We start from the raw sequence: 121,896 nt of genomic DNA on the forward strand, positions 1-121,896 counted from the left end.
CATGCTGCTGACATCATTCCAAGAAATTGAATACTTACTCTATAAATTCTGGGATGAATTTGGGCTGAAAAGTAGAGAGCATCTCAATTAAATCTCAATGCAAATGAAGAGGTCTCCTGGTTTGCAGGCTCTCACATGATGGGACAGATCAGCATCCATGATGATGATGAAGTTTCCACTGGCGTGCTTCATGCCGTGGATGTATGCAGTGCCTTTATATTGGAATTAATATCCATATTTGCTCATGAATGTTCCAAACTGGTGCACTACACACTTATTTTTCTGAACTCACCGAGGCCCAATTTCGACGCCCGTGGTCGAAGAAGCTTGAAGATAAAATTTAAACTTTTATTCCAATAAATGATCTGCGCAATCAATTTGTGTAAGGATAAAAACATCAAACCATAAACTTACTATTTTGTCGTCTCCATAGATTGTTTGCAGTTGTTCCGCCACCGCTAATGTACCATCTGGGCTTCCGTCGTCAATGATGATAATCTCGTATTTGTAACCACTAGTATTTCCATGCAAAGACAATAGTTAGTAGAATTTAATAACAACTTAGCTTGGTAAAGCTGTGTAATGTAATAACCTAAACCTGAATAAAAATGCAATCCTACCATGACATGGGTTGAGCGAAGGGAAGTGACACCTCATCACTGCCTCGCTTTAAGCTAGTAGTATTTAGCGCTAGCTGAGCTACTGTGCAAGTTGACACAAACTTACCTTTCATCAAAATATTTCACCAAAAGCCAAACAATCAAAGGAAGATTTTCCCTTTCGTTGTAAGTTGGCAACAATACTGAATATTTATCCCGGTCGTTTTGCTTGGAGCGTATAGTTTTCCTGCTCGCCATTGCAACACTGCTACGCACCCTGCCGCTGCAGTGTGATAATGAACTTCCGATATAGTACTTTCAGAATAATATACCGTAATGTTCATGAGCAAAATTGATTTGCTCGAAACACTGACACCAGTCGTAACATGGGGAGCAATTTAATTACAATGCGGAATGCATAATTCTAATTAAACCCAAGGAGATCATCTCTGTTGTTAAAAAATTGTTTGAACCGGAAACAAAATGAATAATTTCGCTTGACTTGATGAGCGGTTGTCATTACCGACTGTGCGCTTCCAAAATAGACACGACTGGAAACAACGGTTTGTCAGACACGGTCCGTCATGGAGCCCAGCTGAGGCCGCTACTAACGGCATTATTGCCAAAAATACATTCGCGGTGTTACAAAGGAAAGACCAAAGTCTTTTGGTAAACCTGCGAGTGAAATAAATCTTATATATATAAATAATGTATAAATAATAATACAACTTTTATTATTCATTGAAACATGTAAAAAAGGATGAAGATACTTACAAAAGCACATACATGAATAAGTGTATACAGTCAACATAATAACATTTCTATATATTGTCATGTACAACATACTCACAGTCATTTTTTGTACCATGCATGGTAAAATAAAAAGTTCACTGTTTGAGGCAGTTCAGGTTTGGATAGAAAAGGAAAAGGAGATACATCAATACAGTGCATGTCTACATAAACATCAGTAGAAAGGGTTTCAGTGCGAACAGAGTGTATAAGACTGATGAAGTGGGAAGATACGGTATTGATTGAACAGCACCACTATTCCTTGTTGAGACCATAACACCTCCGCCTCATCCTCAGGATAGGACAGACAGGTCCTTCTGCTTTTATTCTGCATCAGTCCAATAGCTTCTTCACCGAGGCAGCACAGAGGTCCGAAATGTCCACTCAAGGCTGGTAGCCATAGTAGGGGTCTTCTGTGGCAAAGAGGAGGAGGGAAACAAACAAGAGTTAAGAAGAGCTCCACCACCTGTGAAGGAGGGTTTCAGCTGCTGCAAGATATGCTGCTCCCTCTTTTTGTCATACCAACCCAAAAGGTAGAAAAAGGAGGATGGTTTGATGGACAGAAGGGCACATAGAAACGCTCCGCCGGTGATACACTATTTGTGACTGTACTGTATGAGGTGGAAGGTGGAAGAGTGTCCAACCTGTCTGCTGAGGAGCTCTGAGGCAGCCTCCACTGCTGTCACACACTCCAGGAGGTCCCATCTCTCCCGGTTGGCCAGGGGGTCCATTGATCCCTGGGGGTCCCGGCTTTCCATCTTGTCCTTTGGGACCCTGGCTTCCCACCTTGGACTCACCCGGAGGACCTGCAGACACACACAGAGTAGACGCCATATTGTAAGGAGGCATGGCATATAAAATACGTATAATACCCAGGGAAAGTAAACGCTACCTGCATAACCTTTCACCCCTGAAGGCCCCTGGATGTTAACTCCTGCATCACCTTTCCCCCCTGGCATTCCTGGTCTTCCTGTCAAGCACAAAGAGACAACCCATGACATATGACATACCGTAACCGTTCCTAGTAACACCCCAATGAATGATCTGAAATGTCTGCAGTCAAAGTGAAAACAGTAAACAGAGTATTTTGGCATATTTCAGCATGTCAGCAATGACCACCCACAACACAACCTTGCTCTCCAGGGTAGCCAGGTCTGCCAGGTCTCCCTCTGGGGCCAACATTCCCTTGATTCCCCCTGGTACCCGGCAGGCCCCTCGAACCCGGTATCCCCGGCTCCCCCGGTGGACCGGCAGGCTCCTCCACAGGAGTCTTCTTACGGCTCATCTCACTGATCAACATGTCCATCTTCAACACCTCCTCTGACAAACAGCACGAAAAACGACCATTATTATTTTTATTACACTACAGCTGCCAACGGATGACAATATTTCACATTTAAGGGGACGCTGAGCTTCCTAAAGCATGCCAATAGTGTCATAGTAGGTACTGTGAATGAGTTGTTGACAGGCCTCAGTGACGATGTGGAGGATGGCAGCCATGGATTGAGGTTCTCCCTGTAAAAGATGAAAAACTGCACCCAGGACGAGGACAAGGAATGTAATCATCAAGTATGCATACTAGTACACAATACTTACCTTCTCTCCTTGCTCCCCTTTACTCCCTGGAAGACCCTGTACATGATACACACATGTAAATTCACACATGACTCATGCTTATCCCTCTCGTCTTACCGTAGGCCCAACCAGTCCAACGTAACCTCTCTCTCCTGTGGGTCCTGGGTGTCCTGGCATGCCCTGGAAACCCTGGAAAAGAAACATACCCCAGTACTGACAGCAGTCAAATACCTCCTATGGAATTCATCCACAGTGGACCCTCACGCTTCCTAGCATTGGGTCTTGGTGTTCCCAACTTCGGGTCTTGGTCTTCCTAGCACTGGGTCTTTGGTCTTCCTAGCATTGGGTCTTCCTAGCAGTGGGTCTTGGGTCTTCCTAGCAGTGGGTCTTGGGTCTTCCTAGCATTGGGTCTTGGTGTTGCCAGCATTGGGTCTTGGTGTTGCCAGCATTGGGTCTTGGTGTTCCGAGCATTGGGTCTTGGTGTTCCGAGCATTGGGTCTTGGTCTTCCTAGCATTTGGCCTTGGTGTTCCAAGCATTGGGCCTTGGTGTTCCTAGCATTGGGTCTTGGTGTTCCCAGCACTGGGTCTTAGTGTTCCCAGCACTGGGTCTTGGTGTTCCTAGCACTGGGTCTTGGTGTTGCCAACTTTGGGTCTTGGTCTTCCTAGCACTGGGTCTTTGGCCTTCCTAGCATTTGGTCTTGGGTCTTTCTAGCAGTGGGTCTTGGGTCTTCCTAGCAGTCGGTCTTGAGTCTTCCTAGCATTGGGTCTTGGTGTTCCCAGCATTGGGTCTTGGTGTTGCCAGCATTGGGTCTTGGTGTTCCCAGCATTGGGTCTTTGTGTTCCCAGCATTGGGTCTTGGTGTTCTTAGCATTGGGTCTTAGTGTTCCCAACATTGGGTCTTGGTCTTCCTAGCAGTGGGTCTTTGTCCTCCTAGCATTGAGTCATGGTCTTCCTAGCATTGGGTCTTGGGTCTCGCCCCGCCCTCACTCCCCAGTCCGAGTTCCCACTAGGCCGGTTGGAAGAAAGGCAAACAAAGACCAAGTCACCCAGGTGGTGGGTCTACTGAGGGGGTGAAGGCCCTGTGATCCCTTCCCCCCAAGCCTTGCTCCGGAGTGGGTCCTGATATAACAATTTCATGTCAATAATGATGGAAAATCTTCATAAAGACACCAAGAAGACATTTGACCATCCTAATATGGAAATCGTAAGAAGGATGGAATCAACTAGTATTGTGATATGATGAAAAAGTAAAGGTGTAAGTTGCAGTCAAGTATGAGCAATGAGGTGGTAGTATATGATGTTTCTTAGATGAACACCAGTCTTACTCTGGGACCATTCGGGCCAGTGGGTCCCATGTTGCCTTCAACGCCTCGTATGCCCTGCAAGGTCATTATGATGATATTATTCAGCATTCAACTTTATTTATTAAGACATGTGGACACAGTACACATTTACTTCTCACCTTGGGACCGAGGGGGCCCTCTTCCCCCTTTGGGCCTGGAGGTCCTGGTACACCCTACAACCAAAGAGCAAGTTCATGTTTGGATTGATAGAGGGAACTTTGCAATCATGTCACCTGAAGTCCAGGTCTTCCAGCGTCCCCCTTTTGGCCTCTTTCCCCAGGTGGCCCCTATGAACAGGCGGACGTTAGCCGTCTTTCCCAGCATCTTCCACATAAGTACTCACCGCTTTGCCTTGCGCTGCCATCCCACTGGGTCCTCTGCTGCCCAGCACTCCAACACCGCCCTCAGGTCCACTTTTCCCTGGAGGCCCCATCTCCCCCTGCACCACCAACGCAACATCTCATGCTTCAGCATCATCATCATTCACACGTCAATAAAGTCCTAATATGACTAAGCCAAATTCAATACAATAGGACTACAAATACGTTGGCATTATTTACCTTGTGACCTTGCTCACCCTTCTCTCCTTTCACACCGCGGGGGCCGGGCTTGCCCTGACAGCAAAGAGATATTACAACGACTTGCGCTTTTACATGTAGGACTTAAAATTATACCGCACTGGGGAAGACGTACAGGCGGGCCCATGGAACCGACAGCTCCTGGAACCTCAGAGGAACACAAACACGCGTAGGCCGCAGGAGGACAACTTTCTTCATCTCTCTGACAAAAAAAACACATCACTACTTACTTGGGTTGGATGTTTATATCACACATCAACTCTACAATACTACTTATACTGCCATTACATCATACATCAAAGTATCGGTAGCACTGTATATGTGCATTGGGTTTAGATGGCAGATGTAGCAGTTAGAGTAATCCCTCCTTTGTGGTTAATTGGTTTCACCCTCAACCGTGATAAGGTACAGGTATTTCTGTAAGGTAGGACTCAGTATTAATTAATAGTTTTGTTTTTATAGTTGTGGTATAGAAAACCTGTTTACCACCTTCTAAATACACTCTTGAACATGATTAGAGCCCTCTACACATGAAATAACACCCCTATGGTCACCTTTACACTCCTATTACCCAGTATATTAGTTGTAATAAGATAAAATAAGACATATTTGACATAGAAAACCTGTTTACCACCTTCTGAATACACCTTTGAACATGATTAGAGCCCTCTACACATGAAATAACACCCCTATGGTCACCTTTACACTCCTACTACCCAATATTGTAGATACAATATGAGAAAATAAGACATATATGACATAGAAAACCTGTTTCCCATTTTGGAAATACAAATTTTAACATGATTAGAGCCCACTAGACACAACAAAACAACACCCCTGTCGTCAAGTTTACTAGTAATAGGCCGGATTTCCAAATGCTAATCTTTCATTTATTTTTGGAAAACTGTGATACGGCCATGGGTAGTGCAGGGATCAATTGATTTTATTAAGACTACTGACCGCTCCTGGCAGGTCACAGCAGGTGTCCTCCGTAGCCCACGTTGTGTTACACACTATCTCAAATGCCTGCAGCTGGAACTGGAGACATACAGGATGTTAGTATACACATATACTGTATGTGTTGATATCAAGGAAATCAAACGTCCAAAGTACCGCTGCAGATCCACTTTTTGGACCTGTACTCTTCACCAGCTTCCCCAACATCTCAAAGCCGTCGGTGGGCAGGGTGCCCAAAGGGCGGGCGGGCCTCTCCCCCACGTGCTGGCAATCCACAGATAGGGACACGCCCACCTGGCTGACTGACAGGTGCAGCTGCCAATCACAGAAGAGAAGATGAGCCCACCAACGTATGAAATATTTGGACTTCACCTTATTTGCTTCTGTACTCCGAATACTAGTATTTCTAGTCAACTACATGTGACATGTGAAGTTCCTGTAGTTGCTGTCTGAGTGTAGTACTTCCTGTTGTTAGATGTGCTCCTTAGAAGGTCTTATTTGCTTGTGTACTACTAATACCGCTATTGCTAGGGCGCTACTAAAAGTACTTGTACCTCCTGCCAATGTCTGACCTTGTGAAAGCTTCCGTAGAAGATCCTGTGCACCTGCGGCTGCTCGAAGCGCAGCTCCTGCACTTCTCCTCTGTAATCCAGACTGAAGTAGACCAGATGTTTCCTGGAGGCTGCACGCACACGTGCACACACACACGTGCACACACACACGTGCACACACACACACACACACACACACACGCACACACACGCACACACACACACACACACACACACAGTGTGTGCAGAGTCGGAAGTACATGCTGCTGTCAGAGGGTGTCCTGTGATGATGATGAAGAAGAACTCACCATCCAGCACCACACCCATCTTGGGCTGGAAGTGTTTGTCGGTGAGCTGCCATAGGGCGAAGGGTTCTGTGGGTGTGCCCTGCAGCAGACGGAAGGTGATGCTGATGGTGTGTTCGGGAGAGAAACCGGCAGGGTGGATGAACCTGGAGGACACATTGAAGACATCTGAGTCATCTGCTTCCCACACCACACCTCAGGCCAGCGAGCAAGGATAGCTTTTTCTTCTCTTTTTCTTTCTCCCTTGCATTTTGTAGCTTCCTGACACCTTCATGAAAGGTTACTGACAGGTTCCTTGCATGTTTCTGGTTCCTTGCATGGTGCCGGTCCCTGACATGTTCATGACATGTTCCTTTCATGTTGCAGGTTCCTGGTATGTTCATGATAGGCTCTTTGCATGTTGCAGGTTCCTGACATGTTCCTGAGAGGTTCCTTGCATGTTGCAGGTTCTTGGCATGTTCATGACATGTTCCTTGCATGTTGCAGGTTCCTGGCATGTTCATGATAGGCTCTTTGCATGTTGCAGGTTCCTGACATGTTCCTGAGAGGTTCCTTGCATGTTGCAGGTTCTTGGCATGTTCATGACAGGTTTCTGACATGTTGCAGGTTCCTGACATGTTCATGACAGGTTCCTGGCATGTTGCAGGTTCCTGACGTGTTGCAGGTTCCTGACGTGTTCATGACAGGTTCCTTGCATGTTGCAGGTTCCTGACATGTTCATGACAGGTTCCTTGCATGTTGCAGGTTCCTGGCATGTTCATGACAGGTTTCTGACATGTTGCAGGTTCCTCACAAGTTCATGATAGGTTCTTTGCATGTTGCAGGTTCCTGACATGTTCCTGAGAGGTTCCTTGCATGTTTCTGGTTCCTTGCATGTTGCAGGTTCCTGGCATGTTCATGACAGGTTTCTGACATGTTGCAGGTTCCTAACATGTTCATGACAGGTTCCTTGCATGTTGCAGGTTCCTGGCATGTTCGTGACAGGTTCCTGACATGTTGCAGGTTCTGACATGTTCACGACAAGTTCCTGACAGGTTCTTGACATGTTCATGACAGGTTCCTTGCATCTTGCAGGTTCCTGACATGTTCATGACAGGTTCCTGACATGTTCATGACAGGTTCCTGACATGTTGCAGGTTTCTGACATGTTGCAGGTTCCTGACATGTTCATGACAGGTTCCTGACATGTTGCAGGTTCCTGGCATGTTCATGACAGGTCCCTGGTATGTTGCAGGTTCCTGACATGTTCATGACAGGTTCCTTGCATGTTGCAGGTTCCTGGCATGTTCATGACAGGTTTCTGACATGTTGCGGGTTCCTGACAGGTTCCTTGCATGTTGCAGGTTCCTGACATGTTCATGACAGGTTCCTTGCATGTTGGAGGTTCCTGACATGTTGCAGGTTCCTGACATGTTCATGACAGGTTCCTTGCATGTTGCAGGTTCCTGGCATGTTCCTGGCATGTTCCTGGCAGATTGTTCCCAGGCTTTGCTTTACTGGTATTGTGTAGCAGACAAGCAGATGGCCTCTCACTCTGTGTTCTGCATCAGTTGGATGTCTGGATACAAATTGTAGGCGGGCAGCATGTTGAAGACAAAAGGCTCGGCAGAGACACCCTCCACAGACGAGTGATCTTTAGGAGTCAGGCCGAAGGCTTCCATCATGTCAAAGCCTAGAGAGGAAGTGTCACAAGAGTGTTAGGACCAGTAGCGTAGGAGTGAACCATGTTTCATTGTCTGGCCTTTTACGATGCTGTTTCTGATGGTGACCTCAGGACACACTGTGGACACAAGAGGACAGTGTTGAGATGTACTTTGCCTTTGTTAGTAGATGATGATGATGATGATGGTCACCTTGGTTATGAGCAGGGTGTAGGCGAGGGTTGAGTGGAATTTTAGCCGGGGCGAGAGCTGGCAGATATACAGTATAGATATCAGGTGCTAGTACATACAGTACTACCGTTGATGATATTATTTACATTTCACATAAACACACACACACACACCTGTTGGATGAAGAATGGAGACGGCGGCGCCCTCTGCTGAGCTGAGAAGTGAGTGAACGCTGATGCGGTAAAGCGTGTCCGGCTGCAGCTGCGTGAAACACTGACTGCTGACACTCTGGTCCACTCTTTCCTCCACGGTGGCTTTATCTGCAGGCGGCGACGGGACGCTCTCATCAAGCAACCACCGTGATGTCACCTTTTATCTTTACCTTTGGCAGACTGAAGAACGATACGGTAGCCGTCCACCAGGGATACGGCTCTCCAGGACACACAGATACTGGAGTGGTCGGAGCGCACCACACTCACGCTGCTAACTCGGAGACTGGCTGCGTGTAGACAACAGCATAGTATATGTTCGTATGTATACAGTAGAAGATGGATGAAGCATGAATAGTGGAAATATTATCTGGACCCACTGGTTTTTCCCTGAGCTGAAGCACTGCCCCCCTCCTTGTTGCGGTACTCTGCGGTGACCAGGATGCTGTATCTCGTGTCTGGCCTTAAAGATTCCAGCACCACCTGCTTTTGTCCACCGGGGACCAACACCTGCACACGACATCCCCGTCAGGTTGGCTTGTCAGACAAAGCACCGATGTGAGGCCCCGCTAAAAGTTGCCTTACAGCGCCGTCCCGGTCGTCTCCGCCCGTCAGCGCGGCATAGGAGACGCGATACCGCAGGACGTGTGCGTTGGGCGGGACCCAGCTGACCGTGAAGCTGACCGGAGTCTCCTCAGAGATGGACACGCTGGACGGACCTCCACCGGACACTGCAGGAAGAAATTTACAGTACGTATCTGTTGTGGCAGCATCACGCTACTAGACAAGGATGTCCAAAGCTGCTTTTTATTGTCCAGCAATAAAGTAAAATATTAAGATAATGCACGTGTCAAGTTGTCATCATCATATTACAACCTCATTTTTAGTAAAAGTTATTTTTCAAGTCATAACATTATGAGGGAACATAATGTCATTTTAGTTTAGTTCACATTTTTTTTATGAGAAACAAAAAAGAAGGTGGTCACTTTTGGAAAATTTGATGAATTTTGAGAAAATTATGTTAGGGAGCAAGTTATAATAATAAATAATAAAGTCGATAGATGATAAAGTCATAATCTTAATGACATTATAATGTTATGGGAAAAAGTCAAAATAATATGGGAATAAAGTTGTAATATTTTAGGGATACACTCATGATATGATAGGAATAAAATGCTAACATTATGCGAATAATGTCACAATGTTATGGGAATAAAAGTCATAATGTGAAGGGTTATGAGAGTGGTGTAGCAGATTTTCATTGCAAGTGTTTGTCACAGACGCTGCAATGACGATGTCGTACTCGATGACTCACTCGTGCTGTAGCGCACGGCCACGGCTTCGCTTTGAGCGCCGTCCCCGTAGAGCGCAGACAGAGAGATCTGGTACTCCTCGTCGTCCTCCACGCCCTCCAGGATGGCACCCTCGCTCTCGCCACTCACCGTCAGCTGGAAAACACACAAGCAACGTGCTGCACCGTGGCCTCGCTGGCGTTCAAGATTCATTTGGGCAAACATGAAACCACTTCACACCCATGATGATCCTTCAATGGAACAATGGAGCTTCAGGTCGTGCAGGGGTGTCAAACGGCAACCGCCGATGTAGAGATGTTGCTCATAACTGAAGGCCCTGATCTGTATGTTATGACTGTCCTTTTCAACACATCACAGAGAGTAATAAGCCAACTCTTTTGGACCATCCTGCTTCTTCCCCTCATCTAAATCTGATGGAGAACATTTGGGGATGGATTTCCAGACAGTGAAGGTGAAGCCATCTTCAGCACCTGGAGCAACATTCCCACTAGTCTCCTGGAAACAGCTCAAAGCCATTTTGGCACAGCGACTCATGACTCACTCCTTTTTGATACCTTTCATTTCTATTTTCGGCTTTTTTGAGCCGTGCTTGTCACTGTTTGGTCAGCTGATGAACATCCTATTTCACTTCAACTGCTTTTTTGGCTCCCTCCCATTTCTTCTTTTTGCATTTGGAATATCGACGTAGAACCTCCTGAAGATCCAACAGTGTCAAACGGAGATTCTGCTCTTAAGATGTGAATGAGGGGTTCCCGCGTGCCGATGCTTGTCCCTCACCTGTCTCAGGTGGCCTCCACTGAGGGAGATCCACTTAATGAGGTAGGAGATGACGTCATTGGCGGCGGCCTGCCAGCGTACCGTGATGTCACCGCTGGAGAAGTTGGTCACCCTCAGGTCTGACGGGGAGGGCACCTTCACTGTGTGGGACAAAGACAAGATGAATAAGATGGTAAGGAGCGGGCACGCTTATTGTGTGAGCCGCCGGGTGTCTTACAGGTGCTGACGTTACTGGTGAGGGCTGCAGAAAGGCCTTGAGGGTAGCGGGACTGGACCGACACCTGATATCGGGACAGTGAAGACAGGTTTTGCACCAGTACCGAGTTCTGTCCTGATACCTCCACCTGCAAGGTTTGAAAACAGCAATTTCACAGCTTTATTATTTATTATTATCATCGCTGAGCTAGCAGCTCAATTAGCTTGTGTTGCAGGCATGATGGGACCATGAAGATACCTGCTTGACCTCACTGCCGTGATTGGTGCTGTAGGTGATGGTGTGTCCGGGAGCGTCTGCGTCTCCAGGAAGCCAGCTCACCCTCAGCGTGCTGTGGGTCACCACGGGAAAGTGCACGCTGACTGGGGCGGGAAGAGGAACTAGACAGGAGGGGGACAGCGCCGTCAGCTTCCATGGAGCAACGTCCAATCAGAAGCAGCCTTACAGGTGCTGGCCACAGCAGTGACAGGATCGCTGGAGTCTTCATGGTAGAGCGCGTAAAGAGTGACAGAGTAGTCCGTGGCAGGAAGTAAGCCGCTCAGTTCCAACACGGTCTTCTCCGCACCAAATTTCTCCTACGCTCAGAGAGGAGGGCATACAGTACGGTATACAGTAAATGAAAGAGCAGACACTAACCATTTACTCAGTGCTAAAGAACCCGCCATGGGGCCAAAGAGCAGCAGTTTGATGCAGAAGGTGGGAAAGGATATTGAATTCCATCTCAGCAGGATCTATGGGAAGCTGCATCAACTATAAGTTCCTCATTTAGGATGATTTCCCATTCCAACTACAATTCTTCTGCATATTTAACAGTGTGTGGAATGGATGTACCACATTGACATGATAGGTTGAATACCAGTGAAGAAGTACATTATTGTTATTGTACAATCAATTGTAATCTCATATTCTAAGATGATCTTTCCACCTTCCTTTCCTTCCTTGTGGGGTTCTCACCTCTTTGGCGTCGTCGGGCTCTCCGTGGTCGAGGGCCGAGTAGAGGACCAGGTACTCCGTGGCCCCGGGCGTCGCACTCCAGCTGACTCGCAGCGCGTTGTAGGAGGACGGCGTCACCTCCAGGCTACTCGGCATGGCCAGTGGCACTGAGGCAGGAGAGCAACATCAGCCTCCGGGGAAATATGTTGCGTAACGTGAAGCCGTGTCAGACTCACGTGTGGTGACAGTTCCTCTGAGTGCGAGGCCAACGTGGTCGTCGTACACGGGGAAAATAGACACGTGATACAGCGTCTGAGAGGCCAGGCCCTGTAGCTGCACGGAGGACTGGGAGCCAGCCAGCACCACCTGAGGAGCAAAGAAAGCAAGACAGAAATATAACTCATGAAGTTTCTTGCTAGCAAACCAGCAGTGTCAAGTCTCTGACCTCCTGAGGACTTTGTCCCTCTGCGCTGTGGTAAACCACCCGGTACTGTCGGACCGGCTCAGCGGGGTTGCTCCAATGTAACCTCACCTCTCTGGAGCCCAGCTCGGAGAAGCGGAGCTCCGTGGGACTGGGGTAGGAGATAGCTGGGTCTACCGTGGGCTCTGGTTCTACGTCTGGAGCCACAAGAGATGCATTCAAAGTCCACAAGGAGCCAGAAGAAAAGTGTCTCAGTTTATTGTATGTTTTTCAAGTATGAGTGTTGGTGTAAAAAAGTATTTTACGCTTTAGGATGCCATGATCTTCAATGCGCCCACACAGGATGTGAACCAGTCGGGCCACCAGTTTGCTGAGCAGAGGGAAGTCGTTGACGTTGTAGACGTTCAGGTCCACAGGCTCAGATGCTACGTGCCTCAACTCGGCTTCATCTGCATTCTTCACGCCTGCATTTCACCACAAATACACCTTCATGTCCAGCACATACCGTATGACAATAAAGAGGAGTGATCGATCTCGTCACAGTCAGCCAGTGCAGAGAGGCGGGACTTCAGAAGAAACAAGACAGTGCAGAGAAAGAATACATGCTGACTGAAGCCAGGAAAACTGCACCGCCTCTTGGATCCTGTTGGAACTTCAATGAGTGATCACCCAGCCCGAAGCCGCGTCCCCTACAGCTACCCCCTTTTTTTTACACCTTATTGCCTCCTTCCTGCTCTTTGCACACACGCTGACCTTTCTTTCTGCCACAAACTCCTCTGCACTTCAACATTGAACTTGTATGTTCTAATTCATGAAGCTGGTGGGGGTGATGTCTGCTGGTGGGCGGTGTCACATGGGACAAATCATACCAGGACTGTTCCACAGATGCAGGAAGTGCTGCTGATAATGCATACCCATGCAGGAACAACATGTGTGCTGTTGTTGTGCACTAGATGTAAACACTGCTCCTAACTGCATGCCAAGTGCATCATTTACTGTATGTACTGTATGTAAAAACCACTACGGTCTATCCAGTGTACCCTGGGTCCTTCCCCGGGAGGGCTCCTGACCATATGCTTGAGCTATCTCAGCTCTCATCTGGCTCCACTGTCCTACTCTGAGACAGTGCTTCTCACCTTATCTCTAAGGGAGAGCCCAGCCACTCTACGCTTATTCCCGCCATCTTGGCCTTTTGCTCGCTACCCAAAGCTCATGACTGTAGAAATTGAGAGCTTTGCCTTTGGGCTCGGCTCCATCTTCAGAGCACCGCACCAAAGTGTCCATCTCACTTTCCATCCTTCCCTCACCCCCGAGACCCCGAGGATGACGGCATGATGACGGCACGATGACGAAGAGAAACACAAAGAAGCAGTGTAACAACGTGTACATACACCACACTCATCTCACCTACAGCCAGGATCTCCACACCCGCACTCTTCAGTCGCTTTGCGGCCGCGACGGCGTCATCCTGAGATTTGCCGTCAGTCAGGAGCACCAGGAAAAAGGGTGTGTCCGGCCTGGCGCCTGCCTCGGCCCTCATGTTCTCCTCCATCACGTGAAGCAGCGCCTGGCCTACACGTGAATGCACGTTAGCGTCACATGATGCTTCCATTAAGCGTTTCACATCACCTGTAAACGTGTTTCCTCCTTTATATCTGAAACTCCTGACTGCCTCCACCAACTGCTCTCTGCTGGTGAAGTTGTTGAGATGCCACTCTGTCCGAGGGTCTCCGCTGTACTGGCTCAGCCCTGGAAGAAACGTGCACAACAGTACTTATGGCAAGTCCTTCTGCTTGTTCCTGTGATGGACATCATTACTACCAACAGAGGAAGAACGTTTTCAACTGCATATTGACTGACAGTATGGCGAACTCTGAATGTGTGTGCCCTGTTACGAGCCTCACCAATCTGAACGTGGTTGGGCCCGATGCGGAAGGGAGTCATCAGTCCCTCCAAGAAGTCCCGCACCCGCCTGAAGTTTGTGCGTCCGATGCTCCACGAGCCGTCCACCAAGAACACGATGTCCGCCACCGCGTCAGTGTCACATGCCAACGGCTTCCTTGTACCGCCACCTGAAATAAAAAACAGCCAGCATTAGGGGAGAAGTACACTAGAAATATCATTCATTCACATACTCCATGTCACCTTCTTCCCTGACTTTCTCACCCTGTTTGTAGTAGTAGTAGTAGCCGTGCACGTTTGCACTTGCACGTGTATGATGTCTGTATGACCCCCCACACCCCACCCCCCACCCCCCAAGGCTGGGTGTAAATACATGTTCCCTTGAATTCCAGACGACAGATGTTCCCTGCAGGCCAGCGTGGCTTTTCATTAAGCTTGTTTTGTGTAAACACAGTCATCAGCACCTCCTGCTCCCAAGACTTGCTGCCTGATTTGAGCACACACTACGGATGCTCGATGCGTGTAGGAGTACCTGGAAGTGGCGGAGTAGGGGAAGGTATCTCTGCTGACGTCTCCTGTTCCTCCTTGGTGTCCACTTTGGAACGCTCTCTGTCCTTCTTCCGCTTCCTCTTCTCTTTGTCTGGGGTCTCGTCCATGGGCGGAGGGGAGGGTTGTAGGGTTGGTGGCTCTGGCAGGGAAAGGTCATACGGGATTTATGAACAAAGGGTGGCTGTTTCACCTATTATTAGTCAAAAACATGAAAAGTTAAGCAGATGTTATGCATCATTATAGCCTAAACTAACCATTTTCAAGCATAAAAGTCAGTGAATGAGCTAACATACAATGTGGAATTCTACAGTGGCCACTAGGTGTCAGTAATTGCGGCGTGGAACAGGCACCATGCACAATACAAATAACAATGAACTAATCATTCATTCTTCCAGATACAGAAGTATTCCATATATAAAAAAGGAATCCTACGTTGTGGAAATTCAGGCATCATGTTTGGGTGCCATAAAGGAGGAATTAATGTATATTTTCTATCATTGCCTGAGATATCCACAGGAGTCATGAGGAGAAAAAAGGCAGGAAGGTATGTTGTAAAGTAAACTGTCATGGAGCTGAAAGAAAGGAGAGCGTGGTGTAGATGAAGTCACGATGGACCTTACCTGCATTCCCGTCCGGATATAGGACCGTAGGAAGACCCGCCACAGCCTCCGTCACGTCGTCCAGGTCTCCAGATCCCGACCCACCAGGCAGCAACTTCCTCCTCTGGCCGCTGCGGACCATCTCCTCCTCACGCAGACCTTCCACTGAAGTGCAACAACAGGTGAGATAAGAAAGTCTGTAAAGGTCCCACCATGCCAAAGAAGCGTTTTCATCAGTAGTAAGAGTACTTCTTTGCAGTGCGTGTTAACAAAGTACAAAGAAAAACAAGACTTACCTGGGAGTGCTAGTACTCCAATGAAGACAAAGTACAAGTACAAGACTGCGGTACATTGGTGACAAATACCAAGAAGTAGGAATATAGCTGTACTTGTCAATATTACTACTATGTACAAATAGCATGGCAGCACACATGTACTGGCTATGTATTATGCAGTAGTACCACTACTACTAGTAGGACTATATAGAACTAGTAGTATGTAATAGTGGTATGGAGTAGCAGTATGTACTAGTACTACTAATAGTAGTATTACTTGTAGTAGTGTGTAGAAGTATGATGGAGTAATGCTATGTAGTATTAGTAGCAATAGTAGTATTAGAGAGAAGTAGTAGTATGGATTAGAACTACAAGCAGTAGTATTGAGTAGCTGTAGTAATACAAGTATGTAGTGGTAGTAGTATGTTGTGGCATGTAGTAGTACTACTAGTAGTAGTATGTAGGAGTAGTATGTAGTATGTATGTAGTAATACTGTGTTGTAGTAGTAGTAGTAGTAGTATTAGTAGCACTAGTAGTAGTATGGAGTAGTACTACAAGTAGTAGTGTGGACTAGTACTACATGTAGTAGTATTGAGTAGTAGTAGTATGGAGTAGTACTACCAGTAATAGTATGTATGAGATATTTAGAGAAATACTATATATAGTAGTAATGTGTCGTAGTAGTGGTAGTACTACTAGTAATAGTATGTACAAGTAGTGTAGAGAAATACTAATATACAGTAGTAGTATGTAGGAGTAGTATGGAGTAGTAGCAGTAGTATGGAGCAGTAATGCGGTAGTATGTACGTAGTATAAAAGGTATTTATTAGTGTTTATTAAAGTGTGCAGGTGTGACGTGCGTTGAAGGAGTGAGGAAGCAACAATCTTCTCGTCTTTTTTTTGTCTTACAGGTGAATCGTCGCTTTGCCAGAAGTTTCTCGGAGGTCCCGTGGAGCACGAGGACCTGGAGGGCGTACTCCTGACCCGGATCCAGACCTGCCACGGTGGCGCGGGCCCGTGTGGTGGTCAGCATGAGCTCGGGCTGGGGCAGGTCTGCGACGGCAGTGGGGTCGGGACAGCGTGGGACGTCACTCAGCACTGAGGCCGTATTCTACACATGAAAGGAGCGGAGCACGGCTCTCACCTGAGATGGACCTGACTCGGACCTTGTAGGCCTGAACGGGACTATCAGCCTCCTTCCACTTCATCTGCAGTCTGTCTTCAGACAGCACCGTCAGCTTGAGACGACCTTGACAGAGACGTAAAGAAGACATCCGTGTCTTTGTGTCTTCATTTGCATGATTTCCAAGCAGGACTTTCCCTTAACAAGCAGCATCTTTCATGTCTCTGCCTGTCCTTTCCCTCCCCCACAAAGCACACCCTGTCCTCCCGTCCCTCAAGAAACAGGAAGAGGATGCTGGCTGGGGCCTGAGGGGTCAAAGGCTGTGATAGAGTTCCAGTGTTTGAATGTAACATCGGGCGGGTCATGGATGGAGCATGAGGGCAAAGGGCGAGGTCCATACATACTATACCATGAGAAGATCCCCCTCAGACCGTCTCAAAGCTCCACGTAGGCTTTCAAGTGGAGAAACAGACAATAAGATTTCCCCCAGGAGGTTAGAGAAGACCACCACCGCAAAGGCAAAGCTCTAACGGGGTGAAGATGTTGGAGTGACCAACCTTGGCCATCGGCTCGTGATGACAGCAGCAGGATGAGGAAGATCATCCAGCCAAATGATGATGCTGGGGAGAAGACACGGGGAAGATATACAGTCAAATGTACTCCATGTGGTTTATTTACATACATCATAGTACATCATATAAGTCCTCACTCACCATATTCTCTTATGATGTCTACTATATTGGGTAATAGGAGTGTAAAGGTGACTCTGGGGGTGTTATTTCATATCTAGAGGGCTCTACTCCTGTTAGGTGTATGTAGAAAGTGGTAAACAGGTTCATTCATTCATTCATTTTCTACCGCTTTTCCTCACAAGGGTCGCGGGGGTGCTGGAGCCTATCCCAGCTGTCTTTGGGCGAGAGGCGGGGTACACCCTGGACTGGTGGCCAGCCAATCACAGGGCACATATAGACAAACAACCATTCCCACCCACATTCATACCTATGGACAATTTGGAATGGCCAATTAACCTAGCATGCATGTTACGGAGTAGTGGGGAGAACATGCAAACTCCACACAGAGATGGCCGAGGGTGGAATTGAACCCTGGTCTCCTAGCTGTGAGGTCTGCGCGCGCTGAGGTCTGCGCGCTAACCACTCGACCGCCGTGCCGCCCGGTAAACAGGTTTTCTATGTATCTTTTAATTTATTTATTATGATACCTACTATATTGGGTAATAGGAGTGTAAAGGTGACTCTGGGGGTGTTATTTCATATCTAGAGGGCTCTACTCCTGTTAGGTGTATGTAGAAGGTGGTAAACAGGTTTTCCATGTCTTATGTTATCTACTTTCTTGGGTAATATGAGCGTAAAGGTGACTATGTGGATGTTCATCGCCATTTCATAGAGGCCTCTAAGCATGTTAAAAAGTGTATGTAGAAGATGGTAAATGGGTTTTTCATGCAGTGACTGTCAAAATATTCCACTTCTAAAGAGGGAATCCTACTTGGTGGAATTGGACTAATGAGAGTGAATTTCAAAGCAGAACAGAAGGATTTGGCGCCATCTATTTGTTTTGTTTTGTTTTTTTACATAAGGCACATTCACATGGGAAGGGATGGGCTGAATGACTCGTGGTTCTAACTCCGTCCAGCAGATGGCAATGTCACTCTGCATGCATAGAGCACCTTGGCTCAAGGGTAGGCTTAACTTTATAGGTTAACAACTAGCTGAACAATACAACACACGTGATTGATGAAACAAAAAAAGAAAAAAATATAACTAGCTAACACATACGTTAGCACACAATAACAATGACATAGTATTCTATATGGCTGACAACCACAAATAATGACAATAATTTCAAAAAAGTAAGGAGTTGGCAAAAATAGCTGGTCAATGCAAACCAATGACCGCCATGCCATCACCATCATCCTTTTCCCGTGGGAAACGCTTAACGACTCAGCCAGGCTACACCTGCTTTGCTGCTGCACACACCACCTCTTCACACACACACACCACATCATCACACACGCACCACATCGTCACACACACACACACCACCTCTATATGTCTAGTACTAGTGCTTGCAGGAAGGAGTACACTATCTTTCCACTACTAGTACTAGTACATGCAGGACTACTACTTTGTCGTACTAGGTACATGCAGGAGAAGACTATGTTTGTAGTAGTACTAGTACATGCAGGAGTAGTACAAGTACAAAAAATTAGAGAGATTCCAAAAGAGGTAAAAAGTGATATTAAAAGTTAACTTGTCCGTTCATATTTCTGCATGTAAAACAGGTTATTGTGTATAAAATGTGTCTGGAACAAATGAATGGGATTGAATAATTGCTTTTGTTCCAGTCGGTTTTGGTTAGAGTTGGACCTTCTGGAAGGGACCGATGTTAACCAAGGTGAGTTAACAAGTTTTTAGTCACGTAGTGTAACAATCATGATGTTATAGTCGCCACTGACTTGGTTTACACTTCCATTCAAGGACACTAACTTTGTTAACCAAAGTGGTGGAGTTTTTTTTAGTAACGTAGTGTAACAATCATGATGTTATAGTCGCCACTGACTTGGTTTACACGTCCATTCAAGGACACTAACTTTGTTAACCAAGGTGGTGGGGTTTTTAGTCACATAGTGTAACTATCATGATGTTATAGTTACCACTGACTTGGTTTACACTTCCATTCAAAGACACTAACTTTGTTAACCAAAGTGGTGGAGTTTTTTTTTAGTAAAGTAGTGTAACAATCATGATGTTATAGTCGCCACTGACTTGGTTTACACTTCCATTCAAAGACACTAACTTTGTTAACCAAAGTGGTGGAGTTTTTTTTAGTAAAGTAGTGTAACAATCATGATGTTATAGTCGCCACTGACTTGGTTTACACTTCCATTCAAGGACACTAACTTTGTTAACCAAGGTGGTGGGGTTTTTAGTCACGTAGTGTAACTATCATGATGTTATAGTTACCACTGACTTGGTTTACACTTCCATTCAAAGACACTAACTTTGTTAACAAAAGTGGTGGAGTTTTTTTTTTAGTCACGTAGTGTAACAATCATGATGTTATAGTTACCACTGACTTGGTTTACACTTCCATTCAAAGACACTAACTTTGTTAACCAAAGTGGTGGAGTTTTTAGTAACGTAGTGTAACAATCATGATGTTATAGTCGCCACTGACTTGGTTTACACTTCCATTCAAAGACACTAACTCTGTTAACCAAGGTGGTGGATTTTTTGGTATACATCCTATGAACCTTTTATCGTGAAATGAAGCTCGGGTCTATAACTTTGGAAGTCTTCAAGTTGTATTTCGTATAACAAGCACTGATTTGACTGGATGTGGTCAAGCGCTCAATATAAATGCGATAGGAAATTGAAGATGAAGAATTATTCTACCTAACAAACCTGTATACCAATGAAAACAAACCATATCATGTGGGGGAAAATGCATTTTTAAGGACGTCTGCACATGGCTAAATCTTACTTTGTGTAACGTTCTGCAAGCTGGCGAGACTGCCTCGGATAAACCACAAAAGTCTAGAAAGTTCTCTGATGACAGTGTTCTACTATTGTAGCTCGAAAAAAGAACGTAACGTTATATGACAATAGGTGGAAAAGAGCAAAGAGATGAGTAATAGTGAAATTGAGTGGGTATAGCCAGGTGAGCTGGGTGTTACCTGGGTCCCGGCGGTGCTGCGTCATGTCCGAGCTAGTCCTCCACACTTGACAAGAAATTCCTCCAACAGCAGCCTACGGCAGCCGAGCATGCGCTTTCATCCTACAGGCTGCGTTGCGTTGCATGTGCCTGCGTGCCAATAGTGTGAAACTTGAGTCAAGTCGTGATGTGACCGATACTGAAATATCGATACCTAAGATACCATGCTCCAAAATCTAACCCTATAGGATCGTGAACGGAGCCATCACGTGTCACTTGTCAATAAAGTTTTAATTCTCAACGTAGCTCTTAATAATTTATCTACTGTATTATCGTTTATTAAATGGTTTCGTCTTGTTTTTCCTGTTGTATATGAGCTTGGCTTTATTGAACATGATATTATTGCGATATTACTTTAATGCCCTGCAATTGACAAACCAGCTTCTCCCACTAAAGACTAATCCACTATATTAATAAATATATTAAATGTCTTACGATCTTTAAACACATATGAAATATACTTTTTAAAATGGATCAGACACATAACGTCTATTTGTACAGTATTGGCAACGATAACGCCGATATCTGCCCGTATTTTACTCAGTATGGTATCGCACACCACCGATCAGCCACGCCCCCAGACGAGCAGCACGTGACATAATGAAAGGAGGCTCGGGATGGAAAGCATGCAGGTGAGGTCATTGAAAGCAGCCAAGAGGAACCAGTGAGAAATAAGAGACCTGTGCAGGTTTGAGTCCATTTATGGCTAAGAAAGCTGTCTGAAAGACAGTTAAAGGCACATTTGTATCAGAGTACAGTCAAGTATCAGAGTAGAGTAGAACCTGGACAGGACCAGAAATACTCCTGAGGTGATAGGTGAATTATTGGATAAAGGCACCACACGCTTTCATGGCTTTCAGTACGTCTTGACGCGTGGCTTCAGTCCTATTTTAACAGAAAACAGCAGGACTCGTACATTGAAGTAAGGATACCACATAGTACTACATAGCAGCAAAGATCCACATGTTGGAAGAAATGATGTCCAGGCTGCTCACAACAACATGGCCACCAAGTGTGCTTGCAATATTGGTTGACTACTTTTTCATGGCCTGCAGACGTGATGAGGATTTCCATCTCCTATAGACTCGCCTCACGTAGAACATTCCAAGGCATTCTATCATATTTCAATAAATCCCTGAGGCAAATGATGATGGCTTGCACCACGAGGATGATGATGGTGTATTATATATCTTCCTCCTCCTCCTCCTCCTCCTCATCAGAATGGTCTTCATTGTGCCTCAGCAAAGGCAGCTGGAGCTCAGGGCTCCGACTATTCAGCTGCCGTAAGGAGGGGAGTTTATCTGAAAGAAATGTCACATATGTGTCAATGTCACATATAGACAACCAACCATTCCGACTCACATTCATACCTATGGACAATTTTGAGTGGCCAATTAACCTAGCATTTTTTTGGAATGTAGGAGGAAACCGGAGTACGCGGAGAAAACCCACGCATGCACGAGTAGAACATGCAAACTCCACACAGAGATGGCCGAGGGTGGGATTGAACTTGGGTCTCCTAGCTGTGAGTTCTGCACGCTCACATACTTTATAAAAGCAACAAACCACTGAGAGATGCATGCTTGATGTGACCTGGAAGAAGAAAGCATCCAATGTGGAAATGTACTTACTTTTGGAATAATAGGTCTTGAGAACCACGTGTAGTGCAATGCCACACACGCACACTGCAAAACCCAGCCAGTTGAGGGCGCTCATCTTGTCTCCCATCAGCCATGCTGCCAGCAGCAGCGTGCACACCTCCTGCGGGGAAAGCACCGATATGCAGGGGTGGCTCCACTACATGCAGGGCGAGTAAAGACAGAGGAGTACCTTAAAGATGCCTGATATGGACAAGGTGAGGCTGGAGGTTCTTGAAACCAGCAGAAACTCTGAAAAGCCCAAACCAAAGGCCAGGATTCCTCCCATGCTCAACAACAGCAGCGAATACAACACAGGCCACAACTCCGTCACACGGAACAACTTGTCTGAGGTGGTCAGGATCAATCCTGCACACACATGATGACATCATTACTCCTATGTAGATATTTGTTTTTCTTAAGCTTGAGATGTCCTGTTTCCAGGTTGCTCGTATTCGGGTTCAAATAGGCTGCAACACATACTTCCATCCATCCCTCCATCATCCGTTTTTTCTCATTGTGTCTGACCTTCATTATACAGGAAGAGAGGAAAGAGGCCGAGGAACATGAGGGGCTGGAGGTGGTACATGGCGTCCACTGGGTTCTGGAGGCCTGCATGGAAAGGTGAAATCACAAACATAAACTTTTTCAATGCATTTCTTTGGCAAATCAAAAGCAAGACGCCATATTTGCTCGGCATTCTTCTCATTGCTTCTTTTTACACTCTACAGTCGTCCCTCGACACTTCACACTTACAATGAAAATGCGTATTTTCAAGCATAGATGACATAAAATACTCATCTACCACATTGGATGATTCTGATGTAGTATTATGCACTGACCACTAGGTGTCAGCAATGTTCCTGTCATGTTGGCTGAGAACAGCACCAGACTCCATGGTTTTTATTGCAGCTTTCAATCATCCCACAACAGGCACAATAATCCCAAATAAAAACACAGACTGAACCTGCGACGTCACTTCCTTTTGGCTGCACTAGGAAACCTTTACAGCCAAACACACGAGCACCGGCCTTTTTGTGTCATACTTTCTCATGTAAGGTATTCAGAAGATGTACTCAGATGTAATATTTGACATACACTGGTCACTAGGTGTCAGTATTCTCATGTTGATGAGACAAACACCGAAGTACCGCAAGTTCAATAAAGGCAACAATAAGGTACTCATGAAATGCTAACGTGTGACTCTATATTAGGTCTTACAGTATTTCCTCTTATTATGTCTACTATATAGACAGAGATAGATAGACTTTCTTTATTGTCACAACAGGCACAACAGGGATGGAAATGTGGCTATAGGGGTGTTATTTCATGTCTAGAGGGCTCTAATCATGTTAAAATGTGTATTTAGAAGGTGGTAAACAGGTTTTCTATGTTCTGATAGAAGGGACAAAGACTGACCACTGACCCAGCTCGGCTTTCTGCATGAGCACCTGAGTGAGGGTCCATCGGATCCCCCCGATGAAGGATGCCAGCAGCACCATGACGAAGCCCTCCAGGTTGAACTGGGTGGACTGGAAGGTGAACATGAACAGGCCGCTGGCGATCAGCAGGACCACCAGGACCAAGAAAGGGTTCTGGTGGAAAGAGAAAGACTAGAATGGAAGCCAGCAGGCAGCAGACCTTCATCAAAACAATCCAAATGTGGATGATAGCTCTGTCGTGTTTGCTATCATCATGCATTATTCACTTTGTTTTTAGTGACTATGTACTTCATATGCTTCATTTCTTTATGGCAGTTAACTGCTTCCATACATGACCCTTATAAGTCCATTTCCACCAAGTAGGATTCCTTGCTAAATTTAATATTTAGCTAGTTAGAGCAGAGGAAACTTGTTTACCACCTTCTGAGTACACGTCTTTACATGATTAGAGCCCTCTAGACGTGAAATAACAGCCCTTATAGTCACCTTTACACTCCTATTACCCAATATAGTAGACATAATGAGAGAAAATAAGACATAGAAACCTTTACTACCTTTTAAATACACTTAACATTATTAGACACCCTAGGCATTACATAACACCCCTACAGTCACCCTTATAAGCCTATTACCCAATATTGTAGCCATAACAAGCGAAAATAAGACTTATCCAAAACCTGTTTTCCACCTTCTCAATCTATATATATTTTTTCTATTCATAGGCCGTAGTCAGCCACAAAACAGGAATGATTTATTCATACGGTTTTGAAAACATGTGATAAATTGAAGGTGCATGATTGGAAGCGCTAAGTGTTGAGGGAAGACTCTACATGCATACTTACCGGCTCTTCCAGCTTGAAGAGAAGAGAGAAAAAGAGAATAAAGAGCACCGCTGAGGACTTGGTCATGGTGTACCTGGAAAGGGATAGCTATCATGGAGGTGCTTTATTTGCCTTGTATGTGATTGCTTTTATCATTGTGCGTGAATGAATCAATGAAAAAGATCAATAACTTACAAGCTAATGGTAATGAACAGGAAGCTCCAGTTGGAGAGTCCAATGTCCAGTGCCGTGGTCAGGGCTGGGGGATGATGGTACGTGGTACGGTAAAGACAGTGCGATGACTTTGGGTTGATACAATACTCACCTGTGGGAGCCACTCTGCGCAGGTAATCTGTCCAGCTGAGGAGAACGCCAGTCTTCCCCGTCCAACACTGGATGGCCCGCCGGGTCAGCGCCGATAGGCAGAAGTTGATGGCAAGGTGGACCAGCGTCATGAAGAGAGGATAGTGGAAGGCCTAGAAAAACATGACATGGGTGAAGCATAGTTTATATGGCTGTCTAATCAATCCATTTATTCTTCATAACCAATAAATACATTCATATCTGGGTAAATAAAAAGAAAGTGGCGAGGTAAATTGACATGTGATGCAAGTGGTTTCCCTTCTCTCTCTCGACCAAACAGTCCAGATGACAAGAGGTCACTCTGTGCATATGTCCCAACACCTTGGTTCTATAGCGGATCCTCCCATCAGCCATTCAGTCTTTCTGTCCCTGATTTGTGTGGCATCTTGTTGCTAGCTCCCAGGCTCCCATCTATTTTCCAAGCATACATTTAACAAGTGACTGAGTGCTGCTCTGTATTCATTGTAAATATATTTTCTGTTGGAAAGACAGTCTGGATTGTATGCATGTTGATGTCAAAAGAAGAAAGAAATGCACATACCTTCATCAGCCATTTGTTATAGAAGGTGATGCCGATGGAGAAGACGTAGTAGAGGAGAACCAGTCCCAAAGTCCGGAGGGTCCTGCACAGGAACTGGACCGGGAACGCCATAAAACAGGCAGCTAGTGTAGAAGAAATGCTATCTGCACCTTTTTGTACTGTACTGCATTTTACGACGAGGTGCGTTTGCTAGCTTGTCAGCTAAAAGGGACGTCCATATGTTTCATATGCTAAATGCTACTACTATTTATTCTTAAATACAACTTGATTGTAGCACTCTACGCTACACTTGACAGCTGACTTGGCAAACTTAGTTGTGGTACTACCAGTTTAACAAACTCCACTGACGAATATCAGCATTACTAGCATGACCTGCTATCTGACCTCATAACAAACGCGAACCTTGGAAGCGCGTTGGCAGTGCGCATGCGTTGTAGCAGCACACGCAGCGGAAAGAATAGTAAAATCACAGACTTATTTGGGTTGTTCATGAAAAACGAGAACTGAAGTACACGTCAGTTACCCAACTGGAAGTGGACGCGGTGGAAATGCACCACAGCGGGGCAATGTTACCTAGTAGGTTCACCAGAGCCTGTAGGAATCACTTCCGGGTCGAGGACCCAAACGCGGACGTTGTCTTGTAATCAACAGCTCACGACGATTCTTCGCTGAATCCCAGGTAATGTACTCATCTGGGGAATTCTCGGTGGAATGTAATGAATCCGGTATGTTTCCCTGGCAGAATGGCGGACGAGGAGGACGAGACCGCCTTCGACGAGGAGCTGGACGAAGGTTGCGGAGGAGTGGACGTGTGCCACGGCCGCAGGAAGAGGCTCTTCTCCAAGGAGCTCCGCTGCATGATGTACGGCTTCGGGGACGACCAGAACCCGTACACCGAGTCAGTGGACATCCTAGAGGACCTTGTCATCGAGTTCATCACGGAAATGACCCACAAAGCCATGTCCATCGGACGCCAGGGCCGCGTCCAGGTGGAGGACATTGTCTTCCTCATACGGAAAGACCCCAGGAAGTTCGCCAGGGTCAAAGATCTGCTCACCATGAATGAGGAGCTCAAGAGGGCGCGGAAGGCTTTCGACGAAGCAAATTATGGCTCATAATCAGCTGCATGCCGCTATTTCTGACACGCATTATTCAGTTATGTGCTTCATACGTTAAATAAACGTTTGTGTTGTTTTACAGTGTTGGATCATGTCAGTGCTGGGAAAACATTGAACTCGGGTTTGTCCCAAGATCGTCTATACCAGTGTTTTTCAACCTTTTTTGAGCCACGGCACGTTTTTTACGTTAGAAACATTTTGCGGCACACCAATAACCAACATTATTTGCTTCTTTCCATTTTTTCCTGATTACGGACTCGCCACAGCAGATCCTTTTGATCCACCTACTAATTTAACCAACAATGTTACAACATGTGTAAGTCTATTAGAGGAACGAGGCAATCAGCTACGTGTTGCCACACGGACGAATATTACATTGCTCTGCCAGTCTTTACAGCAATGACACACGACGACGACATAATATTTGCAGAAAATTATTAATACATATTAATTTAAAAAAGTGATATTGACTAATTCCTCACGGCACACCTGACGATTTCTCACGGCACACTTGTGTGCCGCGGCACAGTTGTTGAAAATCACTGGTCTATACCAGTGTTTTTCAACCTTTTTTGAGCCACGGCACGTTTTTTACATTGGAAAAATCTTGTGGCACACCACTAACCAAAAATGTTACAAAATGTCACCACGACCTCACACGTGCATCAATAAGTCGCCACACTGACCAATATTACATTGCTCTGCCAGTCTTTACACCACAGACACTCCACAGTATCCACGTTTTTACATGACCAGTTTTTCTCTTTCCGAATGACCTTTCGGGAAACAATGGTATCCATAGAAAGGAATATTCCAATCTCTTGTCTACATGCGCTGTGAAAAGCAAACAGAATAGTCAATAGGGCATGCCCAGTAAAACGTAAACATCAACATCACGTGATACCGGCTTCCCCGAGTTTTTCTTTCACTTGTTGGAATAACTCCGTATTGCCAGTTTTTCGTCTGTCCAGTCTTGAAATTTAGTTTGAATCAAAAACGAACTTTGCTTAGTCCAGTGCCGATTGCTGGCCTCCATTTTTAAAAGTGAAGAACGTCTGGATCTGCGTGTTACGTCATATCTGAGCATGCGCTGAAAGAACGCACCCGGGATAAATTTAAACAGGAAAAGATCAAATTCAATCTTGCTAATATTTTATAATTAAACTCAAGACATGTTTTATATAGATATATATTTTCTTTTTTAATAAAAGTGGACTTGTGAATGGCATATAGAAGGGTTTAGGTTCTGTTTCACAGATGGCGGTAATGCACATGAAAGCTGCTTGTCAACCGCCAATAAACAACAGAAGAAGAAAAACACCACGAAGAAGAAGGCACCCTGACAACTTTCCGTTTGAGCGGGTACAAGATACCTCAATTGGATTGGTTAAAGGAATATTCCATCCCTGTTCAATTCTGTCCGTTTGAGCAAATATACCAAATGCAATTGGAATATTTGGGTCCATGTATACTATTGACATAATGGCTATTGACATAATATTTGCAAATGATGATTAATAAATGTTAATTATAAAAAGTGATATTGGATAATTCCTCACGGCACACCTGACGGTTTCTCAAGGTACACTAGTGTGCCGCGGCACAGTGGTTGAAAATCACTGGTCTATACGATAAATGGAGCTTTTGCATGTTATGAATGGGGCGTACCGTTGGAGTGGAATATACACTCATGCTTATGACACTGAAACAGAGCTTCTATTGAATCCAAAAGAACTCATTTATTAACATATCAACTGATGTGATGAGTTTTTAATCATAAAAAGATGGCTGCTCCAATACTGTGCAAAAGCTTAGTACTTTTCATGGCATTTTCTCATATATTTACTGTATGTACAGCACAACCAGTTCTTTGATATTTGCAAAAGTAGTAAAGCTTTAGTCATGTGAGGGGGCGTGTTGTGAGATGATTTATTTTGTTCACAAGCAGGTTAGCTTCTTTGTACAGAGGAAAGGGATGGACCGGTCTGGCAGCAGCAGGTTCTATCTAGACTACATCTAGATTACAGCTGACCGATGAGGTGGGGAGGATCAGTTTCCAGTCTAGCCCCCCCAACCTCCACTCCGAGCTTTCTGTTGAGGAAGGAGAATGGATGGAGCACATGAGCCGCGAGAGATGCTCAGATCGATTCCGCATGGAGGTTTTCTTGACTGGGGTGAGGAGGAATGTCCATGAGTTTGTCTGCTTCATTACTGCACATTCTCCATCATCTTCAGGAATTCTGGTGGACACAAGATGGAATAATTCATTAGGATGCACCGCTGGAGAGCTCTTCAGCAAAAAGGCCAGTCACAGATCCTGTATATGACGAGAGCGCTAAGCTGTTTGGCCAGTCAAAGATCCTCTATATAACAAGAGCCTCTGCTGTTTTAAAGGCCCTCCTGCAAAAAGGCTAGTCAAAGATTCTCTGTATGTAGGATGCTTGGAAATAACGAATGGAATATTTCTTGACAAGCAGTCAAATGATTCGTTTTCTTACTCAACTCCAGAGAGTACGAGGTGTTTATTGGAGGAAGGGTAGAGTTGATGAGAGAGCTGGAAGAAGTGGGTGTTTGGTGGGTTTTACTTTGAAAGGTGCTGTGTGGCATAGATGGTGTAGCGAGTGACGAGTGTAGCCAGATTTGACTGATTGGACAGGAAGTTGCAGGAGAAATAGACGGAAACGAGACGTTCCTTACCGTCAAAGTCCAGCATGCCGTCAGCGTTCTTGTCTCCGTCCTTCATCAGCTCATCGATCTCATCCTCGGTGATCGGCTCGCCGGTGCTACGGATGATCAGCGCAAACTCTTCTCTGTCGATGTAGCCGTCGCCGTTCCTGCGTGGCATCCGTTCATGAACACATGCTCATACATCACACGTGGAAGAAGAACGTACTTGTCGAAGACGCGGAAGCACTCGGCCAACTCTTCCTCGCTCTTGCCGGCCTGGTCCTCCTTGAGCAGCCTCACCATCATCACCAAGAACTCCTCAAAGTCGATGGTACCGCTGCCTGTGAGGAAGGACACGCTGCCTGAGGACCTTCATATCACTCTTTGCAGGGCTTTCGTGTGACATGCTAATGTCAATGAAAGTGTCACACGTGCGGATTTTTCATTTTCAAAGCTCCCGAGCGACATGGCTCACCGTCCTCATCCACCTCCTCGATGATCTCATCCAGCTCCTCTCTGGTCGGGTTCTGACCCAGCATCCTCATCACTGTGCCCAACTCCTTGGTGCTGATGTCACCGCCTCCGTCCGTGTCAAACATGTCGAAGGCGGCTTTGAACTCTTGACCAAGACAAAAACAAAAGCTAAGCCAGTCCCCATCCGACTCTTGTTTTTAATACAAAATGAAAAAGCTGTTAGCTGTACAAGTTTAGCGGGACCAATCACAGGGGAGTGGGCGTGGCCAGAGGCAGGCCATGGGTGGACTAAATGAAACCAGACCCTTGTGGAAAGCCAAGGAAATATATGTATTTGGGTAATTGTGTGTAGCTGCTCTATAGGAGTCTACAACTCAGTACAAATGAGTGTAGGTCCTTACAAAACAAACACAGCCCTTCTACATTCTAAACGCTAATAACATATGGAAAAAGTATTATACAAGTTAATAATACATACAAAACATAGTATAAAAGTTAATAAAAACATGCCGAAAGTATTCTAAAAAAGAATAAGACACGGAACAAGTGTAATGGGGAACTTAGTATAAAAGTGAATCAAACATTGAACATATATTCTAAAAATTAATAATAAATGGGAAGAGTATTCTAAAAGTGAATAATAAATGGAGAAATTATAAAGAAATTAATAAGAAATGAAAAAGTATTATAAAAATGAATAAAACATGTAAAATGTATTATAAAAATTAACAATACATAGTAATAGTAATAATAGTAATAGTAATAATAAAAGTTAACAAAACATGGGAAAAGTATTACAAAAAGTTCATAATACATATAAAAAGTGTTTATGATTATGTATTATAAAAAGTATTAAGTATAGTATATACTTTTATAATACTGTAGTATTATAAAAGTAAATAAAATGTGGAAAAGTATTATAAAAGTCAATCAAAACCTGGAAAAAAATGAATAAAAGAGAACTGAGAACTGCCTAGCAACAAGAAGCCAAGTGCTGATTGGCTGAAAGTGAGACATGTGTACAAATTAAATATCATCATCATCATCATCATGGTCACTTACCAGCCAGCATTTCCTCGCTCAGGTAGGAGCGGGCCTCTTGTTGTGCGTCGGTCTGGAAAAACAATCACAATTCATTTTCATGATATATAGCATTTTCCACTGCAACATTTCCCTCCTGTTCAGCGAGGGAAGGAGGTTGCCAGGTGTGTGGGAACATGGTGCATGGGATGGGGTGAAGAATGAAGGAGGAGATGTCTTAAAAAGGTCTGGTTGTTGCAGCGGGTGTAAATGAGCTGGGCTATTTCAGGATCAACACATTTGGCCCCCAGACATCCAATCCTTGGGAATCTGTCACTTTAGCGGAATCCGCACCTGAGCAGCTGCGGCCCACCCTGCACCATGGAGACCCCCTTGCCCCACCCCACACCACCCCCATAAACATGGCAAAAGAGGTTTTTAGGCCAAAGAATTCCATTTCAGAGGTCAAACGTCAGTCCAAAACAAACAAGGATAATGAATTAGTAAACTATTATTACATATAGTTCGAAAATATGTCAATCATATTCATACAGGAGAAATATGTCTGCCTTTCACCTTCAAAAGGCAAGTGAGGATTTTATTGATTTTTGGCAAGAAAAATGATTAAAACCACCTTTTACTTTGAATCAAAAGCCTTTGCTGAGGTTGTGTTTTGGAATATTTGTACCGATTCTCCTTCAACATTCGTTTTGCAGGTGATAATAGCATTTTGAAGCTAGTGTAAAGAGTATTTCAGTGCAATATATAGGTCTTAGAATACTTGAAAGTTTCTTACCATGATGCTGGATTAGCGTTCCCCCCCAGGAAAAAAAGCCCAAAGGAGCGGTCAATCCTTGTGCCCCCCAACAGAGAGACTAGACGTCCAGCAAAGCTTCGCACACACTTTAAAGTGGGTGACAAGGCCCCGCCCCCTGCCTCTCACAGCTCTTCCACATTTGGTCTCCTGAACTTTTAGGGTTCTTGCTTTGCCCCGAGGAAAGCCAATCTCACTTGGAGGGGAAGACGTCTTGAACATCTAAAACCAGCACCTTGACCAAACCATGAAGAGAAAACCAGTCAGACAGCTAATGTTGGAGCTTCCTGCTCTGTAAGTTGATTATTGACTTTATTCAAGCATTTATTTAGTGTGAAGTCATCCCTCCTTTATAGCGATTAATTGGTTCCAGACCAAAAGGGAATTGCCATAGGATGCCTTTTTCCAAATGGAATATATAAATATTGGTGCTTAGAGTATAGAAAACAAAAGCATAAATAGACTTTTTAACATGATTAGAGCCTTCTTGACATGAAACAACACCCCTACGGTCAGCTTTACACACTCCTATTACCCAATATAGTAGACCTAATATGAGAAAATAAGACATAAAAAACTGTTTACCACCGTCTAAATAAACTTTTTTTTTACAGGATTAGAGCTCTCTACACATGGAATAACACCCCTATAGTCACCTTTACACTGCGCTTACCCAATATGGTAGACATAATACAAGAAAATAAGACATAAAAAAACCTGTTTACCACCGTCTAAATACACTTTTTAACATGATTAGAGCCCTCTACACATGAAACAACACCCCTATAGTCACCTTTACACTGCTATTACCCAATATAGTAGACCTAATATGAGAAAATAAGACATAAAAACCTGTTTACCACCTTCTAAATACACGTTTTTACATTATTAGAGCCCTCTACACATGAAATAACACCCCTATAGTCACCTTTACACTGCTATTACCCAATATGGTAAACATAATACAAGAAAATAAGACATAAAAAACCTGTTTACCACCTTCTAAATACACTTTTTAACATGATTAGAGCCCTCTACACATGGAATAACACCCCTATAGTCACCTTTACACTGCCATTACCCAAACAGACATAATATGAGAAAATAAGACATAAAAAAACTGTTTACCACCTTCTAAATACACTTTTTAACATGATTAGAGCCCTCTGGACATGAAACAACACCCCTATAGTCAGCTTTACACTGCTATTACCCAATATGGTAGACATAATACAAGAAAATAAGACATAAAAAAACCTGTTTACCACCGTCTAAATACACTTTTTTTACAGGATTAGAGCCCTCTAGACATGAAATAACACCCCTATAGTCACCTTTACACAGCTATTACCCAATATAGTAGACCTAATATGAGAAAATAAGACAAAAAAACCTGTTTACCACCTTCTAAATACACTTTTTAACATGATTAGAGCCCTATACACATGAAACAACACCCCTATAGTCACCTTTACACTGCTATTACCCAATATGGTAGACATAATACGAGAAAATAAGACATAAAAAAACCTGTTTACTACCTTCTAAATACACTTTTTTACATTATTAGAGCCCTCTACACATGAAATAACACCCCTATAGTCACCTTTACACTGCTATTACCCAATATGGTAGACATAATACAAGAAAATAAGACATAAAAAACCTGTTTACCACCTTCTAAATACACTTTTTAACATGATTAGAGCCCTCTACAATGATACAACACCCCTATAGTCACCTTTACACTACTATTACCCAATATGGTAGACATAACACAATAAAATAAGACAAATAATACAAAACCTGTTTACCACCTTCCAAATACACTTTTGCACATTTTTTTAATTTTACAACATTATTAGAGCCTCAGCTCATCCAACCCTAATGATTGAGAAATAACATTGGACCTATATTTCGCTTTCTGGGACGTGGGTCACCGGGGCCCACCTCCAGAGCAGGAGTGGAAGTGGGACAGGATGGCGAGTGTGGTGGCTAGACCTGCTCCCATGGGGCTTGAAGAGGTGTCATGGATCCAACATGGATGGGCTCACCACGGAGGGGCAGAGTGCAGAGTGAGGTGGATGGTGGACCACAGCAGGAACCTTGGCGGTCAGCACCCTGAGGCACAGCGAGGGCTCTGGAGCCAGTACTCTCTAGAGGAGCTGGACTTTATCTTACCCTGGCATTGCCAGCAGTGAGAGGTGACAGGCAGGGGTGGCAATTCTTGTTGTCCCCTGGGTCAGGGGGGTTCAGAATACCCACCCTTTTTGGAGTCCTTGGAGGAAGTACTATGTGCTCCCTCAGGTGGAAGTATTCCTTCCACCGGTCCAACATGTCAAGTAGAGGTCAGCAGCATCCTCCCCATAAACGGTTTTACTGTGCACTGCTCCCTCCTCCTGAGACGGTGATTGGTTGAGCAGAATCTCTTCAAAGCTGTCTGCAAGTTGTTCTCTGTGGCTTCTCCAAACTCACCAAAACACCAACCACCTTACCGCCACAGCACCAATCAGCCGCTTTGACAATGGGGGCACAGAATGGCCTAATCGGACTCAATGTCCACCGCCCCGCTTGGAACATGGTCCAGGCTCTCCCAGAGTTGGAAGTTCTTCTCACAGGGGACTCTGCCAGACGTTCCCAGCAGACCCTCATAATACACCTGGGCCTGCCAGTTCTGACCGCCATCCTCCCCCACCGTTGACGCCAACTCGCTATTAGATGGTGATTGGTTGACTCAGCCCCTCTTTTGACCTGAGTGTCCAAACCATATGGCCCCAAGTCCAATGAGTCAATCATTGAACTGCAGCCCAGGATCTCCTGGTGCCAATGCACACATGTACACCCCGATGTTCATTATGGACAGTAAAAAGGCGGCGATCTGGTTCAGATCGGGGGTCCACTCCTCCCAATCATGCCTTCCCAGGTCTCACTGTCGCTGACAACATGGACATTGAAGTCCCCCAGCAGAATGAGGGGTTGGTTAACACGATTCTGTTGCATCATGTGGACATCAAGAGCAGGGCCTCTGGACCCCCGCGACTCGACCTCTGAGAAACGGTAGAAGATGGATGGCTGGACGTTATTATTAGACATTATTTTATTTTGAAAAGCCTGATAGTGAAGCTATGAAGTGGTGAGGGATGACTGTATACTACCCAGTGATGGGAAACAACACAACCTTCTTGTCAATCAATCAATGTGTTTGACCTTTAGAAACAGAACCATGACCTTTTGGGCCCCACACCCCCAGTTTGCAACCATGAAGTTGTGAAGATGAGAAATGTGGTGGAAAAGTAGTTCATGTTTTCTTTCATGAAACTCAAGACCAGCTTGGTGGTCTGGGCCAAACGCCCCCATTAACTGCACCCTGAATACCCTCGCCCCTCCAAGACGTACAGTCTGCTGCTCCTTATACGAGGGAGGAGGGGTGGGCGGCAACTTGATAGGCCTCAACTTCTGGCACTGCGTTTGTTAGCTCGCAGGCTACTTCCTGGTTGGCGGTGCCGTTAAAAACACTGCAAAAAGTAAACATCACAGCATATCATTGCCATTGCAGATACTCATGTAATTATGCCCCCGAGTGCCCCCTTTTGGTTATTTTGCAGGAAAAGTTGCGCCTGAAAAAGTAACATATGCTTGTCTCAAACATGATACACATTGTCCTCCTTGCATGAGCTTAGCTTGAACGACCAAAGCATTTTGAAGCAGAATTATAAAATTAGTAAAAAGGACAAATGGGTGCAAAGTGCTTTATTTCACATGGAGGTGCCGGAGAACCTCCTATAAACATGGAGGTGCTGGAGGAGGCCTTCCTACAAGCATGGAGGTGCTCGAGGAGGACTTCCTACAAGCATGGAGGTGCTAGAGGAGGACTTCCTACAAGCATGGTGGTGATAGAGGAGAGGACAGGAGGGAAAACATCAGGGACTTTATTGGACGTTCTCCATCATCTTCAGGAACTCTGCATAGAAGGACAAAGAAAGCATTCATATTGATACAGATTTATGAAGGCTGATGTACAAGTACAAGTACAAGTACAAGTACAAGTACAAGTACAAGTACAAGTAGAAGAAGTCCATCACGAACAGGAAGTAGCTGCTCATGCTAACAGGATATTTTTCTCATCATTTCTCAGACAAAAACCTTTCATCTCACCATCAAAATCAATCTTTCCGTCTTTGTTTGAGTCGGATTCTCCAAACATCTCATCAATATCTTCCTCTGTCACCGGTTCTCCGGTCATGTGCAGAATGTCTCCAAACTCCTCTCGGTCGATGAAGCCGTCTGCGTTCCTGACGGAATACACAAAAAATTAAGAAATACTAATAATCAATTGACCTTGGAATACACTAATCAATCATCAATACTAAGGATCGACCGATACACCGATATATCGGACCGATATTTGCATTTTTTCCTTGTATCGGTATCGACCGATACGCGCGCGGGTTCGCCGATGTATTCTTTCACGCTGCGGAGGAGCAGTCATCACATCAATTCTAGATAAAACTTAAACTATGACATGTATTCCACATGGTTGAATATTTATTCCTTTTAAAGTTGATAATGTCGTTTAAATGTGTGTTTAAGAAAGCTGAATTCTATTGTGTTCAGTGTTTACATTTCAATAAATATTTGTTTAAACATGAGACCTGTAATATTTGTTATCATTGTAATTTTTTCATGTAAATTGAGGGATCAAAAGCAGTATCGGCCACAAATATCGGCCCAGGCAAAATCGGCCATCGGCTAAGGGTGATGGAAAAAAATCGGTATCGGCATCGCCCCCCAAAAAACCATATCGGCCGATCCCTAATCAATACACCCTGGAATACACTAATCAATCATCAATGCACCTTGGAATACAAACTAATCAATCACCAATACACCCTGGAATACAGTAATCAATTATAAATACACTCTGGAATACAAACTAATCAATCACCAATACACCCAGGCATACACTAATCAATCATCAATACACTCTGGAATACAAACTAATCAATCACCAATACACCCAGGCATACACTAATCAATCATCCATACAGCCAGGAATGAGCAGTAAGCATAAACAGATGCTGGGTTGGCATAATACGTGATGGATGAGGGTAATAAATCCTACCGTGTATATAGGATATACAGTGTCATATATGTCATATATGTCATACTTGTCAAAAATCCGGAAGCATTCGGACAACTCCTCTTCACTCTTGCCAGCCTGGTCCTCTTTGAGCTGTTGGACCATCATGACCAAGAACTCCTCAAAGTCGATGGTGCCGCTACCTGGGGGGACATGATAGGACATGTCAATCATGAAAGTGTAATGTGGTGTTTTGGTCACTCGTTTCATTTCATTCAATGCATCTTCATGTCAGATGTAAAACTAATCATAACATAATCAATATTATCTGCTCACCGTCTTCATCCACTTCCTCTATGATGGCATCCAGCTCCTCCCTGGATGGGTTCTGACCCAGCATCCTCATCACGGTGCCCAACTCCTTGGTGCTGATGTCACCGCCGCCGTCCGTGTCGAACATGTCGAAGGCGGCTTTGAACTCTACACACACACAAAGTTGGAGTCATCAGAGAAGTGACTGTCCTGGCGAGGAACACACAACATATCATCAAAAGTACAGAAGTTGCATTCATCAAAGATTGTCTATACAACACAGTTGTTGCCTCTGCTACTGATTGAATGACAGCTACAGGGACCTTTTCTATTTGAAACCCACTCAGGCTGACCTGCAATCATCTCCTCCGTGAGGAAGGAGCGAGCATCGCTTTGAGCGTCTGTGGGCTGCAGGGCAAAAGTGGAAAATAAATAAACACGTTAGCGTACAATTAGCCTACAATACACACATCTAACATGTCAATAAACACATTAGCGTACAATTAGCCTACAATACACACATCTAACATGTCAATAAACACATTAGCATACATTTAGCATGTGATACACACATCTAACATGTCAATCAATAATTAACATAACATTAGCATACAATACACATATCTGTCAATCAACACATTAGCGTACGATTAGCATACAATACACACATCTGACATGTCAATCAACACGTTAGCGTACAATTAGCATACAATACACACATCTAACATGTCAATCAACACGTTAGTGTACATTTAGCATACAATACACACATCTAACATGTCAATCAACACATTAACATAAATGTAGCATACAATACACATATCTAATATGACAGTCAACACATGAGTGCGCAATTAGCATGCAATACACATCTTACATGTCGATAAAAATATTAGCATAAATGTACATATCATACAATACACACATCTAACATGTCAATCAACATATTAGCGTACAATTAGCATACAATACACACATCTAACATGTCAATAAACACATTAGCGTACATTTAGCATGCAATACACACATCTAACATGTCAATCAACACATTAGCGTACAATTAGCATACAATACACACATCTAACATGTCAATCAACACATTAGCGTACATTTAGCATACAATAGACACATCTAACATGTCAATCAACACATTAGCGTACATTTAGCATGTGATACACACATCTAACATGTCAAAGTACACATTAGCATACAATTAGAATACAAGGCACATGTCTAATATGTCAATAAACATATTAGTGTACAATTAGCATACAACACATATGTCTAATATGTCAATAAACACATTAACATACAATTGGCATACAATGCACATGTCTACTATATCAATAAACACATTAGCATACAATTAGCATACAATACACACCATCCATCCATTTTTTCTACCGCTTATCTGCGGGCATGCTGGAGCCTATCCCAGCTGTCTTAGGGCGGGCTACACCCTGGACTGGTGGCCAGCCAATCCCAGGGCACATATAGACAAACGACCATTCACACCCACATTCATACCTATGGACAAAAGCATTCATGTTTTTGGAATGGGGGAGGAAAGCGGAGTAGCCAGGGAAAACCCACACGCTCACGGGGAGAACATGCCAACGCCACACAGAGATGCCCGAGTGGGGAATCAAACAGCTGTGTGGCCTGGGCGCTAACCACTGGACTACCGTGCACCCCAACAATACACAAGTGTAATATAAACATATGTACATTAGCATACAATTAGCATGCAAAGACACATGGATTTATCTTCCAGTAGTGTGTGTGTATGTTAGATTGTTTTGTCCAATCAGAGTTCAGTTTCTATGTATGTGTGGCCATGCCAATGTAATCTTCATCCATCATCTTCTATGCTGCTTATCCTCACTAGGGTTGCAGGGGTATCCTGGCGGAGTACCCAGAAACCCCCCCCCCACACACACACAACGATAGTCAAAAAACTTCCAGGACAGCCAATAGCTACTTTTCTTACTGGGGATTTGGAAAAGTATCATACAGTATATACAGTATTTATATACAGTATATACTTAATTTGTCCATTTGACACAGAACGTTGATATGGGAGTCAGGCCAATGTTCAGAGCAGCTCTCCAGCCAGAGGGACTGAGGTTTACTTGCGAACACTTGCATAGCCTGGCTGGCATCCTTCAGCATCAATGAATTCCATGTCTGAGGTCCTTGTGACTGGTTGGAGTTATTTTTAAGCAGGCGGGATTGAGGAGGATTTTAGCCAAGGTGAAACTAAATGACCTCATCTATCTTTAGTGCCGGCTGATTATCCAGCGTATCGGGTTTAGTCACCCTGCAAACGCTCATCGAGAGGAAATCAGTGGAATCCCCATAGAAGAAAAGATTGGTGGTAAATCCAGGAAGGAATCCTTCATCCTCGACAGTTGAACCCAAAAGGCCTTCAAACTCCTTAAAAACAACAAAGGCCATTTCTTACCATGGTGAGGAGAGGCTGTGCACCAGGAAAAAGGTGTCAAGAGTCTTCAAGCAACGCAGCACAGTCGGGATAGAAGTGGTTCTGGGTTCCGCCTCCCTTTAGTACCCTCGCATCGCACTCCGCTTTTGCGGAAAATGATCAGGATTGGGCCGGAGGCGGCCAATCAGATCTTGCAATCTGTTGATGGACACCCCCATGTGGAACCCTCTTGATCCGATCGGCCGCATTTAGACAAGGGATCATCTCTGTGACATTCATTTGAAAAAAGCGGGACAGGATCAACTTCAATGCCTCACACCCCTCCATCCCTTCTCCATCTCTTTGGCATCTGTAACTCAAGATGTATCTCAATCAGCTGTACAACATCTCCAGCTATGTCACCCTGTCTTTCAACAAGTCAACAAATACAACAGCCGTACGGTCCCGCAGCATGTAGCATATACATACCGTAAATGCACGTCCAGTCCACGGTCTGGGCACATGTGTCAAAACGTTGGACTGGTATTGTGTGGACTCAAACACCTGTACACCACCTCAACTTGCTGGCCCATCTTTCTACAAGTACAAGAGTTGTACAGCAGTGGTAGAGTCCGGCCAACAAAGCAACACCATGACAAGCACAGATACATCTGCAAGTCTACTATTTGGTCATCTTCTTTACTATTACTCAAGCTGCATTTTGGTGTTTATTGGTGCTTTGTAGCTGTGGGGGATTGTGGTGCTATTAAGAGCTGGGTTGGGTTGCCGAAGTACCCCCTTCTCTACCAGAGCCCTGTGAGTTGGAGTAGTATCTTAGCTGTTCCCAGTATGGTGTCTATCTACCCAGTTTGGGAGTGACTGCCTCCAGGGACCCCATCGCTGGTGGCACCATTGTTGCCTGACAAAGTCAGTTTGTCAGTCTGGATGTAGAAGACCCACAGGATCTTGTTCTGGTTGTTCTCAAGCACCTTGACTGTGGGAGCTCCAGTCCATATTTGCTACAGATGTTCTGGTACAGGGCGGCACGGCGGTCGAGTGGTTAGCGCGCAGACCTCACAGCTAGGAGACTAGGATTCAATTCCACCCTCGGCCATCTCTGTGTGGAGTTTGCATGTTCTCCCTGTGCATGCGTGGGTTTTCTCTGGGTACTCCGGTTTCCTCTCACATTCCAAAAACATGCTAGGTTAATTGGCCACTCCAAATTGTCCATAGGTGTGAGTGTGAATGGTTGTTTGTCTATATGTGCCCTGTGATTGGCTGGCGACCAGTGTACCCCGCCTCTCGCCCGAAGACAGCTGGGATAGGCTCCAGCACCCCCTGCGACCCTCGTGAGGAAAAAGCGGTAGAAAATGAATGAATGAATGAATGTTCCGGTACACTATCCCTGCGTGGGCTGTGCTCCCCCATGTATGCCCTTCCTGACAGCATCTTACCCCCTGCTGTGATGTGCTGCCCCGTGCCGGGGGCTTCTTTGCACAGGCTGCACTCGGGGTCCGGTCTGATGGGGTAGACCCTGCCCTTTATTGATCTTGTTGTGCTCCCTCCTTGCTGTCTTTCAGTCCAGTCACTTCTTCAATTGGTGGGTGGTACTTGCCATGCAGGGGCATGTCTTTCCATGAACCCTTGGGGGTCGTCTTCTATAGTGTGTCATCATTCCATGACACAACCTTTATGGTCAATAACTATTGGATTGATGACCTGGTGGATTACCTGGCGTGTGTTTATGATCAATAACTAATAAAAGGCATGTATACGATGCATGTGCTGGGTCATACAAGCGTAGCACGTTTGACTTGAGATCAGAACATGGAAAGAAAGTGCGTTGGAGTAGGACACAGCGTGAGTGTGTCCATTCCATCCAACGGAATGCTCCTCCCTTGTTGGCTGGCTGATTGACAGCAGCAGCTGATGCTCCACGTTGTCTCCTCTTCTTCTTCTTCTTCTGTGCTTGTGGTTTTGCTGAGAGGCAAGGAGCCTGAAGAGCAATGCTGAGATGATCGTACTGAGCAGAGAAGAAAGAAAGATGATTTTGTTGTTCACCTTTGTCCTTCTCATGCCACTGTCTGCTCGTTCCTTCTATTTGTGGACATGCCCCCCCTCCCCTCTGCCTGCCCCCACTTGGGGAGCAGCTGAAGCCCAACAAGACTCTAAAAAAGGCGGGGAGGTATGCATCTGAGCGTGCATCATGTTTCTAATCGTTTGCTTGCTTAGCGTAGCATCCCTTACAACCAGGCCAAGCATGCATGCTAGCTCTGCCACAACACAAGTCCATGTTCCAAAGCTCAAAACTAGCTGGCGGTTACCTTAAATAAGTCCTTCCCAGTGCAGTTGCAGGTGCGCCTTCAGGCCAAAATAAGAAGTACAGCAAGAAAACAATGTAGTATATTTGGAGGATTTACTACAAAGTATATTTCAGTGCTTCATTGGCGGGTTTAAAGAATCTTGGTTCTCACCTTGGTTGAGAGTCCTTATATTTTCCTATTCCAGGAAAATTTGGGATACTTTGTTGTAAAAGTCTCCCGATGAGCATTCCTATATCATCCTCCATCTTAGCAGTCAATGGTTCATTCGGCAGAGCATAAAAATATCTTTCATGCATTTGATTGACCGCATCTATTTGCCATTGCGCATAAAGGGATTTGGAATGTGATAGCCATATGGAATATAAGGCGTATACTGTGTATTCTAAGAGTATGTCTGTACAAGGGAGGTGTACAGATGCAGTATATAGTGTTGTTATTGTAACCTGATCTCTAAGACTACTTCCATTTACAGTAAGAATGAGGAAGTCCCATACAGAACAAACACCAAAAGGGGAACCTTGCTAGAGGACAATCAGTGCTTCATGTAACATGCAGCTTGCATTTGTCCTTCCATCCCTTCCACTGTTCTAAGGTCAATGGACGCGTCTGCAACCTCACTCACATGGACTCCAAAGTGCAGTCAGAACAAGCTGAGGTTGATCTGCCTGTTCGTCTCCGACGAGCATCCCTGTGCTGACCGGGTGTCCGTCATCCTGCCTGCTCAGTCCACGCTGCAGCAGCTCAGGATGCACATCTCCATGCAGGTACACGCATACTTCCATTTTCCTCCTTTGCATGTTCATCGAGAATCTCTTCCACTGTCAAGCTGTAGCATCATCAAGCCTTCATTATGTGTACAAGTACTACAGTACTGCATGTGCACGAAGTATGAAAAGAGGGATTGTCATTTTTTGAAAATTGGGTTGAGGAAAAGTTATAATTAAATAATTTTATACCGCTTATCCTCACAAGAGTCGCGGGGGTGCTGGAGCCTATCCCAGCTGTCTTTGGGTGATAGGCGGGGTACACCCTGGACTGGTGGCCAGCCAATCACAGGGCACATATAGACAAACAACCATTCCCACCCACATTCATACCTATGGACAATTTGGAATGGCCAATTAACCTAGCATGCATGTTACGGAGTACCTGGATAAAAGCCATGCATCCACAGGGAGAACATCCAAACTCCACACAGTGATGGCCGAGGGTGGAATTGAACTCGGGTCTCCTAACTGTGAGGCCTGCGAGCTAACCATTCACACACCGTGCAGCCTGAAGAAGTTTAAATATTTGAAAAATAAAGCAGAAATGTAAAAAATGCAGTAACTTTGGACAAACCACAAATAGAAAAGATGGAAACGTAGCTTGGGAAGAAGCCAGATCGTCCAGAATCTGCACTTATTCAGCTCTATTTTTTTTTTTATTTAATACATCCTGCAAAAACGGTCTATTTAATGTATTCCACCCACGGCCCGCCTCTAGGCACGCCCAGTGCGTTGTGGTTGGTAACACTCCCAAGTGTTTAGAAGGACTTCAAGTGTTGCGAACCCACCTTAAAACGCCGATGTGTCTTTTTCAAATGTGGCCTTTAAACATACAGCCATACGTGTTGGATCCTGAATCTGGTCCGTATAGGCTGGACAGTCCCAAGTTTCAAACAAATGTAGCATTCCCTTACACCCGGCATAGAAAAAAGATGGATGGAACACAAGAATTCAACATTCTAACTATATTTATAGGTCAGTAAAGTGGAAAAAGCATAAAATGTCCCCTTTAAGAAGAAAGTTGAAAAGGTTAACCTTAAGCCAGTGTAAGTATTTGTGATTCATTGCAAACACACATCCATGCATTGGATGTTTGTCGGCACTCTAATTTTGTTCCTGGAGGTTGAAAATGACGTGTTTAACTTTTGTGCGGCGACTATCACTTGACTATCATGGCGTCAATTTGAGTGGATATATGGTACATGTGTGCCCCTTGTTCCAGATTCAAACCCAGGGACAGCAGAAAGAGAGACGAGAGCACTAGCCGTCGAGCTACCTGAATGTCCAGTTCGACTCTTAAGGCAGCAACGCTAACTTAGAAAATGGTATGGAAGACGTGGACTTCACCAGTTTGGTTTGTGCTTGCAGGTGCAGGACTGCCATCAAGATCCCTTTGCAATACTGGATCCAGAGAAGTACACGCTGCTGTACGCTAAGACAGAAGATTGGTACGAGGCCTACGACGACTGTCAGATCATCAGGACGCTAAACCTACCGTGGTGCTATGACGACGCTGGACTGCCAACAGCCCACATGGTGCTAAAGGAGATGGTGGCGGGGTATTCAGAGTGGAAGCGGAAACAACATCACCTGCTGCCCTTCCTGATCGGATGCAATCTGGAAGAAGAGGTATCGGGGAGACTTGGAGAGCTGGCATACACCCGAAGGAAACTGGCATCTTGGACAAATCAGGAGCTAAAGCGTCGAGATGACACGTCGTACACCACAGAGCCTTGGATTGCAAACACCCCCGTCCCGGACGACTTAAAGTCCCTGCTAAACAGGAAGCTCCCGGTCACGCTACATTACATGAACCAGATCAGCTTCAGTATACAAGTGGATTTTAGCGCAACACCTAACATCCTTCTGAAATTCTTTCAAAGGGTGATGGCAGAACAGAAGCAGGACATTTCTGACACTTTGGTGCTGAAAGTATCTGGAAGAGAGGAGTTTGTATCGGGGGACTACCCCCTGAAGGATTTCCAGTGGGTGCGACAGTGTCTGAAAGACAACCATGACCTCCACCTGTCTGTGGTCCCTGTCTCGCAGCTCCTAAAAGAGACTGTCCAGTTGGAGGACTTGCCGCTTGTGGATGCTTTCATGGGAACTTTCAGCTCCCACGAAGATCTCTGCCTGGAAGGGAAGCATTTGGAAGACATCGACATGGTATCCCTGTGGGACTGCAACAGAAAGTTCCGTGTCAAACTTGTCGGCATTGACGTTCCAACGCTGCCGAGCAAATCCCTGCAATGGGTTCGTGTGGATGCATCGATACTTTACGGCAACAAGGTTCTCTCGTCAGTGTCTTCAAGTCCCAAACTCCTCACAGATGAAGTCCTGTGGAACGAGTGGCTGGACTTTGATGTGTGGCTTCAGCATCTTCCACGTGGCGCCAAGCTGGGCTTCACCATTAGTGCCAGAAGCAGTGACACCAGAGAAGCAAACTCTGCATCCAAAACGTCTGACGTGGCCAAAGGGAAGGTGAAGGTTCTTTACTTCGTCAATCTTCTCCTGATAGATCACAGGTCAGAAACTAACCATCTTGTTCAAAACTCCAAACGTTGGGAATGGATTTGAATGTAATTTGGTAGACTTTGTTTTGGTGCAACCAGCTGCAGATGAGCTCTTGATTTGGAGCCAGAATGCTAGTCTGTACTGGAACCCTGCATGAATTGTTAGCTTCTTATTGTTTGTCACAGGTCGCTCCTCACACAGGGATCCATCACCCTGCACATGTGGTCCCACCCTGACCAGGAGGACGAGGCAGTCACCTACCAAGCAGACAAACTCTCCTGTGCTACCAACCCGGATCGCGCTAACTCCATGGCCATTAGCTTCCTTCTTGATCGCTACAGCTTCCCCGTGGTTCTCCCAAAGTGCTTTAGCCACACTTCCAACACCAGCAGATCCCATTCTGCCGATGATGAACAAGCCGATGAGCCTGAAACCGTCACATCTTTTTCTCAATGCGTCCAAAACAAGGCTTGCCTCCGAAGATTCAGGGAGAAGAGCGTTTGCTACGGCCCTAACCTACCCAAGTTCCTTCGCACCGTGGACTGGATGAACAGCAGAGTGGTGGAAGATGTCCACTGGTTGGTGGCTAACTGGGACCCGGTAGAACTGGATGTGACCGTGGCCCTGGAGCTGTTGAGCATGGACTTTGCTGACGAGGCGGTCAGGAGATTAGCGGTCCAGCGTCTGGAGAGCCTGTCCAATGACGACGTCCTGAAGTATTTGCTGCAGTTGGTGCAAGTATGTATAAATCCCTGCAGGTGACTGGCTATATTTTACAGCGCATGCAGAGCTGCCAACATGGACACATTTTTTGGACTTGGCACGCTGTGTGATCCTTTTTCCACCCTGCATGAGATATGTACCCGACTGTTAGTGTATGTAAACCCCAGACCTAAAGAGAGTGGCTCATTCACGTTAGTTTGATGTCTTTCTTGGCATAGAGCATCAAAGTGGAAGCGTACCACGATAGCGTCCTGGCTCGCTTCCTCATCCAAAGAGCCTTAAGGGTGAGTGATGCCACTTTCATCTCTTATTACCCTGATCTCTGTGTTATCGTCTTTTTTTACATGCTGATAAGTAGGGATTAGTGCACATGTATGATAACACATATAGAATACAGTGTTCCCTCGCTCTATCGCGGTTCACTTTCCGCTGATTTGCAAAATTAGCTTTTTTTAAGACCGCATATGAGTGTTGTTAAAGGCCGAGCCTGGCCCTTTAAGATAATTTGCATTGTGGGAAGTTGAGTGTCCTTCTTTCTTTCTCTCTATCTCTCACTCTCCCCTCTGTTGTCCCTTTTCACTAAGGGGACTATAAAAGAGACTATAAAGGAGACTATACTATCAGCCGATAAAGCGATCAGCTTCTGCTTCCGTATTATGCCCTGGGCGCGTTTGGCCGCCATTTTAGGATGCTGAAACCAGAAAAATTGACACCAACATGTCGGTCATATTTCTGCAGTACAATGGATTTTTACTCATTTATATTTACATATATATTAATTGTGTCCATTTTATCGAAGTGTACGCACAGCGTATAACTTTATTCATGATATACTCCGTTCAGAGCTAGTGAATACATTGTACTCTGTTGGCTGCCTAGCCCCTCCCACCTCTTTTGCTTGCTTTCTATCATGGAGGACTTTCAGTTCCATGCTATTCTTCACTCTGTTCCATTCATTTGCACTAGTTGGCTCAACCTATTCGTAACTTTATACTCTTTGGTGTTCACCGCCCATTGTTTTCTGCGTCCTAATTGCCTGTAGACAGTTCTCAATCAATCTCCTTTGCTCTGCCCGGAAGTCATTGCTAGCTTGCTAGCTTTTAAATGAATCCCTTGTTGGAAGGAGGGGGATGGCACCAGGAGGAAGACAGCTGCAAAATATTTTAACAAGGATACATAAAAGTTATTGTACAGAGGAACCGGGCCAGGATGAAAAGGCACAGTCAAAGGGGTGAAAAATATGCGTGAGTGACTGAATAATTGCTTGTGTCGGACCTGTGGGTTGATACAATTTGGACGCCGGTTTGAACTTTTTTGAGAGTGTATAAACAAGAGAGAAATGTGAGAAAATCTTGTCTGAGAAAGTGTACAAAGTGTATGGTGAGAGCCTTAAAACACACATACTTCACATCTTTCACTGATTGAGGGCTATTTTGGGAACACTGTTAAAAAAAACTATCTGAAAAAAAGTGAATTTGCTAAATGAAATTTTGCAGTAGGAAATAATCTAACATGAATTTCTTTGCAGGCATCTTATAAGCGTATAAAATAAGTTAACCATGGTGGTCCTCTGTTCCAGAGCAAGCGCATTGGCCACTTCCTCTTCTGGTACCTACGCGGAGAAGTGCTGGCATGTCCGTATTTCCGCCAGCGCATGGCCGTGGTTCTGGAGGCCTACTTGCGAGGCTGCGGTCAGGCCATGCTGGATGGCTTCGCCCGGCAGGTGGAGGCCGTGAACGCCCTGCAGGAGGTCGCCGTCACCATGAAGAGGCTCTACCCTGAAAAAACAGGCCTTGCTCCTGCAGGTAAATACTCGTTTATCATTTGCAAGATCTGCATTCTCCCGATGTTGTGCAGTTGGGAATAAACTGTTTGTATTTATATTATATTTTTGGCTTTGAATTGGATTGGCATGATTTCTAATGGAAACATGGATATGAGGAGAACGATACAGTGGACAGGTGGCTGTGTTTGCATCCTAGCTTGGACATTTCCATGTGAAATTTGGAAACATGGACGTCGGTTTCATGCATAACAGCAGGTCCACTATGAGGCGTATTTGCAGTTCCCAGTTACTGTTCCAAGTACCCACAACATCCTGGTGGATACTTCGGACTAATCCGCCCACCCAAAACATGCATTTGGAGAGACGTGTATCAGCCATCATATTCTTCAATGTGCTCCTACAGCTTCACTCAAGCTTCAGCAGCTCCTTCAAGACAGCGTTCTTCCTGAGTTCCTGCTGCCTTTGGACCCCCGCATCAAAGTAGGACAGATTCTGGTAAGCCTCGCCAAAAATGAGGACACGCCAATATTTTAATATACTTCCCTGGGGTCAATACTACTGGATATACTGTACTGTAGAGTAGTCAGTGTAGAGCCAAAGTGAGTCCATCTAACAGGTGGAATCGAAGGCATGGAATATACAGTATATACAAGTTGTTGCTGGAATCCTCCTCCACCCCTCCCCATAATGACCCTTTCATCCTTAGCTTAGCATCGTAGCGAAGCTGTTAACCATAACCACACTAACCATAATAGCTCCTGCAGCTGTGATGACATCCTACAGGGGGCGCTGTTGTTAGAGTAGTGACAGTAACCACATCCACAGGACACATATGTGGATTTCATTTCCCAGCTGGACAAATGCAAGGTGCTGGCGTCCAAGAAGAGACCTCTGTGGCTGGAGTTCTCGGCCATGCCGTCACCAGGCTCTGCTCCGGCTGTCGGGATCATTTTCAAACAAGGAGATGACCTCCGACAGGACATGCTGATTATTCAGGTGAGCCATGAGTCGACTTGTTGCACATCCTCAAGTCATAGTTGTGGTTGATCACATTCAGGAAAATGCTGCCCCTAGTGTTTTGGTGGAGAATTGCACATCAAGAGTTAAAAATAGATGACCTTTATGGTCATGAACTGTCAGTTCTTCACTCGCTGGTGGGCACACATGGTACCAAGTTTCTGTTAATGCTGTACTGAATGGATTAGAATGTGGGGGGGGGGTTGTTTATTGTCTTGTGTTTACTGCAGAGTGAGTGGGAGTGGGACGCGTTGTCGGACTTTGGCTGCATAGGTGACTTTGATCATTATGCTTCTGTAAATATATATTTTGTATTCATTTTGACTCCTCGTTTTTAGTTTTAGGTTTCTTTTTTAAGATATTTTTACCCAAAATAGGTGACAGTGTTTGCACTGCTTCTAAATGGCTGTAAATAAAAATCACCACCAGCACTTTTGACTGAGTCATCAACATTGGTGGGAAATGTTGGAGTGAAGCTGTGCTGTGTGGCAATACGTGAAAACATACACCAGTGTGGTCTTATGACCGTGCAACAAGCGCAATCATGGTATTACTGCGCCAAGCTCGATGGATGTAAAGTGTGTCCCCCACGGCCTTGTGGGGCCTTTATGACTTCACATGGCCATAAAAGTCGTGTTGCTTTTTCTTTAGACTTTAATGGTGATGGAGTCAATATGGCAGGAGCAGTCACTGCACCTCAACCTCCTACCGTATGGCTGCATCTCCACGGGACACAACATAGGTAAGCAGAGTAAACAAGTCCAAGTTAGCGTCAAGTCACAACAGCAGTTATCTCGTGGCACTTTACACAAATGAAGACAGAACCAACTGAAACCAACAGGAGCACGCTCTTGGCGACGGAGGCAAGAAAACGAAACCTTGGACAGAACCCAGGCTCTGTGTGGGCTGTCTGTCTCGATCAGTTGGGTTGAGCTATAGAAATAGAGGTGGTGAATCACGCCCAATAGCCCCTTGGAGGACAAGCTAAAATAAAGCTGTAGCTTTGATCATGTAGTTTTTCTTCAGTCAATATGCTAACCTAGCCTGATGCTAAAATGTAACGTTAGCACTTGCTATTGTTGCTAACACGTGTGTCCACCCCTTTATGTTACTCAGTTGGTGCCTGGACACTTCGACCTTTGACCTTTACAGCTGCTTCATGAATATGGTTGAATGTGGCTTATTAGTAGTCAAAATATGAACGTTTAAGCTCATTTTGCATTTTTCCCCTAAATTAATCAATTACCTGCATAAAAATGTTGAAATAAAGTGAAATACAAATATTTGTGTATTAGGTTAGTGCAGAGTTACTGGTTGTGAAGTATGCAATAGGGCCTCTTGAGACACACAGATCATTAGCATTAAAGCTACCCACACACACACACAATATGTTACTAAAAGCCCTTTAAGACTGGCTCCATTCCAGCATCAAGGCTAACAGTTCCAAGATAAAACACCTTTCTGTTACTCAGGAATGATTGAGATCGTACGAGACGCGGCGACCATCGCAGCAGTGCAGAGGAGCCACGGAGGAACCAATGGATTCTTCAGAGATGATGCTGTCTTTGAGTGGCTCAGATCCAAGAGTTCACTCCAGGAAATTGTAATTCATGACCATTCATGTCGTGTTGATATCCGACCCACCCTTGGCCTCAAGTTAGCTGGGATGGACTCCAGCATCCCCATTACTCTACAAATGTTACAGAAGGTGGATGTTGGATGTAGTAGATGTTTGTGTGCATTAACACTACACGTTTGATGCAGCACTTCAAGACTGTGGAACGCTTTGTCAAGTCTTGTGCTGGATACTGTGTGGCCACATACGTGCTCGGCATTGGCGATCGTCACAATGACAACATTATGATCACGCATGAAGGTATGAACCATCAAGCACAAACCACTTCTTCATATGTATCATCCAACAACCATTGTCTGTCTGTTGTATGTCAATTTCATGTCCGTTGTGTCTTCAGGCAATTTGTTCCACATTGACTTTGGCCACATTTTGGGGAACAGGAAGCACTTCCTGGGAGTCAGCAGGGAGCGTGTTCCATTTGTCCTCACGCCTGACTTCCTGTATGTCATGGGGAGAGTGAAAGGTGGTAACAGCCTCTACTTTCAGCTCTTCAAAGTAAGCTTGACACTGCAACCGTCCATAAATGTACCACAAGAACATTTCTCTTGGGTTTGGTAGCAAATTCCATTTCATATTTCTAAGAGGATGTATGCTAGAGTATCAGAAACACATCAACAATTTTCCTTGTTAACTTTGACAACGAGCACTCTTACTTCTCCATCGTTCACTCTGATCCATCCCATCAATCATACCTTTCATTTGTTCAATCATATTTTCCTTTCCCTCTTTCTTTCTCATCCTATAGTACTCTTATAGCATCATGTACAACCTTCATATCATTTTCTAGTGCTCTTTTCCTCCACAGGGTTTTTAACCTCTTTAAGAACAGCGTACAAGGCAGTATTACCATCTTGTAGTACCTTGCTATCACCTCTGAGTGCCTTAGAGCACTGCACAAGTATTCCATTGTCGTCCTTAAGGTTTATGACTTCACAAATTTCTTCTTGAGGCTGTTCTGCGATTTCTAATCTGTGTTAGAACTGGCCTCATTTGTGCTAGTTTCCTCCTGTAGCGCTTTCTTCTCCTCCTTCAAAGCATGAAATGACTTCCAATCTTTGTCCTCTGGAAGTAAATATGACGCGCAACCCAGATTGACATTCCTTCTCATTCGTCATCCAGGCCCTGTTTGGATTTTCAACATATATTCTAGAAGCCGTCAGCACTTGAACTCATTTATTTCAAAGAATCTGCAGCTCTCGCCTGTCCGGGTTGAAGTTGAGGGTGTCAGCAATCTGTTCTGTGTAGTCCATGTAGGGTAGTCCGGAAGGCACCAAAACAGTTTAAAACTCTACTATCAACAGCAGACCTCTTGCCTTGGACGTCCTTTCCAGTCCCGGGTGCGTTTGTGTATTTAAGATAGTGTTGGTGTATGTATTTACAGGACTCGTGTGTTCAGGCCTACCTGGCGCTGCGTTCACACTCGGGCCTGCTGGTGACGCTCTTCTCTCTCATGCTGCTGACCGGCATGCCGGAGCTGAGTGCCGCGGAGGACATGCAGTACCTGCGGGAGGCGCTGCAGGAGGACAAGAGCGAGACAGAGGCCAAGAAGCATTTCCTTCTGCAGATTAGCAGGTGTGAACAGCTGGACTGGACTGTGCAGGCCAACTGGTGGATCCACCGGATGGCAAATAGATGAGACATGATGATATTATTCATTTAATGATATTTCTCCCCATGGATGCTCATCTCAAACCTTTCAGCAATTTCCCTGAACCTTTGCCGTAGAAAGCAGTGTATTGGTGGCCAAAATGGAAAGTTCGCTCTGTCCATGCTAGCTAGCAGGATAACATTACCCAGAGGGCTGGCTCATGCTTGAATGAAGTATCCACATGGTGTGTGAAAGGTCATGGTTCAGGTCAAGGTCAAGTAGGGCTGCAGAGCTATGCCACCATCACACTTCCAATGTGACACATTAGAAACAATGCAAACCATAAAACTGCTTCGTTTTTGTGTGAATTGCTTTAAAAAGCTCATAAGACCAAATACTGTCATAGATAACAATGAAATGAAGTGGTGATAAGTTCAGACAGAGTTAATAGTTCATTCATAAAAATGAAAAAACAAAGCCCCTGCCAGTCAGAGACTAAGTAAATGCTACCCTCTAGCGGTGATAACATTCATTACATGGCAGGCCCCTCCACGCTGCATGGACACCGATCTATAGCGGGGTCTATATAAGGAACCCGCGTATGCGCACTGATTGGATGGTTCACTCTAAAAAGCCTGGATTTGCGTTCTTACCCAGGGTTGGTTGAGCTCACCCCAGTCATTTACCATGCATAGCTCCGTCTTACTTTTGTACAATGGGCCCCTGAGTAACAAAGGATTTATCTTCACGGGATTATGTGCGTTATCTTTACCTGGAGGAGTGGGCGTGGCCTCGTAGCACTGGGTGGGGTCGACCACCTCCAAGCGGCCTACCTGCACCCGCTTCCCCGGAGACGGCACACCGCTGCCGGCCACTGCCAAGGGCTCCTCCTCCGCCCTGTTCCGTCCAGCGACGCTGCACACCGGACACCGAGCGCCAACGGGAGACCTCCCAGAGAGGAGCGTGTGCGTCGATAGGCAGCTAACCGGTAAGAAGGGCTTGTTTTGGGGGGGGGAACAGACCTTCGCCAAAAAGTAGACAATTCCAAGTTCCGTCAGAAATGTGATTATGAACATTTAAGAGTCACTTGATGTCTGCTACTGTGACGAACACACGTCCTTCAACATAGCTTTGCTACACATTAAAGTTAGTTTGTTGCATGTTTTTTACAGCTTTATGCACTTTTATCTTTTCTTCTGGTACTTGTGGTGCTAGGGTAATTGGCGTGACGTCAGTCTGCCGCGGCTCTAAACTTCATATCACATTTCAGCAAGTGTTGCGGTAGAATAACGTCAGGTTCATGCCAGAGGGGAATAATTGGCAATCGTCAATAAGTTTCCTTCTTGGCAAACTTTAGAAGTCCCCGGGCATAGTTCCACCTGTTTGTCTTTTACTCTTTGATTTGTCCAAAATAAATATGCTGACGTACATAGTGCATGCTCTTGGATTCCCATTAGTATTAGTGTGATGCAGTGCCAAAAGGTGTATTATTGCATGATATATGTGTGCAGAGTACCTCTTGGGCTGCAAAGCAGGTTTTTGACACACACATTCCTGCCAGATTAGCAGCGCCACAGATTAATGGAGAGAAGGGCTCAGATTTTCTACTTGAGCTGAAAAGAATGAGTGGAACACGCACTTGTTCCAAGATGGAACCCTCTCATTTCAGCCAAGCAGACTCCTATGATCTCCTCTCATTACTTCCTTGCATTTTCTCTGCACTGCTTCCTGGTGACCCCCCGAAGGTTCCCAGGGGCCTTCCGAGGCTTAGTCTAGCTTTAATCGGCTCAAGGACGCAGGCCTGCACCCTGCTGCTCACGTCAACTCTAACCTGAAGGGTTAAGACCATCCACGAGTACTTCTCCACCTTCACTTGTGCAGTCATCTTCCCATAGGAAATCATGGGAATAAAAATGGTCTGTTCCAGGGTCAAACTGTGGCCATCATAATGCTAGCACACGCGGTTGTTGTATGGAAGTGGTGCTGTACAATACAATACAAGTCTGCAACACACTGCTGGTATCGGGGTCTGAAACTGGCATGATTTAACACCAGAATCCAACATCCTAACTACATTTATAGGTCAGGAAAGTGGAAAAGCATCATAGGTCCCCTTTAAAGCAACCCCCCCTCCAATTTGTGAGTTTGCTGCGGATGGGGTGTTCTACCATTTCTTGAAACTGGGTCGCTGTGCGAGTGTATGGTGACAGCCCTAATAAGTCGTGTAGACTCTTTAGAAGTACTGTGTATTTCACAAGGTAAAAATAGCAGAATATGAAAATGTCTTTAAAGAGGCAGACATTTTGGTTTGGCATGTTTGGGTTATGTTACTGCCCAATCAAGTTTTTGCTTTATTTCCATGGTTTGATGTGGTCCCATGACTAAAATACCAGCGTGGCTTGGTCGGATACTAGATACTGTACTGTGATACTCGATGCTAAGCATTTTGCGGTGTACTAGCCATGAGTGTTGGACAGTGATATGACTTCACGTTCCTGTGCTCTTTGTCTCTGCTATAGATACCAGCTGACACACCCTGCTGGTTACTCTTTAACTAGCGCTTAGCTGCCTTGCTCTACAGACCAACATGACTTCTTTCCAGGGATTTGAACTCTCCAGAATCCTTCCTCCATGAGCTCACCTCTGTCATTCCTTCCTCTTTCTCTTTCCAACTCTTATTATGACAGCTTCGCCTTCACATTGCTGCCAGCTGCTTTGCCGTCTGAAGCTCCTTCGTTTGATGTGTACACAAGTTCATACACGCACCGATATGGTGGTTTTTTTTATTTGCCGATACGGGAGGCTGGGATTGTTTGGGCTACGGTCTCTACATTCCTTGGCATTGTCTGGCCTCCGACACACACTTCTTATCTTTATCTTTGTTGTTCAGTTCCGCTGCAGTCTTAACCTTGGTAGACAACAGGCTTACAGTACATGGAAGTCAAGATGATTGCTATGAATGTTTCTCTCGTAGCAACTGGAAGTGTCTGTCAGGTGTTGCAAAGGTACTCTGCAGCGATGCGACAACAGGGTATGAGATCTATCTACCAAAGATCTATCATCTTCCTTTCTGTTTTGCTTGATGCATCTTTTCATGACATGATCCTTATGGACATGATGCCACCCCCTGCTGGGTGTCTTGGAATCATCCTGGTGAAGGAGGCTTGGGTTGAGGAAGGGGTCCTGACTGACGTGTGTTTCATGCCAAAGGCAGTTGAGTGACCAGCTTTCTTGGAGCCAATCAGAGAGGTGCAGGAGAGCCACCTGCTGGTGACACCATAGTCCAAGTCCAGACGCCCCTACTGAGACTGCTGCCCCCACAACCCGGGCCCAATTAAATGTCTGCTTATAATGCTATCAGTATGTATGAGTACTTGAGAGTAATTAATGATGATTGCAGTCTTATTATGACAATAGAACACATGGATATGAATGCAGTATGTCATTGACTGTCAAGTCTCTTTCTGCACCGGCTGTCTGCGTTTTTACCGGGGTTGAAGGTCACATGAGCGCAGCGCTGTGAATGTGAAAGCAGCTTTTGTTCCCTGAGGTTTTTGTTTTGTTGGCCCAATGGCACTCATGCACATCACTCATCTCTTTGTCTCTGCTTTTCTTCTTCACTGAGCTGACAAACCCTTTACCCTGGTCTCTACCTCTACGGCTATCATCACACTTGGTGGTGGCGGCGACATGACAAACGCATCTCGTGACACTTTCTTCATTCAGGGACGTCCTAAATTTGATAAAGCATGATGCTTGCATGCACGTATAGACAACCAATCATTCACACTCACGTTGGTACCATTTAGAGCAGGGGTCTCAAACATGCGGCCCACGGGCCAAATGTGGCCCATAGGACACTAGTTTGAGGCCCCCGCCTTGATATGAAAGTTTAATGTTAGTGCGGCCCGCGCAAGTTTGATATGGATGCTGTATGGAATCATGTACCCAGAAAATTTTTTTACGTTTGATTAATGTTCACGTTAAAGGTTAAATAACTGTTAATAGTTATCCTCCCTATCCGTGTGGAAGTGGTAAGTTTAGCTCTCTAGTTTGCGAGTTAGCATGTGTCTCAAGACCCTGCAGTTGCGCAATATGTTGTAAATAAAAAAAGTATAAATGTGACTATAGTCGTGTTTTGTCATGTCTACAGGGCTCTAATAATGCTTTGTTAATTTTAATCTGAAAAAAATAATTTGTCTACCCACCAACTATACGTATGTGGTTTTTAAAGTTTTTATTATTTTTACCGTTTTATTATTATATTTATTTATTACTGATTGATTGATTTTCTTTATTCTTGATTTGTTTATTTATTTTTCATCTTATTTTGTGTAGAAAAATAAAAATTAAGATATTTGAGAACAGTGGAATGTTTTATCAGAGCTTTTATTGTAGAAAATCGGAACCAAAGCACTGAAAAAGTTTGTATATTTTTCTGTTTTTAATAAATGCTTTTTTTTTTTTTTTGGAAAACCTGATGCGGCCCAGCCTTGCCCAGACCCTAGCTCCAGTGGCCCCTAGGTAAATTGAGTTTGAGACCCCTGATTTAGAGTCTCCAATGAACCCAACTCGTATGGTTTTGGAATGTGGGAGGAAGTACCTGAGAGAAACCTCACACGGGGAAAACATGCACACAGATGCCCAAGCAGATCTCCTGACGGTGTGGCCGTGCCGCATGCTAACCACTAGCCCAGCATGCTTCCCTTTTTGTGTTGTATAATTGCACTCTGGCTGCAGAGAAGCCAAAGCACAGCAGCTATGACACAGGCAGCTGCTATTTGGCACGTTAACAAACAAGTGGACAAAATAAGTTTGCATCTTGAGTCTTTTGACTGAAGTGAAGAACTGGAGCTGATGGGTTCAATAAAGTGGTGCCAGTAACGGTTTCTAGCTTATTGGCTGAACTTGCGTCATGGTCCATTCATCCATTTTTTTACAGCACCTAGGCTCCATCGTACCTCTAGTGAGAACATGACGAGCCAATGGCAGGGCACACGCATTCAACCAACCAATCACACCTGTGGACAATTTCATGCATGTTTTGGAATTGCAGGATGCCAAAGTTCCAAACGGCTACTCTGATCCTCTGATTGTGAGGTTGACCTGCGGATAATGGTTGATGGTGTTTTTTTTGTTTGTTTTAAATACACCCCCCAAATTGTTGGGAAATAACCTAAATTAGGGCATAACCGCTTCTCACTATGCTGCAATCACCCTTTCTTTTCGCCGAGTCATTCCCTGTGGCCTCTTTACTCTTTTTCGCTCTTTCCTGGGAGAAGAAAGGCTTTGGTACATTCCAGCAGCCTGGAGACCGTTCCCCTCTTTCAGCCAGTGGCCCTCCGAGTGACAATTAGAATAAGAATGGCTGCCCATTCACCCCAGTGCCCCAGTGCCGAGGCGCCCGGCCGAAGGGAACCAGGGAGGGCTGAGCTGGAGGGCGGGGAGACGGCAGACACTTGGCCTTCCCATTGGCTGGCGGCGTTCCCTCTGTTTTTACACCGCCGTAGCGCCCTGAAGTTTGTTTTACACTTTCATGCACCGCATGTGCATGCATGCGTGAACACACATTGCACTACGAGGCCTTTACATGGCACACACTTCTAGCCCTCAAAGACGCCTGACCTGACCGCATGTGAGTATCTATGCTGGAATGACCCTTTCTCTGCCCGACAGCAATGACTACTTCCTTTGCTGCGTTTCAAATGAGGTGTTCCGTAGCCGTGTTGTTTGAAGAGCATGACTTGGTGTATTTTTAGGGCAGCAGCAAAGGTGTCGGTTGGTTACATTGTAACGGTGTTGTCGTCCAACCGTGACCTTGGTTGCTGATTTATTTGTCAGTGTTGAGAAGTTGGTTTTGCACCTAACTTCACTCTATATACAACAGTTCTTTTTCTTAACGCTGAACCATAGATAACTACAATATCAGTCAGTGGAAAACATGGCTTGTTAATACTACTACTACTTACTGGTTCATGGAGGGGGATTTCTACTACTGACTAGGACTACTTCCTGCTTTATGGAGGATGATTTTTAGCACTGGCTAGGACTACTTCCTGGTTCGTGGAGGATGTTGTTTTGTACTGGCTAGGACTACTTCCTTTTTCATGGAGGATGATTTTTAGTACTGGTGACTACTTCCTGGTTTGTGGAGGATGATTTTTAGTACTGGGGAGGACTACTTCCTGGTTTGTGGAGGATGATTTTAGTACTGGCTAGGATTACTTCTTTGTTTATGGAGGATGATTTTAGTACTGGGGAGGACTACTTCCTGGTTTGTGGAGGATGGTTTTAGTACTGGCTAGGACTATTTCCTGGTTCATGGAGGAGGATTTTTAGTGTTGGTTAGTACTACTTCCTGGTTTGTGGAGGATGATTTTTTTTTTTTTAGTACCCCCCTCGTAGACCCACCACCTACGGGGGCAAGCATAAGGGTCCGGTGCAATGTGTGTTGGGTGGCGGTCAAGGGCGGGTGCGTAGGCGACCTGGTCTTCGGCGGCCAAATCTGGTTCTTGGGACATGGAATGTCACTTCGCTGGTGGGGAAGGAACCTGAACTTGTGCGAGAGGTTGAGACATTCCGACTAGACATAGTCGGACTCACCTCGACCCACAGTTTGGGTTCCGGAACCAAACTCCTCGAGAGGGGCTGGACCTTGTTCTACTCTGGAGTTGCTGCAGGGGAGAGGCGGCGAGCTGGTGTGGGCTTATTAATATCCCCCCGGCTTGGTGCCTCTGTGTTGGAGTCAGCCCCGGTGAACGAGAGGGTCATTTCCCTACGCCTTCGGGCTGGGGAAAGGGTCCTGACTGTCATTTGTGCGTACGCACCAAATGGCAGTTCGGAGTACCCGGCCTTCTTGGAGTCCGTCAGAGGGGTGCTGGAGAGCACCCCAGCTGGTGACTCCGTCGTTCTACTGGGAGACTTCAACGCCCATGTGGGCAATGACAGTGTGACCTGGAGGGGCGTGATTGGGAGGAACGGCCTCCCTGATCTGAACCCGTGCGGTGTGATGTTATTGGACTTCTGTGCGAACCACAGTTTGTCCATAACTAACACCATGTTCGAACATAGGGATGTCCATAAGTGCACTTGGCACCAGGACACCCTAGGCCGCAGGTCTATGATCGACTTTGTAGTCGTATCATCAGACCTGCGTCCGCATGTTCTGGACACACGGGTGAAGAGAGGGGCTGAGCTGTCAACTGATCACCACCTGGTGATGAGTTGGATTAGATGGCGGGGGAGGATGCTGGACAGACCTGGTAGACCCAAACGAGTAGTGAGGGTGTGCTGGGAACGTCTGGCAGAGTCTCCCGTTCGTCGAGTCTTCAACTCTCACCTCCGGCAGAGCTTCACCTGCATCCCGGGGGAGGACCGGGATATTGAGTCCGAATGGGCCATATTCCGTGCCTCCATTGCTGAGGCAGCTGACCGGAGCTGCGGCCGCAAGGCGGTCGGTGCCAGTCGCGGTGGCAGGCCCCGAACCCGATGGTGGACACCAGAGGTCAGGGCTGCCGTCAAGCTGAAGAAGGAGTCCTATCGAGCCTTGATGGCTTGTGGGACTCCGGAAGCAGCTGACAGGTACCGTCAGGCCAAACGGTTTGCGGCGTCGGCGGTGGTCGAGGCAAAAACTCGGGTGTGGGAGGAATTCGGTGAGGCCATGGAGCACGACTTTCGGTCGGCCTCGAAGAGGTTCTGGCAAACCATCCGGCGCCTCAGAAAAGGGAAGCAGTGCCCAGTCCACACTGTTTACAGTGGAGACGGGGGCCTGCTGACCTCGACTGGGGATGTAGTCGGACAGTGGAAGGAATACTTTGAGGCCCTTCTCAATCCCACTGACATACCTTCCATAGAGGAAGCAGAGTCTGAGGACACATACGTGGACAGTACCATCACTGTGGCTGAGGTATCTGGGGTCGTTAAGACGCTCCTCAGTGGCAAAGCTCCGGGGGTGGACGAGTTCCGCCCAGAATTCCTCAAGGCTCTGGATATTGAGGGAATGTCTTGGCTGACACGTCTCTTCAACATTGCATGGAAGTCGGGAACAGTACCTTTGGATTGGCAGACCGGGGTGGTGGTCCCCCTTTTCAAGAAGGGTGACCAGAGGGTGTGTTCCAACTACAGGGGGATCACACTCCTCAGCCTCCCTGGGAAAGTCTATTCCAGGGTGCTGGAGAGAAGGGTACGACCCTTGGCCGAACCTCTGATACAGGAGGTCCAATGCGGTTTTCGTCCTGGTCGTGGAACACTGGACCAGCTCTACACCCTCACGAGGGTGCTTGAGGGTGCATGGGAGTTTGCCCAACCAGTCTACATGTGCTTTGTGGACCTGGAAAAGGCATTCGACCGTGTCCCTCGTAGCGTCCTTTGGGGGGTGCTCCGGGAGTACGGGATTGGTGGCGCGCTACTACGTGCTATCCGGTCCTTGTATAAACGGGGCAGGAGTCTGGTTCGCATTGCCAGTAGTAAGTCAAGCCTGTTTCCGGTAAACGTTGGTCTCCGCCAAGGCTGCCCTTTGTCACCGATTCTGTTCACAATTTTTATGGACAGAATTTCTAGGCGCAGCCAAGGTGTTGAGGGAGTCCAGTTCGGGGGCCTTAGAATCTCATCTCTGCTATTTGCAGATGATGTGGTTCTTATGGCTTCTTCGGGCTGCGACCTTCAGCGTTTACTGGGACGGTTTGCATCTGAGTGTGAAGCGGCTGGGATGAGACTCAGTACCTCCAAATCAGAGGCCATGGTTCTCAGTCGGAAAAGGGTGGAGTGCTCTCTCCGGGTTGGGAATGAGGTCCTGCCCCAGGTGGAGGAGTTTAAGTATCTCGGGGTCTTGTTCACGAGTGAGGGAAAGTGGGAGCGTGAGGTCGACAGACGGATCGGTGCAGCCTCGGCAGTAATGCGGTCGCTGTACCGGACCGTCGTGGTGAAAAGAGAGCTGAGCTATGTTCCCACCCTCACCTATGGTCATGAGCTTTGGGTCATGACCGAAAGAATGAGATCGCGGATACAGGCGGCTGAAATGAGTTTCCTCCGTAGGGTAGCTGGACTCACCCTAAGAGATAGGGTGAGGAGCTCAGCCATCCGGGAGGGGCTCAGAGTAGAGCCGCTTCTCCTTCACATCGAGAGGAGTCAGTTGAGGTGGCTCGGGCATCTAGTCCGGATGCCTCCCGGACGCCTTCCTGGGGAGGTGTTCCGGGCATGCCCAGCCGGGAAAAGGCCCCGGGGCAGACCTAGGACACGCTGGAGGGACTATGTCTCACAGCTGGCCTGGGAACGCCTTGGTGTCCTCCCGGTGGAGCTGGAGGAGGTGGCCGGGGACCGGGAAGTCTGGGCTTCCCTTCTAAGACTGCTGCCCCCGCGACCCGGACCCGGATAAGCGGAGGAAAATGAATGAATGAATGAATGGATTTTTAGTACTGGGGAGGACTACTTCCTGGTTTGTGGAGGATGATTTTTAGCACTGGCTGGGACTACTTCCTGGTTTGTGTAGGATGATAGATACTTCTGCTGCATCATTATTCAATCCTCACCAAAATACCTTATTTTGCGGTTCATGCACCACTTCTCTACTTACTATGGATTTGTTTTTTTCCTGTATTTCTGCCATAACAACACTTGTGGTGGAACCATTTATTTTGCACATGCGGTGTAAAGCTTTGCCAGTCAGCTGTTGGTGTAAAAGTCATGCCAGTTACATGTGTCATACTGTACTACAATCAACTCATCAGTTAGCTTCTTATTACAAGAGAGAGCTACGTACCCCCACCCCCACTTCCCCATGCACTCCAAATCATAACCTAAATAAAAAATGAAGTTGTTGTACACCAGGGGCGCCCTTCTCATGCGGCTACCTACCAGTTGATGGCCAAGGTAGTTTGGGTGCTATGCACCTTTCATCTTTGTTATCTTTGTTCTTATATCTCGAGCAAAAGTTACCCGTTGACTTGCAGCGGCTAGTTATGTATAAAATGGCTTTGCCTCGTGTCATCACCTCCACAACAGAAATCTGTTTTCTACACATCAGCTTCTTAAACTATTATTTCATGCTGAATTGGAAAATGGTGTCCACAGCTGAAACCTTTTTAATATGTTGCCTAGACTCTTGTTCTCACCTCATTTTCAATTCCTGTGTATGTGTAATGTTTGATGGGAAATGCTAACTGGATGTTATACATACAGCATGGCGCTATGGTGTCCTTCATCCTTTCATATGGCCTTGCCTGTCACCATTTTTCTTTGTCTCGGAGGTCATGCTCGTTTAGCGTGTTGTGGCGTGAAAACATACTGATCCTCGCCTGACCATGTTTCCACACGCACGCATGCATTCTATGGCTTGTGGTCCCATTGAGTGGTCCCCGTGTTTGCAGAGCCTGTGCACACACAGGGGCCTCTTGCTCTCAGCTGATGACAGCCTCCATTTCATTTCTTTCTAGCCTCAATTGGGAAAAACGTTTTACTTGGGATGTGTATCATAATGGCACCGTGTGAGCGTAGACACTAGTAACGGCACCAAAAAAAGGAAGTAGCTTTGGGTGGTAAATGAATGCAGCCCCATTGATCTTGTACGTAATGTAGCATCCCCACAGACAGACTTTTACTACCAGCTTCAATACACCAACAGCATCACTCAATTCTGCCAACGTGAACTTGGTGTTCCTCTGTCCCCCCCAGACCACGCAACACTTCCTCGTTACCTACCAATCGCACTCGCCAATGCTGGAATAGTCAGCATGAACATGACAGTGTCAGCAGCTTGTTCTTGTGCATACTGGTGAATGAATGGTGTGGTTATCATTTCATTGATGATGCAGTATTTCAATACTATTCTGCTCAACTGGCACGCCACCAAAGTCCATCCAAATAAAAGGAATAGTATTTTCTTGCTGACACCGCAATAAAAAGTATTTATTTTTGTGGCATCTAGGGTGATCGTGTGGACTGTGTGAGGACCAACATGGCTGTCTTGATGATGCTCCTCCTGCTGGGTGAGTCAAGCCTTTTTTTTTTGCACACACTGCATCCTGCGTGAAATGACACCATGCATCTCAAGACTGCAGGCGTGCTCATCTTAGCTTTTATTTGATTCCCGCCTTCGGCTGCCACCCAGTTTCCTCTGAACCCAGCCCTTTTGGCCCCTCACATGACTTGGGAGCCCATGGGGGCTGGTGAGGGAAGACTATGTCGTCCCTTCAGGCTCTGCCCGACCGGGCCCCATGGATGCATGAGTGAATGGATACGTGAGTGAATGGGCGGGGGTATGCATGAGTGAATGGAGGGCTGGGTGTATGAGTGGATGGAGGTATGAATGAGTGGATGGGCGGATGAATGAACGAGTGAATGGAGAGATGGGTGTAGTATGAGTGGATGGAGGTGTGAATGAGTGGATGGGCGGATGAATGAACAAGTGAATGGAGGGATGGGTGTAGTATGAGTGGATGGAGGTATGAATGAGTGGATGGGCGGATGAATGAATGAGTGAATGGAGGGCTGGGTGTATGCGTGGATGGATGAATGAGTGGATGGACGGATGAATGAACGAACGAGTGAATGGAGGGATGGGTGTATGAGTGGATGGATGAATGAGTGGATGGTCAGATGAATGAACAAGTGAATGGAGGGCTGGGTGTATGAGTGGATGGAGGTATGAATGAGTGGATGGGAGGATGAATGAATGAATGAGTGAATGGAGGGCTGGGTGTATGTGTGGATGGATGAATGAGTGGATGGGCGGATGAATGAATGAGTGAATGGAGGGCTGGGTGTATGCGTGGATGGAGGTATGAATGAGTGGATGGGCAGATGGATGAATGAGTGGATGGAGATATGAATGCATGGATGGACGGATGAATGAACAAGTGAATGGAGGGATGGGTGTATGAGTGGATGAGGTATGAACAAGTGAATGGGCAGATAGATGAATGAGTGGATGGAGGTATGGATGCATGGATGGACGGATGAATGAACAAGTGAATGGGGAAGGATGGGTGTATGAGTGGATGGGGGTATGAATGCATGGATGGACGGATGAATGAACAAGTGAATGGAGGGATGGGTGTATGAGTGGATGGAGGTATGAATGCATGGATGGGCGGATGAATGAACGAGTGAACGGAGGGATGGGTGTATGAGTAGATGGAAGGATGAATGAACGAATGAATGGGCAGATGGATGAATGAGTGAGAGAATGGATGGTTGAATGAAAGTGTCCAAAGGCTTTGTTTTCATTCCTGCACAGGGAAGAAAGTGTTGCATTCAGGTTCCATGGAAGAGCGTTGGCATCATGCATGCTGACACCTGGAATGTTTCTTGTAATGAATAACTTTCCATCCTGTCTTCACATTCCTGCCATAGCGCCGTATAGCAGAGGGAAATTTGGCGCCCGGGGCTGTGTTTACCCATCATTTTTCTTGTCTGCCTTTCATGGCCTGGTGCTCCACTCTCCTCACACACTTGGAAAGCAGCTGGTGTGGCAAAGATTGTTATTAGCATGATTGCACTTACAGTGTCAGGCACGTCTCTTCCTGCCTTCTTGACTATTCCAACTACGTGACGAAATGCAATAATAAAGACAAGTTGGATGTGCTTTTGGGTACCCTGTGTACAACTTGTCAACATGTCCGTGATTGGGCCACCACCATGCTGGACTGGATCATTTCAGCAAAAGAGCAGCCATGCTTGTTTTGGCTTTGAAGGGAAAGTAGGCGGGATCACCTTTTTATTTATTTATTTATTTATGTATTTATTTATGTATTTATTTAGTTATTTCTTTAAATTATTATCAGAGACAAGTGAGGAAAGACTGAAAGGCCGCAAAATTCTCTTACAAGGTCAAAGTGGAGACAATGCTCCCGCAGGGAGAAAATACCTCTGAGCGGTACACTGTGGAGGTGGTCCTAAACCTTTTGAGGTGTTGGAAAGAGGAAAAGCCCTGGCCCTGATGGTACTGGGGGTCGTATCCCCAAAAATGGTGCTCGAAATGGTTCCTCATATGTGGAAGATTCTATTATTGTTCCTTTGCCAAAAATGAACTGTCGTCATGATTATACACCCGTGGCTCTCACATCTCTTGTGATGAAAACATTTGAGAAAATTGTTCAAGGGGAGCTTATTCAGGTAAGTTTGTTCAGGTAAACCTGGATCCATTTCAGTTTGCTTCTAGGCAGGACAGGGGGTTGATGATGCAATAAGTAGTCCGCTTCGTCTGATCCTGACACGTCTGGAAGGTACAATGACCTTTGTGTGCCTCGTTTTTATCCACTTTTCCTCAGCTGTTGATCGGATCCGACCACACATTTTAGCAGAAAGACTGAAGAGCTTCCACAGCTGTGAGCCTGGTTGATGGACTTTTGATCTTAGCTTTAAGATGACATTGGACAAACCAGAGATGGATGGATGTCCACCTGGAGTTCTGTTCTGTCCTTGCAGTGATCATTTCACTGATGATGGCCCGACGATCTTATGGTGGGAGTTGATATTCAAGCTTCAAAATCTTCAATCTTATTTTCAAAAGTCAAAGTCTTCATAAATTAATTTATTTTAATTTATTTTATTTTTATTTTATTTTTTTCTTGTGGAGAAGAATGGGCTTAATTGTCATTGCATGCTTTGGCACAACCTTGTGGGGTGGGTGGGGGGGTGCACCCCTCCACAGTAGTGCACAATTAAAAGGACTTTGGTTTGGCTTATTCACAGAAATAAAAGCTAGAATAAAAAAGCATGCCTCATTGTGAAGAGGAATTGCACTTTGAATTCTCCCACTCTGTAGCCGTCAAGCCTCAGCATGTTGTGTTTTTACTGTAGCACCCGGTGTAAAAAGCATCCGTACGCCACGGTCATCTAGTCCCCTTGGTCCAGTCCTGCCCCCTCCTGGGACAATGTTGTTTGCCTTAGTCTGGTCTTGTCAGTGGACGGCAGAGACACACCTGATGTGGGTCAAGTGGGGTGTTGGACGCTGTAGACTAGGGGTGGGCAAATATTTTGACTCGTGGGCCATTGAGTTAACAAAATTGTCCGGGGGGCCAGAACATATATTTAACACATACACACTATTTTATGCTTATAATTTTTCTTGAATTATTTGTCTAATTTTATCTGTAAAAGTGTTATATTACCAGCTGTATGTTTCTTTTTTCAGGAGCACTTTAAACATCAAACTTTTCTGACAATTTTACAATTTTGTTGATTTTTAAATAAATAAGACATCCAACTTGCAAGTCATGTTGCCAGCTTGTATGTTAAAAGTTGAAATACTGACAAAGCCACTGGCGGGCCGGATTGAAACGCTTGGTGGGCCGCATGTGGCCCCCGGGCTGTAGTTTGCCGCTCTTGCTGTAGACCATGCAATCATTCCCTGTCTGCAATGTAGGCCTCTTGACTTGAAAAAGTTGATTTTATTTCCAAGTAAATATGATGGAAGAAATAATAATGCGGGCAGTCTGGTATGCCGGTCATGTCTTGGTAAAAGTGTGCACCATTTCTTCACCGGTGGCATTTCTTTATCTGCAGGAGCCGCCGTGTGGGGACAGGACCTCCCATCGGGGCCTCATGGCTGCACTGATGGCAGTTGCTACCCCGCCACGGGAAACCTCTTGATTGGACGGGCCATGAACCTGAGCGCCACCTCCACCTGCGGCCTGGACGGTCCTGAGCACTACTGCATCGTCAGCCATCTTCAGGTCAGCATCTTCATATGCTTCTCGCTTTGGTGTGGTTTCAGTGAGAAACATGGAATCAGCTTTTATTCCTTTCCTCCATTGGCCAACATTTTGGAATCTCTTCTTCGAGTTTTGGTCCAATATTTACAAAGTAATTGTACCTTGTTATTATATCATTATTATTGGTGTTTCCCACCGTAAAAATACAGTTTAAAATGCCCCAAGTAGCTCGGATGTCAACTTATTGTTATCCCTTTTTTTGCATCTTGACTATGTTGAATGACACGTCTCCTATATCATGTATTCTACTTCTTACAGGCGTTTTTTTAATCCTTTTGTTAGTCCTCTTGCTTGTCTGGATTAAGGCAGCGATGTCTGCACACTCCTCTAGAGTTAGCATCACAAGCTATGGTCAGGAATATTGCCCAAAAATGTAAAACTCTGGTAGCAAAAGACAGAGCTTTTACAGTGAACTTCCTTTTCCGTAAACAGGAAGTGACGGCTTGTAAAATATACTGTTCCTTTTTGGAGATGTCTTGTTTTTCATGCTTGTCTGTTACAAAAAGGAATGTTTGTTCTTCACTTGTCCATCTATCTCCACTCTTCCATCGTCATTGTTTGTATTTCCATGGGCACGCCTTCCAACCATTCCGTGTTGGCTTCCATTCAACAATTGGCACCAAACAGTTCTGGGAGTAGTGCTCGTAGTAGACGGCTTGGAAAGATTGTTCTTGTCAATGAAGCCTGACGTGTATTTCATCATGTACATGCACATGCGTATCCGTGCAACACAAGTACATACTTGTACTTCCACGCCTGAGGGCAGCCGTGTGTGACTTCCAGGTGAACATGACTGACGGGCGGTGATTGCAGAGGCCCCCCACTCCTGTCCGGGGCAGGGTGTGCTGTCACAGCATCAATCCAGCCCTGGGTTATGGTTAGCCGGATAAATGATGCTTTGGACAAGCACATGTCCATGAAAAACTGTGACTTGGAAACATTTGGATTATTCTTTGAATCATTTATTACGGAATCATCGAGATGAGACGCATTCACCACAGCCGCAGCACCATTTTAACATCTTTACAGCCAGCCTCAGCTTCATCGCCCTTCATCAACCTAATCAACTGGGCTGGATTCCACCTCTTCTTGTGCCAGCACCCCTCTTTAGGGCCCCCATCTCATTCTGTCCCCACTGAACCCTCTTCACTTTGCATGTCCACCTCTTTCTCTTGTGTCCCCTGTTCTCTCACAAACACTTTCATTCTCCACTTCCATGGCCCCCCTTCTTCTCTTCATGCACGCCTGCCAATTGGATGCACTCTGACTATAATAATAATCATATGTCAATCATACAACTGCAATTTTGAGTAAGGACCTCAAACAATGCACGACGATGAGCCAATTCAAGAAACAATACAAGCAGTTGATGTTTGCTAAATACAAGGATGAAGAGTCTTGAACCAGTCATGATGTGCTATACATATCACTATATTGACACTTACTATGGTACCCATTATGTCATTGTATGGTCATATCACCTCGTACTTCGGTACTGGACAAAAAATTACAAAATTAAAAAAACAACAACTTAAATTGTATTACGGAAAGCAGGAAGTGAACAAATGTAACGGTTACTGATTGTAAAAGTACCAGATGGAGGGGTAGGATTTAATAAGCTTTGCTTCTTCCTACTCCTTTTGGACATGTGGAACTGATTATGTGATGCATTCAATTGTAATCTGATGCATGTTCAAATGAAATAAAACCATTACCATTACCATTTTCACAGCCATGGTACACCACTCGGTTATTAAGATCATTTCAGATCAACAGTTTGAAACATGTATGAGAGTTACACAATGGTGTTCTCATCAGCAACAAGTCTACTCTGACATCTATTATATTGTAATTACTGTAACTATTTGCGATGTCCCATAACGGGCCGGGGTACCGATAATTATCAGCATAAAAATGTGATAAGTGTGACCACTTCTGGCTCCGTGAGGGTCAGAAGGGTCAGAAGGAAGGCAGTGGATGCGGCTGGAGGGGCCCAGCAGAGGGGGAAAACCTGCTTTTTATTCAGGTTTTCAGGTAGAAGTCTAGAAATAAATGCATTGTGAAATCCAAAACGTGAGTAATGACTCACAGAAGTCATTCCTGTCAGTCTTGATGTGTGGAAGACGATGGACGTGCTTCCTCCTTCTTTGGTTTGGGGTGTCATGCGGTTCCGTCTGTGAGGCGTTCACAGTGCCTTGTGTATTACATTTTCATTACTTTTGCTGGTTACCAATTAAGTCCATATTTTCGTTTTCCACTTCCAGTAGCTGGACTAGTCTTAGATAATACTTCTGCTACCAAGAGAACCAACTTTTTTATTTTATTTTAATGTCAACAGGAGTCGGACAAATGTTTTGAGTGTAACTCCCAGCATCCGTATGACTCGTACCGCCACAGAAACAGCCATCGCATCGACAATGTCATCTACCTCATGGAACGCAACGGAGACAACACTTGGTGGCAGTCTGCTAACGGTACTCTCATATTGTCCTAGTACTTGTCCTTGCCCAAACGTACTAGTCGTACAAGTTGTAAGTGTACATGTAGAATGTCCATCCATCAATGGAGGTAACGATGGAGACAATGGGATATGTTTCAGTTCACATTCCATGCCATTATTATGCATTATCCATCTATTACTTCTACTATACTATTATGAAGCAGTTCTCCATGCATGATGTTGCATTGTGTTGCTCACTCAGGGGAGGAGACTGTCAGCATTCGACTGAACCTGGAAGCTGAATTCCACTTCACACATCTCATCATGAAGTTTAAGGTACTCTAAATACGTACTTCCGAGTACTTGAAGTGTCTGGGTGCATATTAAGCCACAGTCATTCTTCATTGTAATTTGAACATCACCAATATAAGAATTTAAATTCCTGCCTTCCACTAGTCGGTGAATATACGACTATGGTTGTCGTGGCGTCGTCAACCATTGGCCGATGTGCGGCTAGTGTTTTATATCAAAACAAAAACATCTCAATCCATGAGATGGTAGACTTATGCCTTTTGTACACGGATACTTGTACAGTAGAATGATTGTGATTTTTGGTCTGAAACTTAACTCATTGACTGCCAGCCGTTTTCAGAGACTGCCATACTGTTTTTGGGCATTGTTGCTGAACTTTGAAGACCCACAGAATGTTGATTTTTAGGACTATGTAACTATTGAAACTATGTAAAGAAACTTTCGACTCATCAGAGAAATAGTTTGTTTCTAGCCTTTTGGTGTCTTTATAAATCAGTGGTTAACATTGGGTGGTTTCAGTGAAAACACCTGATTTTGACCAAAAAAGAGAAGCAAACGGTGACTGACACCCATATGTTTTGTTTTAGCAACACCTCAAACATATGAACAGTTCTTTACTTTTGTGAAACAATAAAAACAAAACAGGATCAAAGATTTTGATGACAAAATTTATATAATAATATAATATAACCCCAAATCTAACACAAGGTAATCATCTACTGTAAGTTCAGATGTGTACGTGTGTGTGCACGTCTACTTGTGGACAAACAGCACCAACAGTGTCACCAATGGCCCCCCATCCTTGGCGATGGTGACAAATCCCCAGCCAGACAAACTCTGTGCCAGTTTAAGGCGCCTGTGTTTTTGTCTCTGCTGGATTCTTGGCCATTTTCCTTTGTCGGCGCACATTTCAGCAACTTCTGTCTTCTTCATGTCCAAGCTGCTGCTGCCGATCGGAGGAAAATAGAACCGATGCCCGCTACTGGGACAGAAATGCATTGTCTGAAGTTCACACACAAGATGCACAAGACTGTGATCTGCAGCTCCCATGAACAAAAGCTGATAAACTCGCTCGTCTGCAGACTTTCCGGCCGGCAGCCATGATCATCGAGCGTTCGGCTGATTTTGGACGCTCGTGGCGACCCTACCGCTACTTTGCCGCCAACTGCACCAAGACTTTCCCGGGCATCACCGCCAACGGCTTGCGCCACATCAATGACGTCATCTGTGAGGAGCGCTACTCTGACATTGAGCCTTCCACCAACGGGGAGGTAAGCGGGGGAATGTTTGCTAATGTAGCAGGTTTGGGAAATGTGGAACCAGGTCAAGGTTTATTTAGAAAGCAAGAACTTAACTTTGTAACACCAGTGCGTCTTTATGGCCATTTACAACATATCTCTCCCTCAGTGGGGGCATGACGGAAAAGAATTAACAAGCACTGCTTAGCAATAATAATGATCAATGATGATATAATGATCAAGTCATATGACTTTTTAATGACAGAAAAGGTTGTCAAGCTCTGGTTCTCCTTGGCACTGGCGCCAGCCATGCCTCCCCCTCGCCATAGTAGAACACCATGAACACTTCCTCGCTATCAGGCAACCAAATGTTCCAAAGCATGTGATTGGCCGGTAGTGCCATTAATTATGGCACAAAGGATAGCTGAGGACACAAAATACATATGATTTATGCTAGCATGTAAGACTAGAGCTGTCCTATCTGGTCTGACTGGTGTGTGTGTGTGTCTCACCTCGTCTTTGAGCATGAATAGAATGAACCGGTACCTCAGATGGGAGGCGGAACATCTTTGAAGACAACCTGTACATTCCATTGAGAACCCTGATCTTTATGAATGAGAATACATTGACAGGCAGCCAACATACAGTATCTACCTGAACATCATGAAAGAAGTGTTTGTGTGTGTGTGTGTGTGGGGAGGGGGGGGCGCTGGAAACGTAGCCTTGTATTTCCTGGTAGCGTCCTGCCTGGTGCGCCAGATGAGATGGTCTCCATGGAAACGTCAGCACATTATGATGTTCTTTACATATGACCATCAGTGGAAAGTGTTTTCTCTTTACAGCATGAGTTGACACGTGTGTGTGTGTGTGTGTGTGTGTGTTTCTATGCAAGGTGATTTATAAAGTGCTGGATCCTGCCATTCACGTGAAAGACCCTTACAGTTTGGACATCCAAGGTGATGAATTTATTATCTCTCATATTGTGTTGTTACTCTCATGTATTGCTACCATCATGTACTGTAGTACAGCAAAAGTCCTTTAGAATCGTATCATTATTGATCATAAATAATGCTCACCAATTTATTTTTAACTTTTAATCGTGATTAGGAGTGCATGAGAAAGTGGAAAGGACACCCTAGCTCATGTGTGAATTCCTAGCTCATGTGTGAACACGCTTAAAGCACAGCCGCAACAGAACCAATGTTGTAATAATGAGTGGACTGTAGGCAACAGTACCACACGTGGGACATGCGGTGACCCTCATACATTTTCAGAGCTAGATAAAGCTGTTGATGTCATACTTCATATGCAGCTACTGCCATCTTGTGGAGGTTGTAGAAGCTACATCAGGAAGTTGCTGACAGTCAATCGTCTTTGACTAATAGAGACCCAGGCCATGATTTGCTTTTGTAGACCGCATACCTGGCGCTATTGGGGTCTGAGGAGTTAAATACAGCATTTACCCTACAGCATAAATGTTGTTATATGTTGCGTTCAGGGTGTAGCATCAATGGAAATGCTGTATGACGAATGATGGGTGAAAATCTTTTTATGCAGAACTCCTGCGAATCACCAACCTGCGCATCAACTTCACCAAGCTGAACACTCTGGGAGACGACCTGCTGGACAGACGCTCTGACGTGCTGCAAAAGTATTACTACGCCATCTATGAGCTGGTGGTCCGAGGCAGCTGCTTCTGCTATGGACACGCGTCTGAGTGCGCCCCCGTGCCTGGGGTATACTCGCGGGAAAACGGCATGGTGGGATTTCCTTTCATTCATCTTTGCATGCGTTTTAGCTCGGAAGTGTTCAAGTCTGCTTGCACCGGGCCAAGTGGGGCAGTGGCATTCATTTCCTATTCAACGGGTTAGGATTGTTGCTACAATGTGACGAGGAAGAGGATGGACTACATTGCCATCTACATGTGTGCAGATCCATGGCCGTTGCGTCTGCAAACACAACACAGAGGGTCTGAACTGCGAGCGTTGCCATGATTTCCACCACGACCTTCCATGGAGGCCGGCTGAGGTGGAAAACCCGCACGCCTGTCGAGGTAGCGACACGCAAGCACTGCAATATTTCCTATTCGTCTTTTTAGAGCCATTCCAATAATTTGTTACGTAATTGTGGAATATTATGTCTTAACCACATTGGGGTCAGAAGAAAATCGACACAACATTCTAATCGCAACGGAAAAAGACGCTAACCGAGGTTGCACTGCAACTTGTGCTATTCCTTAGAGTGTAATTGCAACGGCCACTCCAGCCAGTGTCACTTTGACATGGCGGTGTATTTGGCCACGGGCAACGTGAGCGGGGGTGTGTGTGACGACTGCCAGCACAACACCATGGGACGCAAGTGCGAGACCTGCAAGCCTTTCTACTACCAAGACCCCAACAGGGATGTCAGAGACCCGCAGGTTTGTCTCGGTGAGTCGCTGGTCATTTACAACAAAGACACAACACATTTTCTCTTTGCATTCAGAAAATACTCAAATAAAACGTCTTATTCATACTTAGTAGACCCGTCTGTACTGAGGTTTGACATATCCTCTTTACAACTCACAATGGGGCTTACAGCACAGGAAGGCAACTCACGGCACGTGGGCCAAATGCTGCCCGCTACACCACCATACAAAAGGTAACCTTTTAGGGTTAGAGGTAGGTCTGCGGCCTTCAGCTGTCACTGGAAAGTTCGCTGCCAGGAGGAGAATTGGTTCCTCCAAAGCCCAGTCCATGGTGCCATCTCGGGATCGGGGATGAGGCGTTCAAGTACCCTGTGGTCTTGTTCACGAGTGGGGGTAGGACGGACAGGTGGATTGGTGCGATGTCTGCAGTGATGCCGACTCTGCATCGGCCCGTCATGAAGAGGGAGCTGAGCCCAAAGGCGAAGCTCGACGTTCACCTGCCCTATGGTCATGAGCGTTGGGTAGTGAGCAAAGGACCAAAATGGCTGCTCCTCTGCACTGAGAGGAGGCAGAACGGGTGTCTGGTTAGGATGCAGATGTTCAGGGCACATCCGTCTGGCAGGAGGTGGCCTGGGTTCTCCTCAGGATCCACCTGGAGGAACTGGTCCATGCTCCTTGACTTCAGAAGATGGATAGGTCAATTCCATAATTGAAAAATTAATATAAAAACACATTTTAAATAACATTTTACCAAGCATTTGAATACTCATATTTCATAAAAATTTCATCTCGAGCTGAGATGAAGTCAGCCATGATTTGTGTGTCTTCCAGCCTGCGACTGCGACCCGGTGGGTTCCTTGGAGGGAGGGATGTGTGATGGCCACACGGATCCAGACATGGGAATGATCTCTGGACAGTGTCGCTGCAAAGCCAACGTCAAAGGCTTGCGCTGTGACGTCTGCAAGGAGGGTTTCTACGGCCTCAGCCACAACGACCCGCTGGGTTGTCAGCGTACGTTGTGTGTGTGTGTGTGTGTGTGTGTGTGTGTGGTGTGAGCTACAGCATGTACATATGGTAGGTCATTCTCCTGAAAGGGTTACCAAAAGCCTGACATAGCAAGCAAACTGAGTTACTTTCTAATCAATTTGCATATTAAATAATCGCTTGAAACGCCTCGTGAAAGTGGGTTCGGCAGTAGGCTGTAAGTCTTTGGGAAAGCTCGGGAGTGTGACCGATCACAGCAGAGTGGCCGTGCCCGGAGGCGGGCTGTGGGTGACATAAACTAAGACCCTTTTGGAAATCCAAGGAAATCCAACTGAAATTGTGGAACATCTAGGAAGCCTTCTGTGTGGGTTGGGGTGTGTAGCTGCACCTCAACACAAAGATGAGCCCTTTTTAAAAGGCACAATGGCATATTCTCATAAAAATAAATTCCCTTGTCTTTTGCGCCCCCAGCATGCAACTGTGACCCTCGAGGTATCATCATGATGGGATCCCCATGCGATCAGATCAGCGGTGACTGCTCGTGTAAAAGATACGTCACTGGCCGCTACTGCAACGAGTGTCTGGTTTGTAGTATTTTGCTTCTTCCAGTCTTCTTCAATCCCATACCACATGTTTTTATTTGTTTGTTACTTCATTTGCAGCCAGAATTCTGGGGTCTCAGCAATGACCTGGGTGGCTGTAGAACATGTGACTGTGATGTGGGTGGAGCCGTCAACAACAGGTACTCAAGCGACCCCTTTAACAAGTATACTTGGTATACTACATATACTCAGTTTCTGACAGTAGAAATAAGTGTTGGGACTCCGATTTTGACTGATGACCGTGAAAAACCATGATTGGAATACGTGGGTCAATGGCCATCACCGTGACTCGTACTATTGCAGTCTGCAGAGAAGCTTATAGAGCGTGTAGCTGCTCTGTCGCTGTGTCAGCTGTGCTGGTGTGTGGCAGCAAACCCAACATGTCTGCCGTCCGGTATGTCCGGTAACACATTCCACCAAAACTATCAGACGGGGTGACAATGAAAAGCTTTCATTTACTTTACTACCATTTGAAGAACAGACATTAGACAGAGTATGGAGAGTTTTCCAGGGTCAATGCTGGACAAGACTCGCCCGTATAGGAGTGACACTCGGACGTCTAGAAGCAAATAACCCACAAAATAATTCAGTTTAACGGAATCAACTAGATGAGCCGTGGAGGACACTGTTGTCGCTATGTGTTAACCTGAAAGACCTCCGTCAGACAGTGGGACTGTCTCTTTAGGAAAGTTCCAGACTGACAAAATGAAGGTGATTTCATGGTTCCTTTCAGATCTTCATAGCCAATTGCAGGAGTGCAGCTCGGAAGTCTGGGCCCCAAGGAAATAAAATCCCATTGCGGCCACCCTTTTATTTATGTATTATTTTTGAATAAATACCTATTTTTGGCAGCCCTTGGAATTCTCCCATTTTTATGATGCATATGTGTTCCTCTTTTGAACGCATATTGTTTTGAGAAACCAAACTTTACTTAAATGACCCCAGGAACTAAACTGAACTACACTCCTCGTCCCGGACCTCCACGGAAGTGGAGTCATAAAAAAAAATCAAAATCCACCTTTTGAATGAGTTGATTTTGTCTGTTGTCCAAGATGCATGATGGAGAACGGACAGTGTGACTGCAGGAGGCATCTGATTGGTCGACAGTGTTCAGAGGTGCAGCCCGGCTACTTTTGCGCCCCGCTCGACTACTACAAGTACGAGGCCGAGGGGGCCGCTGGACACTCGCCCATTGACTCCTCTCTCCCGGTAAGCAAACATTTTGTCAAAACCTCATCTTGTATCTTCTCCGCCTTCAAGCTGCGTCACGCTTGTGTAGGTGAAATGTTACATCTCAGATGACATGACTGAGAGAAGTATAAAGGGACTTTCTTTGTGCTCCGATACCTGTTGGTGCCAAGACCAGAACAGAGTAATATTTACTATTAAGTAGTGCTGGTGAAATCTTTAACCATATCACCTCAGGACACGTGGCTGCAGGGTTTTTTACTGGTCTTTTGCTTTTATTTTAGGGTAAAGTTCGTCCTCAGGCTGAGACGGACTGCGTGCAACACCTCAGCAACCAGCTGAGACGACACAGGCGTCACCGCCGCATCACCAACCCACAACAGCACCGAGCAGCACTGAGGCGAATACGCCAGCTTCAGCAGACGGTAGGGTCATCGTTGTACATGTGCGTATACATTGGAAAGGTATACTGCAGTATTTGTGATTGTGTATACATTGGTGTGAAAAAGTGTTTCCCGCCTTCCTCATTTCTTTTTTGCTTGTTTGTGCCACAAATGTAAATATTACTCAATGACAACACGTGATTCACTTTTTGTGGAAAACGCCACATTCTCCTTCAGCAGAATTCATGCTTCCATTTATGACAGCAAAACAGCCCCAAAACCATCACACTACCACCACCATATTTGACTCTTCTTTTTCCTCAAATGCCAGATGTAACAGGACACCTTCCAAAAGGTTCGACCAGACTTTTTTCCTAAATCAGAATCAGAATCAGAATCAGAAAAGGTTTATTGCCATGTATGATCAAACACATACTAGGAATTTGTTTTGGTGTAGTAGGTGCATACACATCTATTAAAAAAGAATGAGAATACAAAATATGAAATACAAAATATGAAAATACAAAATATACAGAATAACAGTATAAATATATGTACACAGTCTGTTTTTGTTTGTTATTCCGGAAGTGCAGTCTGATTGTTTTTCCCAAGAGTCCAAACTGAGCGTTAATGTAACGTATACAATGAAAGTGTCAAAGTGTCAAAGTGGCAGGATGAGGCAGAGGTGGGGTGTGAAGAGTGTCAGGTGGGGTTCCGGGCCTTGTTGATGAGGCTGACAGCAGACGGGAAGAAACTGTTCTTGTGGCGTGAGGTTTTGGTCCTGATGGACCGCAGCCTCCTGCCAGAGGGGAGCGTCTCGAAGAGTCTATGTCCGGGGTGAGAGGGATCGGCCATAATCCTTTCTGCACGCCTCAGGGTCCTGGAGGCGTACAGATCCTGGAGGGACGGGAGATTGCAGCCAATCACCTTCTCTGCAGACCGAATGACACGCTGCAGCCTGCCTTTGTCCTTAGCATTGGCAGCAGCGTACCAGATGGTGATGGAGGAGGTGAGGATGGTCTCAATGATGGAGGTGTAGAAGTGCACCATCATTGTCTTTGGCAGGCTGAATTTCTTCAGCTGCCGTAGGAAGTACATCCTCGACCTAAAGGTCGTAGAGATCAAGATCTTTTACCAGCCTTAATGTTTTGGTCTTGGAACTGGTTTTGGCTCAGTGTCTTTCTGATGGCGGAGTCATTAATACTGACCTTAACTGAGGCGAGTGAGGCCTGCACTTCTCTGGATGTTGTTGTGGGGTCTTTTGTGACCTCTTGGAGGATTTGTGGCTGCGCTCTTGGGGTCATTTTGGTCGTCCGGCTGCTCCTGGGAAGGTTCATCACTGTCCCGTGTTTTGGCATTTGTTGATAATGGCTCTCACTGTGGTTGGCTGGACTCCCAATGCATCAGAAATGGCTTTAGAACCTTGTCCACACTGGTAGATCTTCAATCATCTCACTTCGGCTATGTTTGAACGATCACCTTTTCACACAGGAACATGTAGCTTTGCATTTTTTCTCCCTTCATCATGAAAAGTGCATCAAGTTGTGTTGTCATTGACTAAGATTTGCATTTGTTGACGATTTGAAACATTGAAGTTTGACAAACATGCAAAAAATAAGAAATTAGGAAGGGAGCAAGCACTTTTTCACACCACCGTAAATGTGTCCTGCTGAACCTAAAAGAGATTCAGGGTTAGGGTTATTGTCCAGATTGCAGGGTCGGCAACCCTCGGCTTATCAGTCTCCTTCTTGTACCTCTCTTTGCAATGCTCTAACACACCTGAGTGTGGAAAAAGCAAGTCTTTGTCATGCGTCTCAAAAGTCTGACTTTTTGTGAGACCATGAATACCTCCTGGCTGAGTTCTGACTGGTGATTGGATGAATGCATGGAAGGCAGGGGAAGCTGGTGAGACGGTTTTTGTCATCGGCCTTGAAAGGCGTTTCAGCATACGCCAGTTGCATGGTTTTTTTATGCAAACCGGCTGATATTGATTGGTGGCCGATGGATCAGAGCATGCCACATACGAGCACGTTGTAGATTAGATCCCGATGATATGAGATATTTGGGGCCGATACTGGGGGCTGAAAACAATTTTGGAGATATATATACTGCACATGAACACAAACTCTTAGAATACTTCAAATCCCATTCAACACAAAGAAGCAGAAAGCTACTAAATTCATGAAAACATCTTTCCAATATCAAGCAGGTACTCTGCCAGAGACAGAAAATAGTTCCTCAATAGTAGATATGATGAACTCCACGTTTATTACTCATTCACAAGCATTGACATTGTAGATGTAAAGCTGATCAGACACATTATTTCCATCTTTCCCAGCCGGACGTTAGGAGCGTTTATAGAGAGATCAGTCTGGGTCACACAGTGACCTGGACCGGTCCTGGTTTTGCTCGAGTGAAGGACGGTGCTGGTCTGGTGTTCACCATTGACAACATCCCGTACGGCATGGACTACGACATCATGATCCGCTACGAACCTGAGGTTTGTACACTGAATTGATGGTTTTGTCAAAGTCTTTGAAACTAAACATTGTTTGTGCAGTCGACAGAGGACTGGGAGGCCATCGTTAGCATAACGTCTGTCAACCTTCCTTCCAGTCTGCGCTGTGGAAACCTTCTTCCAACTGAGCAGCTTTACACCGTCACCTTGCCGCACAGCAACAGGTAACAACTAGAGATACCACGAGACAATCTGCCGGTGGTTTGGATGGCGGTTTGGCTATACGCTGCATGTGTGTGGGCGTGCATGCCCTGGCTGTCAACGTCCTCCCTGTGACGTAATGACCCACTTCCCATGAGGGACAGTCTTCCCCAAAGCTGACGACAAGGGAGGCATCCATACGGCATCCCGCTTCTAAAGCTTGGCTTCTTTTTGCACGGCTCCACTTCAACTTTAAGTGCTGCAGCGGTCTTTCAAATGGCGGCTCCAATTAGGAGCTGTATTCCATGGATGTGTGATTCTGTCTGATTTAACTTATTCCACCCACAGCCCGTTTCCGGCTGTGATTGGTCCCCGAACCCCACATTCTGATGTAGTGGTAATAGGAGTTGATGATAAATGAATAAAGTCTTTGGAGACCTAAGTGTTTTGCGCTACTGGTAGATCATGAGCTGGCTGGAGACTCCTGACGTACCATGTATGAGCTCAAAGAGTAGGCTCCTCCAACCTCGCCTGCCCGAGGCGGAGCACTCATTGTTGGACACACTTTGTCAGAGGCACCGCTGGTGCCGTGGAGCTCAGAAGCCGCACGCGAGCGCACTGCGTGGACGCACAGCGTGACCGACACTAATGCACCTTTCCTGGCGAGAGCATGCGGCTTCTGGCTTCAGCAACTGTTTGGCAGATGTTTCACATTCATTCTTCGAGTGTGAAATGCTGTTTTCTTCTGCCTTCTGAGCTTGCCTTGTAAACACAGAAGCAGAGCTTGGTGGAGGGCATCACATCTACAGCCATGCCCATATAAGGAAGTCTGTCCTCTGACATCACAAAGGAACAGCATTGCCACGCCCCTTGGAACCGAGCGTTTTGAGCCATCCAATCTTCTTTTAGGGCTCACTTCCAAATGTGCAAATCTCATGATCTGAAACGTTGGCATGGTTTAAACACGAGCCGTCCCTTTCTGAGCTGATTGTCATGTGTGTGTTTTGACTATAGTGTGTTCATATTGTTGCAGGTACATCCAGATGCCTAGGCCCTTCTGTTTTGAGCCAAGTAATCGCTATGTGGTCGCCATCCGCTTCCAGCGCCATGGAGTAACACACAGACACCTCACCGCCTTCATTCTCATCGACTCTGTAAGAGGACCACCCACCCGCTCTGTTCATTACTACCTCAGCCTACCTCACTGAAGAAACAAAGGAAATGCTTGGAAAATTAGTGATAGGTCAATATTGGGGCTGTCAAAAATAGTGATCCAACCTGATTTAAAAAATGTAATCAATTGACAATCCATAATAAATATAGGTGAAATATGTATATCTCTGCATGTTGGCCAAGTATCCTTTGATTGTCATCGCCCGCATAATTGATGAGTATAAATTACACACTAATGCTGTCTTTCAACAGTTGGTGCTGATCCCCAAATACACAGAACTTCCTGGTTTCCACGGCAACGAAATTGCAGCCGAGGTGAGACGAGAGGAGATGATCCGCTACATGTGTCTGGACTCCTTCATGATCACGCCGATGCCCATCCTGGCCGACATGTGTTCCAAACTCATCTGCAGCATCTCAGCAATCCTTCACGACGGCGCCTTGCGTGAGGACACCGGTCACACCGCAGATGTTTATAGAACATTGGGTAATGTTGCCATCACTTTTTTTTCCTCCAGCCTGTCAGTGTGATCCCCAAGGTTCCCTCTCGGGCGAGTGCAATCGCATGGGAGGTCAGTGCCACTGTAAGGCCAACGTGATTGGTCGACAGTGTGACCAGTGTGCTCCAGGAACCTACGGCTTTGGAGGCAATGGTTGCACTGGTGAGTCACTAGTATGAAAAGTCGTGATTTGTCCACTACAAACTGTAAATAAAGTGTGACAACTTTGGGTTATGTCTTTAGTTACCCCTCCAATGGATATATTGTTCTTTTCCAGCCTGTGACTGCCATCCGGAAGGTTCCCTGAGCCACCAGTGTGACCCGGTGAGTGGCCAGTGCCAGTGCCGGCAGGGAGCCAGCGGACGCCGGTGCTCCGACTGCCAGACGGGCCAATGGGGCTTCCCCAGCTGTAGCCCCTGTCAGTGCAACGGCCACTCGGACGTCTGTGACCCCCAAACGGGCGAGTGTCAAGAATGCCGGGACTACACGACCGGGCGCCTTTGTGAACTGTAAGCGGTACACGGACATTGTACCTGATTACACAAAGGTGGTCCATAACCTTGCTTGTTCATCCCAGGTGTCAGAATGGATTCTTTGGGAACCCGGCGCTTGGCTCAGGGGACCATTGTCGCCCCTGCCACTGCCCCGGTAATCCCGGATCGGACCACTTTAACGGCCACTCCTGCCAAGCTGACCTCTCCTCCAGCCTCATTATGTGTAACTGCAGACCCGGCTATGCTGGTGAGATCGGGGGCGGGCTTGGGGGCGGGCTCATACATTATTTTGATCATCGTGTGGAAAAATAGAAAACGGTTGTGATATATTTGGGTCAAAATGAAGCCTGACTGTTTATCATCCTCCTGATCCCATCATGCACCTTTCAAGATGGAGGACATATCAGAAGTAGAGGTATAGAAGCATTCAAAAGTAATGGTAATGGTTTTATTTCATTTGAACATGCATCAGATTACAATTGAGTGCATCCCATAATCAGTTCACAGTTTGACATGTCCAAAAGGAGTAGGAAGAAGCAAAGCTTATTAAATCCTACCCCTCCATCTGGTACTTTTACAATCAGTAACTGTTACATTTGTTCACTTCCTGCTTTCCATAATACAGTTTAAGGTTTTTTTTTTTTTTAATAATGCACCTCGTACCGAAGTACAAGGTGATATGACCATCCAATGACATAATGGGTACCATAGTAAGTGTCAATATAGTGATATGTATAGCACATCATGACTGGTTCAAGACTCTTCATCCTTGTATTTAGCAAACATCAACTGCTTGTATTGTTTCTTGAATTGGCTCATCGTTGTGCATTGTTTGAGGTCCTTACTCAATCCATTCCATAGTTTGATTCCACATACTGAAATGCTATGGCTTTTTAACGTAGTCCTAGCATATAAGTGGAACTAGGACATGAAGTTGTATGACATCAGCAGTCAATTACTTCCCAGCCTATGAAATGGGAGGATTTGTGTGACCTTAGGCGTGTGGAGAGAAGGGCTAGCTAGGGCAAGCTAATCTAAATGCTAAATGCCTTCCTGAAGAGCTATGCTCCGTTTTCCCTCCTAATGACATCTAATATTACCACTATCCTATCCTAAATGTACTTTTTTCCCTTTTATTCTTGTGAATTCACGCCTCTACTCTCAAAATCTCGGATTATCCAATCGCCATTAACCTCCATAAATGATGTAAATACAAATCTGGTTGTCTGTTTAACGCTAGGACCACGCTGCGACCAGTGCGCCCCTGGTTACTATGGCAACCCGGAGCAATCTGGCGGCCAGTGCCTTCCGTGCGAGTGCAGCGGCAACATCGACACTCAGGACCCCGAGTCATGTGACCCAAGAACGGGGCAGTGCCTCAAGTGCCTGTACCACACCGACGGGCCGTCTTGTGGACGGTGTCAGCAGGGTTACTATGGCAACGCCTTGGACCACGACTGTAGACGTAGGTTTTGGAGAAAGGTGTATTGGACATCTTTTCTCTCCATTGAATATAATCTGTGGTCTGTTGGTGATCTCAGGTTGTACCTGCGTGACCGCTGGCACCGTCCTGTCGGCTTGTGTTGACGGACATTGCGACTGCCACCGGGAGACTGGCGCTTGCCTGTGCAGGGAGAACGTCTCTGGTCGTAACTGCGACCAGTGCGCTCCGAATCACTGGAACTACGGTCAAGACCGAGGCTGTGAGCCCTGCGACTGTGACTTACAACACTCCATGGGGACCCACTGCAATATGGTGAACCGATGGTTGATATCTTCTAATTAAGGCTAGATTTCACTAGCCTCCCAAACACAAGCTTGTTTATGACAGATGTTTGTCCTGGACAGTTCACTGGGCAGTGCCACTGTCATCCAGGCTTTGGAGGGAAGGACTGCACCGAGTGTGAGCACCTCCACTGGGGAGACCCGCGGGTGGCGTGTCAAGGTGATCAAATACGCCACATCATATCATGCATATTCCAGGTGGGAGTTCTACAATGTCATGATGTCACCTCTGCTGCCTGGGCCTCCACGGGATGGGGGGCGATACCTCCTCTGTCCCTGGGCAGGGGGGTCCTGGGGCGGAGAGGGGGGGGGGCGTGGGGGACTGGCACTCCTGGCCGAGGGCAGGCTCCTTTCTGCTTGGTGAGGGCGGCACTGGGCCCACTGGTGAGTAGCCCCCAGCAGCCATCTGCCCTCCGGGCTGACAGCCCCGTTTCTGGTCGGGATCGCCTCTCTGTGACCCCTTGCCAATCTCCCTGGGGGGGGGGGGGTATGAAAAGATACTAAAGATGAATAATAGTGGTTGGAGAGCAGATGCCATGAATACCGTCTGTCTTCTCCCCTCCCCAGAGTGTAACTGCCATCCTCAGGGCTCAGAAGTAGCGCAGTGTGACCGCACCACCGGGGACTGTCGTTGCAAGGAAGGAGCGGCGGGCAAACGCTGCAATGAATGCGCCCGAGGCTTCACAGGCGTCTTCCCCGAGTGTGTGCGCTGTCATGCCTGCTTCCAGCTGTGGGATGACATGGTGTGCCAGATCAAACGTGACCTGGAGCACATCCAGGTGACCGCCAACAAGATCCTGGAGAGTGGTGTCACGCCGGGCGTTGGTGACACCCGCATCAAAGAGATGCAGAGGAAGTTGCAGCAGGTCCGGGATCTGATTGGCCGAGAGGACAGCGACGCAGTCCATCAGCTGCTTGGGCAGAGCATTGATGATCTCAGGTCAGCATAAATCAACCGGGACTGGACGTTCTCATCTCTCGTTGTGGGTGATCTTCTCTGATTGTGCAGTTTTGAGCCGGTGGATAAACAAATTAACACAAGACATGAGATCATTGTAATTATGTTAGTCTAGCACTTGGAAACCCTCTATTGGGTTCCGATGTTCATGTGGGAAATGTATGCTTCTATGGCTATCATCACATCTCTCTGCATAGACAATTCTGGAGAGTAATGTGTCTCTTATACACGAGTCAAACATTGTGTGCTCGTGTTTCAGGGCAGAGATAGCTTTGACGGACGGGCGCCTGATGGGCGTCGCTCGAGAGCTTAACGCTACAGCGGTGGAGGAGGCCGCACAGAGGAGTACGCTGAGCGACCTGGAGAGACAGCTGATGGACATCAACGTCACAGTCGCTTCCAAGAGGCAGCAGCTGGAAGACTACATGACCTCGGGGTTTGGAGGTCATTTACATCACATGTACCATATATCACGTAAAACTGTATCAGCACACCTTAACATATGAAATACAGAGCATGTAGAGCATATGAGAATACATGGCTCGACTGTGTCTTGGCAGATGACTGGAGAAAAGTCAAGAAGTACTATGAGGAGTCGTTGGAGGCGGAGAAGAAATGCGATGCCTCCGTGTCGGGTCAACTCAGTCCAGTGGAACAGTCGAAAGAAAGGCGCGCCCTGACTGAAGAGCTGCTGGATCGAAATGAAGAGAAGTTCCTTCAAGATGTAGCAGCTCATAACAAATCTATAGAGGACCTCCAGCAAAAGGCCCATCATGTCCAGCACAAGGTCCATCACCTCAGTGACAAGGTAGGGCGTCGTGTTGGAGGAAAGATTTAGCTTTCTGTATAGTTGGGATTTTGGACATGAAGTCGTATGACATCAGCAGTGCAGTGTAGTGGATCATCAATGAAAAGACCCAAACATATACTTACAGTTATTGTATAGGGGAAGTATAAAATATGCTTACAATTATTGTGTTACAAATGCAAGAGTCGGATGCAGACATGGAATCGATCCATCCATCCATAGGTTCCCGCCCCCTGATCGAGACGCTAAGATGAAAACTTAGACAAGACTATTGTTTTACGTCAATTAATAGACCAAATACTACAATATAAGTTTGAAATGGGGCGGCATGGCGGTCGAGTGGTTAGTGCGCAGACCTCACAGCTAGGAGACTAGGGTTCAATTCCACCGTCAGCCATCTCTGTGTGGAGTTTGCATGTTCTCCTCGTGCATGCGTGGGTTTTCTCCGGATACTCCGGTTTCCTCCCACATTCCAAAAACATGCTAGGTTAATTGGCGAATCCAAATTGTCCATAGGTATGAATGTGAGTGTGAATGGTTGTTTGTCTATATGTGCCCTGTGATTGGCTGGCGACCAGTCCAGGGTGTACCCCGCCTCTCGCCCAAAGACAGCTGGGATAGGCTCCAGCACCCCCCGCGACCCTCGTGAGGAAAAGCGGTAGAAAATGAATCAATGAATGAAGTTTGAAATGTAGCCTAGTAGTCCTGGTAGCGATGAGGCCAGCAGAGGAGGCTTTGCTGGTCCTGACTGCACACCAAGATGTCAAGTTAACCTTCACTGTGACTCACACGTCCAACAATCACATCATCTTCAGGCTCTGACCAGTATTGTTTAACCTGTGTTGTTTTACCAGTGCTTCCTGGGTCAGTCATGGTCTGCACTAATGCCCCCTACAGGTGTGTGGTGGTCACAGCAACCCTGGTGTCAATGGCACTTGCCAAGACAGCCTGTGCGGCGGCGCCGGTTGCCATGACAAGGGGGGTAACCGTGTATGCGGAGGGGACGGCTGCAACGGGACAGTTGGCGCTTCTCTAAGTTCCTTAGCTCACGCCAGGAATGCGAGCAACACTCTGGAAGCTGCTCACGATGACCTGCAGAACGTGGCCATGAAGGTGCAGTAGCTCACGTTCTTTGCGATGGCGGCGTTCCTCCCTCTTCTTCTCACGCACGACTGTGTCTGTGCAGCTCCAGGCAATAGCATCTTTGACGCAGGATGTGAAGAACCAGGCCACGAACACGCTGGGAAAAGCCCAGAAGAACAAAGACCACTTTGAAAAGTCCAACAGGAGCCTGAAAGAGTTGATCAGGAAGATCCGGGATTTCCTCACAGGTCTGTACACGATACCTGAGGTAAACCACCGATCAAGATTGATGAAAGCTCAATGTCATTCCAGTGCCAATAAGCGTAGACGCCAATTGGTCCCTCCCCTACAAAGCCTCCGCCAGAGCTTTACGTGTGCCTAATGACATCTAACCTGGTCTAAATTAATCTCGGTACCGACCGTTTGGGATGATTTGGACTTTTCAAGGCACACGGAATATTGTGTTCTTGGTTATCCAGTGTAGACATTGTAGTCCAGGAGGAAGATGGGCTCTTTCATCAGGAAAACAAGTTAGTTTCTACCTTTTTCTGTTCACAGGCCATATATTGTATATTTAGCCAATCATGCCACAACATAAACAATGCCAAAAAATGGTTATCATGAAAATATGGCACTTGGCTGTCGAATAGCCATATCCCCCAAACCCGAAGTTCAGATACTCATATTGATCATATGGTGTTCAAGCAACATGCACATATCATCACGATGTCTTTAATGTCGTCCAAAAATCTTTTGATGGAAGCTGATATTAAGGAAGATGAGGGCTGCTTTGGCTTCATGTTCCTCTGCCTATGCTTGTCCAGAAGAAGGAGCTGATCCAGACAGCATCGAGAAGGTAGCCCTGCAGGTCCTGTCCGTCAGGCTGCCGGTCAACAAGACCACGATGGACACGTTGATCATGGAGATGAAGAACAGCCTCTCCAACCTCTCAGACATCGAGGGCATCATCAACCATACTTCACGGCACATCAACGAGGCCAAGCATCTTCTGGAACAAGCTAAACAAGCCAAGTATGGAAATTCTTATGTGAAAACATCTGTGAAGTCTGGTAGCCAACGTCCATTTCCATCGTGCAGGAATCGAGGAGAAAGCGTGAAGGATGCCGCCAATACTACCAAGGTGGCATTGGATCAATCTGAGAAGGCCGTCAAGAAAGCAAGAAGTGCCCTGAAGGAGGCTTTGGACAACCTGAAAGGCACCAGGAACGCCACTTTCCAGGTGCATTACCAGTATCATCAGCATGGAGATGTCTACGTTACATCATGGAGACCTTTGTATTTCACTCCAGGTGGACGAGAGGCTGACCGAGCTGGAGGACAAGCAGATGGACATCATGATGCGTCTGAACAATCTCTCGTCAGGTCTGGAGGCACTGAGGAACAAGACTGAAATGAACATGGAGATGGCAAAGGGCTCCAAAGCTTTAGCCAGCAACGCCACGCTGGAAGCGTCGTCTCTGGAGCAGGTAGGGACAGGCATCATCAAGGATCATTGAGGATTTATACATCAAGAACCAACAATGGAGGCATGGCAATGGAGGCAAGTTTTGATAAAAGAGAAAAACCCAACGTGAAGTCATGAAATGCCAACGCTCCTACACACGGTAACTCGTACTGGTGAAGCAGCTTTGTAGGATTTGTTTGTATCTCAGCACTCTTGAAGCACACTAAACATCCTTGCATGCTCGTTACATGATTAGAGCCCTCTAGACATGAAATAACAGCCCTATAGTCACCTTTAAGCTCCTATTACCCAATATAGTATGTAGACATAAGAGAAAATAAGACATGTTTACCACCTTCTCAATCCACTTTTTAATGTGAATAGAGCCCTCCAGACATGAAATAACACCTTATTGTCACCTATACACTTCTAATACCCAATATAGTAGGCATAAGAGAAAATAAGACATGTTTACCAACTTCTAAATCCACTTTTTAATGTGAATAGAGCCCTCCAGACATGAAATAACACCCTATTGTCACGTATACACTCCGAATACCCAATATAGTAGACATAAGAGAAAATAAGACATGTTTACCACCTTCTAAATCCATTTTTTAATGTGATTAAAGCCCTCCAGACATGAAATAACACCCCTATAGTCACCTATAAACCCCTATTACCCAATATAGTAGACATTAGAGCAAATAAAATGTTTACCAACTTCTAAATCCACTTTTTAATGTGAATAGAGCCCTGCAGACTTGAAATAACACCCCTATTGTTGCCTATAAACTTTTATTACCCAATATAGTAGACAAAAGAGAAAATAGGACATGTTTACCACCTTCTAAATCCACTTTTTAATGTGAATAGAGCCCTCCAGATATGAAATAACACCCCTATAGTCACCTATAACCTTTTATTACCCAATATAGTAGACAAAAGAGAAAATAGGACATGTTTACCACCTTCTAAATCCACTTTTTAATGTGATTAGAGCCCTCCAGACATGAACTAACACCCCTATAGTCACCTATACGCTCCTATTACCCAATATGGTAGACATATTCACTCCGTGCTTGCCCTGACCTTCCCACCTTCAAAAAACAACTCAAAACCCACCTCTTTAAATCTGTTTTTAATGTTTAACTTTTTATACCCGACTGCTGTGCCCCGCCCCGCTTTTACTCATGTTTTAACTGTGTATTAACCAATGAATGTTGTATTTTGGTGTGTCTTTTATTCTGTTTACTTGCTTTATTCAACTTCATTCTTTTGTAAAGTGTCTTTGAGTATCTTGAAAAGCGCTATACAAATAAAATGTATTATTATTATTATTATAATAATGGAAAAAAAGACATAGAAAACCTGTTTACCTAAATCAACTTTTTAACATGATTGGAGCCATCTAGACATGAAATAGCACCCCTTTAGTCAACCTCACACCCCTGTTACCCACTTTATAGTATGTCCATACATCACAGTGTCATTGTATGCATGTAGGGTGGGCAGTCTGCTGAAATGGGTGCTGCTACAGTAAATATGCTGTCATCTTTGTGTCATACAAGTTTGAAGGGCACATGAAAGTAACTGAAAAGTTGTACTGCATTGTGGTGGTGTGACAGAGCCTCAATGATACGGAGAGGCGCTACGATGAGCTGCAGAAGAAGGTGGACTCGCTCGGCGGCGCGTCTCAAGGCCTGGACAACATCAAGCAGAAGGCCGAGGACATGAAGAAGGAGGCCGAGGAGCTTCTCAACAAAGCTGCCAAGGGCATGGAGCAGCTGAAGAGTCAGTCAAACAGATGCTAGCATCAGACGACTGCTTGACTTACTCAGTGCATCCTCCTCGTCATGTCATTCTTTCTACAGAGCTGGAGAAGAAGTTCAAGAGCAACGAGCATCGGCTTCACAAGCAGAGGATGGAGCTGGACGAGCTGAAGGAAAACGCCACCGTGGTGCGAGATCATATCCGCGAGCAAGTGCAGAAGTACAGCAGCTGTGTGTGAGACCCTCAAGTAAGGTGTTGAGAAACGTCCTTGTACTGTATCACATTTGGATGTGTGCTCTTGTGTGCTGTCCAATCTAAAGGATGACCCGTGGGAAGGATTTCTTTTCAATATTCATGAGATGTGTATACCATCTTTAAATGCCATTGTATTGTATTATTCTATTATTCCTGGTTTCTAATTATCTTATTGCAAAAAAGCTCACAACCAATATGTTTTCTAAAATACAAATGATTTCATTGCATTTTTGTGACACAGACAGAGTAATGTCATGTAAACATTTGAAATGGGTTAGCGTTCGGTTAATAAAGGTGAGCTCACTTATTTAGTCCCCCTGACCTAGTGTGGTATTTGGTACCTTTTAAGTTAGTGTGGGGGGTTCATGTTCACAATGATATATTAGTAGTTTTTGGTAGATTTCATTGGTAGATTTATGAAAAAACATTGGTCAATTTATTCCTAGTTAATTAATATTATTATTATTTGTATTTTTATTTTATGAAATTATTAATTTTTTATATATTTTTTCAAATAAATGTTATCAATTGTAATACTATTTTACAAATAATTTTACAGGAGTACGAATACAGGCTCCATTGCACACCACTAGTATGTCACTAGTGGCAAATAAGTACTCCACCGCCACAACGGAGATGCCAGACATTAAGCCACCCTCAGTGCCCTTGAACATACAACAGCCCCGTCTGATGCAGCGGCCCTGATGACCGATTGTATGTTTTTGCTCTTTGGGGGGGGCGGGGTACTATAACCCCTGGGGATAGAGAGAGTTATTGCTGCCAATCCTCAAGAACAAGGGTGAAGTTTGGAGCTGTGGCAACTACAGAGGCAACGGGCTAATGAGCCACACAATGACGTTTTAGGAGAGAGTGATGGGTTTGAAAATGAATGCTGAGGACGGAAATACTCAAACAAGACACATTTTTACTGCAGACCGGTTTCTTTATTTCAGTTTTCTTTAGTAGAGAGATCATCTTTGAGGTTTCCAATGTGTTTGACCGACTGCTGCCAATGATTGAACAGTGTAGAAGACATGAAGAACATGTGATAGTAAACCCAGAGTTACAAAGACACCAGTAAAGTTTGATATGGACTGAGTGGAGTCGTGGTGGTCAATGAAAGACATTGTTCCAGAAGATGCTGGTAGGAGGTCTGATTAGTGGTGGCCACAGTGGTAGGTCTCCCTGGTGCAAACAAAGGGGTGGAATACGGTGCAATCCTCATCAAAAAATGTAAAATCTGTGGAGAAGACCAGAAAACCAATGCACTATGATGCCACGTTCCGTAATTCAATGAACTGAACTGAAGGATTGTACTCGTACCAGCTACGTAAAGCTCAACACAGGCACCAGTGCCGTTAGGCTCTGCAGGAGCAAAGTTGAGGAATTCAACGTTGGTGCCATCAGTCCAAATATAGTCACCTTTCTGGAAGACAAAGTCACATTTGAACGAGTTTCTCTAAAGATGACACAACAGCACAACATGGTCCATATGGCTGATGTTGAAACATGACTTACTGGTCCTACAGCATCATGAAATAATGCGGATGTTTGAGGTCAGATTAGATGTTAATGTAGGAGGACAAAGTGGGTTGTTAAAAATAGGAATGCTTCACCTTAATGGCATCATGGAGTCCAATCCAAGCATAGTCCGCACCCCCTTCTTTAATCAGTCCCGCAACAGCCAGATTTTCCAGGTAACTGTGGATGGAGGCCAGATTCCCGCCAAGAGCGTTGCAAACACTCTAATGGGAGAAATGGAGTGAAAAACCGATGATCAGTCAGATGTTTCAGAGCTACACTACTCCCTCCTTTATCACAGTTCATTGGTTCTACACACATCTGTGATATAGGAATTTCCGTGAAGTAGGAATCTTGTAAATACAGATTCCCCAAATGACTGACACTATTTTCAAGCAGCTTCTTCTTGTATTTTAAGCTTGCCAATGCTTAACTCCATGTGGTGAGGTACGACTGGACATCACGACTGTGTGAAATTGTTGCCTACCTCTGCATCTGCAAAAGTCCTGACTTCAGATTGGAAGATGTAACAGTGATCATCCACCTGAGTCCAGCCCTGAGGACAGCAGCCATCTGCAACACCATTTAGACATATGGTCCAAAAGACAGCAATAGCATATGTCATTTATAGTACGCTAGTCACAGCTACCAACCTATGTCATGATGATCATGATGATCATGATGATGATGATGAGGCCAAGACCACTGTGGAGAAGAAAGCACATGCCAGTTACCATAACCTGGATAACTGAGAAGCTACACGCCAGTAGGGAGATTTGGACTTACGGCTCCAGTCAACAGTCCACTGATCCCACAAAGGCCGAAGAACACGACAAGAGTAAATGCCATCTGTGCGATGATAGACAAGTCGGATGTAAAGTTGTTATGTTACCTTTGCAGCGCTGATGCTCGATGCCGAGGACAGCAAAAGCCATCCTTTTATATGCTAGCTTGACTCCTGGAATGTTGACTATTTCACTCATATTAGGGTCACATGACACATCATACAGCACTGACGCATTGGGTCAAACAAATAAACGTGAAGGTTACGTAGACACCTGGGTGGTGGCTGCTAATTGGCATCAGCTGATCCACGCTGGCGATGGCGGGGAATTAGCATCACAAAAACTTGGAAGTTGGAAACTACGCAGGTCACACAGTTTGATGTTTTCAGACTATTTGCCAGGATGTGTCATTAATTAGGATGATTAGGCTTTAATTAGTTACAGAAATGCCAACTTCAGAATTGGCGAAATTAGGGTCAGGTGATACTTAATTTTCCTCTCACCCAGATTGGTGATGTCCTGATGCCGTGTTTTCTGTCGTTAATCCTGGACTTTGTCGAGTTCATCACTTAACATTCCGCTGGTGATGGTCAAAAGTCTCCCCTTGACCTTCTTTGATCTCTTCCAAATTCTGTAGCTCTTATTTGCCGATTTTCAGCCACTCCCTTCCCACCTGTGGAGATCCAAGCTTTTCGATACCTTGACTAATAATGAATATTAAAACAATAAATTAAAAAAAAAACAATAAATAAAAAAATTGCTCAGACACACGCGCACACCCCATCCACTCAACACACACATACACAGGCAAGCACACACCGTGCATGGACCCCACTGCCCGGAGACTGCTGAACGCCCCACCAAGGGCACAGAGGTGCCCACGACCCAGGACAGTCCAAGGGAGGTACCGCCAACCGCGCTACCACCCTCCAAGGTCCTACATGTATGTGAGGTGGTGCAATGCAGCAGGCAGGACCGGGGCCCACACACACACTACCTGCACTACCGACCAATCGAGCGGGGCAAGCCAGCACAGCACCACCCGGAGCAAGCCATGAGCTGCAGGACGGGCCACAGGCCCCACCGGGCCCATCATGGCAACCAGTCCGGCCCACCAACCCCCCCAGCGATGGCCTCCGGCCACCCCACACAGGGGGCCCCACCAAAGATTGCACCAGCTATGCCACCCCCAGACCACCAAGAGTCGCAGACAAGCCATGCACCTCGAGACAGCTCCTACAATCACCAGAACAGCAGGGACTGTGCCCCGGCGACACATCCATCACTGTGGCAGCCCTGGAAGTGACACCACAGAGACCGCAGGAGAACCGGGACCAACATATGAGGCAGAGTGCAACCACGCCCCCAAGGCACGTGTGCCAAAAGTGCCAGGGATGGACAGAGACACATGCACCGCATGGCAGAGCCCACCAGAAAAGCGACACCCCAACGGATGCAAAAAGTGAAATGGCTTAATCCAAGATCCCCGGTACTGGTGGACTGGCTTTGTGTGATGAATACAATACACAATATGGAACTATTAACACATAGATTGATGACTGAAGAAGACATATGTGGAGAAAAATGGGTGAAGTGGACACTGTTCACGGACAGAAACCAAGGAAATGACTCAAATTCCACCATTACAAGGAATGTGAAATTCTAACTTGTAAACTGTGTATCTCCAGTGGCCCCTTTTTTTTTTGAGTTTGTTTGTATTAATGTTGACGTTTTGTTTAAAAAAAATTGAAAAAAAAATAAAAAACAAAAGTGAATGCCCCTCCCACCCCCACCCCAGCCCCACCCTCTGCCACAGCACCAACCCGGCACCGACTCGCTGACCACAACTCCCATCCGCCTACCAACCTGCCGAGTAGGAAACCCCGGAGGCGGGAAGACTGCCACGAGACCAGAAACAGAGGGGGCCAGCCAGACACCGACAAATAGCAATTGTCTTAGACTGGTTGTAGCGGAGACTAGACAACAAAGAAGGAGAAAAGAACCTTCATAGCCTGGCCAGGTAGAGAGGTCATGATGGGAAAGGTGTGCAGCACTTTGGTGTGATCACAGATGGAGATGGGTATGGGATCATGTGGGGTGCATATCACGGACAACCTTGGCTGGTCACTCCACACCTCCGCTCTGGCGAAGAAGGCACAGCAGCGACTGCACTTCCTGCGGCGGATGAGAAGAGCCTCCCTCTCCCCTCCTATCCTTACCACCTTCTACAGAGGGACCATTGAGAGCCTGCTGACCAACTACATCTCCGTCTGGTCTGGGAGCTGCAAGGCCTCGGACTGGACGTTACTGAGAGTGGTGAGGACAGCGGAGAAGATCATCGGGACCCAGCTCCCCCCCATTAAGGACATAGCAAACAGCCGGTGTGTATCTAGAGCCCATCGGATCTGCTCTGACCCCACACACCCCCAGCATGGACTGTTTTCTCGCCTGGCGTCTGGGAGAAGGCTCTGCAGCATCCGCTGTAGGACGACCAGGTTCAGAGACAGCTACTTCCCCCCTGGCCATCAGACTGCTGAATGCCAAATAAGCCCCTCTATCTTTACTTACATTATTATTATTTATTTAAATTATTTAAATTATTTGGGCAATTTACTGTTCACGCTGCACTTCACATTATGTTGTTCATATTTGGTGTCTATTCTATATTTGGTGTCTATAGTCTATTTATTCTCCACATTATTATTATTATTATTTATTATTACTTATCTTCTTTTGTGTCTGTTATTATATGGGAGCCAGGCAACGACATTTCGTTGGCAATTTCACTACTGTGTTTTTGTGCAATGACAATCAAGGTAGTCTATCTATCTATCTATCTATGTGAGGGGACAAAACAAATACTCCCAAGAACTGATGAACGTAGACATGAGTGAGGGTCTTGGAGATTGAAAGGATGGCTGAAGAATGAGGGGGGGCATTGTCATGCTGAAGAACAAGGTTGATGTTTGGAGTTATGGAGTCGTGGAAGCAAGTCGTACATCCTAAACTAGTAGAGGCCACTTGTAGTGTGCAACTACTGTATATCCCCATTGTATACTTTCTTTGACTGATCAATATTCATTCCAGGTTTGAAAATGAATGTTGAGGACAGAAATACTCAAACAAGACACATTTTTACTGCAGACCGGTTTCTTTATTTCAGTTTTCTTTTGTAGAGAGATCATCTTTGAGGTTTCCAATGTGTTTGACCGACTGCTGCCAATGACTGAACAGTGTAGAAGACATGAAGAACATGTGATAGTAAACCCAGAGTTACAAAGACACCAGTAAAGTTTGATATGGACTGAGTGGAGTCATGGTGGTCAATGAAAGACATTGTTCCAGAAGATGCTGGTAGGAGGTCTGATTAGTGGTGGCCACAGTAGGTCTCCCTGGTGCAAACATACGGGTGGAATATGGTGCAGTCCTCATCAAAAAATCTGAAATCTGTGAAAAAGACCAGAAAACCAATGCACTATGATGGCACGTTCCGTAATTCAATGAGCTGAACTGAAGGATTGTACTCATACCAGCTACGTAAAGCTCAACACAGGCACCAGTGCCGTTAGGCTCTGCGGGAGCAAAGTTGAGGAATTCAACGTTGGTGCCATCAGTCCAAATATAGTCGCCTATCTGGAAGACAAAGTCACATTTGAACGAGTTTCTCTAAAGATGACACAACAGCACAACATGGTCCATATGGCTGATGTTGAAACATGACTTACTGGTCCTACAGCATCATGAAATAATGCTGACGTTTGAGGTCAGATTAGATGTTAATGTAGGAGGACAAAGTCGGGTTGTTAAAAATAGGAATGCTTCACCTTAATGGCATCATGGAGTCCAATCCAAGCATAGTCCGCACCCCCTTCTTTAATCAGTCCCGCAACAGCCAGATTTTCCAGGTAACTGTGGATGGAGGCCAGATTCCCGCCAAGAGTGTTGCAAACACTCTAATGGGAGAAATGGAGTGAAAAACCGATGATCAGTCAGATGTTTCAGAGCTACACTACTCCCTCCTTTATCACAGTTCATAGTTCTACACCCATCTATGATATAGGAATTTCTGTGAAGTAGGATTCCTGATTCATAAATGGAATATTTTTGGAGGTCCGGCAAAGAAAACATGTCTCCAATCTTGTAAATACAGATTCCCCAAATGACTGACAGCCACTATTTTCAAGCAGCTTCTTCTTGTATTTTAAGCTTGCCAATGCTTAACTCCATGTGGTGAGGTACGACTGGACATTACGACTGTGTGAAATTGTTGCCTACCTCTGCATCTGCAAAAGTCCTGACTTCAGATTGGAAGATGTAACAGTGATCATCCACCTGAGTCCAGCCCTGAGGACAGCAGCCATCTGCAACACCATTTAGACATATGGTCCAAAAGACAGCAATAACATATGTCATTTATAGTACGCTAGTCACAGCTACCAACCTATGTCATGATGATCATGATGATGATGATCATGATGATGAGGCCAAGACCACTGTGGAGAAGAAAGCACATGCCAGTTACCATAACCTGGATAACTGAGAAGCTACACGCCAGCAGGGAGATTTGGACTTACGGCTCCAGTCAACAGTCCACTGATCCCACAAAGGCCGAAGAACACGACAAGAGTAAATGCCATCTTTGCGATGATAGACAAGTCGAATGTAAAGTTGTTATGTTACCTTTGCAGCGCTGATGCTCGATGCCGAGGACAGCAAAAGCCATCCTTTTATATGCTAGCTTGACTCCTGGAATGTTGACTATTTCACTCATATTAGGGTCACATGACACATCATACAGCACTGACGCATTGGGTCAAACAAATAAACGTGAAGGTTACGTAGACACCTGGGTGGTGGCTGCTAATTGGCATCAGCTGATCCACGCTGGCGATGGCGGGGAATTAGCATCACAAAAACAGAGTTGGAAACTACGCAGGTCACACAGTTTGATGTTTTCAGACTATTTGCCAGGATGTGTCATTGATTAGGATGATTAGGCTTTAATTAGTTACAGAAATGCCAACTTCGGAATTGGCTAAATTAAGGTCAGGTGCTACTTAATTTTCCTCTCACCCAGATTGGTGATGTCCTGATGCCGTGTTTTCTGTCGTTAATCCTGGACTTTGTGGAGTTCGTCACTTAACATTCCGCTGGTGATGGTCAAAAGTCTCCCCTTGACCTTCTTTGATCTCTTCCAAATTCTGTAGCTCTTATTTGCCGGTTTTCAGCCACTCCCTTCCCACCGGTGGAGATCCAAGCTTTTCGGTACCTTGACTAATAATGAATATTTAAAACAATAAATACAAAAAAATTGCTCAGACACATGTTCACACCCCATCCACTCAACACACAAGCACACACCGTGCATGGACCCCACTACCCGGAGACTGCTGAACGCCCCACCAAGGGCACAGAGGTGCCAGTGACCCAGGACAGTCCAAGAGAGGTACAAGTCATGGGCTGCAGGACGGGCCACAGGCCCCACCCGGCCCATCATGGCAAGCAGTCCGGCCCACCAACCCCCCCAGCGATGACCTCCGGCCACCCCACACAGGGGGCCCCACTAAAGATTGCACCAGCTATGCCACCCCCAGACCACCAAGAGTCGCAGACAAGCCATGCACCTCGAGACAGCTCCTACAATCACCAGAACAGCAGGGACTGTGCCCCGGCGACACATCCATCACTGTGGCAGACCGCAGGAGAACCGGGACCAACATGAGGCAGAGTGCAACCACGCCCCCAAGGCACGTGAGCTAAAAGTGCCAGGGATGGACAGAGACACATGCACCGCACGGCGGAGCCCACCAGAAAAGCGACACCCCAACCGACGCAAAAAGTGAAATGGCTTAATCCAAGATCCCCGGTACTGGTGGACTGGCTTTGTGTGATGAATACAATACACAATATGGAACTATTAACACATAGATTGATGACAGAAGAAGACATATGTGGAGAAAAATGGGTGAAGTGGACACTGTTCACGGACAGAAACCAAGGAAATGACTCAAATTCCACCATGACAAGGAATGTGAAATCCTAACTTGTAAACTGTGTATCTCCAGTGGCCCCTTTTTTGTTTTGAGTTTGTTTGTATTAATGTTGACGTTTTGTTTAAAAAAAATTGAAAAAATAAAGTAAAAAAAACAATTGGATGCCCCCCGCCCTCCCCTCTGCCTCAGCGCCGACCCGTCTCCACCACCACTCCCATCCGCCCACCAACCCGCCAACACTCTTAAAAATGCTGGGTTATTTTTTTGACCCAATCGCTGGGTTGAGCCTGTTGGGTCATTTAATTGGGTTATTTTTATTGAGTTGGGTATTCTGAGAACCCAATTCGCTGGGTTATTTCTGTTGGGTGCTGAGATATTTGCTGCTGGGTTGTGATTTCCATTATATTGTGCTGGGTTATTTTGGACAACCCAAAGCGTTGGGTAGAATTTTGGACACGCTAAACAAAGCCCTGCCCACAAACTTACTTCGTTCGGACCCCACATTTCATCTGAGGAGACCAATTTCAGCACGGAGCAAGGTTTGTTACATGCCCACTATTGTTTTACCGTAGAATTGACTTTATATTATTATATAAAGCTTCATAAACTTGTTAAAATGTAAGTTCGTGAAGCACTGTTGAGTACTAGCTTCAGGAATGGATCGGTAACCTTAGCAAACTTCCATTCCCTCCAAAAGTGGCAAGCGAACACATTCGCGGGCGAGCTATGTAGGAACCAAACTATGTTGTTGAAGTTACAAGAGACATGCACTATGTGTGATAGTTATGAGGACAACGTCAGTTATCTCGTCAATTTGCCATTTTATGTGATATCAAGTTAAAGAATCTCGTGAATTAATACGAGCGTGCTGATGAACCGGTGTTTTTTTTTAAGCTAGACTGCTGCATGCTAGCGGGCTTCCGTTAGCCACAGATAGTCCACTGTATACTTAGCAGTTTCAACTAGTTTGGGCGCAAATTCCACGACAGTTTTGTAAGTCGCATATAAAGGTGGAGAATACGTTTGGACTACTGAATCTTAGTTCATTTCATGGTATGTTTGTTCTTATGGACTCTCTTTGTGATGTTTCAGTTCGCTGAAAAGCATCTATGGATGAGTTTGTCAGTTCCAAATTGACTGAGTGGCAGCTACGGGGCTGATTGAAAGGTAAGTCATCTTCATGCCTTCATTTTATGGGTATTGTTTTACAGTAGCTACTGTGCCTACTATATGTTATAGACATAAGAAATGGCGGTGGGTCAGTCACTGTCATATGTGAAGGAAATGTTGTGAGTTGTTCTATTTGTATGTTCTGGAAATGTTGAATTTTAATAAATATTTTATTGTTACATTGGTGTCATTATCATTGTAATATATTATTAATAGTATTAGCATACAATAAAAAAAAATATATATAAATATATATGGTATATTGGCAACCCAACTTGCTGGGTTGAAATAACCCAGCCGTGTAGTAAATATGAACCCAGCGTTGGGTCATTTGAACAACCCAATGTACAACCCAACTGTTGGGTTAAGAGAACCAACCCAACTTGTTGGGTTAAAATAACCCAATGCGAGGTTGGTCCTATATTCAACCAGCGTTGGGTTGGAAAACAACCCAGATTGGGTTGTTTTTAACCCAGCATTTTAGCAAGTAGGACACCCCGGACGCGGGAAGACTGCCACGAGACCGGAAACAGAAGTGCCTGCCAGACACCGACAAATAGCAGACCCGCCCCCAAACCCCTGGCCAAGGCTCCCCATTGACCCAGAACCCACCACCCCGACCAAGGGCCCCCCCGCCTATCCTGGCCAGCGCCACGCAGAGCACCATCCCAACCGCCACCTGCCCTGGCACCCGCGCACCGATAGCCAGCACAAACATCTACCGCACCGCAGCCGCCCCCCGACTGAAGGGAGAGAAGCAGGGAATCCCCCACCTCATCACCGCACCTCCCCCACCCAGATCCCAAGCTGCACAACCGATACCCCACCTCCCACACGCACTCTCCAGGCGCCTCACCCGGGGAAACAACCACAGTCAGAGTGGTACGATAGCATACGGTCCCCGTATATCACACACGCCTTCCATACACAATAAAATAAATAATAAATAAATAAATTAAAAATAAATACTAGTTGATGTTATTGATATATATTAATATCTATAAATGTTTCTAGATATTTATATATATTTATTGGTAATAATAATATATTGCTAAAAGTAGTTATGTGTGTATAATAATATTATTATTAATACTTAATATATAATAATAATTTATATTCAATAATTTTTTAATAATTTAGATATAATAATTAATATATACATACACACAACATATACACACATATATACATACATATATACATACCTAAGGGAGAAGGCTCCGCAAGGGCAGCAGGGTACAACCACCCGTGCCCCCACCAAGGGCAGGGGCAAAAAGCCCCCCATGCCCTCACCCCACGGTCCCACACAGTAGCCAAGCCAGAGCACCCGGGGTAAACCCCGGCCAACCCCCAGAGGCGAGGGAGGCCGCGGAGGAACCAGCTCTACTGAGCACACACAGGCCCCCCCGGCAGCAGCAGACCCCCACCACCCCCGCGATGCGGCACCCCGTCTACCCACCACTCCGAGGGACGTCCTGCACCGCCCCCGGGATGACCACCACCACCCCACCCATGCCCCATCCCCAGATGCGGACAGATGCGGACAGCCCCACCCCACCAACCCCCACCAGAACCCACAGGGGGTCAGCCCAGCGAGCAGGGACAGAGACACCCGGCACCCAACCGGCCCACCCATGCCCCAAGCCAGAGGAACAAGTTTTCTAATCACCTGCAGGCTGGTAATGGGAAGACAGATGAAGGAAGACTGAAAAGGGGGCCAAATGGTAATGGTAATGGTTTAATTTCATTTGAACATGCATCAGATTACAATTGAGTGCATCCCATAATCAGTTCACAGTTCCACATGTCCAAAAGGAGTAGGAAGAAGCAAAGCTTATTAAATCCTACCCCTCCATCTGGTACTTTTACAATCAGTAACTGTTACATTGGTTCACGTCCTGCTTTTCGTAATACAGTTTAAGGTTTTTTTAAAATTCATTTTATTATTATTTTTTTTAATAATGTACCTCGTACCGAAGTACGAGGTGATATGACCATCCAATGACATAATGGGTACCATAGTAAGTGTCAATATAGTGATATGTATAGCACATCATGACTGGTTCAAGACTCTTCATTCTTGTATTTAGCAAACATCAACTGCTTGTATTGTTTCTTGAATTGGCTCATCGTTGTGCATTGTTTGAGGTCCTTACTCAATCCATTCCATAGTTTGATTCCACATACTGAAATGCTATGGCTTTTTAACGTAGTCCTAGCTATATCAGCAAGTTTAAGTATTTGTGATTTTAGAAATAAGGAGTTAGTTTGTTCTCTGTAGGCGGCATTATGAATTATCCTTACTGACCTTTTTTGCAGTACATTTAGCAAGTGAAGATTGCTTTTATAGTTATTAGCCCATATTTCCACAGAATAAGTAAGATATGGTAGAGTGTGGAGTGATTTCTGATTGAGAACAAATTTTGCTTTGTTCAATATTGAAATATTTCTTGCCACCTTATGTTGTATATTTGTAATATGAGGTTTCCAGCTCATATTTTCATCTATTGTGATCCCCAGAAATTTATTTTCCTTCACCCTTTCAATGTCTACACCGTCTATTTGTATTTGCTGGTACGTGTCCTTTCTGCTGTTACCAAACAGCATGATTTTAGTTTTACTTAGGTTCAAGGACAATATATTATCATCAAACCATCTTTTTAGTGTGACCATTTCTTCTCTGACCTTTCTAATGATTTTGTCTGTACGCCCTCCAGAACAGAAAGCAGTGGTATCATCCGCAAATAAGACCAGCTTTAAGTCTTTCTTTACTTTGGAGATATCATTGATGTACAAGTTGAACAGTTTTGGTCCCAGTATTGACCCCTGGGGAACTCCGCACGTAATATATGAACTTGCAGATGTGTATTCTCCTAGCTGTACGTATTGCTTCCTGTCAGCTAAGTAGCTTTTGACCCAGTTCAGAACTAATCCTCTTATTCCGTACCTTTCTAATGTAGTTATTAGGATGTCATGATTGATGATTTGATTGATTGTATCAAAGGCTTTTGTCAGATCCATGAATACTGCGGCTGCACACTTCCTATGATCTATAGCGTTAGTCATTTCCTCCCTAATTTTAATCAGTGGCATGGAGGTAGAAATGTTAGCTCTGTATCCATACTGACTTTATGATAGTAATTCATTCGCATTAATAAATTTATCCAGCCTGTTGTTGAATAGCTTCTCAATAATTTTGGAGAATTGTGGCAGTAAGGAGACTGGCCGATAGTTTGTAAATTGGGGTTTTTCACCATTTTTAAAAATTGGAACAACCTTTGCGGTTTTCATTTTTTGGGGAAATCTTCCGGTCTGAAAAGATAAATTGCTGATGTACATCAACGGTTCTACGATCTCATTAACTACCGTTTTTATAGTGTCCATTTCGATTCCATTACAATCAGTTGATTTTTTTGCTTTACAATTTTTGACAATGTTGATGATTTACTTTTTTGTTACATCTGTCAGAAACATAGAATTAGGATTCCTTTCTATTGTTTCATTCCTTTCCTCACTTGTCCTTTGTTTCGGAATCCCTTCTTCTAGTTTGGGACCAATATCATTAAATGGTGGAACTTGAGGAAAAAGAACTGCTGTGAGGACTTCAGGAAGAAGTTGAGTCTTGATGGTAGCGAGAATCTTCAGAATGATTGTGCAATCACGACAAAAGTAACCAGGGAAACAGGAAAGAAGGTGTTGGGTGCATCATCTAGTAGAAGACAATATTTGGACACCTGATGGTGGACCAAAGAGGTCCAAGAATAGAGAGCTAGAAGAAGTTGACCAAAGAAGAATCGGGCTAGCAAGAGGAATTAAAAGCTAAATCAATTGTCTTAGACTGGTTGTAGCGGAGACTAGACAACAAAGAAGGAGAAAAGAACCTTCATAGCCTGGCCAGGTAGAGAGGTCATGATGGGAAAGGTGTGCAGCAGGTTGGTGTGATCACGGATGGAGATGGGAATGGGATCATGTGAGGGGACAAAACAAATACTCCCAAGAACTGATGAACGTAGACATGAGTGAGAGTCTTGGAGATTGAAAGGATGGCTGAAGAATGAGGGGGGCATTGTCGTGCTGAAGAACAAGGTTGATGTTTGGAGTTATGGAGTCGTGGAAGCAAGTCGTACATCCTAAACTAATAGAGGCCACTTGTAGTGTGCAACTACTGTATATCCCCACTGTATACTGTTCTTTCTTTGGCTGATCAATATTCATTCCAGGTTTGAAAATGAATGTTGAGGACAGAAATACTCAAACAAGACACATTTTTACCGCAGACTGACTTCTTTATTTCAGTTTTCTTTAGTAGAGAGATCATCTTTGAGGTTTCCAATGTGTTTGACCGACTGCTGCCAATGACTGAACAGTGTAGAAGACATGAAGAACACGTGATAGTAAACCCAGAGTTACAAAGACACCAGTAAAGTTTGATATGGACTGAGTGGAGTCATGGTGGTCAATGAAAGACATTGTTCCAGAAGATGCTGGTGGGAGGTCTGATTAGTGGTGGCCACAGTAGGTCTCCCTGGTGCAAACATACGGGTGGAATATGTTGCAGTCCTCATCAAAAAATCTGAAATCTGTGAAAAAGACCAGAAAACCAATGCACTATGATGGCACGTTCCGTAATTCAATGAGCTGAACTGAAGGATTGTACTCATACCAGCTACGTAAAGCTCAACACAGGCACCAGTGCCGTTAGGCTCTGCGGGAGCAAAGTTGAGGAATTCAACGTTGGTGCCATCAGTCCAAATATAGTCACCTTTCTGGAAGACAAAGTCACATTTGAACGAGTCCCTCTAAAGATGACACAACAGCACAACATGGTCCATATGGCTGATGTTGAAACATGACTTACTGGTCCTACAGCATCATGAAATAATGCTGACGTTTGAGGTCAGATTAGATGTTAATGTAGGAGGACAAAGTCGGGTTGTTAAAAATAGGAATGCTTCACCTTAATGGCATCATGGAGTCCAATCCAAGCATAGTCCGCACCCCCTTCTTTAATCAGTCCCGCAACAGCCAGATTTTCCAGGTAACTGTGGATGGAGGCCAGATTCCCGCCAAGAGTGTTGCAAACACTCTAATGGGAGAAATGGAGTGAAAAACCGATGATCAGTCAGATGTTTCAGAGCTACACTACTCCCTCCTTTATCACGGTTCATTGGTTCCACACCCATCTGTGATATAGGACTTTTCGTGAAGTAGGATTCCTGATTTATAAATGGAATATTTTTGGAGGTCCGGCAAAGAAAACCTGTCTCCAATCTTGTAAATACAGATTCCCCAAATGACTGACAGCCACTATTTTCAAGCAGCTTCTTGTATTTTAAGCTTGCCAATGCTTAACTCCATGTGGTGAGGTACGACTGGACATCACGACTGTGTGAAATTGTTGCCTACCTCTGCATCTGCAAAAGTCCTGACTTCAGATTGGAAGATGTAACAGTGATCATCCACCTGAGTCCAGCCCTGAGGACAGCAGCCATCTGCAACACCATTTAGACATATGGTCCAAAAGACAGCAATAGCATATGTCATTTATAGTACGCTAGTCACAGCTACCAACCTATGTCATGATGATCATGATGATGATGATGATGATGATGAGGCCAAGACCACTGTGGAGAAGAAAGCACATGCCAGTTACCATAACCTGGATAACTGAGAAGCTACACGCCAGCAGGGAGATTTGGACTTACGGCTCCAGTCAACAGTCCACTGATCCCACAAAGGCCGAAGAACACGACAAGAGTAAACGCCATCTTTGCGATGATAGACAAGTCGGATGTAAAGTTGTTATGTTACCTTTGCAGCGCTGATGCTCGATGCCGAGGACAGCAAAAGCCATCCTTTTATATGCTAGCTTGACTCCTGGAATGTTGACTATTTCACTCATATTAGGGTCACATGACACATCATACAGCACTGACGCATTGGGTCAAACAAATAAACGTGAAGGTTACGTAGACACCTGGGTGGTGGCTGCTAATTGGCATCAGCTGATCCACGCTGGCCATGGCGGGGAATTAGCATCACAAAAACAGAGTTTATTTGCCAGGATGTGTCATTAATTAGGATGATTAGGCTGTCGTTTGCTTTAATTAGTTACAGAAATGCCAACTTCGGAATTGGGGAAATTAGCATCAGGTGATACTTAGTTTTCCTCTCACCCAGATTGGTGATGTCCTGATGCTGTGTTTTCGCTCGTTAATCCTGGACTTTGTCGAGTTCATCACTTAACATTCCGCTGGTGATGGTCAAAAGTCTCCCCTTGACCTTCTTTGATCTCTTCCAAATTCTGTAGCTCTTGTTTGCCGGTTTTCAGCCACTCCCTTCCCACCTGTGGAGATCCAAGCTTTCGGTACCTTGATAAATTCCCTCCCGAACAAGATCCATGAGCTGGCAGCGCTGATGAAGAATGCCAAGACCTTCATGTATGAGGTAATCATGTATGCACAGTAACCCCCTGTTTATTGCCGTCAATGGGTTCCAGACACAAAATAAGTCATTTGAGACATGAAAAAGATGGACTCTCAGTCATGGCCAAATGTTTTGAGAATGACACATGTTCCTAAGTGTTTTCCAATATTTTTGTCAGATGTGAAATACTGAAGAATCATGACAAGCATTTCTTTTTTTATGTGTGTGTATTGTTGATCTAAATGCCCTTACATCCTAAACAGATTTGCCCTGTCAGGAAAGGTGTAAGCTACAACTTCCCTGTACTATGACATTTTTTTTGCTGTTATTTTATGTTTTTTTAAAGCGAATTTGGAGCGGCCAGATCAGAGCATGAAGCAACACATAAAAGGAGAAGAAGAGAAACTTGGGGCTGGTGAGACTGTAAAGAGAGAGACAAAAACAGCAGCAACAAGAATTCCCATAACAACAACAATGACAAACAGGACTGCATCAGTTAAATGTCAATGATGACTAAGGGTCACAATGGAGATGACATCACTGAAATGAAACAGTCCAACTTACCAGTGGCAATAGTAACAATGAAGACATGAACCGTGATAGTAAACACAATTACAGCAATACAGTTGCAGTAATTAAAATCTCACTGCTTGACATCATTATTACTGTAATAATAGCATAGCAATACATAAAGACATCAAGGATAAGATGGTAGATTGTGTAGAGAAGCACCCATGTGCTGTGAGTTTCTGTTGATGTGCATATTCATATATGGGTGCGTAAATGTGTTCATATGTGTGTGTGAATGTGTAATTGTCACTGAGAATGACAAAAGGAGAGGGACTGCCTTCTACCACCCATCTTGCTCGGGAGGGAATTTATCAAGGTACCGAAAGCTTGGATCTCCACAGGTGGGAAGGGAGTGGCTGAAAACTGGCAAACAAGAGCTACAGAATTTGGAAGAGATCAAAGAAGGTCAAGGGGAGACTTTTGACCATCACCAGCGGAATGTTAAGTGATGAACTCGACAAAATCCAGGATTAACGACAGAAAACACGGCATCAGGACATCACCAATCTGGGTGAGAGGAAAACTAAATATCACCTGATCCTAATTTTGCCAATTCCGAAGTTGGCATTTCTGTAACTAATTAAAGCCAACGACAGCCTAATCATCCTAATTAATGACACATCCTGGCAAATAGTCTGAAAACATCAAACTGTGTGACCTGCGTAGTTTCCAACTCTGTTTTTTTTGCTAGCGTGGATCAGCTGATGCCAATTAGTAGCCACCACCCAGGTGTCTACGTAACCTTCACGTTTATTTGTTTGACCCAATGCGTCAGTGCTGTATGATGTGTCATGTGACCCTAATATGAGTGAAATAGTCAACATTCCAGGAGTCAAGCTAGCATATAAAAGGATGGCTTTTGCTGTCCTCGGCATCGAGCATCAGCGCTGCAAAGGTAACATAACAACTTTACATCTGACTTTCCCACCTCCATTTCCTGTCACATAAGACAGTATTTGTCTATCATCGCACAGATGGCATTTACTCTTGTCGTGTTCTTCGGCCTTTGTGGGATCAGTGGACTGTTGACTGGAGCCGTAAGTCCAAATCTCCCTGCTGGCGTGTAGCTTCTCAGTTATCCAGGTTATGGTAACTGGCATGTGCTTTCTTCTCCACAGTGGTCTTGGCCTCATCATCATCATCATGATCATCATGACATAGGTTGGTAGCTGTGACTAGCGTACTATAAATGACATATGTTATTGCTGTCTTTTGGACCATATGTCTAAATGGTGTTGCAGATGGCTGCTGTCCTCAGGGCTGGACTCAGGTGGATGATCACTGTTACATCTTCCAATCTGAAGTCAGGACTTTTGCAGATGCAGAGGTAGGCAACAATTTCACACAGTCGTGATGTCCAGTCGTACCTCACCACATGGAGTTAAGCATTGGCAAGCTTAAAATACAAGAAGAAGCTGCTTGAAAATAGTGGCTGTCAGTCATTTGGGGAATCTGTATTTACAAGATTGGAGACAGGTTTTCTTTGCTGGACCTCCAAAAATATTCCATTTATAAATCAGGAATCCTACTTCACAGAAATTCCTATATCATAGATGGGTGTAGAACTATGAACTGTGATAAAGGAGGGAGTAGTGTAGCTCTGAAACATCTGACTGATCATCGGTTTTTCACTCCGTTTCTCCCATTAGAGTGTTTGCAACACTCTTGGCGGGAATCTGGCCTCCATCCACAGTTACCTGGAAAATCTGGCTGTTGCGGGACTGATTAAAGAAGGGGGTGCGGACTATGCTTGGATTGGACTCCATGATGCCATTAAGGTGAAGCATTCCTATTTTTAACAACCCGACTTTGTCCTCCTACATTAACATCTAATCTGACCTCAAACGTCAGCATTATTTCATGATGCTGTAGGACCAGTAAGTCATGTTTCAACATCAGCCATATGGACCATGTTGTGCTGTTGTGTCATCTTTAGAGAAACTCGTTCAAATGTGACTTTGTCTTCCAGAAAGGTGACTATATTTGGACTGATGGCACCAACGTTGAATTCCTCAACTTTGCTCCCGCAGAGCCTAACGGCACTGGTGCCTGTGTTGAGCTTTACGTAGCTGGTATGAGTACAATCCTTCAGTTCAGCTCATTGAATTACGGAACATGGCATCATAGTGCATTGGTTTTCTGGTCTTCTCCACAGATCTAACATTTTTTGATGAGGACTGCACCATATTCCACCCGTATGTTTGCACCAGCGAGACCTACTGTGGCCACCACTAATCAGACCTCCTACCAGCATCTTCTGGAACAATGTCTTTCATTGACCACCATGACTCCACTCAGTCCATATCAAACTTTACTGGTGTCTTTGTAACTCTGGGTTTACTATCACGTGTTCTTCATGTCTTCTACACTGTTCAGTCATTGGCAGCAGTTGGTCAAACACATTGGAAACCTCAAAGATGATCTCTCTACTAAAGAAAACTGAAATAAAGAAAACGGTCTGCAGTAAAAATGTGTCTTGTTTGAGTATTTCTGCCCTCAACATTCATTTTCAAACCTGGAATAAATATTGATCAGTCAAAGAAAGAACAGTATACAGTGGGGATTATCACGATCTGACCGTGTGACGGAGAGGGTGGATCCCATTATGCAGGACACAGCAAGCTAAGGTAAGGTTAAGCTGCTTTAATTGTTCAGGTGAGCGAGACTCAATAAACAAAAGGCGCCGAAGTACAAAAGAGGGGGCTCCGTGGAAGGGTGCACGCAGGCACAACACACGTGCTCACGTGCTTTGGGGGCATGGTTGTTCTCTGCCTCATGCGGGTCCCGGTTCTCCTGCGGTCTCTGTGGTGTCGCTTCCAGGGCTGCCATAGTGATGGATGTGTCGCCGGGGCGCGGTCCCTCCTTTACTGACGGTTGTAGGAGCTGTCTCGAGGCGCATGGCTTGTTCCTTGCGAATGCCCCTTTGCCCTCGGAATTCCTCTGGCTTGGTCACGCTTCAATTTTTACCGCACCTTAGACACTCAATTCTGGGGGGGTGGGGTGTCTGGGCAGGAATGGCACTCACAAGCTGAGGGAGATTAAGGTCGTGTGTGGCTGGTCGTGTCCTTGAGCGGTGTCTCTTGGCGTCAGGACGAACCATGCACGTGGTGGCCTACAGAGAACACCAAAAGGCCTGCTCCAAAGCCCTTAAAGATGCACGGTCAAATTTCTATTCCAGAATCATCAGTAACAGCCCCGGCAATTCCAAACAGCTCTTTTCCACTATACACAATCTCCTTAAACCCCAAACCCAGATACACAGAGAGACCACAGAGGAGCAGTGCAATGACTTCATGTCATTCTTCAGAAATAAGGTTGATGGCATTCGGTCTCGCCTCCCTGGCTACTCTACTCCCCCTGCTCCAGCTGTCGTCCCGCAGCTTGAAGCCTCTCTGCTGTCTCTTCAACACCTCACGGCAAGAGGTGGAGCGCATCATCGGGAGAATGAAGAGCTCCACCTGTGCCCTGGATCCCTTCCCCACAGCCCTGGTGAAGGCTAACATTGGTGCCATTGGTCCCCTGATCACCAATGCCAACTCTGGACCCAGAAGCCCTCGGTAGCTACAGGCCTATCTCCAAGGTGCTGGAGAAGGTAGTTGCTACACAGCTCCAAACCCACCTCAATGACAACATCAGTTCATGTCTTCATTGTTACTATTGCCACTGGTAAGTTGGACTGTTTCATTTCACTGATATCATCTCCAGGGTGACCCTTAGTCATCATTAACATTTAACTGATGCAGTCCTGTTTGTCACTGTTGTTGTTATGGGAATTGTTGTTGCTGCGGTTTTTGTTTCTCTCTCTACTGCCCCCCCCCAGTTTCTCTTCTTCTTTTCTGTGTTTCTTCTTGCTCCGGTCGCTCCAAATGCGCATAACAAAAACATCAAGTAACCGCAAATAAAATTTCATGGTACAGGGAAGTTGTAGCCAACACCTTTCCTGACACAGAGCAAATCTGTTTAGCATGTAAGGGCATTTAGATCAACAATACTATCTGCCCCAATGGCTGGACGGGACAAAAAAAAAAAAAAAGATCATGCCCCAAGCCAGAGGAACGAGTTTTCTAATCACCTGCAGGCTGGGAATGACAGATGAAGGAAGACAGAAGAGGGGGCCAAATGGTAATGGTAATGGTAATGGTTTAATTTCATTTGAACATGCATAAGATTACAATGGAGTGCATCACATAATCAGTTCACTGTTCCACATGTCCAAAAGAAGTAGGAAGAAGCAAAGCTTATTAAATCCTACCCCTCCATCTGGTACTTTTACAATCAGTAACTGTTACATTTGTTCACTTCCTGCTTTCCGTAATACAGTTTAAGTTTTTTTTTTTTTTAATAATGCACCTCGTACCAAAGTACGAGGTCATATGACCATACAATGACATAATGGGTACCATAGTAAGTGTCAATATAGTGATATGTACAGCACATCATGGTAGCGATGGTCGCGAGGATCTGCGGAATGATTGTGCAATCACGACAAAAGTAACCAGGGAAACCGGAAATGAGGTGTTGGGTGCATCATCTAGTAGAAGACAATATTGGTACACCTGATGGTGGACCAAAGAGGTCCAAGAATGGAGAGCTGGAAAAAGTTGACCAAAGAAGAATTGGGCTAGCAAGAGGAATTAAAGGCTAAATCAATTGTCTTAGACTGGTTGTAGCGGAGACTAGACAACAAAGAAGGAGAAAAGAACCTTCATAGCCTGGCCAGGTAGAGAGGTCATGATGGGAAAGGTGTGCAGCAGGTTGGTGTGATCACGGATGGAGATGGGAATGGGATCATGTGAGGGGACAAAACAAATACTCCCAAGAACTGATGAACGTAGACATGAGTGAGAGTCTTGGAGATTGAAAGGATGGCTGAAGAATGAGGGGGGCATTGTCGTGCTGAAGAACAAGGTTGATGTTTGGAGTTATGGAGTCGTGGAAGCAAGTCGTACATCCTAAACTAGTAGAGGCCACTTGTAGTGTGCAACTACTGTATATCCCCACTGTATACTGTTCTTTCTTTGGCTGATCAATATTCATTCCAGATTTGAAAATGAATGTTGAGGGCAGAAATACTCAAACAAGACACATTTTTACTGCAGACTGACTTCTTTATTTCAGTTTTCTTTAGTAGAGAGATCATCTTTGAGGTTTCCAATGTGTTTGACCGACTGCTGCCAATGACTGAACAGTGTAGAAGACATGAAGAACATGTGATAGTAAACCCAGAGTTACAAAGACACCAGTAAAGTTTGATATGGACTGAGTGGAGTCATGGTGGTCAATGAAAGACATTGTTCCAGAAGATGCTGGTAGGAGGTCTGATTAGTGGTGGCCACAGTGGTAGGTCTCCCTGGTGCAAACATAGGGGTGGAATATGGTACAGTCCTCATCAAAAAATGTGAAATCTGTGAAAAAGACCAGAAAACCAATGCACTATGATGCCATGTTCCGTAATTCAATGAGCTGAACTGAAGGATTGTACTCATACCAGCTACGTAAAGCTCAACACAGGCACCAGTGCCGTTAGGCTCTACGGGAGCAAAGTTGAGGAATTCAACGTTGGTGCCATCAGTCCAAATATAGTTGCCTTTCTGGAAGACAAAGTCACATTTGAACGAGTTTCTCTAAAGATGACACAACAGCACAACATGGTCCATATGGCTGATGTTGAAACATGACTTACTGGTCCTACAGCATCATGAAATAATGCTGACGTTTGAGGTCAGATTAGATGTTAATGTAGGAGGACAAAGTCGGGTTGTTAAAAATAGGAATGCTTCACCTTAATGGCATCATGGAGTCCAATCCAAGCATAGTCCGCACCCCCTTCTTTAATCAGTCCCGCAACAGCCAGATTTTCCAGGTAACTGTGGATGGAGGCCAGATTCCCACCAAGAGTGTTGCAAACACTCTAATGGGAGAAATGGAGTGAAAAACCGATGATCAGTCAGATGTTTCAGAGCTACACTACTCCCTCCTTTATCACGGTTCATTGGTTCCACACCCATCTGTGATATAGGACTTTTCGTGAAGTAGGATTCCTGATTTATAAATGGAATATTTATGGAGGTCCGGCAAAGAAAACCTGTCTCCAATCTTGTAAATACAGATTCCCCAAATGACTGACAGCCACTATTTTCAAGCAGCTTCTTCTTGTATTTTAAGCTTGCCAATGCTTAACTCCATGTGGTGAGGTACGACTGGACATCACGACTGTGTGAAATTGTTGCCTACCTCTGCATCTGCAAAAGTCCTGACTTCAGATTGGAAGATGTAACAGTGATCATCCACCTGAGTCCAGCCCTGAGGACAGCAGCCATCTGCAACACCATTTAGACATATGGTCCAAAAGACAGCAATAACATATGTCATTTATAGTACGCTAGTCACAGCTACCAACCTATGTCATGATGATCATGATGATCATGATCATGATGATGATGATGAGGCCAAGACCACTGTGGAGAAGAAAGCACATGCCAGTTACCATAACCTGGATAACTGAGAAGCTACACGCCAGCAGGGAGATTTGGACTTACGGCTCCAGTCAACAGTCCACTGATCCCACAAAGGCCGAAGAACACGACAAGAGTAAATGCCATCTTTGCGATGATAGACAAGTCGGATGTAAAGTTGTTATGTTACCTTTGCAGCGCTGATGCTCGATGCCGAGGACAGCAAAAGCCATCCTTTTATATGCTAGCTTGACTCCTGGAATGTTGACTTTCACTCATATTAGGGTCACATGACACATCATACAGCACTGACGCATTGGGTCAAACAAATAAACGTGAAGGTTACGTAGACACCTGGGTGGTGGCTGCTAATTGGCATCAGCTGATCCACGCTGGCGATGGCGGGGAATTAGCATCACAAAAACAGAGTTGGAAACTACACAGGTCACACAGTTTGATGTTTTCAGACTATTTGCCAGGATGTGTCATTAATTAGGATGACTAGGCTGCCGTTTGCTTTAATTAGTTACAGAAATGCCAACTTCGGATTTGGGGAAATTAGCGTCAGGTGATACTTAGTTTTCCTCTCACCCAGATTGGTGATGTCCTGATGCCGTGTTTTCTGTCGTTAATCCTGGACTTTGTTGAGTGCATTTACTTAACGTTCAGTTGAGATCAAATTATTTGTCTCCCTTGGGAGAAATTTGGTTTAGAGGCAGGGTACAGCTGCATACAACCAACAGTGACATACAGTACATGAGAGACACAGTAAAACCATATACAACAAGCATAAACAAGAGCATAAAAGACACCAGAACCATACTGGTTCCCAGACGGATCAATGTGCAGAAAATCTGAGCTGTGCAATTACCAACTGTTAAGCTGGTCAGTTAAAGTTCACAGTATTGAAAATGCTAATTTAAAGTCCTAGTTCACATATAGACCAGATTTCACATTTGCTCGTTTATGAGCTTGACTGAGAAAGGGACAAATGAGTGTTTGTAACGGTTGTGTTTACATAGCGGAACCCTGTACCTTCTCCCTGAGTGCATTAATACGTATTCATTGACCAGAATGTGAGAGCTGTCACTGAGGATGTTTTTTGCTTGGGTGATGGCGGCCTGAACAGCTCCTGAGGGTTGAGGGGGGAGTTGCCCATAATCTTACCTGCTACTCTGAACAGGTTGAGAATCTGGGTTTTGATTTGACGTTGAGATTCCCAAACCAACTGGTGATCCCGTACTGTAAGATAGACTCTATTGTTGTTCTGTAGAAAATTTGCATGATGTTTTTGCCGACACCGAACAACCGTAGTCACTGCAGGGAGTGAAGGCGCCGATGGATTCTAGCACAGACAGTGGCTACTTGTGTCTGCCAGCTCAGGTGACTGTCTATGTGAATGCCCAGGTACTTGTATGATGTCACCTGTTTTATATTGTTACCATGTATGGTCACAGGGCTTTGATCACCAGTTGATTTGGGGTCAAACAGCATTTCCACAGTTTTACAGGTGTTAATGTGAAGATTGTGGTCCTCACACCAGTGCACAAATCTATGCACACCCCCTTTGTGGATGGATGCATTGGAATTCTTGGTGAGCAGACTAAGGATAGCAGTGTCATCAGAAAACTTCAACGTATATTGATTTGGCTCAGAACTAACACAGTCATTGGTGTACAGAATAAACAAGAATGGCGAACTGACACACCCCTGGGGGGCACCAGTGCTGCTTATTGCTGTATCTGACAGAGTAGAGTTAAATTTGACCTGCTGAGGCCTGTGAGTCAGGAAAGAGTGATACCATCTGATTAAAAAGGGGTTTACATTCAGCTGAGAAAGTTTCCTGAGGAGAATGTGAGATTGGATGGAGTTAAAAGCAGAACTAAAATCAATAAGGAGCAATCTGGCATATGCACCTGGAGTCTCAAGGTGTTTCAGTGTAAAGTGCATTATGGTGGAAATAGCATCACTTGTGCTCCGCTTGTTTGTATAAGCAAACTGATACTCATCCAACTCCGACTGAACCATTGCCAGAAGAACATTTAGCATAAGTGGGTAGCAGATGGACTACGTTATGGTCAGAATTGCTGAGAGGAGGTTTGGCATATGACATTGCTATGACTTTGCCATAGCAGTTATCGAGGATATTATTGTTTCTTGTGTTACATTTCACATACTGGTAGAAGCCAGGTAAAGTTTTGTTTAGGCTGCAGTGATTAAAATCCCCAAGTATCAGCATAGGAGCATCAGGTTTGTTCTGTAGGTGACGATGGACACAGTCAGCAATTTGACTTGCTGCTCTGGTGGCATTCCTACTTGGTGGGATATAAACAGCACACACAAATACAGTGAAGAAAATAAGTATTTGAACACCCTGCTATTTTGCTATTTCTCCCACTTAGAAATCATGGAGGGGTCTGAAATTTTCATCGTAGGTGCATGTCCACTGTGAGAGAGATAAACTAAAAAGAAAAATCCAGAAATCACAATGCATGATTTTTTAACAATTTATTTGTGTGATACAGCTGCTAATAAGTATTTGAACACCTGAGAAAATGAATGTTAATATTTGGTACAGTAGCCTTTGTTTGCTATTACAGAGGTCAAACGTTTCCTGTAGTTTTTCACCAGGTTTGCACACACTGCAGGAGGGATCTTGGCCCACTCCTCCACACAGATCTTCTCTAGATCAGTCAGGTTTCTGGGCTGTCGCTGAGAAACACGGAGTTTGAGCTCCCTCCAAAGATTTTCGATTGGGTTCAGGTCTGGAGACTGGCTGGGCCATGCTAGAACCTTGATATGCTTCTTACGGAGCCACTCCTTGGTTTTCCTGGCTGTGTGCTTCGGGTCGTTGTCGTGTTGGAAGACCCAGCCACGACCCATCTTCAATGCTCTGACAGAGGGAAGGAGGTTGTTCCCCAAAATCTCACAATACACGGCCCCAGTCATCCTCTCTTTAATGCAGTGCACTCGTCCTGTCCCATGTGCAGAAAAACACCCCCAAAGCATGATGCTACCACCCCCATGCTTCACAGTAGGGATGGTGTTCTTCGGATTGTACTCTTCATTCTTCTTCCTCCAAACACGCTTATTGGAATTATGACCAAAAAGTTCTATTTTGGTCTCATCTGACCATAAAACTTTCTCCCATGACTCCTCTGTATCATCCAAATGGTCATATGCAAACTTAAGACGGGCCTTGACATGTGCTGGTTTAAGCAGGGGAACCTTTCGTGCCATGCATGATTTCACATCATGACGTCTTAGTGTATTACCTACAGTAACCTTGGAAATGGTGGTCCCAGCTCTTTTCAGGTCATTGACCAAGTCCTGTCGTGTAGTTCTGGGCTGATTCCTCACCTTTCTTAGAATCATTGAGACCCCACGAGGTGATATCTTGCATGGGGCTCCACTCCGATTGAGATTGACCGTCATGTTTAGCTTCTTCCATTTTCTAATGATAGCTCCAACAGTGGACCTTTTTTCACCAAGCTGCTTGGTAATTGCTCCGTAGCCCTTTCCAGCCTTGTGGAGGTGTACAATTTTGTCTCTGGTGTCTTTGGACAGCTCTTTGGTCTTCGCCATGTTACAAGTTAAAGTCTTACTGATTGTATGGGGTGGACAGGTGTCTTTATGCAGCTAACGACCTCAAACAGGTGCATCTGATTCAGGATGATACATGGAGTGCAGGTGGACTTCTAATGGGCAGACTAACAGGTCTTTCAGGGTCAGAATTCTAGATGATACACAGGTGTTCAAATACTTATTTGCAGCTGTATCACACAAATAAATTGTTAAAAAATCATGCATTGTGATTTCTGGATTTTTCTTTTTAGTTTATCTCTCTCACAGTGGACATGCACCTACGATGAAAATTTCAGACCCCTCCATGATTTCTAAGTGGGAGAAATAGCAAAATAGCAGGGTGTTCAAATACTTATTTTCTTCACTGTATGTTGGTGAAGTCCCTTGGCAGGTACTAAGTTTTCCTCTCACCCAGATTGGTGATGTCCTGATGCCGTGTTTTCGCTCGTTAATCCTGGACTTTGTCGAGTTCATCACTTAACATTCCGCTGGTGATGGTCAAAAGTCTCCCCTTGACCTTCTTTGATCTCTTCCAAATTCTGTAGCTCTTGTTTGCCGGTTTTCAGCCACTCCCTTCCCACCTGTGGAGATCCAAGCTTTCGGTACCTTGATAAATTCCCTCCCGAACAAGATCCATGAGCTGGCAGCGCGATGAAGAATGCCAAGACCTTCACGTATGAGGTAATCATGTGTGCACAGTAACCCCCTGTTTATTGCAGTGAATGGGTTCCAGACACAAAATAAGCCATTTGAGACATGAAAAAGATGGACTCTTAGTCATGGCCAAATGTTTTGAGAATGACCCATGTTCTCAAGTGTTTTCCAATATTTTTGTCAGATGTGAAATACTGAAGAATCATGACAAGCATTTCATGTTTGTCAAAGGCGTTTATTCCCAGATACATTAAGTTGAAGTAAAAAGTTAGTATTTGCAGTATTGCCCTTTCTCTTTCAATTCAGCATGGCATTCTGACACTTTACTGTTTTACTGATTTACTGTTCTGGTCCTCATCCTGACTGATGGCAGCCCATCCTTGCATCATCAATGCTTGGAGTTTGTCAGAATCTGCAGGTTTTTCTTTGTCCCCCCCCCCTTCTTGAAGACTGGCCACAAGTCCCCAAAGGGACCCCAAGGGATCATTGGTTGTCACCAAACTGTTCTTAGATGGTTGGGAGAAGTTCATGAAGTTTCAATGATCAACTGAGTCCAGCCCTTTGGACAGCAACAAGCTGCAAAACAATTGTTGTTTTCGGTCTGACAGAAACAAAAATATTGTCGTTTAGAGACAGTTGTTTCGTTTAAGGAGTTGCAGAAATACCAACTTCTGACCATCAGAATCAGGGAATTTGGGGCCACTGAGACTAATCCGCCATCAAAGTCTTTCTGATGGCACCAGCTGAACTTTTGCATGGAGGTCCAGAGCGAGGGCAAATGGCTGTTACCATGTATTTCTTCCGTTCTTGAGTGGTCCAGACACAGTGGTGTCTCTCTTTTGTTTTTTGTTCATGGTCTTGCAGACTATTCCAGACTCGTGTCGGTCTACAGTCTTGTCTGTGAGGTCTTTAGCCAATGATGGTGGAGAGGCTTCAATGGAAGAGACTGTTTCCGTGAACGCTGTCTTTTTCCCACATACTGTAGCTTGAGATGAGGACTACGTTAGCAAAGGGACGGGCCTCGCATAACCGGGTATGTGGGGGTTATAATGCTTACCGTTTGATCAGGGATGGTTGATGGACTGTTTCTCTGATAGCCGTAAGACAGCTTGAGACAACAGAGAGCATATCAGACCAGCCAGTAGATCTATTTTGCAGTAGTTTTCTCATCACCTGCAGGCTGGGAATGGGAAGACAGACGAAGGAAGACAGAAGAGGGGGCCAAATGGTGGAACTTGAGGAAAAAGAGCTGCTGTGATGACTTCAGGAAGAAGTTGAGTCTTGATGGTAGCGAGGATCTGTGGAATGATTGTGCAATCACGACAAAAGTAACCAGGGAAACAGGAAAGAAGGTGTTGGGTGCATCATCTAGTACAGGGGTCGGGAACCTTTTTGGCTAAGAGAGCCATGAAGGCCAGATATTTTAAAATGTGTATCTGTGAGAGCCATATACATTTTGAATGCAATAAAATGTGTGCATTTTTATGTAAGACCAACAGTTTTAGATATAATGGGCTCTAATTATGTAGACCAGGCACACTACCCCACGCCAATGGGGTGTGGCCAGCATACTTTCGTGAGCAGCGCAGTGTCTAATAATAAATCAAATACTTGCTGCCATTAATGCAACTTCTGCTGCTGCATAGTTTTGAACCGTATTCAGTACACGTATTTCATTCTTTTGGCCATCTTCACCAGAAGGCTTGGTTCTGCAGCTTTAGCTATTTGACTAAAGGAGGAAAGTTTACATTTACATGTTTTTTTGACATCTCAATGACCGAGGTAGACTACAGCATTACCCAGTAATAATCAAGTTTTGGTGTTTGACCTGGAAAATATCATCAGGAAAGATAGATATGGTTGGCCGTATTGCAGCAGAATATAGATGGACGAATTAAAATGCATAAGAAAGTTGTTGATTTTGAATATTATTTTTAACAGTCATTTCTGTGATGGTTTACTTTAAAATGTTAGCAAAAATGCATTTTTATTGTGGTAAGAAATGCTTGAGAGCCAGATACAGTCATCAAAAGAGCCCTACCTGGCTCCCGAGCCATAGATTCTCTACCTCTGATCTAGTAGAACAAAATATTTGGACACCTGATGGTGGACCAAAGAGGTCCAAGAATAGAGAGCTGGAAAAAGTTGACAAAAGAAGAATTTTCTAGCAAGAGGAATGAAGTAGGCATGAGTAAAAGATATGAGATGTAGGCCGTGGGGTGGTGAAGCTCAATCAACTGCCTTAGACGGGTTGTAGCGGGGACTAGACAACAAGGAAAGAGAAAAGAACCTTCATAGACTGGCCAGGTAGAGAGGTCATGATGGGAAAGGTGTGCAGCAGGTTGGTGTGATCACGGATGGAGATGTGAATGGGATCATGTGAGGGGACAAAACAAATACTCCCGAGAACGGATGAACGTAGAAATGAGTGAGAGTTCGAGTGGGTGAAGGTTGTGACTGCTGGAAATGAAGACTTTCAGTCAGGAAGTTCAGGCGACATCAAGGCTGAAGTTAGACCAGCTCTAAAGATGATGAGTAATGGGAAGCCGTTTGGCCTGATGGGAGGTGTGGAAGGGTTTAGGTCAGGCAGTAGTTGGACTTTTAGCAAGATTATTCACTAGTGTCTTGGAGATTGAAAGGATGGCTGAAGAATGGGGGGGGGCATTGTCGTGCTGCCAAACTTAAGAACAAGGTTTGGCGTTATGGAGTCGTGGAAGCAAGTCGTACATCCTAAACTAGTAGAGGCCACTTGTAGTGTGCAACTACTGTATATCCCACTGTATACTGTTCTTTCTTTGACTGATTAATATTCATTCCAGGTTTGAAAATGAATGTTGAGGGCAGAAATACTCAAACAAGACACATTTTTACTGCAGACCGTTTTTTTATTTCAGTTTTCTTTAGTAGAGAGATCATCTTTGAGGTTTCCAATGTGTTTGACCGACTGCTGCCAATGACTGAACAGTGTAGAAGACATGAAGAACACGTGATAGTAAACCCAGAGTTACAAAGACACCAGTAAAGTTTGATATGGACTGAGTGGAGTCATGGTGGTCAATGAAAGACATTGTTCCAGAAGATGCTGGTAGGAGGTCTGATTAGTGGTGGCCACAGTAGGTCTCGCTGGTGCAAACATACGGGTGGAATATGGTACAGTCCTCATCAAAAAATGTGAAATCTGTGAAAAAGACCAGAAAACCAATGCACTATGATGGCACGTTCCGTAATTCAATGAGCTGAACTGAAGGATTGTACTCATACCAGCTACGTAAAGCTCAACACAGGCACCAGTGCCGTTAGGCTCTGCGGGAGCAAAGTTGAGGAATTCAACGTTGGTGCCATCAGTCCAAATATAGTCGCCTATCTGGAAGACAAAGTCACATTTGAACGAGTTTCTCTAAAGATGACACAACAGCACAACATGGTCCATATGGCTGATGTTGAAACATGACTTACTGGTCCTACAGCATCATGAAATAATGCTGACGTTTGAGGTCAGATTAGATGTTAATGTAGGAGGACAAAGTCGGGTTGTTAAAAATAGGAATGCTTCACCTTAATGGCATCATGGAGTCCAATCCAAGCATAGTCCGCACCCCCTTCTTTAATCAGTCCCGCAACAGCCAGATTTTCCAGGTAACTGTGGATGGAGGCCAGATTCCCGCCAAGAGTGTTGCAAACACTCTAATGGGAGAAACGGAGTGAAAAACCGATGATCAGTCAGATGTTTCAGAGCTACACTACTCCCTCCTTTATCACGGTTCATTGGTTCCACACCCATCTGTGATATAGGAATTTCTGTGAAGTAGGATTCCTGATTCATAAATGGAATATTTTTGGAGGTCCGGCAAAGAAAACGTGTCTCCAATCTTGTAAATACAGATTCCCCAAATGACTGACAGCCACTATTTTCAAGCAGCTTCTTCTTGTATTTTAAGCTTGCCAATGCTTAACTCCATGTGGTGAGGTACGACTGGACATCACGACTGTGTGAAATTGTTGCCTACCTCTGCATCTGCAAAAGTCCTGACTTCAGATTGGAAGATGTAACAGTGATCATCCACCTGAGTCCAGCCCTGAGGACAGCAGCCATCTGCAACACCATTTAGACATATGGTCCAAAAGACAGCAATAACATATGTCATTTATAGTACGCTAGTCACAGCTACCAACCTATGTCATGATGATCATGATGATCATGATGATGAGGCCAAGACCACTGTGGAGAAGAAAGCACATGCCAGTTACCATAACCTGGATAACTGAGAAGCTACACGCCAGCAGGGAGATTTGGACTTACGGCTCCAGTCAACAGTCCACTGATCCCACAAAGGCCGAAGAACACGACAAGAGTAAATGCCATCTGTGCGATGATAGACAAATACTGTCTTATGTGACAGGAAATGGAGGTGGGAAAGTCGGATGTAAAGTTGTTATGTTACCTTTGCAGCGCTGATGCTCGATGCTGAGGACAGCAAAAACCATCCTTTTATATGCTAGCTTGACTCCTGGAATGTTGACTATTTCACTCATATTAGGGTCACATGACACATCATACAGCACTGACGCATTGGGTCAAACAAATAAACGTGAAGGTTACGTAGACACCTGGGTGGTGGCTGTTAATTGGCATCAGCTGATCCACGCTGGTGATGGCATCAGGAAAATTAGTTTTCTGACTATTTGCCAGGTTGTCACAAATGAGGACGATTAGGCTGTTTTTTTGCTTTAATTAGTTACAGAAAAGTCAACTTGTGAGGCAGGGATCTTGTTGTCTTGTGATGCTGATGCTTTTCTTGATGTCAAGATGCAGTGTTGTGCCTTCTCCTTCAGATCCTTCATGTCAACGCTGGACTTGATTGATTTATCCCTCAGACACTAGACTATACTGTGGAGATGGTCAAAAGCCTTGCCTTGATCTTCTGACATCTGTACTAGGATGTGGTAGGATCTGTACTCGGATGTGCTGGGATCTGTACTCTGATCTGTACTACGATCTGTACTAGGATATATTAGGATCTGTACTAGGATCTGTACTCGGATGTGCTGGGATCTCTACTCTGATCTGTACTACGATCTGTACTAGGATATACTAGGATCTGTACTAGGATCTGTACTAGGATCTGTACTAGGATATGTACTAGGACCTGTACTAGGATGTGGTAGGATCTGTACTAGGATGTACTTGGACCTGTACTAGGATGTACTAGGACTGTACTAGGATGTACTAGGAGCTGTCCTAGGATGTGCTAGGATCTGTACTACAATGTCCTAGGATGTACTAGGATCTGTACTAGGATCTGTGCTAGGATCTGTACTAGGATCTTTGCTAGGCTCTGTGCTAGAATATGTACTAGGATGTGCTAGGATCTGTGCTAGGATCTGTGCTAGGAGCTGTACTAGGAGCTGTATTAGGATATGTACTAGGATGTGCTAGGATCTGTTCTAGGATCTCTACAGGGATGTACTAGGATCTGTACCAGGTTCTGTACTAGGGTCTGTACTAGGACCTGTACTAGGATGTACTAGGATGGAGCTCTTGTTATTTGGCATCATTTTACCTGCTACCTCATCTCATGTGTCTCCTCTCAAGTGCTTGCTCTCACTCTTGGATAAATGGACAGAAAGAAAGATGGATATTTGCCTCCATAATGCTTGAGGAAAGATCTGGGGTCTGTGAAAGGTCTGTTTGTGCTTCGTACCACCAATCCGTATCTGCCAATTTCCATGAAATGAGGCGTCTCTCTCGCTATCAACGTTGCTATCAATGAACGGACCGACAGTGTTGAATCAGAGCAGTTGGACTCACTTGGTTTATAACTTCTTGTTTCACTTTTTGAAGAATAAAATATATAGCTGCTGTACACTTCTTTCAC

At 45.3% G+C, this 121,896-nt stretch overlaps 15 protein-coding genes and 1 long non-coding RNA gene across 25 annotated transcripts in view; 5 read left to right on the forward strand and 11 right to left on the reverse strand.

The window, feature by feature from the left end:
* The window catches only part of dpm1 (dolichyl-phosphate mannosyltransferase subunit 1, catalytic), a 2,293-nt gene extending 1,404 nt beyond the window's left edge, over positions 1 to 889 (reverse strand). For both annotated transcript variants that reach the window (XM_058050871.1, XM_058050870.1), the window contains exons 1-5: positions 727 to 889; positions 415 to 514; positions 293 to 326; positions 136 to 212; positions 39 to 64 (exon numbers count right to left, since the gene is read on the reverse strand). In XM_058050871.1, coding sequence (XP_057906854.1) covers positions 39 to 64; positions 136 to 212; positions 293 to 326; positions 415 to 514; positions 727 to 857 — 368 coding nt within the window. In that variant the 5' untranslated portion in view covers positions 858 to 889. The remainder of the gene's footprint in view (positions 1 to 38; positions 65 to 135; positions 213 to 292; positions 327 to 414; positions 515 to 726) is intronic.
* Positions 890 to 1,355: 466 nt separating this feature from the next.
* Positions 1,356 to 20,682, reverse strand: LOC131104308 (collagen alpha-1(XIV) chain). Of its 5 annotated transcripts, XM_058051343.1 has the most exons (43): positions 20,540 to 20,629; positions 17,403 to 17,465; positions 17,250 to 17,297; positions 16,867 to 17,165; positions 16,632 to 16,775; positions 15,468 to 15,611; positions 14,831 to 14,986; positions 14,301 to 14,468; positions 14,026 to 14,145; positions 13,804 to 13,968; positions 12,702 to 12,860; positions 12,421 to 12,593; positions 12,212 to 12,341; positions 11,997 to 12,142; positions 11,488 to 11,617; positions 11,283 to 11,422; positions 11,046 to 11,172; positions 10,829 to 10,968; positions 10,054 to 10,186; positions 9,324 to 9,469; positions 9,119 to 9,248; positions 8,912 to 9,028; positions 8,703 to 8,849; positions 8,551 to 8,607; positions 8,439 to 8,477; positions 8,231 to 8,369; positions 6,701 to 6,843; positions 6,414 to 6,523; positions 5,998 to 6,156; positions 5,845 to 5,922; positions 5,000 to 5,086; positions 4,867 to 4,920; positions 4,650 to 4,745; positions 4,540 to 4,593; positions 4,426 to 4,479; positions 4,289 to 4,342; positions 3,081 to 3,152; positions 2,985 to 3,020; positions 2,837 to 2,903; positions 2,520 to 2,708; positions 2,281 to 2,358; positions 2,033 to 2,194; positions 1,356 to 1,801 (listed from the first exon to the last, which is right to left on the reverse strand). In XM_058051343.1, the coding sequence occupies exons 4-43, from the start codon at positions 16,994 to 16,996 to the stop codon at positions 1,773 to 1,775; spliced, it is 4,602 nt and encodes a 1,533-aa protein (XP_057907326.1). In that variant the 5' UTR covers positions 16,997 to 17,165; positions 17,250 to 17,297; positions 17,403 to 17,465; positions 20,540 to 20,629; the 3' UTR covers positions 1,356 to 1,772. The 5 variants fall into 5 exon arrangements, with proteins under 5 accessions (XP_057907326.1, XP_057907324.1, XP_057907323.1 ...); XM_058051341.1 differs by lacking the exon at positions 17,250 to 17,297 and having other exon boundaries at positions 1,356 to 1,798; positions 16,867 to 16,971; positions 20,540 to 20,680; XM_058051340.1 differs by lacking the exon at positions 17,250 to 17,297 and having other exon boundaries at positions 16,867 to 16,971; positions 20,540 to 20,680.
* A 740-nt stretch (positions 20,683 to 21,422) lies between these two features.
* Positions 21,423 to 26,486, reverse strand: slc35c2 (solute carrier family 35 member C2). Of its 3 annotated transcripts, none has more exons than XM_058051347.1 (10): positions 25,955 to 26,486; positions 25,382 to 25,474; positions 24,803 to 24,953; positions 24,673 to 24,736; positions 24,499 to 24,571; positions 23,641 to 23,809; positions 22,743 to 22,826; positions 22,408 to 22,583; positions 22,209 to 22,338; positions 21,423 to 21,878 (listed from the first exon to the last, which is right to left on the reverse strand). In XM_058051347.1, exons 2-10 carry the CDS (start codon positions 25,385 to 25,387, stop codon positions 21,760 to 21,762), a joined length of 972 nt encoding a protein of 323 aa, XP_057907330.1. In that variant the 5' UTR covers positions 25,388 to 25,474; positions 25,955 to 26,486; the 3' UTR covers positions 21,423 to 21,759. The 3 variants fall into 3 exon arrangements, with proteins under 3 accessions (XP_057907330.1, XP_057907329.1, XP_057907328.1); XM_058051346.1 differs by having other exon boundaries at positions 25,382 to 25,503; XM_058051345.1 differs by having other exon boundaries at positions 25,382 to 26,483.
* On the forward strand, positions 25,850 to 26,578 carry taf13 (TATA-box binding protein associated factor 13). The gene is made up of 2 exons (XM_058051351.1): positions 25,850 to 26,060; positions 26,124 to 26,578. Exon 2 carries the CDS (start codon positions 26,125 to 26,127, stop codon positions 26,497 to 26,499), a length of 375 nt encoding a protein of 124 aa, XP_057907334.1. The 5' UTR covers positions 25,850 to 26,060; position 26,124; the 3' UTR covers positions 26,500 to 26,578.
* Positions 26,579 to 28,219: 1,641 nt separating this feature from the next.
* tnnc2.2 (troponin C2, fast skeletal type, tandem duplicate 2) lies at positions 28,220 to 31,558 on the reverse strand. Its single transcript, XM_058051350.1, has 6 exons — positions 31,457 to 31,558; positions 30,703 to 30,754; positions 29,642 to 29,785; positions 29,393 to 29,507; positions 29,197 to 29,333; positions 28,220 to 28,739 (listed from the first exon to the last, which is right to left on the reverse strand). The coding sequence occupies exons 1-6, from the start codon at positions 31,457 to 31,459 to the stop codon at positions 28,708 to 28,710; spliced, it is 483 nt and encodes a 160-aa protein (XP_057907333.1). The 5' UTR covers positions 31,460 to 31,558; the 3' UTR covers positions 28,220 to 28,707.
* Positions 31,559 to 35,209: 3,651 nt separating this feature from the next.
* Positions 35,210 to 39,440, reverse strand: LOC131104311 (troponin C, skeletal muscle). The gene is made up of 6 exons (XM_058051348.1): positions 39,331 to 39,440; positions 37,220 to 37,274; positions 36,891 to 37,034; positions 36,643 to 36,757; positions 35,630 to 35,766; positions 35,210 to 35,435 (listed from the first exon to the last, which is right to left on the reverse strand). Exons 1-6 carry the CDS (start codon positions 39,331 to 39,333, stop codon positions 35,404 to 35,406), a joined length of 486 nt encoding a protein of 161 aa, XP_057907331.1. The 5' UTR covers positions 39,334 to 39,440; the 3' UTR covers positions 35,210 to 35,403.
* A 2,760-nt stretch (positions 39,441 to 42,200) lies between these two features.
* si:rp71-17i16.5 (phosphatidylinositol 4,5-bisphosphate 3-kinase catalytic subunit gamma isoform) lies at positions 42,201 to 52,149 on the forward strand. Its single transcript, XM_058051134.1, has 12 exons — positions 42,201 to 42,376; positions 43,748 to 44,904; positions 45,079 to 45,631; positions 45,835 to 45,900; positions 47,196 to 47,421; positions 47,806 to 47,897; positions 48,255 to 48,398; positions 49,071 to 49,161; positions 49,892 to 50,022; positions 50,184 to 50,295; positions 50,393 to 50,550; positions 51,437 to 52,149. Exons 1-12 carry the CDS (start codon positions 42,209 to 42,211, stop codon positions 51,689 to 51,691), a joined length of 3,153 nt encoding a protein of 1,050 aa, XP_057907117.1. The 5' UTR covers positions 42,201 to 42,208; the 3' UTR covers positions 51,692 to 52,149.
* On the reverse strand, positions 49,024 to 52,751 carry LOC131104202 (uncharacterized). The gene is made up of 3 exons (XR_009119745.1): positions 52,416 to 52,751; positions 51,458 to 51,568; positions 49,024 to 50,493 (listed from the first exon to the last, which is right to left on the reverse strand). It is a non-coding gene; the product is annotated as an uncharacterized LOC131104202 (long non-coding RNA).
* lamb2l (laminin, beta 2-like) lies at positions 52,485 to 89,168 on the forward strand. 3 transcript variants are annotated; one of them, XM_058051130.1, is made up of 35 exons: positions 52,485 to 52,631; positions 62,565 to 62,625; positions 66,146 to 66,315; positions 68,693 to 68,828; positions 69,057 to 69,130; positions 70,189 to 70,377; positions 71,237 to 71,300; positions 71,902 to 72,104; positions 72,277 to 72,397; positions 72,585 to 72,773; positions 73,583 to 73,762; positions 74,207 to 74,319; positions 74,398 to 74,477; positions 75,390 to 75,546; positions 75,810 to 75,950; positions 78,247 to 78,408; positions 78,469 to 78,590; positions 79,601 to 79,721; positions 79,993 to 80,185; positions 80,259 to 80,402; positions 80,518 to 80,749; positions 80,818 to 80,981; positions 81,975 to 82,199; positions 82,276 to 82,490; positions 82,583 to 82,679; positions 83,087 to 83,459; positions 83,737 to 83,921; positions 84,038 to 84,285; positions 85,183 to 85,398; positions 85,472 to 85,616; positions 86,193 to 86,400; positions 86,467 to 86,608; positions 86,679 to 86,855; positions 88,462 to 88,627; positions 88,708 to 89,168. In XM_058051130.1, the coding sequence occupies exons 2-35, from the start codon at positions 62,595 to 62,597 to the stop codon at positions 88,842 to 88,844; spliced, it is 5,520 nt and encodes a 1,839-aa protein (XP_057907113.1). In that variant the 5' UTR covers positions 52,485 to 52,631; positions 62,565 to 62,594; the 3' UTR covers positions 88,845 to 89,168. The 3 variants fall into 3 exon arrangements, with proteins under 3 accessions (XP_057907113.1, XP_057907114.1, XP_057907115.1); XM_058051131.1 differs by lacking the exon at positions 52,485 to 52,631 and adding an exon at positions 57,193 to 57,278; XM_058051132.1 differs by lacking the exon at positions 52,485 to 52,631 and adding an exon at positions 57,465 to 57,987.
* Positions 89,169 to 89,753: 585 nt separating this feature from the next.
* On the reverse strand, positions 89,754 to 91,418 carry LOC131104703 (C-type lectin-like). The gene is made up of 6 exons (XM_058052184.1): positions 91,169 to 91,418; positions 91,036 to 91,087; positions 90,870 to 90,955; positions 90,478 to 90,606; positions 90,185 to 90,287; positions 89,754 to 90,101 (listed from the first exon to the last, which is right to left on the reverse strand). The coding sequence occupies exons 1-6, from the start codon at positions 91,229 to 91,231 to the stop codon at positions 90,019 to 90,021; spliced, it is 516 nt and encodes a 171-aa protein (XP_057908167.1). The 5' UTR covers positions 91,232 to 91,418; the 3' UTR covers positions 89,754 to 90,018.
* A 2,900-nt stretch (positions 91,419 to 94,318) lies between these two features.
* LOC131104707 (lactose-binding lectin l-2-like) lies at positions 94,319 to 95,890 on the reverse strand. The gene is made up of 5 exons (XM_058052194.1): positions 95,848 to 95,890; positions 95,443 to 95,528; positions 94,992 to 95,120; positions 94,698 to 94,800; positions 94,319 to 94,614 (listed from the first exon to the last, which is right to left on the reverse strand). The coding sequence occupies exons 1-5, from the start codon at positions 95,888 to 95,890 to the stop codon at positions 94,535 to 94,537; spliced, it is 441 nt and encodes a 146-aa protein (XP_057908177.1). The 3' UTR covers positions 94,319 to 94,534.
* A 600-nt stretch (positions 95,891 to 96,490) lies between these two features.
* Positions 96,491 to 99,995, forward strand: LOC131104708 (uncharacterized). The gene is made up of 4 exons (XM_058052195.1): positions 96,491 to 96,613; positions 96,762 to 96,918; positions 98,936 to 99,212; positions 99,641 to 99,995. Exons 1-4 carry the CDS (start codon positions 96,491 to 96,493, stop codon positions 99,993 to 99,995), a joined length of 912 nt encoding a protein of 303 aa, XP_057908178.1.
* Positions 99,996 to 102,650: 2,655 nt separating this feature from the next.
* Positions 102,651 to 104,785, reverse strand: LOC131104709 (lactose-binding lectin l-2-like). The gene is made up of 6 exons (XM_058052196.1): positions 104,702 to 104,785; positions 103,903 to 103,954; positions 103,737 to 103,822; positions 103,288 to 103,416; positions 102,994 to 103,096; positions 102,651 to 102,910 (listed from the first exon to the last, which is right to left on the reverse strand). Exons 1-6 carry the CDS (start codon positions 104,783 to 104,785, stop codon positions 102,831 to 102,833), a joined length of 534 nt encoding a protein of 177 aa, XP_057908179.1. The 3' UTR covers positions 102,651 to 102,830.
* A 1,336-nt stretch (positions 104,786 to 106,121) lies between these two features.
* On the forward strand, positions 106,122 to 107,654 carry LOC131104580 (lactose-binding lectin l-2-like). Its single transcript, XM_058051899.1, has 7 exons — positions 106,122 to 106,221; positions 106,301 to 106,363; positions 106,445 to 106,487; positions 106,568 to 106,653; positions 106,976 to 107,104; positions 107,296 to 107,398; positions 107,482 to 107,654. The coding sequence occupies exons 2-7, from the start codon at positions 106,301 to 106,303 to the stop codon at positions 107,559 to 107,561; spliced, it is 504 nt and encodes a 167-aa protein (XP_057907882.1). The 5' UTR covers positions 106,122 to 106,221; the 3' UTR covers positions 107,562 to 107,654.
* Positions 107,655 to 110,475: 2,821 nt separating this feature from the next.
* LOC131104459 (lactose-binding lectin l-2-like) lies at positions 110,476 to 115,902 on the reverse strand. The gene is made up of 6 exons (XM_058051656.1): positions 115,778 to 115,902; positions 111,727 to 111,784; positions 111,561 to 111,646; positions 111,109 to 111,237; positions 110,815 to 110,917; positions 110,476 to 110,731 (listed from the first exon to the last, which is right to left on the reverse strand). The coding sequence occupies exons 1-6, from the start codon at positions 115,838 to 115,840 to the stop codon at positions 110,649 to 110,651; spliced, it is 522 nt and encodes a 173-aa protein (XP_057907639.1). The 5' UTR covers positions 115,841 to 115,902; the 3' UTR covers positions 110,476 to 110,648.
* A 3,083-nt stretch (positions 115,903 to 118,985) lies between these two features.
* Positions 118,986 to 120,505, reverse strand: LOC131104710 (lactose-binding lectin l-2-like). The gene is made up of 5 exons (XM_058052198.1): positions 120,463 to 120,505; positions 120,028 to 120,113; positions 119,576 to 119,704; positions 119,282 to 119,384; positions 118,986 to 119,198 (listed from the first exon to the last, which is right to left on the reverse strand). Exons 1-5 carry the CDS (start codon positions 120,503 to 120,505, stop codon positions 119,119 to 119,121), a joined length of 441 nt encoding a protein of 146 aa, XP_057908181.1. The 3' UTR covers positions 118,986 to 119,118.
* Between the last annotated feature and the right edge of the window lie 1,391 nt (positions 120,506 to 121,896).

This window comes from Doryrhamphus excisus, chromosome 16 (genome assembly GCF_030265055.1).
Source record: "Doryrhamphus excisus isolate RoL2022-K1 chromosome 16, RoL_Dexc_1.0, whole genome shotgun sequence".
Lineage (NCBI taxonomy): Eukaryota > Metazoa > Chordata > Actinopteri > Syngnathiformes > Syngnathidae > Doryrhamphus > Doryrhamphus excisus.

What these genes read in the sequence shown, in the direction of transcription:
- LOC131104708 (XM_058052195.1), top strand. Translation starts at nt 96,491, where the DNA reads ATGTTCACACCCCATCCACTCAACACACAAGCACACACCGTGCATGGA. An exon ending in CCCAGGACAGTCCAAGAGAG is followed by an intron (nt 96,614 to 96,761) that starts GTACAAGTCATG and finishes TGCCACCCCCAG; the next exon opens with ACCACCAAGAGTCGCAGACA. An exon ending in AAACAACCACAGTCAGAGTG is followed by an intron (nt 99,213 to 99,640) that starts GTACGATAGCAT and finishes GGTCCCACACAG; the next exon opens with TAGCCAAGCCAGAGCACCCG.
- LOC131104308 (XM_058051340.1), bottom strand. Translation starts at nt 20,564, where the DNA reads ATGACGCAGCACCGCCGGGACCCAG. An exon ending in CCCTACTCCGCCACTTCCAG is followed by an intron (nt 14,469 to 14,830) that starts GTACTCCTACAC and finishes TTTTTATTTCAG; the next exon opens with GTGGCGGTACAAGGAAGCCG. An exon ending in CACTGCTGTGGCCAGCACCT is followed by an intron (nt 11,423 to 11,487) that starts GTAAGGCTGCTT and finishes CCTCCTGTCTAG; the next exon opens with TTCCTCTTCCCGCCCCAGTC.
- LOC131104707 (XM_058052194.1), bottom strand. Translation starts at nt 95,890, where the DNA reads ATGGCTTTTGCTGTCCTCGGCATCGAGCATCAGCGCTGCAAAG. An exon ending in GGACTTTTGCAGATGCAGAG is followed by an intron (nt 95,121 to 95,442) that starts GTAGGCAACAAT and finishes TTCTCCCATTAG; the next exon opens with AGTGTTTGCAACACTCTTGG. An exon ending in GACTCCATGATGCCATTAAG is followed by an intron (nt 94,801 to 94,991) that starts GTGAAGCATTCC and finishes TTTGTCTTCCAG; the next exon opens with ATAGGCGACTATATTTGGAC.
- tnnc2.2 (XM_058051350.1), bottom strand. An exon ending in GAGCGAGGAAATGCTGGCTG is followed by an intron (nt 29,786 to 30,702) that starts GTAAGTGACCAT and finishes GTCTTGGTCAAG; the next exon opens with AGTTCAAAGCCGCCTTCGAC. An exon ending in CGGCATGCTGGACTTTGACG is followed by an intron (nt 28,740 to 29,196) that starts GTAAGGAACGTC and finishes TGTGTCCACCAG; the next exon opens with AATTCCTGAAGATGATGGAG.
- taf13 (XM_058051351.1), top strand. Translation starts at nt 26,125, where the DNA reads ATGGCGGACGAGGAGGACGAGACCGCCTTCGACGAGGAGCTGGACGAA.
- LOC131104710 (XM_058052198.1), bottom strand. Translation starts at nt 120,505, where the DNA reads ATGGTTTTTGCTGTCCTCAGCATCGAGCATCAGCGCTGCAAAG. An exon ending in GACTCCATGATGCCATTAAG is followed by an intron (nt 119,385 to 119,575) that starts GTGAAGCATTCC and finishes TTTGTCTTCCAG; the next exon opens with ATAGGCGACTATATTTGGAC. An exon ending in TGTTGAGCTTTACGTAGCTG is followed by an intron (nt 119,199 to 119,281) that starts GTATGAGTACAA and finishes TCTTTTTCACAG; the next exon opens with ATTTCACATTTTTTGATGAG.
- LOC131104709 (XM_058052196.1), bottom strand. Translation starts at nt 104,785, where the DNA reads ATGATTACCTCATACATGAAGGTCTTGGCATTCTTCATCAGCGCTGCC. An exon ending in TCGGGAGGGAATTTATCAAG is followed by an intron (nt 103,955 to 104,701) that starts GTACCGAAAGCT and finishes TCTTCTCCACAG; the next exon opens with TGGTCTTGGCCTCATCATCA. An exon ending in GACTCCATGATGCCATTAAG is followed by an intron (nt 103,097 to 103,287) that starts GTGAAGCATTCC and finishes TTTGTCTTCCAG; the next exon opens with AAAGGTGACTATATTTGGAC.
- LOC131104311 (XM_058051348.1), bottom strand. An exon ending in TGCTTCCGGATTTTTGACAA is followed by an intron (nt 35,767 to 36,642) that starts GTATGACATATA and finishes GTATTCCGTCAG; the next exon opens with GAACGCAGACGGCTTCATCG. An exon ending in CGGAAAGATTGATTTTGATG is followed by an intron (nt 35,436 to 35,629) that starts GTGAGATGAAAG and finishes CCTTCTATGCAG; the next exon opens with AGTTCCTGAAGATGATGGAG.
- LOC131104459 (XM_058051656.1), bottom strand. Translation starts at nt 115,840, where the DNA reads ATGAACTCGACAAAGTCCAGGATTAACGAGCGAAAACACGGCATCAGG. An exon ending in TCATGATCATCATGACATAG is followed by an intron (nt 111,647 to 111,726) that starts GTTGGTAGCTGT and finishes ATGGTGTTGCAG; the next exon opens with ATGGCTGCTGTCCTCAGGGC. An exon ending in GGACTTTTGCAGATGCAGAG is followed by an intron (nt 111,238 to 111,560) that starts GTAGGCAACAAT and finishes TTCTCCCATTAG; the next exon opens with AGTGTTTGCAACACTCTTGG.
- LOC131104580 (XM_058051899.1), top strand. Translation starts at nt 106,301, where the DNA reads ATGGCATTTACTCTTGTCGTGTTCTTCGGCCTTTGTGGGATCAGTGGA. An exon ending in TCATGATCATCATGACATAG is followed by an intron (nt 106,488 to 106,567) that starts GTTGGTAGCTGT and finishes ATGGTGTTGCAG; the next exon opens with ATGGCTGCTGTCCTCAGGGC. An exon ending in GACTCCATGATGCCATTAAG is followed by an intron (nt 107,105 to 107,295) that starts GTGAAGCATTCC and finishes TTTGTCTTCCAG; the next exon opens with AAAGGTGACTATATTTGGAC.
- lamb2l (XM_058051130.1), top strand. Translation starts at nt 62,595, where the DNA reads ATGGCTGTCTTGATGATGCTCCTCCTGCTGG. An exon ending in GGTGGAGCCGTCAACAACAG is followed by an intron (nt 74,478 to 75,389) that starts GTACTCAAGCGA and finishes CTGTTGTCCAAG; the next exon opens with ATGCATGATGGAGAACGGAC. An exon ending in CCTTCATTCTCATCGACTCT is followed by an intron (nt 79,722 to 79,992) that starts GTAAGAGGACCA and finishes GTCTTTCAACAG; the next exon opens with TTGGTGCTGATCCCCAAATA.
- si:rp71-17i16.5 (XM_058051134.1), top strand. Translation starts at nt 42,209, where the DNA reads ATGGACGCGTCTGCAACCTCACTCACATGGACTCCAAAGTGCAGTCAG. An exon ending in CTTCTCCTGATAGATCACAG is followed by an intron (nt 44,905 to 45,078) that starts GTCAGAAACTAA and finishes TGTTTGTCACAG; the next exon opens with GTCGCTCCTCACACAGGGAT. An exon ending in TCTACTTTCAGCTCTTCAAA is followed by an intron (nt 50,551 to 51,436) that starts GTAAGCTTGACA and finishes ATGTATTTACAG; the next exon opens with GACTCGTGTGTTCAGGCCTA.
- slc35c2 (XM_058051346.1), bottom strand. Translation starts at nt 25,492, where the DNA reads ATGGCGTTCCCGGTCCAGTTCCTGTGCAGGACCCTCCGGACTTTGGGA. An exon ending in GCGCAGAGTGGCTCCCACAG is followed by an intron (nt 24,737 to 24,802) that starts GTGAGTATTGTA and finishes ATCATCCCCCAG; the next exon opens with CCCTGACCACGGCACTGGAC. An exon ending in CCATATCAGGCATCTTTAAG is followed by an intron (nt 22,339 to 22,407) that starts GTACTCCTCTGT and finishes CTTTCCCCGCAG; the next exon opens with GAGGTGTGCACGCTGCTGCT.
- LOC131104703 (XM_058052184.1), bottom strand. Translation starts at nt 91,231, where the DNA reads ATGGCATTTACTCTTGTCGTGTTCTTCGGCCTTTGTGGGATCAGTGGA. An exon ending in TCATGATCATCATGACATAG is followed by an intron (nt 90,956 to 91,035) that starts GTTGGTAGCTGT and finishes ATGGTGTTGCAG; the next exon opens with ATGGCTGCTGTCCTCAGGGC. An exon ending in TGTTGAGCTTTACGTAGCTG is followed by an intron (nt 90,102 to 90,184) that starts GTACGAGTACAA and finishes TCTTCTCCACAG; the next exon opens with ATTTTACATTTTTTGATGAG.